The 142,374-nt window shown below is 40.7% G+C and overlaps 10 protein-coding genes across 13 annotated transcripts; 3 read left to right on the forward strand and 7 right to left on the reverse strand.

Annotated features, from left to right (window-relative positions):
• The first annotated feature begins 11,672 nt into the window (after positions 1-11,672).
• sox10 (SRY-box transcription factor 10) lies at positions 11,673-15,714 on the forward strand. Its single transcript, XM_073494260.1, has 4 exons — positions 11,673-12,103; positions 14,484-14,752; positions 14,906-15,004; positions 15,050-15,714. Exons 1-4 carry the CDS (start codon positions 11,718-11,720, stop codon positions 15,712-15,714), a joined length of 1,419 nt encoding a protein of 472 aa, XP_073350361.1. The 5' UTR covers positions 11,673-11,717.
• A 6,115-nt stretch (positions 15,715-21,829) lies between these two features.
• Positions 21,830-24,286, reverse strand: polr2f (RNA polymerase II, I and III subunit F). The gene is made up of 5 exons (XM_073494299.1): positions 24,146-24,286; positions 23,886-23,955; positions 23,584-23,714; positions 22,596-22,667; positions 21,830-22,427 (listed from the first exon to the last, which is right to left on the reverse strand). The coding sequence occupies exons 1-5, from the start codon at positions 24,163-24,165 to the stop codon at positions 22,337-22,339; spliced, it is 384 nt and encodes a 127-aa protein (XP_073350400.1). The 5' UTR covers positions 24,166-24,286; the 3' UTR covers positions 21,830-22,336.
• An 882-nt stretch (positions 24,287-25,168) lies between these two features.
• LOC141018900 (MICAL-like protein 1) lies at positions 25,169-32,656 on the reverse strand. Of its 3 annotated transcripts, none has more exons than XM_073493645.1 (15): positions 31,997-32,656; positions 31,453-31,501; positions 31,134-31,275; positions 30,725-30,777; positions 30,477-30,619; positions 29,616-30,214; positions 29,445-29,472; positions 27,615-28,161; positions 27,204-27,326; positions 26,783-26,909; positions 26,602-26,692; positions 26,400-26,473; positions 25,855-25,969; positions 25,717-25,763; positions 25,169-25,576 (listed from the first exon to the last, which is right to left on the reverse strand). In XM_073493645.1, the coding sequence occupies exons 1-15, from the start codon at positions 32,137-32,139 to the stop codon at positions 25,452-25,454; spliced, it is 2,406 nt and encodes an 801-aa protein (XP_073349746.1). In that variant the 5' UTR covers positions 32,140-32,656; the 3' UTR covers positions 25,169-25,451. The 3 variants fall into 3 exon arrangements, with proteins under 3 accessions (XP_073349746.1, XP_073349745.1, XP_073349747.1); XM_073493644.1 differs by having other exon boundaries at positions 30,725-30,780; XM_073493646.1 differs by lacking the exon at positions 31,453-31,501 and having other exon boundaries at positions 30,725-30,780; positions 31,997-32,054.
• A 990-nt stretch (positions 32,657-33,646) lies between these two features.
• Positions 33,647-42,276, forward strand: LOC141019712 (ADP-ribosylation factor-binding protein GGA1-like). The gene is made up of 17 exons (XM_073494701.1): positions 33,647-33,699; positions 34,800-34,884; positions 35,475-35,550; positions 35,827-35,925; positions 36,037-36,160; positions 36,323-36,423; positions 36,531-36,611; positions 37,097-37,234; positions 37,329-37,410; positions 37,565-37,678; positions 37,841-37,993; positions 38,181-38,254; positions 38,419-38,606; positions 39,142-39,368; positions 39,463-39,632; positions 39,783-39,893; positions 40,898-42,276. Exons 1-17 carry the CDS (start codon positions 33,657-33,659, stop codon positions 41,006-41,008), a joined length of 1,977 nt encoding a protein of 658 aa, XP_073350802.1. The 5' UTR covers positions 33,647-33,656; the 3' UTR covers positions 41,009-42,276.
• Positions 42,277-42,403: 127 nt separating this feature from the next.
• On the reverse strand, positions 42,404-50,799 carry LOC141019154 (probable ATP-dependent RNA helicase DDX17). The gene is made up of 13 exons (XM_073493988.1): positions 50,410-50,799; positions 50,052-50,211; positions 49,814-49,910; positions 49,593-49,726; positions 49,415-49,480; positions 49,127-49,268; positions 48,809-48,969; positions 48,444-48,616; positions 48,150-48,260; positions 47,888-47,949; positions 47,726-47,785; positions 44,041-44,277; positions 42,404-43,771 (listed from the first exon to the last, which is right to left on the reverse strand). The coding sequence occupies exons 1-13, from the start codon at positions 50,457-50,459 to the stop codon at positions 43,287-43,289; spliced, it is 1,938 nt and encodes a 645-aa protein (XP_073350089.1). The 5' UTR covers positions 50,460-50,799; the 3' UTR covers positions 42,404-43,286.
• Positions 50,800-52,836: 2,037 nt separating this feature from the next.
• LOC141019117 (transmembrane protein 184B-like) lies at positions 52,837-71,663 on the reverse strand. Its single transcript, XM_073493933.1, has 10 exons — positions 71,348-71,663; positions 71,168-71,248; positions 68,254-68,487; positions 64,807-64,972; positions 60,766-60,856; positions 60,515-60,590; positions 59,804-59,895; positions 59,001-59,170; positions 57,300-57,494; positions 52,837-55,470 (listed from the first exon to the last, which is right to left on the reverse strand). The coding sequence occupies exons 3-10, from the start codon at positions 68,485-68,487 to the stop codon at positions 55,241-55,243; spliced, it is 1,254 nt and encodes a 417-aa protein (XP_073350034.1). The 5' UTR covers positions 71,168-71,248; positions 71,348-71,663; the 3' UTR covers positions 52,837-55,240.
• Positions 71,664-71,847: 184 nt separating this feature from the next.
• On the reverse strand, positions 71,848-83,385 carry LOC141019443 (casein kinase I). The gene is made up of 11 exons (XM_073494361.1): positions 83,171-83,385; positions 80,307-80,397; positions 79,978-80,088; positions 79,459-79,607; positions 78,531-78,759; positions 76,211-76,381; positions 75,880-76,028; positions 75,591-75,786; positions 75,328-75,467; positions 73,846-73,913; positions 71,848-73,729 (listed from the first exon to the last, which is right to left on the reverse strand). The coding sequence occupies exons 2-10, from the start codon at positions 80,380-80,382 to the stop codon at positions 73,881-73,883; spliced, it is 1,254 nt and encodes a 417-aa protein (XP_073350462.1). The 5' UTR covers positions 80,383-80,397; positions 83,171-83,385; the 3' UTR covers positions 71,848-73,729; positions 73,846-73,880.
• Positions 83,386-84,916: 1,531 nt separating this feature from the next.
• On the reverse strand, positions 84,917-101,008 carry LOC141019166 (trinucleotide repeat-containing gene 6B protein-like). 2 transcript variants are annotated; one of them, XM_073494007.1, is made up of 21 exons: positions 100,804-101,008; positions 99,253-99,340; positions 98,792-98,813; positions 98,011-98,457; positions 94,836-97,649; positions 94,201-94,353; positions 93,828-94,018; positions 93,584-93,646; positions 93,215-93,373; positions 92,903-93,040; positions 91,884-92,102; positions 91,544-91,651; positions 91,050-91,257; positions 90,389-90,541; positions 90,011-90,178; positions 89,650-89,796; positions 88,858-88,950; positions 88,354-88,569; positions 88,016-88,086; positions 87,071-87,210; positions 84,917-86,978 (listed from the first exon to the last, which is right to left on the reverse strand). In XM_073494007.1, the coding sequence occupies exons 2-21, from the start codon at positions 99,307-99,309 to the stop codon at positions 86,405-86,407; spliced, it is 6,141 nt and encodes a 2,046-aa protein (XP_073350108.1). In that variant the 5' UTR covers positions 99,310-99,340; positions 100,804-101,008; the 3' UTR covers positions 84,917-86,404. The 2 variants fall into 2 exon arrangements, with proteins under 2 accessions (XP_073350108.1, XP_073350107.1); XM_073494006.1 differs by having other exon boundaries at positions 100,748-101,008.
• A 1,530-nt stretch (positions 101,009-102,538) lies between these two features.
• LOC141019168 (caspase recruitment domain-containing protein 10) lies at positions 102,539-116,869 on the reverse strand. Its single transcript, XM_073494010.1, has 24 exons — positions 116,735-116,869; positions 113,450-113,692; positions 112,249-112,386; positions 110,678-110,864; positions 110,243-110,381; positions 108,888-109,097; positions 108,597-108,716; positions 108,367-108,492; positions 107,891-108,070; positions 107,684-107,788; positions 107,218-107,254; positions 107,048-107,085; positions 106,865-106,947; positions 106,738-106,784; positions 106,367-106,487; positions 105,150-105,327; positions 104,725-104,848; positions 104,345-104,585; positions 104,071-104,137; positions 103,842-103,944; positions 103,550-103,708; positions 103,305-103,417; positions 102,953-103,068; positions 102,539-102,817 (listed from the first exon to the last, which is right to left on the reverse strand). Exons 1-24 carry the CDS (start codon positions 116,805-116,807, stop codon positions 102,610-102,612), a joined length of 3,156 nt encoding a protein of 1,051 aa, XP_073350111.1. The 5' UTR covers positions 116,808-116,869; the 3' UTR covers positions 102,539-102,609.
• Positions 116,870-133,133: 16,264 nt separating this feature from the next.
• Positions 133,134-138,980, forward strand: cdc42ep1b (CDC42 effector protein (Rho GTPase binding) 1b). The gene is made up of 2 exons (XM_073494011.1): positions 133,134-133,638; positions 137,478-138,980. The coding sequence occupies exons 1-2, from the start codon at positions 133,191-133,193 to the stop codon at positions 138,113-138,115; spliced, it is 1,086 nt and encodes a 361-aa protein (XP_073350112.1). The 5' UTR covers positions 133,134-133,190; the 3' UTR covers positions 138,116-138,980.
• Positions 138,981-142,374: the final 3,394 nt, after the last annotated feature.

The raw sequence follows: 142,374 nt of genomic DNA on the forward strand, positions 1-142,374 counted from the left end.
CTTCAAAACCATCTTTAAGTACTATAGCAAGACACAAGCACAAGAGGAGCCATTATCAAGCCTTTGGCTGACACTTAACGGCAAGACCAAAACAGGGAAATTACATTTTGGAGAAACTCAAAAGACCAGGTCATTTTAACTCATTTGCTCGATCTTAGGTACACCTAGCTAAAACTACTGCAGTCTAGTACAGTTGTGCAATGAACTTTGCTTTCTTGAAAGTTATAATGTCCAATTTACTTTCAATCTGTTTTAGAGAGATGCAACTTTATGGTCATTGTGTAGGTTGTTGTTTGAGGTGCTGTTGATCTGTATTGTGTAATACCAGATATGGTTATTTGTTGTACAACAATAAATCCTACATTTAAGATTTTAGTATTATCATCAAAGTGTAGATAAAGTATTCCCTTTCATAATGCTTAACTACTGTATAATGTTATATTATTGGTTTATCAATACTGATGCATGATAATTTGCTTGCTGCCTTTAATTTTGGTCAATGTTAAGCCAGTTCGAATTTCAATTTTCTATATTATAGAAATACCTCAAATTTTATGAGATGATTGTTTGTTTTGTATGTAAAATCTTTATCTGTACTGACTGGGTATCAGGTATGAGTGCCTTTATTGTAATGGATTACATCATATTTCACAAGCTGATTATATGTTTTGTATGAAAATTCTTTGTAAAAACAGATACAAATAGTGGAGGTAAAAGTAGAATGATTCACTCTTAAATACGGTAAATAGTAATAAAAAAAGCAGAAAATGGAAATTCTCAAATACAGTACAAATGTCAAAGCAGTAGGCTACAAGTACAGTACTTGAGTAAATATACGCGTTCCACCAGTGCACTGCAAATATCTGCTATTCATATTGTTGTGCTCAGCTATCAGTAAGTCAAGCTAAATTAAATATCTAATGAGAATTTTGTTTTGTGTCCAGGGGGAAAAACAGTCTGTGAGAGAAACATTAAAATCGAACATTTTTGTCAAGGCACATCATTGCTGTGTGATGATGTCCTGAACAGCAACCAGCCAGACATGCGGTAGAGACATCCTAACAAAGGACACCCTTGTTCTTAGCTGAATTCTTGAACATCATTTTCTGCATTTTCCTGCAAATGACTCAATCTCCACGTCCCTCGCCTCTCATTCCGCCCAATTATCATTTTTCAAGCATGTCCCCTTATGTCCTACAGAGATGGGTTGTTTGGGAGTTTCCAAATCTGACCATGAAATCTGTTTATATGTGTAGGGATGTGTGCCAAAAAACACACACATAGTATACACACACGCAAACTGCATAGTAGATGAAGAGAGGTGGACGTAAAAGAATAATGTGACTGATTTTGCTCCGAGAGGGAGATGGGAGACAGTTGCGAGGGACACAAGGCAGCATTGAGGATTCTCTTTTTCTTCCTAAATCGTCCCCTTTTTTTCTTTTGCCTTTGTTGCCGTCACAGCTGCAGCAGGGCCCGGCAACCCCACAGTTTTAAAGGCCAGTCTTGGTTGCAAAAGGGTGCAGTGCTTGTCAGTGTGTTATTGGCTGCTCAGTGCATCTGTGCGTATAAAAAAGGAATCAGTGTAGACCAGAATTGATCATAGGTCAAAGGTCATGTGAGGCTTAAGTATCACAACAGGGTATTCACGCTAAGCCACTACTGTCATTTTTTACTGCATGATAGATGATAGTAAAAAAAAATTTCATAAACTCATAATTATTAGTAGGATACAGAAATCGAATTTGTTCGTCATCATATTGTAATTAATAAAGCTAACCTCACCTAACATTTAGCAAGGTTTATATATTGTATTATAATCTGGATAAGATGGCACCTATTCAGTCCAAGAATTGCTCACAAGGCACATAGCCCCAGAAATTTCAGGCTTCCGTGTTTACTTTTTGGTTATATGACTCACTGAATGTACGTAAAAGAGCTTCTCCCTGCTCGCAAGTTCCCACTCTGCCAATAAACTTTACATTGTGATAGACAATGTTGTGATGTGACAGATTTAAAAATTACTTTTTAATGTACAAAAGTTGTATGAATATAAAACCTGAATGGTGGTCTATGGGGAAAATGCTTTTCAGGAATTTTTCACTGCAGCACAAGAGTGGCTACTGACTAAAACTGGAAGCAAAGCTGATCAGCAGCAAAATGTAGAGCTTATCATACAGCCATGTCACCAAATCACTGAGTAGTAGTGTCACATGTTTCTGGTAGTGCCCATCTGAAAATCATGTGACAATTTTTGTTCACTGAACTTCAACTTAATGCTATGAAAATGCATGCAACATTTCACTTGTGTGTAACACCATGCAAAATATATGAAAGTCAGTTACATTCAAGTTGCATCAAAGTGTTTTTTAAGACTAGAGCCATACAGCCCAGCGAGTGGCTTTGTGAGGCTGAACCCAGGCCCAGCAGAGCATTCAGTTAAATGCTAGTACAAAATTTAATGGCAACCAATGGCTTGTTATTGAGACATTTAGCTAAAAAAACAAGTTAACATCACAGTGGCACTATAGGAAAAGTCAGGGGATTACCAATGTATTTAGGATTCATCCTCAGCGAGCCATTTGTGCCAATCTGTTTGTAAACTAGAATAGCACTCAATGGAGCGTATACCTCCGTCTAGGCCCAACAGTCCCCTTTAATTCAATCAAGCCAAATCAAATATCGAACTCTGTAGCCCATGTATCACTCTGAATTTTAAACTAACTGCTTAGCCATACTTAAAGTTCACCAGATCTAGGATCCACATCAAATTGTACTCACTCATAGATACCAGACACCTAAATATGCCTGATTTTTTTCATCAAGACCCATGCATAATAACCAGGGAAATTAAAGGAAAATGTTAAAAAATGTAAAACAAAAGTTATTGGGATCTACACATATAGCTGCCTTCTGAGAGTGAAAACAGGAAATATGAGCCAAGCTCTCAAAAACATACCAGCAGAGATCAGCCACAGGAAACTCACCTCTCGCTCTCTCTGGCTCACCTGGGACCCTCACCCTAATACCCCCCACCCCCTCCAACACCACCACCCTTCCCCACACACCCCTCCTCAGCCGCCCCATATATCAATTTCCTTTAGATGTTCCCCCTCACACAATTGAAGTAACTAGATTCTTTCCTTTGGCTGGCCAGTGGAGATATGAAGCAGAACACACAATGGGCTATTCATTAAGGTAGCACACACACACACACACTCACTCACACACACACACACACACACACACACACAAACACACACACACACACACACACACACACACACACACACACACACACACACACACACACACACACACACACACAGGCAAGTCTCACTCCATTCATCCAAACCCAACCAGTAGCAGCACCGTCCATCTCCTAAAGCCCACACACATATGTTTACCAACCATATGCTTCTGTGGCATTAATGCATGCACATGTTGGCATGCAGACACACACGTATGCACACTATCTTACAAGGGCACACAGAAGCACTTGTAAATACATTAACATGCCCACATGTGGCACACTCATACACACACAACATCCCACCTCACTACCCAGCTGCAGAGAACCCCCGTCCAAGATCTGGCCAACCCCTCACACACACACACACACACACACACACACACTCACACGCACGCACATATTCACAAACGCACGCACGCACGCACGCACACAAACACACACACACGGTTTCTACCACACCCACCCCTCCTCCCTAGCCAGTAACTCAGAGAAAGACAAGATTAACACAAAAGAGTAGGAACTTTGGTGGTATGAGCACAAAGGCAGGATTCACAGACATTTAAGAGGGGGACCTATTTAAATGTAACACAGCTGCATGAATTTATTAAGAAAGATGGACGGGGAGAAAAGATCAGGAAGGTCTTGTGGGGGGTTGAATTATTTTTATTACCCTTTTGAAGATTTCGTGACATTTTAATTGAGGATGTAACTATTCGTATGAAATCTATAAGTTATAGATGTTCAGTACTCGCCTTTCATTTGGCTTACAGTAGGCTACTTTTAAAATGAAGGGGTGGTCTGATGCTAGAAAAGAACAAGGAACCTGCTTTCCTGAGCAAGACTGTGAATCCATACCAGCCCTAGTTGTGTTGGTCTCTGGCTCTGACCTCTGACCTCCCTATATGGTACGAAAATAATCAGTAATCTATCAATATCTCATTATTAGTGGCATTATTCCAGAGGAACTCAAGCCAGAGTGCCGCTTTTATTGCAAAATATAAGACAGAGTTGATTACATTTGTAATAACTTAATAACTGCAATAACAGTTGCCCACCGGATCCCCCTGCATGGCTGAGTGAGCCACTTCAACGGTGGAATACTGACACACCTGCTCTGTCCTGCACAGGTGCATGCAGGAAGAGAGAATGAGTGAAGGAGAGAGAATTAGACTAAGAATGCCGCAGAGAGGTAGAGGTAGAGTTTTTCTGTAAATAAGAGAGGGCTATAAACTGCTTTCAAATGATACAGTGACTCACGTTTTGTTATCATCCTACACACATACTGTATGTTGAGGTTTTAGTTTACATCTCTGCTCAGACTTTTCACATAACCACATTAACATCAGTGTCAGGTCAGTTGAACAGATTCCTCCACCGCGTGAGTAAGCAGGAATGTGTTTTGTCTGAAACAGAAAACAGGCAAAAAAAAGGCGACCCCTTTGCTTTAGGGTGCTGTCTGTTGCTCAAAAAACACACATTATATACACTTAGATTTGGAATTATTTGATTAGATTATTTATGTTTTTTTTTTTTTTTTTGCATTTAACTAAATGCGTAAAAGCCACATCACTAGATATGATAACATATATACACACATGACAATAAGGGCTGTAATAGTTTTGATTTGGTTATGATTACATTTTGATGTTAATAAATCACAGCAAATAAAGAATACAGCTATTTTATGTTCTTATTTGGCTGAGCCTCAGTAATTCCTCTGGAATTACTTCTTACTCCTACGTATCCAATTATTTTGTTAAATTATTTCAAATTTGTACACATATTGTATTTTAATGTATTGACAACTTGTTAATAGAGAGTGACATCACCTGGCACCGAAGATTAGACTGTCAGTTAAGTAACTGTCAGTTCTTTTGATTGGTTTACACATAAACAAATGATACAAATTAGTATACACATGAGCAACAAAAGATGTGATAGAGAGGTGCAAAAAACCCTCGGGAGACCTTGATCTGGGGAGCTGTCCAATGCAAAGACTACCTTAATCCATTAAAAAAAGAGAAAGAGACTCAGCACTGAGGTGATTCTGGCCTGGCCCCACACTGACAGGGGTGGACCCCCAGGCCTAATGGTCACAGGAGCGCGTGGCCTCTGTTAGGCTTGGGCTTTGCTTACGCTGTCGACCCAAACAACAAGGCCTGCTGACCTTTCACTGTCAACGTCCATGTGTGCTTCACAACAAGCTACATCCTCTTCCAATGTCTTCAGTGCAGTGAAGTATTTACTTTGAAACAACAGCTGTTTAATTTGCAGAGGGAGCCTCAACAGTTTCATGTGTACAGTGAAAATTGTTATGAAGTTTCCATATTTTTTGGTTCTTTTATGGCTTTTAAATATAAATGCAAGGTGTTTATTTAGCATCAATCACTCATAACATCACAAAGTTATTTATTATAACAATCACAGTTTATTCATGCCAACACTCTCAACGTTTTAACTATTATTATACTGGAGTGACCAACGCAGTGGCTGATTATTATTACTTAAAAATCTACTAAAAGTCTAGTATCATTTTACTTTGAATAATTTCTTTTACACTTTGTCGTGTTTAGTATTTTGAAAGTTGCTTCAATCTCGTTTTTCCTGAAAAAAAAAAAAGTGGAACAAGCCTACCGCAGTGTGATGAAATTAGAATCACACTTGTACATTTTATAATGGGTAGCGCACCTTTTACATGCTGCAAGACAAGGATCTCACGCTGAATACATATTTACCTTCAATATTACAATTAGGCCTAATAGAAAAATAGACTTAAGACTAAAAAACATAATTATCTTTAATCTTTTATAATATTTATTAGTTTTATATGGGAGACTTTTTTATATCAAACACTTTTAACAGCACTGAGGTATTATAGCATTATATTATACATATTACAACATTACACAACTAATGTTTTGTTTTCCGAAACGTTTCTTTTATTTCTCTTAAGCATAAATTCATGTTTAAAAGTTTGACTGTCAAGCATTAAGGCATCAGTTTTTCGGATATTTTAGGAAATTATGAAGCAAAAAGAAGATGTTTTCTCTTTTCTGAAGATAGATAAACGCTCGAAAGTTCATTCAGTGATGGTTCAATCAAAACTATTCTTTTAACCATAAAATAACATTTTCTCAGCGCGATATCTAAATTGTAACCGGATCATTAAGTTCGACCCGTTTATAACATCAGCCAGTATATTTGTCTCAAACATCTCGTGGTTACAGAGACGTGTGTTACATTAATTGACATTTTTGGTCTCACATAAATGTCCTCAGTGCAACTTTGTTGGGCCTGTTAATATCTCCTCATTATTTGCGTACAAACACACACACACGCCAAAACAAACACTCACGTCAAACCGAGGCCGGGCCGCAAATCCTCCGCTCCACAGCGGGACAGAAATCCGCGGAGTGGCTCTCTGAAGGTCCCCGGTTTAAAGCTCCAGGAGCCGGACTGTCCCGCCACAGCTCCCCGGGCTGAGCCGCCGCGCTCCTGGAGTATTTTTCTCTACTATATGTCAGAGTTTGTTGAGACGCTGACAAAGAGTGGCATGAAGAAGGGAAGACACAAGCTTTTTCCTTCTTTTCTTTTCTTTTTTCATATGCACAGAACTGCTTTTTGTTCCCCATTTTTTTTATTGAAGGGGGAAGGGGGTGCTCGTTTTGATCACATGATTACAATTCACCTGTGATAAAACAAAGGACGCAAAGAAACGAGGGGAGAGGAGGAATGAAAGGGGCAGAGAATCAGACAGAGAGATGCACTCATGGTTAGGATTCCCTTATCACAGTCAACATTAATGGATAGTGAAAAAAAGTGGTGATTTTTGGATTGGGTGCAGTGTGTCGCATGGCGTGGATACAAGGGGTCATTGTTGAGAAGAACAGCGCTTGTGTTTGTATCCGTGCGGCCCATAGTGTCCCCTCTCATCTCTCTGCTCGGCGATTTCTACCAATACTGTTTGGGTTGAAACGCGCGCTCTGTGCCTCTCACTTAGAGGCGTTGATGCAATTATAAAACTCACACATGGACATGAAGAGGCGCACTGTGCGCGACACGCCATCTTTTGAAGGGCCTTGAATGTTGTCCACCTGTGATGTGGTGGTGAAACAAAAGTGGATGAACATATAAATCCAAACCCCACCTTCAGCGATGTATAATTGTCCCACTGAATCTGAAAACGGCCTCGCAACACTCTTTATATTATGTGAAATCAATTCGAGTCTTTGGGTTTCCTGACCTTTATAAATTCTCGGTCCAGACAAACGATAATTTAGTATCTTTGTGTGAGGTACAGCTCTCTCGTTTCTCCTCTCAAGATGCGATCAGGCCACTGATAAAGCTTAATTTATGGATCTGTCGGCAACATACCTCCGAGCATGTTCTGAAATCTGAAATGAAACCGCGTCGGATTCATCAAATATCATACTCGTGATGAATTGTCCACGAAAATCCTACAGCGGCTCACTTGATTAGAATTCAGGAGTTCATTTCAGCAATTGGTAGGTTGGATTCGTGCACTGTTTGAATTTAAAGAGGCCCGCCATTTCGCAAAAGAAAGAAAGAGTTATTTTTGGTCTCTGGAAAATTGCGAATGTAATTTACTGGCCTACAGGTGTCACATTAACTATATACACTTCCCTGTACAATACAGAATGTGCGGATTTGATTGATAACACAATGCATAGGCATCTCCTCATCCAAGCGTAATGAAAGTCAGTTATATAATTCTTCATGTTCAAATCACTGTGCGTAAATTTCGTGCGCGCAATTACGCACAATGGTATCTGACTCACCCTTACCATTAGAGAGAAATCAAACGTATTGCTCTCCATCTTTTGAAACATAATGACTCTAGATAGATAGATAGATAGATAGATAGATAGATAGATAGATAGATAGATAGATTTTGGAGCGAGAGTGCGAGAGATGGCAAATTAATATTTCAACCAATCAGAAATCTCCGAGCCTGCATCTGTGCAGTATCGCTGCTCCTTTAAGACTTGTCCCCCCCAGTATCTTTTTATTTTTTTTCTCTCAGCCTCATACAAGGAGCTCTTTAAGCCCCGGTACCGACACACAGAGCAGGCATTCATACTCGGGCAGCGCGAGCGAGGGGGCTGGGGAGCGAGCGTCACTCTGGAAACTCGGGAACTCACGGATTCTCGTGCTAAACCGGCGACCTCCTTTTCTCATTACTGAAGTAAGGCGCTTAGCATTTCCAACTCTTTCCTCTCTGCTGCTGATGGCTGCTCTGACTCTGCGATTTGAGACAGAAGAACCTCGATTCACATTTAAAGATGTAATATTATCTCTGATAATCGTTAACGCGGCACGATAATTATTAACAAACTATGTCAGGATTCGTGAAATAGCACTTTGGTTCAATACTGGTCCAAAATGGCTGATTTGTTCGTTTTCTAACTTTAATAATGTTACATTTGGGACAGTTCACCCATTCTGGTCTTTGTGCAGAGCCATCTGAGAATAATTTTGTTACAAAATTTATTTTCAGCAAAAAACAAAATGTGATGTGGCATGAAGAACAATTTCTGACACTTATATATGTGCAACAAGTGCTTCTGTTTTAAATTGATTTCTAAGCCTGACTTGTTGATCGTCATTTATTTGGAAAGTCTTTCTGTCTGAGTTTAAAATTCAAGGTTTTCTGTTCGACAGAGGAGGCAGTAAGCCTTTTTATTTATTAAGAAAAGCAAATTGCTCAGTTTATTAAATAAATTAGTTGTAAGAGCCTAACTAAACAAAAATTATCGACAAAGTCGCTTATCCTCTACTTGTTTTTGGTGTAGATGGGAAAATAGTTTGTTTTTCAAAAAAATATATTTACATATATATTTTCCTTGTTAGATTAAAGTGCATTTGGATGAATTCCATCTTGTGCTGGTTAGTCCAATATTTAGGCTACTGTTGTTTTGAAGTTGTGTGGACGAGATGACACTGTAAATATGAGCTTTTGTAAAACTAATTGAAAAAAAAGTTTCTAAACAAGCAAATTAAGGCCAACTTACTGGTGGGTCAAGCGGCGATAATGAGTTCACATAGCCGAAATTCATGACGCACAGTAAATGTGCTCAACAATTGTATTTAATAATGAGGATTATTTAAAGGATGAGTCAAAAACAAGTTATATTCTATATAATGTCAGATAATACATCGAGTTACATTTGCTGTTGCAGCCTGATTCGTTTAGTCCTAATTTAAAACGCTATCTACTTAAGAAATAATATACTTTATGATTAATGTCGTCATTGACGAAAGGAATTCATCACCACTCAGTCAAAGGATTATTGATCATTGCACTTTCCTGTCTTTCATTAGAGTGACAGTACAAGCAAGAGCGTGCCGTGCGAACGCGAGCGACACGTGCGCATTGAGGCATTCGGTGCCTTTACGCACGATATTTACGTGTTGTGTCTGCTGCAGGGACACTTTCGTGACGTGACGAGACTGTGAGGTGACCAGGTGGCAGGCGAATGTAATTATTAATGCGCCTCAGACAGATGGTGAAGCTTTACATGCCCCTCCGCTGGAAATGGATGCGACTCCTGGCATCCATTCTGATGTTAATTACAAGCTGGTCAAACTTTTATTAAGAGCTACATAATCTGTAATTTAACTCTGCAATCAGCCAACAGAGCCAAATGCCATTTTTAAAATGATTTGTTAAAACATACTAGAGCTCACTTATGAATAGTAGATGATCAGCAAAAGTAGTACCCAGAAATGAGCAGCCTGAAATTAATAGCCTTCATCAGAAAGGCATAAATACATTCACCTATATTGTCCATGAGTTAAGTATCAGGCCAAACGCTAAAAAGGTGTATACCCTTCTCTCAAACATAAAGGTGAGGTAAACTGAGTGTTAACACAGTCTGTTAAATTGACAAGCCGTTTCATAATGTCACTGGAAGTGAGCGAGATCACTAATTGACCCGCAATTTGATCCCGAAGCAGAAAACAAACCAGCGGGCTGTGGGGCTGCTGGTTCACAGGAAGTTTGCTGATTTAGGACGTGAAGTTCGAGGCAGGGTGTTGATTTAATGGACAAAACAAGGACACATTTTGTTGCCGTCGATAGACCCGGTCCTGTTCAACAAACAGACTGTGTCCAATTCACACACGCGTATACTGACACACATGCACGCTGGGTTTATATTTCCAGCGCCAGGCCATGTTTATCCAAGAAGTGCACAGTATAAATCCGAGGTCTGTGCTGCTGCGGCCTCATATCATTCCAACACTTTCTCTCCGGGGAGCTTGGAATAACTGCAAAACCTTAAACAGTAGCTTGTTTTTGGGTGGGGGGGCGAGGTCCAGGTCTGCAGACTGCGCTGGACTCCATATCCGTATATATGTAGCCTATGCAAACAGTATATACTTGTTTTTATTTATCATACAGCTGAACTTTATGCAGACCCACAATAAGGATAGAATACTCTGAATTCCGCTTTGAATCTTGAGGAGATTCTGTGCTTTCTGATAATAACGTTTATTAAACATAAGGTTAATACATATTGAATAGACCCCCGGGTGCACCAGTCTATTGAGCTCATTGTAGCTCATCTTTGTTTCTTACAGATTTGAACGGATATGAAGTCCCCTTTGTCCTTCTTCCATGAAAATGTCTCATGATATTTAAAGGAACCACTTGAGGCACTTGTCATATCTTTATGAGTGCTGTGGAGACAATCTGAGGACATGGCTGGAGGACTATTTTATTAAGAAAAAAATGGGGTGGGGCAATTATTTCAGGATGAGTCTTTTTACGTTTCATTACTGTGATGGAGAGAATGAAATCATGCAAAATCAAACACAGATTTTCCCCCTTAGTGAGGGGTCATAAAAAACTGACCAGATAATAACGCCTCCTCCATATAAATATACAGTCAATGGGCATTAAGGTGTTGAAGCTTTTGTCGCCTATTAAAGCAGGGACTGCCACTCTTCCTTTCTTGAACTCACGCTCTTCATCACTCTGCTGTTTCAGGTCCTTGCCGTTGGATTTCAATCGTGGGACAAACGGAGGAGAGAGAGAAGGGGAAGTCAGGAGGGAAGTGAGACAGGGTGAGTTTGGTGCAGACAGGTGTGTATTAGCAGGTAAACTGGGGTCCAAGGTGCGCACTGAGCCGCCTATGATACCAACAACGCGGATGGAAAGAACTTTAATGTGGAACCCTCACAGAGTTTTGCAACGGAGGCTGAGAGTAGAGACAGACTGGCAGTTTATATTATAACTTAGAGGAGGCCAGAGGGACAGAACAGACAGCAGTCAGCCCACACTCCGTACGTCACTGTAGGGATAGACAGGAATAAGGACCCGGCAGGTAGAATTACGCATTTAGGAACAGGCCTTACATCATCTGCGCACCCGGAGGATTGTGTGTGTAGGAAGATGTCCAGAGAGGAGCAGAGCTTATCGGAGGTTGAGCTCAGTCCCGGGATGTCGGACGACAGTCGCTCCCTGTCCCCGGGCCATTCCTCCGGTGCGGCTGGCGGGGGGGACTCGCCTCTCCACGGGCAGCAGCTGCCGCAGCTGGCGGGTCTGGACGATTCGGCGGCGGGCTGCTCGTCCGTCAAATCCGACGATGAGGACGAGCGCTTCCCCGCAGGAATCCGTGAGGCGGTGAGCCAGGTGCTCAACTGCTACGACTGGACCCTCGTGCCAATGCCGGTGCGTGTAAACTCCGGAAGCAAGTCCAAGCCGCACGTGAAGAGGCCCATGAACGCATTCATGGTGTGGGCGCAAGCGGCACGGAGGAAACTGGCCGACCAACACCCACACCTGCACAACGCGGAGCTCAGCAAGACCCTGGGGAAGCTCTGGAGGTGAGGGGCACTGTCATGGTGTGAACAAGCTCACACTCACAGTACATCAGCTGTGAAATGTGTAGACAGCAGAGGTGTTTACTGATATCAAAGCAGGGGGCAGCAACATAATGTTTGTGTCTGGAGACACCAAACCAGCATAGGGAATACAAAATATTCAGGATTAAATTTAACATCTTTCAAAAACACATTTTCTGAAACATCACTGCTCTAGATGATGGCTAGAGTTTATTGTTAGGGTGGGGGTATAGGACAAGGGTCAGTGTCATGGTCAAGCCTGAGAGTTTCAAGAATAAATGCACCTGGTTAAAGCAATCTTGTTGTTGCTCTGAATAGACAAATAGTAATAAAACCAGCCTAGTTTTCTAAGGACCGGCTTACAAAGCATCCCCCCAACCAGCTGATCTTTTGCATCATGCACTGAAGTTCTCCATATTGTTTTTCTTCATTATACCTTGTTTTTTGTATCATCACTCTTCATAGTTTTTATTTCAGGTCAACTTGAAGTACACTCACATTGATGCTGATATTAAAAAAACAAGGGTGGTATAAGTTGTTGGCTACTTGCAGATAGATGTGGCAGACAAAAGCACACTATAGATTAGAGCAGCAACAATAAGGCCATCGACAGAAAAAATCATTTTGCCCGTCAACTGTTTTGAAAGTCGTTTTTTTTCATGGAAAAATGTCAAACATTTGCTAGTCCGTATTTTTGAATGTGAGGATTTGCTGCTTTTCTTTGTCACTTATTATCGTAAATGATGAGTCTTTAGGTTTTGGACTGGTGGTTGGACAAAAGAAGCAATTTCAAGACATCACTTTTGATGACATTTTTCACAATTTTCTGACATTTTATAGATTAAATGATTTAACGATTAGTCATGAAAATAACTGGCAAATCAATCATTAATTAAAATAATTGTTAGTTGCAGCCTCAAAGTAGATTAATGTATATATTATATTATTATGTTTTCACTATTAATGATAGTATTATATAATATAAACTCTCTATTAATATTATGATAACTGTGTAACAAGCTTTTGCCTTTTTTTGGACCAATTTTATTTTTTTGCGTTTTTTTTTAAAGGTTTTTTTGTGTTATGAATGATGATATAATTTTGACCTTGTCATGTGAAAATGTTGCAAGATAACATTCCTTCATGTGTCGTATGATGTTCTCTGCAAAATGTATGTGCTGTAAAAGAGTTGTACTGTGATGTGTTGCCCCAAAACAGACACAGCTCACCAGTTGAGAAGCATTTGAATGTCGCTACTGTGAGTGTCACATGTTCCTGAGTCTAATTTCATACACTGTTTAATTACTGGCCATGTAGCTGGAGTAAATGGCTCCTGAGGGAATAAGAGGGTGCTTTCACAACCTTTCAGCTCATATTTAAAGTACAGGTTTTCAACGTCCAAATTTGAAAGTATTGCAAGATTTTCCTTGTTATTTTATTCAGCATTTCATATTTTAAATTGCTTTTGCCCCTCTTACTTAATACATTTGCTTGTTTACATGTTTATGTAAATTCTGGTTTGAGATTGCTAATATTCCTAAGTTGAAGCCTCTCAATGTTTCTGATAGCTAGTTGTCTACATCCCTACGTCTTGATCACAGAACCCCTGCAGTTTTTTAAGTTTAAAGTTCTGTCAGACCATCCATCCAGTTTCTATTTTCTCACACAGGACACTCACTATTTGCTGACAAAAAGGTCAGAAAGGGTAAATTCATTAACCTCGTGGGGATTGAACATTAATTAGATGAAGACTTGACCTTGGGCTCAGGCATGATTGGTTAATTGGCCCAGAAGCACGATGAACAGCAAGCCTGAGGAAGGTCAGGGGTTTCTCATGCCATTCCTGCCAGCAGTGGAGCTCAGTTTCATGTTGCAGACAGGATGTATCTTTAGCCATTATTATTTCATTACTGTCCAGCAGTTAAAAGCCCCTCGCAGGCATGGCACTAGATACAGCTGCACAGCTGTAGTGAATGAAGCATAATATATTAATATGCAATCAATTGGATCAGACTGCTGAGCTTACTGTTATTTGTGAAAGATTATTTTGATATTCTATTCTATGTATTTATCTTCTTTAGTGGACATTAATTCTTGACTTCCTCCAGAATATTTCGTCTTGAAGAATTCATCTTAATGTGCATTTTCAGTATTCATGTTACCATTAACAGACCATGACTACTATTTCCATAGTATATGGAAAAAGAAATATACCAAAAGAAAAGCTCCCAAAAAAGAATTTTTGCATCATTGTGTACCACAGCAAAAAACAACAGTGTGGTCTAATTTTTTTTGACTGTTGAGGATTTTATTCTGTTCTTCATACCTAAAATATCAACTAACATCTTTTTTTTTATCGAAGGCTTCTTAATGAGAGTGACAAGCGACCTTTTATCGAGGAGGCAGAGAGGCTGAGGAAGCAGCACAAGAAGGACTATCCCGACTACAAATATCAGCCACGACGTCGCAAGAACGGAAAACCTGGTTCCGGGTCAGGAAGCGAGGCCGACGGCCATTCGGAGGGTGAGGTCAGCCACAGCCAGTCCCACTACAAGGGCCTCCACCTGGATGTGGTCCACAGTGGGGGGGCTCGGTCCCCTCTGGCAGAGGGGCACCACCCTAATGCTGCAGGTGGGCTGCCGGCTCCCTGCCACTACCCCACTGACACCAACCCTGTCACACTGTTAGATTAGTTTAGATACAACTGGACTGTGGCACACAGAGAGATAACTGTCTGAATCTGCAAAGACTACTGTAAATACATGTTTTCTTGTGTCTCCACAGGTCAGAGTCACAGTCCTCCCACACCTCCCACCACTCCCAAGAATGAGTCTCAGTCGGGTAAGGCAGGGGATGGTAAACGGGAGGGTGCTGGGAATGGGGGCTCCCGTGGCACAATGGGAGCAGAGGGAAGCTCAGGTCCTGCAGGTTCTGGGAAACCTCACATTGACTTTGGTAATGTGGACATTGGTGAGATGAGCCATGAGGTGATGGTCAACATGGAACCTTTTGATGTCAATGAGTTTGACCAGTACCTTCCCCCCAATGGGCACCCGGGGGTTGGCCAGAGTGCTGGGGCAGTAGCTGCAGCAACAGCTTCTCCAGCCTCTCCATACACTTACGGCATCTCCTCAGCTCTGGTAGCAGCCAGTGGACACTCAGCAGCCTGGCTCTCCAAGCAGCAGCAGCAGCAGCAGCAGCAGCAGCAGCAGCAACATCATGGCTCCCCTCTGGGCTCAGATCCCTCCAAGGCCCAGATCAAGAGCGAGGGGGGAGGTGCCGGGGGTCACTTTGCAGAGGCAGCCTCAGCTGGCTCCCATGTCACCTACACTTCCCTCAGCCTTCCCCACTACAGTTCCGCCTTCCCCTCTCTGGCATCCAGGGCTCAGTTTGCTGAATATGCTGAACACCAGGCCTCAGGGTCATACTACGCCCACTCCAGCCAGGCATCCGGGTTGTACTCTGCTTTCTCTTACATGGGGCCCTCCCAGAGGCCCCTGTACACTGCCATCACTGACCCAGCCAACGTCCCGCAATCACACAGCCCCACGCACTGGGAACAGCCTGTCTACACTACACTGTCGCGGCCATGACAGACAACGAGACCAGAGGGCACTGGTGCAGGTTCAGCCCCTATGTCAGACCCATGGAGCAGCAGCAGCAACAACAGTGTTGGTGGTAGCAATGGTGGAAGTGGTCTGGGCTGGGGGGATTGGGCAGGCACTGGGGGAGTCGGCTGGGGAGGCAGGAGGGGAGGAACCCCGTTCTGTTCTCAGCCAGAGGCAGAAATGCCATCACAGCTCAAGGATGAGCTTGGAGCGTGGTGCTTTTGAAGCGTGGCTCATTATTTGGGGCACACAGTATAGTAGCGAAAGAATGTATTACTTTGGTAGCACAGAGGAGAAACACCCAACCACCACCAGCGCAGAGTTCAGGTTAGATTTAAAGCAGCAGAACCTCCAGTGGTAGTGTTCAGTGTGGTAACACATCGTGTCCCTGTCAGTTTGGTGACTCCGTGTGCATCACAGTCTATGGCCTTCTCCCACAAGTCACATGGGGTAAGTAGCAACAGCGACCATGGTCCACATTCAGAATTAGAAAGACCTTGATCTGTATTCTGAAGGGTGTGACTGAGAGGGATCCAAATTCATTCTATATGCAATGGATGTTTTTTGTACCAGAAGAATGGAGTGCCAAAGTATTTAGCTGTGGCCCATTCACATCTCAGGCAGACTGACCTTTTTTTTGTTTTGTATTGCTTTTGGAAATCAATACAACAAACACATTGACAACATTCTGTCTGTTTCTGAGGCACATTTGTGCCTATTTACAGGTCCAGTGTGTAGGATTTAGGAGGATCTATTGGCAGAGATAGTTAATAGATAATTATATTTTCATTTGTCTATTATCACCTGAAACTAAGAATTGTTGTGTTTTTGTTGCCTTAGAATGAGCCTTTTATGTCTACAAAGGAAGGGGGTCTTGTTCCATGGAGTCTGACATATTGCATCACCATGTTTCTACTGTCTCCCAGAACGGACAAACCAAACACTGGCCCTAGAGAGGGTATTTCACTTTTTTTTCTCTTCGCAGGGGTATTCACTTGGTTTCAATCTGCAAACTCACCACTAGATGCCACTAAATCCTTCATACTGGACCTTTAATTACAATTATTATGCTGTGTTCACTTAAAATGCCTTTTTTTTACACACAATGAACGTGCACGGAAGACAAATGCCATAAAACATGTTGAGGTTTTGTTAAGTGAAATGTATATTTAGTCAAAAAAAAACATTTTCATGATGACTAACTATTATCAGGATAGTTTATACTATACTGTACTTGAAATTGCAAATGTATTGATGTGCACAGATTTGAAATATTTGTGAGACAACCAAAGTTTTGAGACCAAAACTTGTAAAGAAGAAACAGATCGTAAGGATGTTTCTCCCAACGCGACACTCAAAACTACCTACACTTCATTAGTTTTCTCTTAGCTTTCTCCAATGTGACTTATTGTAAATTACTTCAAAACGTGTCAAAGTAGTGTCAAAAGTTACTTTTGCCTTTTTCACAATGGCACTGATGATTTTTCATTAGTATTTGATGTATTCATGGACAACATTAATGATAAAAATATCTATCTATACTTAGATAATCGATGTATTGACCAAATGAGTCATGGAATACAAGATAAAAGCTGTTTTAACAATTTACTGTATTAATACTGTCAAATGCTTTTTGCCATTATTATCTCCACTGACAGTCTGCACCACTGCTTTGTCTTTTCCTTAATGCATGTTAAAGTGTGTATATAGAACAGTATTCAATATGAAATGTCAGATCTTTTGATTGTAGTTGTGCAACTTAAAAAACAAACAAACAAGAATTTCTGAGACAGATTCACTGTGGAAGATGCCAATACTGAGACATTTGCCAGAGATTGAGCGCGTAAAGCTTTGAGGAGATAATAGATTTTAACAATTTTTTTTCATAGCCTAATATGAAATATAAAATGTGCCTTGTCCTTCATAATAACTGCTACTCACGTATCAATAAGCAACAACCATATGTTAAATCATGTTTGTTTTCCACTTTTTTCATTAGTTCATGTTGTTTTCTCATTTCTCTTCTCTCTTTGGTCTTTTGTTTCGTTACTGTTTTCACATTTCATTTCTGTCCCTCATCTCCGCAACAGCACTGTATTTTAAGTGTGTTATTCTCCATCTTGGTAAGTGAAAAAAATAATAATGAATTTGCTTTGTTTTCATGTGTATCATTTAAAAATATTCTTTATCACTACTGGACACAGATCCAAACCATATGCATGCAGCACATTGAAGTTTAGAGCCCATTTTTATTTAACCATTTACCTCCAGCATAAGAGTTCCTTTTACATCCTTGTTGCTATGTGTGAAATATCTGTAATGTTGCTATGAATTTTACATTTCTTATTTATATTTGCTTTATGCTTGTGTGCGCTGTTATTGCTTTCTCACCTTAATGAAAAAAAAAATTGACTGCCATTTTAGTATTTCATGGTTTCCACTCTTGTATAGCTGTTGCCAACACAACACAGCAACACAACCTCTAAATAACAGCAAGAGCGAAAGTCTAAACATGTGATGATGACTAATGATCTTTTACTCTCACTTGAAATAAAGCACTATTATTTCTGATTTAATACATGTCTGCCTCTTGAGACATTTTTACAGTGGAACAAATCATCTTAAATAATCATCTATCAATTAAAATCTCTGTCTGAATAACATTATAGTAATAACTAACTAATAATTTTTCAAACAACAAATTGTCCTAAAGATTATTAAAAAAAATGTTCCTATTGTTATGAAGTTGACAGAAACAAAGCAACAAAAACGTGTCTTCATGGCATCTAGTGACTCAATCACTGCTGACATTCTTGGTAAAATCTGTTCAGCTGATGGATAATTCACTTTAGCTGGCTGCAGCAATCTACAACTGACCATTAGCAGAGCTAAACATGAGTAATGGGGATGCGCAGGCACTGTGTTACAACAGTAGCAGAAGTGTCATCAGATCCACATTCATGTACTGTAGTTTGCAGACGATGACTGCCATTGTAAGTTTCCTTGAACTTGAACTAATCCAGCCCTAGATGGGGGTACGATTGGTTATGCATGCCTATATGCATATTTCGAGCTTGTTATAGTGTGCATGTATATATGTGTATGTGTGTGTTTCCCTGTGTGTTGCAGGTTAAGCCTGACTCCTAATTCCCTCTTTTTAATCGGCTGTGTGATACTTTGGAAAGACAAAGAGGGCCATTGAAGGGGAGCTTGGGGAGGAGGGAAAAAGGGCAGTGAGGGAGCCTGCCTGGCCTGTAGCTTCAGCGGGATACAAAGGGACTCTCATACTCTCTCTGCACATAGACCCCCGCTACCCACCCTCCTCCTCTCATCCCCGACACTCACCCGCTCCACTAAAAACATCCCCCAAACTTTCTTTTTAGGTTGAAGCTGTAATGGGATTAAAACAATCGAAAGGTTAATAGAGTTAACCAGAAGGAAGACTTTGCTCAAGTTAATTGTCTATTTAAGTGAATAGTGATCACCAAACTATCAAAGCAGATGTCAGCCAGAAAAAGCAGACCCAGGAAGATGATATGTGGCCTACCCAGGCAGTCAATAAAGCCACCAGCTCATCCTGCCACCATACAGTGCAGAGCAAGAATGGATGAAAAGAAGGGCAATATTCGAATTGTAGAAGCTGACAAAGGTAAAATGTGACAACACAGCATTATAATGAAGTGCTGTGCTGCAGAGATGTTCTCCAGATGCAAGAACATTTTTATTTGGTACAGACCACAACAAGTGTCATAGTTTACCGTATTTTGCAGCCCTATTCAAAAGCATTGGATGTTATCTGGAAGGGTTTTGTTTGTTTCCTCCAGAGAGGCTGATGCATTGAAGGTCTGGTAAAATCAGGTGTTGCATCATGAAAAGACCATGGAGCTGGTATAAAAGTAAACACAAAACTGACCGTCTGTAAACATGAAGTCTCCATTTTGTTGAAGGAGATTGGGGTAGAAAAACATGAGAAAAGTTTTCAATTATTTAAAAAAAAAGAAGCCTGACCTATGCATTAAAATGCATAACAAAATGTGTTGTGTCTTATGTTGCCTGATTGCTTAAACTTATCAAAGATACAATTAAATTGTTCTGATCTCAAATTTAAGGCAGAATAGCCAAAAAGTTGGAATCATGTAGCAAGACTTGTTTGCAAGAGGATCTGTAAAATAATACACAATATCTGAACAATTAAAGTAAAACACTGTCTGAATTAACATAATCCATCATCCCTCGATCTAATAATCCAATCAACAAAGCCAGTCAACAAATGTTAGAGTTGATAATGCACTATGAAGTCCATGTGCCGTGTAAAACCAGGGGTTGATGGGGAATTGTCAGAGGACAACAGATAAAACATAATGAGTTCTAAAGTAATGAGAAAAGATGAAGTCAAAAGATATTTGTGGTAGCCTCAGCTGGTTTGAGGACGACCTTATGGTGTCCTCACTGCGGCTGGTGCTGCTGAGTGTCACATGGGCTGCCCCATCCACCCCATGAAAGGAGTGCAGCGTCACCCTGAGGCGCTGTCTCCTCTCGTCAAAAGGCTCACAGATGAAAGCAGTTTTACAGAAATTATTAACATGACTGTGGCAAAACATGATTATAGATACCAGTACAGACTGGCTTCTCCCTGGTGATGTTTAACTGCCTGAGATAGATGAGGATACAACAGTGCACATGTGGCTTTGTTTTTACCTCTGGAAAACACGCTGCCTCATTAGTTCATATCTTTATTCCCCAGGTGCATTTTTATCAAGTAGTATGTCCTCACCATTTACATGTCATGCATAGTGTACAATCCTTCCTTCCATCTACCAGAGGCTGAAGTATCATCATACTGCTTCTTCCAAAACAAAGCTGTTAATCCTCTCATTCTCACAAACTTTCAGTCCCCTCTATCTTCCAGCATGCTCTGACCCTCTTTCTGCCTGGGCAACAGCCCATTTTTACTAAACAATACAGTGACTGTTTGGCTGCTTTGAGCGTGTGTGTGTGTATGCGAAAGGCGGTGGGATACAGTGAGCATGATGACAGTGACAACATGGTTACACACTACTGAAGGAGAAAACCTGTTTCATCACTTTAAGAGAGCTCCTGAGGCCAGACCTGAGCATCTGTCATGCTTTCATACCAGTTATCAGACAGGGTAGTAAGATAACAGCTAGCTATTTTTGAAGCAGTGTGGTTTGTTTTTAGGACATTATCTACAGTGTTTGATGAAATGGACGTACCAGAAAACAGCCCTTTTTCTTTTTAAAAAAAAAGAAATCTCATCTATATAAATATTGAATTTCGAGCAAAACGTATACTGCTGACTGATAATAAACATGATAAAGAGTTACATGTGTACCTGCCTTTGTATCTGTGAGTTACAGCCGTCCATAGCTGAATTGCACATTCAGTTGTAAAGTTATTTCATGTGTCGTTCTAGCAGTCATAATAACTTTTGCTACACAAAATAAATCTACATGACACAAGTGGAAAAGTGAACATACTGTATATGTAGACTCTTAAGAGGATAATTAGTTAATAGAATTAAAAATAAAGCTGCATCAACACCCCTGACAGTTAATATGAATATTGAATGTCAAATTGGTACTGTGTTGTTGCACTGTGTTTAGGGCTGCCACTGAGATTATTTTCATCATTGATTATTCTTCCAATTATTTCCCTGATTTGTAATCTAGTCTAAAAAACATCCCAAAAAATTGTGAAATATGCTCACAACTTCCCAGAGCCCAAAGTGGCGTCTTCAAGTTGCTTCTTTTGTCTAACCAACAGTCCAGAACTGAAATACTCTTCATTTACATAAATGACAGAGCAAATTTTTGACATTTTTGCTTGAAAAATGACTGAAATGATTAATCGTTTATCAAATAAAGGGTGATTAATTTCCTTTCCATCCACTGATCGATCTATTGACTAATCGTTGCAGCTGTTATTGTAGAAAGTTTGTTCTTTTTCTTGATGGTAAATTGCTCTTTCACGTCACATACGCTCAGGTGTGTGTGGCTTATTGCATAGTTATACAGTTAAATCCCTGTACATTTTGAACAGTTCATAGTGTTATTATGAGCATTATGAATGAAACATCGTCCATTATACAAAAGGGTTTATTAATAACAATTAAACACTTTTTTCAAACTAATCACATCTCTCCTTCAAAACAACAGATGAAATAATTACAACACAGGATTATTTTGTAAAAAAAAAAAAGTTAATGTTTGACCAAGTTACATTTCCCCCTTGTGGCTCTAAGTTATAAAACAGCTGTTAAGAAAAGCAGTTTCTGTACATTTCAACTGTGAATTTAATTTGAGGTGCATGGCATATAACAACACAATGAGACTGAGAAAGTAACAATAAAACACACTGTTTTGATTTTGATGAGCTTCGGTTGTCTGTTCAGTATATTTTACGTGGTCATATTTCACCAACCCACAGAGTCAGCTGATGTGATGTGGATCAAATTAAGGTATGAACCGATGGGTGATAATTGCACCCATCTTGGGAACCTTCTGCATTTGTTTAGCTGACTGACCTGAGACGATGGTGGGTGTGAACCAGCATATATTGTTTAGTCAGTAAACACTGGAATAGCTGTTTAATCAGTTATGATGAGCTCGTCACAGCCCCAGTCCTCATAACTCCCATCAGGAAGGTACCTGCGAATGATGATTGGGATCTTTCTGCCCCTGTTGGAAAGAAAAAACAAATTGAATGCTAAGACACTGGGAAGTACAGTGAAGCTCAGTGAAGAATATTATCCTACTCTTTAAATCATGATTAAAGAAACTAAAGAGGCAGTCGTTCATTTAATAATTTTATAAAACATCACTGATCATTCAAATTGTATTACTTACTTAAGCTCTTTCATTGCGATTTGCAAAGGGTCTGTTTCTCCCTCCAGCTCCACCATGACTGGGGCACACATTCTGTTGGAGACAAGTCAGCAGATAGACAGGTGAAGTAGATGCTGCATTACAGGCAATACCTTAGTAGCGAACTAGATGTCGACTAATTAAGTTGCCTCCAAACAACCAAACCCTCCTACTAGGGCTGCAACTAATGATTATCTATATTGTTGATTAATGTCTGTTATTTTCTCGATTAATCGATTAGTTATTTGGTTTATAAAAGTATGTTCCCAAAAGCCCAAGATGACATCTTCAAATTTCTTGCTTTGTCCACAACTTGAAGACTGACTGTCACAGAGGAGTAAATAAACCAGAAAACATTCAGATTTAAGCAGCTGGAATTAGAGAATTTTGACGTTCTTTTACTAAAAAAAAAATAGTCAAACCAATTCATAAATTATCAAAACAGTTGGCAATTAATATAATAGTTGACAACAAATTGGCTTGGTTATGGTACTCATAACATTAAAGGTATTGACTAGTGTCACTCAGACAAATAATGTACTCAGTGTTATCAATATTCATCTATGTACTATGACAAAGCTAATTATGTGTGCTTTCAGAAAAAAAATTACAACACATTTTTGACCATTAGTAATAGTAAATGAATATAAGACCAAACAGGAGGGAGCAACAAGAAATACTTTAAATCATCCGTAAATCCATTATTGCAGTTATTAGTCAGACTAGTACCCACAATTATAGGTAAAACAGTAACATACACAAATAAAAGCAAAGAAATTAGTCTCTGTCCTCACACACAGCTCTTCCACCTCCATCACACATGACCGTAATACAATAAACACACCAGCAAAGAGTGTAAGCAAGTGTCCAGACAGGAGTCAAAGGTCAGAAGCCATATCTGAACCCAGGACATTGTGATCACACCACCAAGACACGGTGTGATGGTTCACACACACATGACAACACTCACGCTATCTGTAGAGCTCGTGTCCCAAGCACTCTGGCCCTCTCATATTTAGTCATATACGGTGTTGTGATCCTCTTCTGGTTGGCCTGCTGCCCCTCTCCTGCAGGCAGAATCTGCACGTTCTCCTGGTCCTCCTGATCACAAGAGCAGAGCAAAAAGGTTTGGACTCATCTAACGCGGACCAAATTGCTTAATCTCATAGCAGCGTTGTCCGAAGCCAAAAACAAATGCCTTGATAAGTTACACACAAGCTAAATGTAGGTCTTACAGCAGCCACTTATCTAATAAGGAATTGGTGAACTTACATCTTCTGCGTTTTCCAGGTCATCTAATCCCTCATCCTCTTCAGCATCATCAAAATCTCCGTCGTCGAAGCTACAAATTTGATATGAAAACAGTTAGCACAAAGAAAACACATCCAGGTTTATTGGACATTTCTTCTGGCTAACCGGCTAAATGTTCGTTAGCTATAACGTCAACGTTAGCCCACGTTGTGTTGTGTTAACGTTACAGTAAATAGGCCGCTTAATATGATATGTTACACAACATGTGTGTCGTTACTTACTTATCTTCGTTGTCGGACATGTTTTATTCCGAAGCTCGTAATGTGAATCCTTACTAGTACAATTTTTCAGAGATAGTTTTTGTTGTCAACATGAACCCACATGAACGGTGAGAACTTTCAGCTTCCGGTGGCTTCGTGCGTAGGGAAATATTCCGGCTGCTCAAGAGGAACGCTTGTTTTTCGTTCCGCTTGTACTGTACAAGATGTAGAAAAAAACAAACTAGTGGGGTATTCTCTGGTCTAACAAAGTCAAATATAAATAAGATAAAATACACTGGCAGGCCAAATGTGTCTGTTTCATTGTCGAGTCAATTGGTGGGTAGCGTCTTGATCCACCTTCCTACGCACTTTACTTAATGCGGCTTAAACCGAATAGTGACACACTTGCTTACAGTTGTTAAATGTGCTGAATGGTTGAAAGTTACACTGTTACTTCAACATCCAAAGGTTAGGCTACTCCATAACCTTTGAATGTGTTTTTACAATAACACAGCCATCCTTTTAAAAAAAAAAATTGCATGCATTTAATGCTTTTAATTTAAAAGCGATTAAATCTAGATTTTTAGACTTGTCATGGCAGAAACTAACCAGTAATCCCTGAAGTACAGACAATCCCACTTTTTACCCTAAATAAATTGTCTTTTAAAAAATGCTGCCATCTTTCTGAAAACAAGAGGACACTCGGGATGCACGAATCATGGATAACAATTGCACACAGTAGGATTATAGCCAGGATAAAGTACTCTGCTCTTCAAGGATCTCAAAGTTCTGCTTTCCAGTGTTTCTGTTAAAACCATAATATTAGAACAAAAACAATTAAACTTCTTTCATGTAAACTTCTTTTTCATCTTTTGTTCTTAAGAATTAAATCGCTCATGGCACTTTTGTTTTGCTTATTACTACAAATTTGTTTTGAGTGAATTTGCATGTACTTTTTTCAGCATAGCAGATAACTAGCATTTTCAAAACAGTTTGAAATAAGAGCTGCTTAATCATAAAGTATACAGTTCTAGACAAGACATAAAACTTGGCAAAATAAATATTTATTGCATACCTCAATTAATACAAGTATGTAATAGCATTTACAAAAAAACATAAACATAGATTGCATACCCTGTTTCCCAGGGCAAGTAATTAAACATGAAGAGAAAATGTATTGTAAGACTGAACTATTTGCACTTAAAAAAAAATTATTATTCATTTGGTTTATGCTACTGAGCAGCTCTTCAACAAAATGAAGACACTGACTGATATTATGATAAACGAGTTTGTTGTCCTTGACAGTTTCTGCAGCCATGACAGCATTTCAGCTCTTTTTGTCCATGGAGTCTTTGGTGCTCTCTGCTCTTTGGTTCAGCATCTTAAAAACTTTGGCGGGCTTGAACTTTCCTTTTGACTTCTTGAGCTCCTTTAGTCCTTCTTTCTGGAACTCTAAGGAGAGATGTCACAGTAAGATGTAGTAGGAAACTTCACAAGAGTTTTTATAAGCAGAGAGGAGCATAAAAATGGACAGCAGAAGACACAGCAGTATGAAAAAGGCAGTTGGAACTTTTAAAAAGTAATTTTCTCACCTTTGTTCTTCATCATGGCTTCCAAAAGCATATCTTCTTCTCTTTCCCTAATCAGAAAACCAAAATTTCATTTAAACCTTTAAACAATTAAAACCTATGAATGTGAAAGCAGCATGTATTTTTTTATTATCTGTGCACCTCTGCCTGTCCTGATCCAAGCTGCTGATGATCTGGTTCCTCTGTTCGATGACCGCGACCAGCTCATCCATCAGCTGCTGCTCCTGATCTCGATCCTTTTGACTCCAGTCACTCTCTTTAGATGATGGTGTGCAACATTTAACAAAACAAAGCACTGCAAGTCACTTCTTTGCACCGCGCCACACTGACCACATTCAGGAACAGCACCCAGTGAGGTTTCTGATTTATTTGTTAACCCCTTGTACACAAATTTGTTTCAGGTCAGAAGGCAAAACTCACAGAACCAATTTGTTGTTTTTGTCTTTTGTTGAGAGCCAAATTTCAGTGTTCCATGAGAGTGTAATATATAATGTGTAAGTGTTTTTAATTGTGATGCTCTTAATGCCTATTTATGCTCTTTATTAAGTTGTTTGGTTAGGGGTGAAACTAGAAATGTTAGGACTCCTGTTTATATTATTATAACCCCCGCAGGAATGGCCCCAATTTCAGATTAATAACTGTTACCATTTTCAGATATATCAGCTGGAAAGAAGTGACACACTGACCTGGTTTATTAAGGAGACATCTGAGCTCGTACTCCACATCTGCCTGTCTCTCCTCTAATTTCTGCTGCTTCATCCTGGGAAAAGGCATGACACAAAATGTCTGTAAAGCATTGCAACACTCAAGAAACCACTTGGGTGCAGAATAAACTGCAGTGGAAATGAAAATCAATGGCACATCATTGTCCTGGTCTTATCTACTTACAGATAAACCAGCTCCGTATCTCTGCGCACCAGAACCTGTCTCTCATGGATAAGAGAGAACCACTCCATTAGCATTTGTTCTTCTTCTTTATCTGAAACACAAAAGAGGTCGCCAGAGATATAAAAATCTGTATTGCAAGTTAATCATTTCATCTAGATAATCCAGGAACAATTTGGTGAACCATTCTTGCAGTCTCTCAGATTCCTCTCCAGTTCGACTCCTCGTTGCTCCATCGCCTCCAGATGTTTATCCAATTCTCTCATCTCCACCTGCAGGTTTTCTGTAGAAACATTCTGGTCCGTCTGCACCTGTCGAGCGACATCAAAAAACTAAAATTCTGATACATAATTTCTGCAAACCAAGTATGAATTTACACCACAGACATTTACATGACTGAACCTCATGATTAGGGCTAAAATCAACACTACCTTGCATATAATCTTTCTATTAAGGTTGATGTGTAGGCAGTTCTAAAAGTTGTTCAGATTGCTTTTTGGACAAAAATGTGCAATATGTATTTGGAACTATAAACAAATAAATTAATACAAAAATTAATTGAGTTATTTTTTGTTGCCTTTGATTCCTAAATTCAGCCATTGTACCTTCCTTTTGATGAGTGGGAAGCCATGTCCAGGAGCAGGGGCCCGTCTAGATGGGAGGGCCTGAAAAGTCTTTGATTTGGGTATTGCAGGCTTTCGATCAAAAGGGTTCTCTCTGCAGGCCAGCTAAACGTGGAAACAAAATGGAAAATTGTAGGGCAGTTCACACTATACACTAGTGTCTTGTTAAAGTTGAGACAAAATCATGACAGACAGACTGATGTGAAACCTGACTAACCTTGTGTGACATGTTTACAAAGCATTAGCACTCCATAAAAACATCCTTTGGTAGGAGCCAGTCTTTATTATTAATGAAATAATGAAAATAATGAAATCTAGTATGTTGTTTTCTGCTCCACTTAAAGATTAGTTTAGACTTCATTATCAATAGTTACTCATTATCTTTATCCATACCTTAGTTTGACATGGGGTCACCTGGTCACCTGCCTCTGTCATGTCAGCAGGCACAAAGGAGCCTTGACTGGGGGCGGATGTGATAGCTGGCACAGAGAGACTCCTGGGTAATATATGATTCGATGCTTCATCTGAAGTGGCATGCGACCCTGCTGCTGCTGCTTCAGTCACATCTGGGAGTGAACCTCCTGTGTTTCCAGTTACATCCAGATCTGATACACCAATTTTATTTGTATCTCCAGCTGGTTCACTTGAAGCTTCCACTGTGTTAGAAATTCCACTCAGATTGCTTTCATTCCCTGCCGGTGAGGGCATGGTTTGGTCTGCAGGCTCAGGTTTAGCGCTCTCATCCTGAGTGACCTCATCCACATCCTCTCCAAATGGATTGGGAGCAGCCACTTTGGGTCTGTACCATGACCTGTGCAGGTTAGAGACAGATTTGGATCGTGGAGTGGGTACTGGAGCTGGAGCGGGAGGCAGTTGAGTCCAGGGTCCAGGATGGATGATGGCCAGCCATGGATGGTTGGCTTTCACCTTCGGGCTGGTGCTAAGAGGGGAAAGATGGAGGTGTTTTAAGAGACTTCGGAGGAAATATGTCCTTATTTCCTATTAATAAATCATTACTAATCGTGAAACACCCTACCAGCTGGAATAAGAAACTGTACCTTCACACAAAATCTAAAGGCATTTCTTTTGAAAAGTCAGACATGTGAACATGTCCACAAAATACATGCCATTTTATTGTTGTATTTTCAGAAGCCTTTGCTGTATTTTAAGATGCCTTTTTATGACCTTGGCCAGGGGACTACAGATGAAAAATAGCCTTTTGGAAAATTCCGGCATTGTAATAGCATGTATTTAGTAATTTGCACTATCCCTTCTTAACCAAACTAAACTAAACTAAGCTAATTTCATTATCATTGTTGTTAATAATGGCTAACTTGCTGCTATCTTGTCCAATGTCTTTTGCTAGATTGCTACATAGTCAGCTTTGCATGACTTGGGAGTCTATGGCATATTTACTAGTGCTTTACTATCAATGTGGTATGAGCTTCAATGATAGAGTCGTATATGTTGTGTCTTACAGCATGGCTTACTGTATGTGTTGGATATACGATGTCACCCTTTTGCTAACTTGTAACTAAAATTTTAAACATTTTATTGTGATTGTCTTAATTTTTTTTGTCTTGTGTCTTATTGCTGCTCTGCACGTCTTCATATGTCTAGAAACATTTATAATCAGTATTTCCGGCTGTATTTTGTTGGCTTTGTGTTGCTTGTTTGGCTACATGTATTGAGTAATGGATATTGTTGTTGCATTACAGTACTAATATTTAGCTGTTTCCTGTTGCTCTGAATGGCTTGGCACAGTCTTGAGCACGCTTATTTTGTGCTGTTGATGTTTTCATTGCGTCTTGTTGTCTTCCGTCTGTGAGTTTCAACCATCATCTCATTGGTTTCAAAACATCTTGCCCAAGGGCCACAGATGAAAATTAGCCAGCTAGAAAATGTACAGAAATTATGATAAATGAAAGAAAATTAAATGATATTAAATCACATTCTATTTTATTAAGGTTATTTGACATTTAGATTTGATGTTATTGTTGTGTTTTCCCACCATGGAAATTCTGCATATAAATAGTATATGTCAAATAGTTTATAAAATTGTTTTGTTTATTGTCACTATGTAATACATTTGTAGCTGTAAGTTACAGAGGTGAAATGAGTAAAACAGAAGAGAAGTTTTAAAATACAATATATTCAAGAGAAAGGAGACAGCTTAAGTTTTGTGCCAATGGAAAGCAGAGAACAGACTTTCTGTGCACTTACATGTGAGGTGAGCTTTGTGGTGAAGTGCCTGCACATGGAAAGAGAAAAAACAAAAATGGCTTCACATTTTTTTCTCACTCAGTCATGAAAGAAAAGAAATGGACATGGACTTAATATCAACATACAAACAAAATAATGAAACAAGAATTAAATTACATGGTGTCCGTTTACCTGCAGCAGGGGAGCTGTTGGTTTCCTGGGAAGTTTTGGTCCTGGGAGCAGGAACAGGGACTACAGAAGAGCCCAACATTCGCCTGGGTGCTGGAACTGGCCGAGCACTTCCTTCTGTCACTTGTGCACAAGGTGAGGAGAGCTCAGAGGAGTCTTGAGTCTTTGCTGCTTCCTGCTCTGTCTTGCTGTCTGCCAGAATAGGTGCAGGTCCAGCTTTTCCAGCGCTTTCGATGGTCCTGTCTTTAACACTAGGTGGGGGTAGATGAGAACGTGCTGGCTTCCTTATCATGCTCTGCAGTCTGTCTTTCACCTCTCCGCTCCTCTCCTGACTGTCTTTCCCCTCTGTCTCTGCTGTTTTACCAACCAGTCCGTCTCGTGACTCTGTTTTCTTAGCGTAATGAGGGACGGTGGTGATAGCCAATCCACCCAGAGAAAAATAACCGGCCTGAGACACACATTTGGGCCGATTGTCAGTGGATCCAATTTGCTGATTGAAGACAGGATGAGAACTTTTACAATGGTGAGTGCAGATCAAGGTGCCAGCTTCACTCCCCTGTGTGTACGACCCTGGTAAAAGAGTGCTGCAGCACACTTTGCACCTGAAAACATGAAATTGTTGCAGCACTAAAAACAGATGACTAAAAAACAGTTCTCTTCTCAAGCTGTATGACTGAACACAGATATATATTCCTTTGGCTATAATCAAGTGGGAGTAGTCACTTGAAACACATTTGAAACGCATTCTTATGTGGAAACTGCAGTCCGTCTCAACCACATCCACACACAGCCTTGATAAATCTGGATCTAGACCTTGACGGAAGCAAACAAATGCTGCTGTTACCTTATGAGCAATGCTGTTACCTGAAACAGCTGCGATGGTAGACCTTTCCGTCGATCCAAAGTCTCTGTATGAGGTGGACAGGCTTGAAACACAAATGACACACTGTTTGTGGCCTTGTGTTGGTTAAACGATCCTCTCTACTTGTTTCGAGATCGGTCGAACTCTGAAAAGAGAAGAGAAACCAGCAACTGAGATGACAAACACCAAGAGAAAACAGGCGTGTTCACATCGGGAGTATATGTGCGTTAAAACGGCTGCCAGCTATTACCTTTGTGAGACTGTTTAAGATGGTGACATGTGATGACCTCAAACTGGCAAGACCTGCTTCAAAGTCAAGAGAAGACATGCAAATAGAGCACAGTTTGGCAAACAAGAACCTTGAAATGAAAATGTGCTGTCTTGCTTTGAATAGAGGAGGGCATTGGCTGTCTGTGAAGAGTATAAGGCAATGGTGCACCCAAAACACTGGTAATAAAGCATGTTCATGATTTGTTTATCTTGTCAGGAGCCCCTGAAAACCACAGATATAATCCTTTGAACCTGTAGTGTCCTTCACTAATCATGTACCTTGATAAAGTGCCCTTGAGTAAGACATTAAATATCTGCTTGCATATTTGTTGTAACTACGTCTAAAAAAAGAGCTGAAAAAGAGAACAGAGAGACTCTACTTAACACACCAAAAGACTTCCTGTTGAAGAAATAGTAGTACTGGGAAAGGTAGGTGATGACGCTCAAACAATCAGGCACCTTGGTTGAAACCATGTCTTTTGGGTCCAGCAATGCAGGGATGCCCAGCTTCGTCTCTGCAATCTCAAATGCCTACAGACCAGGGTGGACAAACAGAGGCTTAAGGTAGACAAATGTGAAGAGGGAGTTGCATGAATAATACTTACCCGGAAGTTTTTTGTAATAGTGTTTTGTGTTAGTTATGAGAAATAAACCTCAACCACAGAGTTATCATGGCTTGAGTGGAAAACATAGGAGGAAATGACTCACCAGTTTGTTATTTTGAAAAACATTGTCTTTGGAGAGGGAGCTGAAATCTCTGGAGCAAGGTGAGGAGGAAAATGGAGAGATTGATTAACTGATGGGGAAAAAATATCAAATCACAAAACAAACCTGAACAGTTGCCTGTCTGTGAACGGTGGTTAACAAGTGACTATGCAGCCATAAAGCGAGAGAGCACTGTATGTGCAAAATGCAGTTAAAGATCAGAGATCAGATGAGATGTTTCCAGTTCAATCACTGTATGTGAGAGGTAAAAACAAACAAACCAATCCCATTAAACTGGACAAGAGAAGGCTAAGCAAAGAGACAGAGAGAGATTAAGCAAAGGAGAGCAGATTAGTCCTTGAGACAGTGTGCAGGTCCTGCTCTGCTCCAGATTAGACAGCATGTTAGTCAATCAGGAGAAATCGCAGTAGAAGACAATTAAATCTCAGGGCTGCCAAAACAGACAAGGACAATGTGTTTGTAATGTTAGAAATGTCCTAGTCATGCACCTGCACATCAGTCCAGGGCTAACTAGTGGTATACTTACATTAAGTCAGGTCTGTGCCTGTGGATGATGGCACAAAAGGCAAGTCCATCTCTGAATGAGGTTGACATGTTTGTTATTTCCACATTGGGGTAATGGGCGCATGTGACACGGCACCACTCTCGTAAAGCCTTCGGAGAAGCCATTTCTTGTGTGAGAATTGACTTGTAGGGTGGGTGAACATGGCACTTTATAAGTTACAGGACAACAAAAAGCTGGCAAGTTTTTTTCTTTGAAGAGGAAACAGGAAGCGAGCATCTATTACCCCGGCAACTACCTTTTTTTTCTTGCAGAAAACCTGCGGCCAACCTGCGCTTTGAGTTGGTAAAGCAGCAGGAAGGAAGTTATTTTCCCCTGTTATGTTGCTTTGTCAAGTAAAAACAAAGGTGTCTGCGCATGTGAAGCGACTTTACTTTGCCTCAGTGTTCCCAGCCACAAGTTAGCCTCTCAGTCTCAAACGGTTTCTTTCACTCACGGCGACACACTGTCACTTTTCACCACAAACCACCATCGAGCTTCTGAAAGTGGTGAACTGTCGTCCCAACATCTTGCAGTGTTCATATAACTCCTGGTCGTTTTGATAGAAGAGGTGTAAATGTAAATAAAATCCCGTTACTTGCCGTAGTCCACCTTGTTGTGCTCCACGTTCACTGAAATACACAATATCTGCCGCCAGAGGGAGACGCAGAGCAGCTGCTTCTCTATAATTAGGAAAGTGAGGTCTCTGGTTACAAGATTATTTCAAGGATAAAGACTTGACAAATATAATATAATATATAATACAACCTATGGTTTTTGCTCCAAACGTGATAATGCATCACAGCTTCATTAAAACATACAATTAGCTAATCCAATCCCTCATTTCAGTTACTGCCATTGTTGATCAACGAACAGATCTCATGGTTTAAAAATATGATTTTATGTGAGCATATTTATTTCCAGGCTACAGTATTATTTTTGCAATGTTTGGACAACACTTGTTTCAATTAAGTTTTGTTATGTTAGTAAACCACAACAATTCCGGCCAAACAAGTTAAATCAAACTAGCAGCATTAGTAAAAAAGGAAAAAACAAAGAGAAGACATTTTGGTTATAACGCTGTGATAAAGTGATGACAAAAGTGTGCTTTATCACTTATTGTCTTATAGATATATGTTGGCGGCCACACTAACCAAACGTTCTGCTTTTATTGTGAAGGATTTTTACTTCCGGTATGCGTCTGTTTCCTGGTTTGTCGCAGCACACTGATAGAAATCGATGTGCTAGAAGGGTTATACCAGTTCAAATTCACACTATAAATTCTAATAATTAGCGATGTTTTCATTGACATTGGCACTGACTTGGCATACAAACACAAATAATTAGCACTAATTAGCAACTTTGGTAAAGACATTAGTTTAAAAGATAAAAATGTTTTATTACTATTTTCATTTTTTGTACACCAGTAAGTAACTTTCAACAAGGGTATGTATATTGAGAGGATCTGAGACGTAAGAATAAGGTGTTTTAATACTGAATGTAAGTATTATAAAAGTAGCTTTGAAATACATTAGGTTTTTACTTTGTCATTTCTACCCGTTCGAGTTCTTTGTCTCTTCTGCCGCTACGTGCCCGTGTTCGTCCCTCGCGAGACCCACCGACACATCACATAAATCTCGCAGTGATGGCTGCGCCGCCCGATGCGGAGAGTTTGGAGTCTCGTATCAGTGAGTATTTTAAACTTATTCTGCCGAGCAAGTGTTGCCTGAAGACCCGGACTCTCACAAATTATTATCCCCGAGTTGTCGTCGGTGAGATGACAGCTCACCACAGCAGCGCGTGTCCCGGCAGAGGGGACTGAGACCCTGCCGTCACATCCAGGATGCTAACGTTAACCTAGCTCTGGAGCTGCTGTGCTTGCCAGCTGTCAACACACAACACAGCCAGGCGTAGCATTAGCTTTACGGCACGGTAGCTCAACTAAGGAACGTTAGTGGGCGACAGGGGTACGGGCCCCCCCATTTTTAATCACAGAGGTTTTATTATGATAATGTCAAAGCTCTGGCCTCGTTAGAAAGTTCTAGACGAGACAGTGACACAGTGCGACTACCGACAGTAAGCTAGCTAACGTGACACTCGGTTAGCACCTGCCCTGTATATTTCTCTCTGCACGGTGGCATGTTGGCGTTATGTGGCAGAGACTTAATGAATTTTAATGAAGGAGTCACTTGGGAAGCCTTAAGGCCTCCTTGGACTCTCTTGGGTGTTTATTTTAAGTGTTATATGCCAAAATATTTAATATTTTTCACTCAACATCTCTATAATTTGAACATATTGGAGTGAGTGTTGATGCTCTCATTCAAATGTTAATATTAACGCGAGACTTAACACCAAACAGAGACAGATAAAAAAAAAAAACAATGCCAATGTTGTGCAATAAGATTATGTTTGTGTTAAAGCTGCTGTAGAAAGGGGTCAGTTAAACTCAGTGTTTTGGACATTTTGTTACCCTCAGTAATCCAAAAAGACTGTTAGTTTTGGATAGATGTACTTCATAAAGTGGCAGCTGGATGTAGAAACAACTGAACAGATAGAGATCTTCACTGTTGTATTCACACAGAAGAAAACATTACTCATTTCAGAAAGATAAATGATCTTTATAGTAATATTATCTTTAATGTCATTAATAATGCAACCTGTGTTATTTAACATCACAACTATTCTTTAACCAAAATATTAGACATATTGTATGTATTCTTAAACCAGATTAACAACATTGTGATATAACCACCTCTTTTGTCTGACATCCCCTTTGCTGACATTTCAGACAGAGCCACAAACCCACTCAACAGAGACACAGACTGGAGCAGCATCCATGCCTTTTGTGACCAGCTCAACAATGATTTGGAGGGGTAAGAGGACATTGTTTTGTGCTTCATACTTTAATAATTATGGTCTGGTTGACGCTGATTCAATTTGTGTTTATTTTTTTCTACCAAAGGAGGTCTTTTTGCTTGTTGAATTTAAAGTTAATGAAAACAACTTTGAGTTCAAATTAACACATGTATTCAACAACTGGAATTTTCTTGCTGAATATAAATCAAATCATCTTTCTCTTAGCACTAAGCCTGTAAAGATATAAAAAAGAAAACATGCAAAAGCCTCAATTTCTGTTTAGGTGTGGGAAATTGCATCTCAATAATGAGAAATTAGACGGACCTCATTTGTTATAATAACTTTCAGTTAGAAAACATTATGGGGTTAATATGACTTATTAATTGATATCGGTGTTAATTTCCTTAATACACTGAAAAACTTTTTAAAAACACCACAATATGAATACAGCACCAAAAGAAAATAACAAATAAATCTATGATATCTTGCTCAGCACTACATGCAGCACACTTGACCACTCTGACATTTGCTCATCTGCCCTCAACTGCTGCATGCAGTGTCTTGGAAATCTTTGGACATTCAGTATCGATTGTCACTTGTGTTCCAGACCTCAGCTGGCCACCAGGCTCCTTGCACACAAGATCCAGTCTCCACAGGAGTGGGAGGCCATGCAGGCCCTGCTGGTGAGTTCAGATCTGAACCAGGATCTGATGTTAGCTGCCTCAGTACTGATGACCCTGGTTTTTTCTACCACACTAATTGCACGGGATGCAAAAAATTGTTTACACTTTACTTAAATGTGTTTATACTTTACAACAAAACTTTTGGGAGATTTAATCGAAATTTAAGCATCTGAATCAGAAGTAAGTCAGTCGACTGTCTAAATATGTATGAAATACAGTATTTGTGTTGCCGTTTTCAGATTATGTTTCATCTTTGGCATTGTTTTTCTTCTCAAGGTTCTGGAGACATGTATGAAAAACTGTGGTAAAAGGTTTCACAGTGAAGTGGGCAAGTTCCGTTTTCTCAATGAACTCATCAAAGTAGTTTCACCAAAGGTAAGGCTTTCTGATTGTCTCTCTGAGTACATCTTATGTTTTTCAGCCAATTTTTTTTAGATGTCTGTTGTGTGTAAATAACCTGTTTTTTGTCCTCTATCCCCCATTCAGTACCTGGGCTCACGGTCACCAGAGCCAGTAAAAAAGAAAGTTTTGGAGTTGATCTATAGCTGGACTTTGGGGTTACCTGACGAGGCCAAGATCTCAGACGCCTATCAGATGCTGAAGAAACAAGGTATCTGCCAACAGATGAATGAAAATTATAAGTTCTTAATTCGTAAGAAGGCACTAATGTTTGCAGCCCTAGTTCATTTTTAAGATTAAAAGTAAAGTAAAGGCAAAAATAATGGATGCATTTAACTTCTTGTCTTGTTCATATTCTTTGTTTGTAAATCAGGTATTATTAAACAAGATCCAGAACTGCCACCTGACAAACTATTGAACCTTCCTCCACCCAGACCCAAGAATGCCATATTTGAGGATGAGGAGAAGTCAAAAGTAAGAACTTGTCTGTTAAAGATAAATTAATCAGTTGTTTGTAAACAAAATGTGACTTGAGTCTGTTTTTTTTGCCACATGTGAACTCTGACTGTCTCCTTTGTCAGATGTTGTCTCGCCTGTTGAATAGCTCGCACCCGGAGGACCTTAAAGCCGCCAATAAACTCATCAAGGAAATGGTCCAAGAGGTAAACCTATTTCCTTCTCCTTCCTCTTTATTATTATTTTTTTTTATATAAATTTCACTTTTCAGTTAGACATTATTTGTACTACCACTGTCTTCAGTGCTGCAGATATGCAGATATAGTTGTGGTGTGGCATTTTTAAGAAAAGGAGTAAAATACCAGAGGGCTGCATTCACAGCTGTAACGTTAAATGAATGAGGAAATGGGTTGGTTGCCCTGAGGGGTTTTGTGTGTCAGTGGCAGAGTGATTCAGCAGGAAATCAGAGTAACTCTGTCCTGAATTCAGGGGTTATCAGAGCTGCTCTTTGCTCTTACTCCCAGACTTTTTTAATGGCCTCTCCCTGACCTTGCTGTTCTGTTGCATTCTTGCCTTTGGCTGCGTTGTGTTTCTGTGGCATGTTTCTGCAGCCTGCTTCTTGTATGATGATTTCATACATGTGCTTGTGGTCACACCCTGTCATTTGTGAATTGTCTGTTCTATGTTCTAGGATCAGAAGCGAGCAGAGAAAGTGTCAAAGCGGGTGAATGCCATTCAGGAGGTGAAAGAGAGCGTCACTCTGCTGACTCAGCTTTTGCAGGACTACGACAGCACTGCCAGCAATCATAGCAACGATGAACTCATACAGGTGAACTGACAGACAAGTGTTTGGTATGTTCACAGCTATACCATTGTGAGTACTTGGTTTCAAGTATTTAATATGGTGTATTTTGTGCGGTCAGGACCTGTACCAGCGCTGTGAGAAAATGAGACCGACACTGTTCAGACTGGCAAGTGATACAGAGGACAATGACGAGGCTCTGGGTGAGCGTCAACTAAAGCCAGTGCTGGCTCTGACACTAAATTTCATATACTTTTTAGTTTTGTCCCTTCACTTTAGCTGGAAAGATGCTTGCTGATACATTTGCTGTCCAGCTGTCAGTTCCGATAAGGGACATTTTCTAATGTCTTTCCACAGCGGAGATCCTGCAAGCCAACGACAGCCTGACTCACGTCATCAACCTGTACAAACAGCAGGTGAAGGGGGAGATTGTAAATGGCAACAACACATTAAACACACAGAAACAAACAGGTGAGCACAGAAATACCTAAAGATTGTTTAATAGATTAGTTTCAGAATCGGAAGTCTACAGAAAGGTTTAATGTGGAGAAATTTTTATATTCAGAAGTCGTTAGTTTTTTTTTTTTTTTTGTCATTTTGAAATGAACTGGAATCGAATCCATTTTCTCACAGGTGGAGGGACGGCATTACTAGACCTGTCAGGATTGGACACATCACCACAGTCGCCTCCGTCCTTCCCAGAGTTTCCCACTCCAACAGACAGCCTCAATGCCCCCTCGCAAGAGATGGGGATCAGTCTCCTGGACGATGAGCTCATGTCACTCGGTAACAGCATGTCTGACACCACACACCAATGAGTTGCAGGTTATTAATTAGGCTTCTGTTAAGTTATCTTGAAGTTAAGGTGCAGTCCGTCTTTAAAATGTAGGAAAGAAAACTTTGTCAATACTCTCTACTAAAGTTGTGTAATTTTATATCTAAATAGTACTGCAACTATTTCTGCATCTTACAGGTTTAAGTGAAGGAACACACACCTCCAACCCTCCCTCACAGCCTGAGGACTCCACAGCCTGGGACTCCTTCCAGGTGAGCAGATCATTTACTAATATAACTGTGATGCTTCACTTACAGTTTGTATGATTTACAATGACGTCATATGTTTTGTTTGTCTTGTCTTTTTAAAATTCATGTTAAAGAAGGAGACCTCTGTACCATTAATTTTCTCACACATTCTGACTGTCTACTTCTAGTCCTCTGACAGCATAGACGCAGACATCCCAGCAGCACCCAGTCTCCTCCTGAGTCCAGACCCAGCCTCGCACTCTCAGCCCCTGTCCTCTGGCTCCACTCCCGGGAACTCGGCCCTGGACGAGCTGGACCTGCTGGGAAAGACACTGCTGCAGCAGTCCCTGCCTCCAGAGGGCCTGCAGGTCAAATGGTATTGACCTAACACTATTATAACACTGCCACATCATTTCTGAAACTATGGGGAAACAGCCTCAAGATAGTCCTTCATTTTTTGTAAGTTAGTTTGCTATGTTTGCCTGCTTGGTGTACTTTGATATACATGTGTCAAATGCATTAGATTTCTGTCTTTACTCTTTGTTGCCTGCATGATTCAACATATTTTTCTTCAGAAGTTTTGTTTCTTTATGCACTCCAAGCTGACAAAAAAGATCCCTGCAACAACCTTTAAAAAGTGCCTGATTGGTGCCATTTTCAATTGTGACTGAGGGAATTAATCATCAAAGTCTGGAGTAGGTAAATGGGGGATTTTTTAAAATGTGTCATTATCTTCAAATTTAACCACTCTAACTAAAATTGTGGTCACCTCTCCTTTCACTTTAGTTAACATGACGTACAGTAAACTTTTTCTCAAGCTCCTTTCAATTTGGACTCTAATGGCAGAATTGAGCATCCTGTCAAAAGTGCACAAGCACACAGAGGTGAATTGTTCATTTTTCTGCTTTTAGGGACAAGCAGCAGTCCAAACCAACTCTGAGAGACCTTCAGGTTAAGTCCGGATCTAATGTTGCCCCAAACCCCATCCCAGCCTTCTCCACTGAACCCCCTGCACCCCTCAACTCTCAGCCCAGCCTCGGAGCAACGTTGCTGGATATGTCCCCAACTCAGACTGAGAATCCTTCTGCAGAAGTCACCCTGACAGATGTTTTTGTACCGCTAGAATCTATAAAGCCCAGTAAGTGAACTTAATGTTTTTATGCCTCTGCCCACCTCTAAGTACAGGTTTACGATATGATGTCCTCCTGTCTCTTCATCTTCCTGTCCTCCAGGTAGTCTGTTACCTGTGACTGTGTTTGATGGACACAGTCTGCGGGTTCTCTTTCACTTTGCTCGCGACTCGCCTCCTTCTCGTCCTGACGTGCTGGTGGTGATCATCTCTATGCTGTCGTCTGCTCCTGTTCCCGTCACAAACATTAACTTCCAGACCACGGCTCCAAAGGTCAGCAGTAGGAGAGTTCAAGGCCTTTGTCTACAGTTAACAGAGATTACTATTGATAAGATCTGTACATACACGCAAGGTTCACTTTTTAAAGACATTGTTACTATGTGTTACTATTGTGACATGTTTGTTTTCGTTTATGAACTCTAGTCTATGGCAGTGAAGCTGCAGCCCCCATCAGGATCCGAGCTCCCAGCTTTCAACCCCATCCTTCCACCTGCTGCTGTCACACAGATCCTGCTGCTGGCAAACCCAAACAAGGTAAGCTGAGATGTTTAACTGCCTAGACATTGGAGGAGTACATTGAAATGCCTCATGTCTCAGCTTCCACTTGACTTGTAATTTTCAAGTATAAAAGAAAACAAAGTACGACTTTGTGGTAACTGTTCTAAGTGTCTGTTTAAATATTATTTAAACACTCCTACATAAGTGCTATAGCAGCAGTGCTACATGACACTCAGCTGACATCTTCAGCAAGAAATGGAAAGAAAAGAAAAACCTACTTTCCCTGCTAAGTTTGTCACTTTACTGTCTTCTTTGCAAACTGTGCCAGTATTTTAACTTTGATACTTTAGAAAAGTGACAAAAAACAAGAAGAAGTCCAGTGAAAGTCTGTAATAAATCTGTAGTAATTCTGGTTGTATCAAAGGGAGGGCATCTCTAGGCACCTTCGATTGTGATTCAGAGGGCTACGATTCAATCATAAAATGATTATAGATGTATCAAAATGTTTGTAGTAGCTCACGCTCCACCATCCTGACCAGAACTTAAAAAGTGGCCTAGCTTAGAATGCAAACAGGACGCGCATGTTTATATCCGTTACCTTTCACCATCGAATTCAGTGTCATCTCAGTAATTGTTTTGTAGCTGTGGTGTCAAGGGGGTAATTTCTGATATTTGTTCCACATGCATCCATGTTGGTCTTATTTGGGTTCTGGTGCTTAAGTATAAATGTACAAACCTAGAGCCCAGTTTAATTAAATTGATACAGGCGATAATAATGTAGAGAATTCGTTGTTTTTAAATGTTTTATTGATTATTCTACATTGAGACATAATCTTCAAGAGAAGAAGAGAATGGCGATATGTATAAGAATAGATCTCTTTTTCATCCTTCCCCTATTGATATCTAACTGAGTGGTACCTCTAACTAATGGCAATGAGATTAGCACAGAGGCTGTCCATCTAGCCATGGCTCTCTGGATGATTAACTATATATCAATCCACCTCTCCCATCCTGTGTGCGTGTGTGTTTGTGTACTTCAGGAGAAAGTTCAGATGCAGTACAGATTGACCTTCATCATGGGAGAGCAGGAGCACAGTGAAAGCGGCAGTCTAGAACAGTTTCCTCCACCGGAGACATGGGGGAACCTATAGCATTTAAACACCACCACAATATGACAGACTCTCTGCTTCTCTTCAGACTCAGCTTCCCTCCTGAACCGGTTCTCCAACTCGACACTCTACATAAACCTATTTTCCTTTTTGTAATCATGCAGTACTTTCTTTGATTGGTATTGATTGTTTTCCTTGGATTACGCTCATGCTCAGTCAGTGTAATGTGTGTATGCTTTGCTTTAAATGAGTTGTGTGTTTAGGTCTAGTCTGCTGTATGTGGCTGCTTTAAAACAACCTTGCAACTGCTTCCCTAAAGTGGTTGCAGTCTTGTGATTTTGTTTTTAACAGACAGTGCTACAAAGGAAGAAAACCACATCAAATGTGTGCATTTTTGCTCATTTGGTGTGCTCATCCCCCCCCCCACACTCTGTTAAAATCCATCATCAGTTACATTTACCTTCACCTCAGCATGCTCCACTAACTCGGGACTCCCATGTTTGCAAAATCCAGCACACCAATAGAAAAAGGACATAAGCATTACACAGATGCAGCTCATCTTATTTTGCAAAACAAAGCTACACTTAATCAACGTTTTGTGGTGTCTAGTTTGTGATGAGTGAGTATCACTTGTGATATATTTTGCAATGACTGAGTCCACTTTTTGATTTGCACAGAGAATGGTTTTTTGATAGTACTGTTTTCCTGTCTTTTCCCCATCTTGTGTAAAGAACTAAAATTCTACTGTAACATCAGAGTTGTGTATCTGCCATATGTGCCTATTTTGCAGTTCTAACATTTAAATTCTAGTGTGTTTGGATGGATTTGTTTTTCTTATCTGTTACATGTCAGTCATGTTAGGTCTGCAGTTTGTCTGAGATGCTGATCGGCTACATTATAACCTTAAATTCTTAAGATATTCAAAGCATTTTCAGTAGGGTATAAGTTAAATTAGAAATCTTTTCTTTAGCTTGTTTTAGGTTAATATTTCAGCATTTGAGTAAAACAGAATATCCAAAAACTTGAGCACATGTAAAGTGAGCTGCAACCAGGTGCTCTGAGCACTGGGTCTGTCTCAAACATGTTCAACTTGTTTCTACTGTCTGCAGTGCATGTCAACCATGCTGAACACTTCCTCCTCCCCACAGGCTCTCAATCACATTCCACTGCACTAATCTCTAATAAGACTGCTATGTAAATACCAATGATGGCAGTTCTGTTATGTACATTTGACTTGTGCAATGTGCAAGAGCATAACACTGGTTAAATATTCCTAATGGGTAATAAAGTTTTTTTCTTGGTGACCTGAAGGCACGTTCATTTTTGTCATAGATAACTGAGCTTCTACTCCTACTACATGCAAACTCCACAATACTGAATATAAACCTGAAGCTACTCCTGAAAGTTAGTGTCAATGATTGAAACAGTACACAGTAATACACTGACGAGCTTTATTAAATAAACTGTAAAAAGGGACATTCCACTTGCCAAGAAAATCTCAATCGTCACTGCTGCAGACTTGACCACACTGCTGATTAACTGAATACTGTGATCTACGGTCGGTCTGATTTGTCAGTAAACAAACTTGTGAAGGCAAAGTTCCTTTACATGCATGTGACATTAACTGCTGCCATGGCTACACAAAGCCCCTGCAGAGTTGCCTCTATATGGCCCAAAATAATATCAATGCTATGAAATCAAGATAAATTTCAAAGAAAATCTTGCAAAGTAGGAAATAATACCTGTATAGAAAAACATTTTTAAACCTAGTTTTGCTCAGATACACTAGGATCTCTAAGTTTCTTCTTTTATCATTTCAAATAGATTGAGCATATTAAGTTTCAGAAACAAAAATATAGATATTGAACCTAAAACAGAAACAAATGTTGTATACAAGAATTACCTTCAGCACCTACCTTTGATACAGCTAAAAGGAGAAGCAGATTCTCTATAAATCCTCTGAAGCAGCTCACAGAGGATCACAATACAAAAACAGCACCTTTGTACAAAAAAGATTTTTCAAGACAAACTTGGTCAAATGACACAGACAAGTTTCTGTCAAACAATAGAATTACCAGTGATTAATTTGACTTCAAGGGTTGACCACTTAAAAAAACTGGGAACCAGTTTAAATGTTGTCATGTCTTGATTTATAGAAATGATGAAGTCTAAAAACACAATGCACTGATGTGTTGCAACCTTAACAAGCTAACAAATGGCATGTTGATGTTAGAGTGGTCAACTACTGGGGACTAAACCCTCTAAAATCAAGATTTCTCATTAATTTTGAGACTGTGTTGTGCTGTATTTGTGACCGACATTACTTTCTGCCTGATGGAGAAACAAACTGAAATGGCGAGTGCCCCATCAGGCCCACCATGGGCTGTGGAGGGTTGAACTGCTGGGCCATTAGAGGCTGGGGGCCCGATGAAGGAGGCTGGGCCTGCCCCACTCCACCACCTCCCGACCCAGAGCTGGCCCTGGAGCTGCTGTACTGACTGCTGCTGCTGCTGCTGCTGTTGTTATTCTGGTACTGGTCGTATGAGTTGGAGCTTGAGCTGTAGCTTCGCCCTCCGTCCCTGCTGCTGCGATCTCTGTAAGAGGAGGAGGAGGAGGAAGAGGAGCGCTCCCCGTCCCGGCTGCTTCCTCCACGGTTATCTCGGCTGTCGCGGCCATAGCTGCTGCCACTACGGCTGTCCTTGGTGTTGCTGCTCCCACCCACAGAACGCATTCGTCTGTCACACTCGTCCTGGTACATCAGGTTGGGATTGTTAGAATTGCTGCCACGGAAACGGGGACGGCCACCTGGAAATACAGGATATGGGGGCAGTCAAATTGCCATCACACTGTTATGTTGGCCCTTCAGACTAGCAGCTACTTGTTTATGGGATAAAACACGAACACCTCACAAAAGAACGTTTGTGAAACAGTGCAAAATGTAATCAATGATATTCCTGTGCATGGACAGAATTTTCCATTCCACAGTCGTATCGTCACAAAAAAAAGGAAAATTCCTTTTGATAACATTTTGTGACTATTTCATGACCTGTTGTGATGCTGAGCTGGTCCCTTACCTCCTCCGCCTCCTCCACGTCCAGTATCGACCAGCTGCAGTAGCTTTGGATTGATGGCCTGTCGGGCCTCCTCCAGCACCCGGATCAGCTCGCGGGCCTGGCGGATGTTCCCTGGAGTGAAGAAGGTGTAGGCAGTGCCTTTGTTGGTGCTGCGGGCCGTACGACCTATGCGATGGATGTAGTCCTCCGAAGAGTTTGGATAGTCATAATTGATGACAAACTTGACATCCTCCACATCTTGACATTTGAGGCAGTGGTAGGGTTGAGGGGGGTGGTGTGATGGGACCAGTAACAGGGACGGAAAAGACAGAAACAGAAGTGAGAACAAAACTAACAATGGCTGAGAAATGAATCAATCAATCTACTCCATTCATCATTTTTAAGTTTTGTACTTCTGCAACTGAAGAAGAATTTTTAGACAGACAATACCTCCAAGACACCAATCATCTTCTGAAAGCATCACTTACCTGTTTAAGTATCAGCTATTTGTACACAATTAGAAAATTGATTTACTTACCATGCTAATTACAAAACAGGGCTCAATAATCTCATAAAATAATAAAGTACTTGCACACATGCAAATAAGTTTGGGTACAGCCAAAGTTACAGAACTGAACTAAGTAAAGAAAAAAGTTAGTGGTTGCTGAATAATTTGGAAAATATTAAGTAAAATTTAAAAAGGGAAAAACAAAATTTAAGAGGCAAATGGTCCCAAAATTAAACCTAGCATGTGATCTTTGTGCACAAGGCAGATTCAGCAGAATGAAAGGTCTTGCTGATTAATGGTTAAGGTATAAGAATCAAATAGATTCTTTTGCAAAAAACTAGAATTTTCGCCTCGCAATTGTATGCCTCCGCCAACTAGTCCAAATTGAACTTTATCCACGTCTGTCCCGACTCATATACTATATGTAGTGTCCATCTATAAACTCTCTCAAGTTTCTTGTAAAGGCATAGACATGTCTGACAATAAACAAGTTTATTATACCATTAGTTCCTTATCAGTACTTATAAGGGTCTTTTTGCCTATTACCTAATACTTTTTACAAGCACCTAAAGTGTTTATCAAGCATTACCTAATTCAGTCCTAAGTAGCATATGAATTCTTGAGTAATGGTGAGGTCACAGTGATCACCAAATTCTAACCAGTTCTACTTTGAGTCTTAGTGGACATTTGTGCTAAATTTGAAGAAACTCCCTCAAGATGTCCCTGAGTCATCTCGTTCACTAGAATGGTACGGATGGACAGACAACCCGAAAACATAGCAGCAGCTGTCGCTGGCAGGGAGGCTAAAATACAAACTCTGCAGTCTAACAAACTAATTAATGATTTAAATTTAAGAATCAAATGAGATCAAGTTATTGTCTTTGAGGAGAACAATTCTGTTCAAAACAAATCAAAAGTCTGTTTCTCATTACAGTTGACAAAGGGCTCAGAAAACACTGCTGATTAGAGGAAAAACAAGTCTTGTATTGGAAGCACAGTGATGGAAGGCTGGTAGAGGAGAAAATGGGGAGGGTTGAGGTACAGTACTTACCCTGTATCAGAGATTTAGTGATGGCTTACAATGTTACCCCTACCCATCACCCAATCCTGGGAGGTCTGCAGGGGTAGGAGGAGAGCACACAGGACAAAAGTAGTCCCTTCTCCCGCCTCGCCACTCCTCCACAACACTCCCAAAGCTGGAAACTGTCTGAGCTAGAGCTGCAGCTGGACTACGCTGGGGTGTGGTCCTACACTAGTCTTATCTCTGTCCTTCATGTCATGTATAGGGGGCCTACTGGATTCTTTTATATAAACACTTACGTCCTTCTAAGAACAACTAACTGCCATCTCCTACATTAGTGGGTAGCAGCCTCAGCTACTTAAGGGCTTTGATGGTATATGATTGGTGTAGCTTGTTCCAAATGCCTCCCTGGTCACTTCCAATGGCAGTGATATCAACAAGCCCAGCTTTTCAAGTTCAGTAACAAGAAACAGACACTAAGTCGAGGACATGTAGATGTTTTGACTAAGGGATCTGAGATTGGGCTCTGTCAGGGAATTTAAGTCCTGACATTTTTTTTGGTCCATATGAAGAGATTTAGCAAGTCATCAAGAGCCAGTGACTGGACTGGTGAGTCAGGTATAATGTAAACAAAGAAAAAATGGCAAAAGTGTTAAAAACAAAGGGGGTTGAAAGCAAGACACAGTAGGATTTGGGGGAAAGGGGGGAAAGGGACAAAAAGGACAGGTCAGAAATGGTTTAAAGAAAACAAGAAGATAAGAGGAAACCTAGATAGGAGATTGAAGAGAGAAAAAAGGAAGAATGAGAAAAAGAATAAAACATTTAGGAAATTAGCAAAAGGGGGAGAAGAAGTGAGAGCCGGATAAAAATAGAGATGATGTGTGAGAAAGGCAGAGATATAGAGTGAGAGAAAGGACAGAAAGTGAGGGAAATCGATTATAGAGAGGTGGCTCCTCCAGGCCAGGATTCCTGCCAGCCAGGACCAGACATGACGTCCGCAGAGGGAGAGGCCGGCCGGCACAGCCAGTGGTGGGGGGTGGTCAGGGGCTGGCATCAGGGGGCAGTTCAGAGGGGAGCCTCCAGCATCGCCGTCCATACCCGGCTTTGGCTGCTCACTTCCTGGCCGTTGTCTTTCTCTGTCTCCTTGTAACGCACCACTGTATCTTAAGTATCATCTATCAAAGTGAGTTATCTGCAGGACCAATTTAGGCAAAAAAAAAATTTGCAGTCCAAAGTTTGTTATTGGGAATGGAAATGCATCTCCTCAGGGACTGTACAGGAAGGTTTTCTTAATCCATATCCTATCAGAATAATTGGACAGATATTGAAAACTTTTATACAAAGTCTCTTAGTGAATTTAGTCAGCAACAAATGCTGTGGTGCATCACTGTGATGATGGCATGGCTGAGGGGAGCCCACCCTCCTCCATACCCCCCTCTTCGCCCTCTTGCCTGACGGCCGCCCCCGACCCTACGATCAAATTTGGAAGCCCAGCAGCACCCCGCGCTTGCCTCCACCCCTCGTCACCCAGGCAGCCAGTGTCCTGGAAGGGGGGAGAGTTTTGTTTGTGGGCTCTGTTCTAGGTTTTCAGTGGAGTTGGCTGTGTGGGACTGATTAATCAGGCCGTCACTCTCCCCAAGTCAGCTTTCGATTTGTCATGCCTAGGTCCGGCTGCAGGCTCCCGAGGGCCTGTGTGCTTCTAGTTGCCGGAGGAGAGACTTGGAAACAACAAACAAAAACAAAATGAAAAGAAAAACAAATGAAACATAGAATTAGGTTAAAGGTTGATTGCCATCCTGTAAGGGGCTGCTATACTAGCCTCACCCCTTACATCTTCACACTTTATTCAACATCATTCCTATGCGTCAATAGAGCAAAGTGGCTTCAATCTTTACAGGAAACCCACTTTAAACATGATATACTTCTTAGATATATCTTTATCTGAGAAGCATATATGCTTTGAAAGAAAAGCAAATCTGTATGTATTTGTGTTTGACTTTTGATCATAAATCTACCAATAATAAACATACAGTGAAGAGTCTGATCATTATATTTCGACCATTGTTGTCCTTATTACATTCCCATTATCCTGTATATTAAGTGGTCAAATAGCTTGTGTGTATGTGTAGTTATACAGAGGAATATTTTTGCTATGCACTTGAGCACACAGGACATACCCAAACCACGCGAGGCCACGTCAGTAGCGATGAGGATGGGAGCTTTGCCGCTACGAAACTCTGCAACACCAGACAAAGAATACATCATTAGGAGCTGAACATCATCTTCAAAAAGCAAAAGGGAACAATACTGCTGTTCAAATGTCATTGTGTTTGTTGTACCTGTTAACACCCAGTCCCTCTCTGGCTGGCTCTTGTCGCCATGAATGCACATCGCTGGCCACCTAAAAAAGAAACAAGCAATCTTTCATATAAATGACCATGTATATTTAACCAGTTAGTATCACTATGACTGAGTAAAATGATGCATTCTTAATCCCCAAAAGGAAGTGCACTCCTTCCTGTTCCCAAAAACCTCTTGGTCAACCACAGAATGAACAACTCCTTTTGCAGGAGTGTATTCACACCACATTCATGTACTCACCCATCACGTCTCATCCTGCGTGTGAGATCGTCACATCGTTTCTTGGTCTCCACAAAGATGATGGTTTTGTTCTCTTTCTCAGCCATGATCTCTTCCATCAGCTGGATTAACCTTCAGAAAGAAAACAAACACATAATATTTAGAGGCCATAATCATTAAATTAAGGATTTAAAGGGGACAGGAATGGCATACAGTATACAGAAACAATTACAATGGAGGAGGGGCCCTTAACAGTACAAACCAAACAATCTGCGATAAACTGAAAACAAAAGATCTATGTGACAAGCCTCTTACTTGTGGTCCTTCTCACTCTCCATACAGACATCAACAATCTGAAGGATGTTGTGGTTGGCGCTGAGTTCTAGCGCTCCAACATTAATTTGGACATAGTCTTTCAGAAAGTCCTCTGCCAGCTGGCGAACCTCTTTAGGCCAAGTAGCGCTCCACATCAGGGTCTGTCTGTCAGGCTGGGCAGAGAACACAGAAAATAAAATGATCAAAGAAAAGTAAGGACCAATACTAAAATAACTGCTTCATTTCACAATAACACAGAGCATAAGCTATCAGATCAGAGTTTTCTTTGATGCTAAAAGACAAGCACTCACATACATTAAAAATACATTTTCTACAAAAAACAAATACCAGTGTATTAGCTTTACCCTGATCTGGTCCACAATCTTGCGAATCTGTGGTTCAAAGCCCATGTCCAGCATGCGGTCTGCTTCATCAAGAACTAAGTATGTGCAGCGTCGCAGGTTGGTCTTTCCAGCCTCAAGGAAGTCAATCAGACGACCCGGAGTGGCAATGCAGATCTCAACACCTATGTTTCAGTGTGTTGCATAATTGTTAAACTCACACAACATTAATGACAGACAAATCCAATGTCGATTTCAGTTAGAAAACAATTTCTTAAGCTGACTTGGACAATAAAAAAACGAAACAAAACAACATTAATCCAAACATAAAATTACCCTCACCTCTCTCTAGGTCTCGGATTTGAGGTCCTTTGGGGGCACCCCCATACACACAAGTGCTTTTGATGCGGGATGACTTTCCATAATCATACGCCACCTGCTGGACCTGCTGCGCCAGTTCTCTTGTGGGGGCCAGAACCAAGCACTGCAGAGCACACATGCAATACCATAACAATCCACTGTTAGCTTACTAGACATTCAATGTTGCATTAAGACAGCTTTAATATCTTTCTTGTACACTCTGATAGCCCAAAGCAGACTACTCAGTGATTAGTGTATTCCTTCACGTACAATGGGTCCATCTCCGCGCTCCAAGTAGGGCTGATGATTGATGTGCACAATGGCAGGCAGGAGATACTGTTGAAAGAAAAAAGGGGAGAGGTCAGTGGATTCTGCTGCGGTGCATTTCACCAGTAAGTTATGTATTCAATTTTGCAAGTGCAGGGGTAGAAGAAGATATGTGTCTCACCGATAAGGTCTTCCCAGAGCCAGTCTGAGCAATGCCCACCATGTCTCTACCGCTGAGAGCCAGAGGGAAACCTTGAGCCTGAATGGCTGTGGGCTCCTTGAAATTCTGCTGCATCAGGACATCCATTACATATTCTAGAAGGAGAGGCAGAACAAATATCCTAGTTTATTCTGTAACAACAGATTTAGTTTAGTAGTTGTTAGCTACCCAGTTTTGCTTACGGGGATACTGTGCCTGATGAAAATTGGTGAGGGGCTTTGGGCAGCCAGAGCCTCGAACTGTGATTTCTTTCTTCCTGCGATACTCTTCAACATCATACTGAAAACAAAAGACAAGAACTGAGTTTCTCAAACCAACACAGACTAAACATAAGAGTACAGTATTTTATTACACTGGAGTCTCTCTTTCCATACCCAAAATAAATGTTTACATGCATCAGATAATCAGACTCAGGACTACCTGGCTCATTCGCTGCACTTCTGGATGTTCACTGTAAAAGTTCTTCTCAAATTTGGGAAGCTCATCCAGGTCCCATCTCTTCTTTCGTAAACGGTCCCCGGGGTTCCCGAATTTTCTCCCCGGTGGTGGGCCGCTTCTGCTGGACCCAAAACGAGGGCTGCTACAACATATCAAGACACGCATTGTTTAGCTAGGTGTAAGAGTTTTCTGACCTGGTATATGATTATTATTGCATTATATCTGCTATGACTGTTAATTGCAATAATCTCATCAAAGCCTTTTACAATGACAACTACACTAAAGGTTCGGGCTAACCTTAGCTTGCATGCAAATGGACTGTTTTGACTTGGCTGCTTACCTTCTGTCACGGCCACGGTCTCGATCTCTGTCTCCGTACGAACCTCTCATTTTGAGGACACACGCTCTTCTCTGAAGGATGGAGTGGTTATTTTATGTTGTCTTAACTCAGTGGACCGGTCTCTCGGAGAGGTGACCTGGCTTTCGCTTATCTTTGCCGTCTCTGGCCTTGCTTGAAAACCACCGCAGCGTTACTTATTTCAGCCAAATGCTAACGTCAACGTTAACTTAGAAGCCTGGCTGAATAAAGAAACCGTTGCTTACTTGTAGGCTTGTTGAAAAGTCAAACATTAAGCCACGCTGTGTTTTTGGTGGGACGTAGTTAAACCTAAATTCTGCCACAATAACAAGACGCTGCAAGCTGTACTGTTGTTGTTGTTGTTGTTAGCATAGCGCACAGCCGGCGAGCGGAAGTCACTGCTGCCTGAGAAGCCCCGCCCCCAAGTATGATTGACATCTCACGTGCATCTCGAAAACAAACCTGCTTTTTTTTGTCTCTTACAACATAGCGTATGGCCAGCTAATCTCTTCTCTTGTGTCCTCCTTTGAGAAGTATTAGGAACCAAAAAGGAGAAATTCATATTCTATGTTTTTGGTTTCATGCTGGCGCCTCCCATTTGTGTAGTATGTAAATGGCTGTCTTGTTGTGATATAGCCAATTAAATCCTGCGTTACGCCAGCATCCGGTCACACTGACAGCAACCTGTTACACAACAGCCTCAGACGTTCAACAACAATGCACAATAGCTTTCGTGTTACAGTCTCCTTTTTATCCATGTGACAACCACGAACACGCGTCTTGGCCTGTACTTGTTGAACTAGCGTACAAACAGATGACTCGAGAGCTTATTAGCTGGCAGCTGCGGCATATCAAGCAGTATTTAAACATACATGCAAATGTTGCTTTGGTCTGTAAAGTAGTCTTTACTCTTCTGTTAGCGGAACTGACAGTGTTGTTAGCCCATACAGCACATGTAGGCAACAGCACAAGTTTGTTTACTTTCTCTCGCCACAGTTTGGCAGCCTGCCAGCTGCTGATAATCAATCACAGATAGGGACAAGCCCTCCAGGACGTTAAGACAAAAAGGAGCATTGCATATATTTCCACAAATACCTTTTCACTTCCTTTTATTAATAATAATAATAATAATAATAATAATAATAATAATAATAATAATAATAATAATACATTATTAAAGGTGCACTATGTTGTTGTTGGGAGGAAATTTATTCAGAAGACTTCACTAACTGATTTTATTTTTTTCATAAACAAACTTAATAAACAAACTGTCTTTTAAGTAGAACACAATTTCATAGGGTTTTCCTTTGTTTATATTTGGCGGACCCGCCACCTTTCTAGCTTCAAACAGACCTTATTTTCCTCTGAGAAAAGCTTGTTTGTTCAGTTATGGATAAAATAAATATTTCTGAGTTTGTATTATTACTTCATCATTATTGTAAGTATTAAAATTCATTATTGTGAAATTAAAGTTTTTGAATTTCTTCTCCAAAACTTCATAGTGCCCCTGAAACAACACATTTAAAATACACTTACTTTACATACTTGAGTATGAAAAGGCATGACTAAATGGCATTTGCGGCAGGACCACTTTTTAAAATAAATAAATAATGAAGCTTTATAAACAACTGTCTAGAACACATTTTAAATTGTATTCAGTACTTGTATTCACTTCTGCTACTTTCACAGGATGGAAAACTATTAATAACTTAAAAGTTAATTAATTCTTTATCATTTACCATGAGGGGAGCTCCTAATATTCAGTCAACACCAAATGTAAAGTTATTTTGACAAAGATAATACTGCAGGATTCAATTGGACTGTATTACTCTAGTAGTGTAACAAGTATTTTCTTGTTATCCTTTGTGACGGTGTAAAAAAAATTAATTACAAGCAACAGTCTGGTTTCCAAATTGTTATTTTTGTTTTGTTATAATTAATAGTACATCAGAATTTGGAGCAAAATGTACCTTTAACATAAAAAGTACACAGCAGGGAAATGGTCCTTGTTATTTATGGGTCTATTAACATATATGCAGCATTTTAATGTTGTATCCAGTGGAGTTGGAGCTAAACTTTAGTATTTTATATTCTATTGGCTCATTTAACCGACACATTCTTGTGCATCATATCTTACATGTGAATTATACATTTGAGATTATTTAGCCAGCAAAGTAGTAGCTAGCTAGTAGTAGCTATAACTGTAAATTTAAGAGCAGCACTTCAGTGAATACAGTTAGCTACCGTCTACCACAGCTGACTACAGGGGTTTCTATTTCTCTGGATGCCCCTAGGTATTTCTACAGTGTTATCTATCAAAATAGAATTGTACAATGTCACAAAAAATGACATATTGTTGTGATAATGGTGTCCACAAGCTGACTTGAACAAAAACCTGGCAGAGATGTGTTGCCTGCATTTGTCTTTTATTTCCTTTTCAACACCAATAGACCCCAATACAGCATAAAACATGAGATCAAATCACCAATATACAAATTAAGAAGTAAACAACAGAAAAAAAATCAGAGAATATATGAAAATTAAAATATTAAACTACAGCACTATACCAAGCAATGCCATTTCAGCCATCATCGTGAATGTTTCACAGTGCCTGGTTTAACTCTATTTACAACATTCGTTCCTTTCTGGTATAATATTTCCTCGTTAATATACTCAGCTTTGTGATTAACACCCAGCTTTAAAAATCACATGGTAACAGAACAAATTATATGATAGTGTTTTGAATCAAGATGCTTGGATCTGATATTCTGTTAGACAGGGGCAGAAAATAAGGCAGCAAATTTCACTTTTCAATACCACTAAGTCAATGTTAGATCAATACGACAATGCCTTTAACTGAAGCACAAAAGGTTCAGTGGAAGGAGATACAAAACTGAAACGTGTGTTAAAGTTGTTTGGTAGGAATATGGGTTAGCAGTCACAGCTGAAAGCCATTTTTTAAACATTTTGACAGACACCGATTATTCTGCTAACTCATTAAGATTTTCCCATAAGGAAGTTGATTGTGCTGTTTTGAGGTTGCGCATCAGTTTGGCTGGTTTCTCCATCCTGACTACATTCATTACCCATGAGGACTGTACCATTTTTAACCTGCAGTTAATAGGCTTGAGTCAGTGTGTAAAATCAGTTTTGACTCTACACACAACATAGCAAGAGGAAAATGATGAACGCAAATTCAGAGGCAGCACTCGACGTAATGTCCCCTTTGAGAAGGATCTATTCAGCTTTGATACTGCTGTGCTCTGCCATCAAACATTTACGATCACAACAACAAGCATCTTCTATACTGGCCTCTGCTAAAACGCATATTAAATATTGGTTTATGTTCGTATGAACAATTAACTCAAACACAGCTCATGCTATCTTTTGGAGAAAAAGATAAAAGGAACTAACAGATGGCAGACAGGCCTGAACAATTTTATTCACTCGAAGTTGTTTTCTACCATGCATCAGTCTTCTGGCACAACATGTACCTGAATGCTCTCTCATCTTGTGTATTAACTTCTAATGCCCATGTATTTCTTTTCCAAATTTGAATCCAGTCAGATTTAAAGGCTCATGTGTCCTATCTGTCTGTAATGACCAACATCCTCCCTATTGCTGTACCAGTGAGGCCATTATAAACAAAACCAGCAGAGGCAGGCCTGTTCTATGCTACGTGTAATGCCCTTAATTATGGGATTACAATCCACAGCACATCACAGCTGGGCTGCCTCTGCGGGGAAGTGTTGCTTCTTCAGTAATCTGTAATCTGTGTGGGTGTTGTCCTTCCATCAGTCTCTGCCCACACTAAAATCTCTCCCACAGCTGTTCCCTGAGCACTCCACAGACAACAACGTTGTCCGAGGAGCCCAAGTCAGGCCAACAGCTGGAGTTACACAGTTAATCTTTTGAGTCACTTTTTCATATGAACCCACAACAAAATGAAAACAAACACATAATATTAAGAACATTTCTGGAATAACAATTTTCCAACAAACTAGTCTTTAAACAAGTTATACCTCCAAGGTCATACAACATTTAAATAAAAAAATTATTTGTGATTAAAATCTTATATATTAAAATGAAGCCTGGTAATTCAAAGGCTCCTTAGTTTTGCGTGACTATAAATCAATTCTAAATCTTAAGACAGCATGTCTCAATAAGTGGAGCAATGGGCACTGCTCCCTCTATTTGGCAATGTTTCGGTACGAGGCAGAGTTGGCAGAGGAGTGAGGAGGAGGATGGACTGAAAATCAGTATAAAAACTCAAAGATGAAGATGGCACTTATTTGCTCTAGCATACACCTTATATCTGTCATACCTTTTTTTTGCTGTGGTGTTTAAAGTGCAGCATAAGGTTGCTATATGCAGGCATGATCATTTATACCAATCCATAATCACTGGATGAATATAGTTATGGTATTTCTGTCAGAAATGGCCTCAATGACAGCAACATTATGACAACTTGACCAGTTAATAAACCTAATTTCTAAACATCTCGATTTTGCCCCTTCACAACTATATTTGTTACAACTTCTCCATCCTCTTCATGCTCCCTCTTTTCCCTCTGTACCAATTATTTCCTCTTTGTCCCTGTAAAATAACTCACTTTCCTCCCACAGTCTGTTAACTATAGTTTTGTATGTCTGACATGAATCAGGCTTTATCATTGTTGTCTAAATATGAAAGACAAGAAAACAGAAATCTGATCTTTCATGTTAAGGTAGCAACAAAAGATCAGATTTGTCTTACATAAAAATTCAATATGGGATACAGGAGTAAAGTGAGCCTCTGAGTGCACGTGTTATTCTCAGAACTCATCGTCAGAGCTGAGCAGCAGGGTCTTTTCATTGTCCCCACGAGTGCTGAGGTTACTGTGGCTGCGGGAGAGCGGTGGCCCCCCACTTCGCTCCAGTGTGGACTGCTGGGTGTACTGCTGATAAGCTGGGGAGAAATTGTGGATGGCGTCCTGGACCATGTCCCCCGGATTCATGGTCTCCTTCAGGCTGCTGGAGATGCTCTTCATCGGGGCACAGCGACCTGGAGGTGAGGTAGGAAGGTTGGAAAGTTAATTAAGCCACGCAGAGCAGGATAGACAGGGAGGGGCATATGAAAGTGACAGATGAGTGAGAATAGTACAGAAACTATGTTTCCATCCATGTGATCCTTGTTTCCATGTCATCTGAATTTTCCAAATAATTCTGGAACTGTAGCCAGAAAATAAACATTTACAAAATTCAGTCTTTTCAGTAAATCTGTTCCCTGAATGCCGTTGACATGCGGATTATATAATCAGCAACAGTGAGTATTATGATGATACTGGAGGCCAAGATGAATACATATTTTAATGACATATCAAAAGACACTTGTCAGACAGTAGATGGAATCACTGTGACGTCATGCTAACAACAGTCACTTCCGGTTAGTCTGCTGGCGGTTGATTTACTTTGCAGAGATATGGGAAGCCAGGTCGCTGGTTGGGCTAATTATTAGCTTTGGGTAAACTCAAGCTGTCACTTTGTAAATTAGGTCTCCAACCTAACGTCAGTGAAAATACTGTTAAGATGTGAGATATGATAGCATAAAACATGCATTTAAGATAAGTTAGATGCTTTGAAATAACATCATGAAAAAAAATAATGAAAGTGTAAGTAAGCTAATTGATGCAGGGGTTTTCTACCTGAACGTGACTGTGTCACACATTGACATTAGTTTTATAAAATTATAACACCGGGCAGGTGATGATTTAACATTGGTTTACATCAACAATTTTTTCCCCTTCAGGTCTTATCGCCTACATTGTTCTAAACACAATTCTTCTGTGAGAGTGAGAGTCACAGGGCATCACGAGGGCACCAGGGTAGAAACAAAGACTAAACAAAATTGTAGAGCCCGACTGATATATCTGCATGTATTGTGTATGCAGAAAAAGATGCTTTGGATAACTTATAATTCTTAAATTTCCATTAAGTTTACTGTTTCAGTGCACTGATGTCATTTTAGACGATAAAGTTTATTGTGAAACTGTATGTTTCATATCTTTGTCACATGTGTTTGATAACCACATTTGAGGTATCATTCGAAAAAATTTGAGTGTATTGGCCAATATATCAATATCGAAATTTTTTACTTCCTAATATCGGTATCGGCATCAGCCCTGAAAATCAAGTATGCTCTGCAAAATTACAGCATGTGAAATGAAAAGGCAAAATATTCAAAGCCAATACACTGACAGCAAAATGAACACAATGCGACAAAACAAGACAGCCATTGACCCATAATTTTAAATGTATAAACTAAATTCATGTTTGACTGAAAATTACTGTAAAATAATGGACAATAAATCACAATCAAACACAAAAAAGACATAGAGAACTGTTGTAGATACGGATGAGACACAGCTAACATCAGACCTACCGTACTGTCCATAGATAGGAAATGAGCCTTTCAGTGCAGCACAGTGAAGAAGAGAAAAACAGGAGAGAGGGGAGACAAAGAGAGACAAGGAACACAAGAAAGTCAAGATGAAAATGAAGGAGCAGAAAAACAAAGTTGAAGAAAAGAGATAGACTCAAAATAGTTAGAGAGTGTCATAGAAAGGAATCAGTAAAGGGGCTGGGACACAAAGAGTGAGGTCAGATCAGATCAGCAAGACGGCAGAAACCATTCTGTATTGAGACGCATTTTAAAACTTTCAGAACAGACACTTTATAATGCACACTATAATATGTGTATTTTGCTTTACTTTTCCAATATCAAACCCATCAGAATTAGACCAGCCTCTTAATACCAGCAAACACACACACACACACACACACACACACACACACACACGCACGCACGCATGCACGCACACACACTTCTCTTACCATATGAGTCCAGTCTTTTATCCATGTAGACCTTGTAAGTAAAGGCATGGCGCAAAGCAACAGCAGCAAAGAACATCTCAATGCAGATGATGAAGTTTTGGTAACCAGCGGCAACTGTTCCCTCGCCCACAGAAAAGTCAGCTGAGCTGATCTGAGGAATGGCTCCGCACTTCTCCAGAATGGCCAGCAGCATCCCTATATTGTACAAAGAGACCCATGGTAAGAAAACAAGAGAACAGGCACAAACTGAGCTTTCATCGGTATACTTTGTGTGCATTTTGAAAACCTGTTGCAAAAGGTGAAATCGTTTAAATATTAACAAGCACAAATGGATGATAAGGTCATAGACCTGTTTCCAACTCTTTTTATGATTATATTTCTGGAAGTTTGATGCAGCATCATAGAATTCAGATCACTTCACTGCAAAATCCCCAAATAAAATAAATTTTAAAAAGCCCCTTTAACAAAGCCTGTTCAGCCTGTTGCCTTGTTCTTCTGCATCACCATTTTGTACAAAAGGTACAAAAACGGAAACGGGCGTCGGCAGTGGAGGTAGTAAAAGAGCCTTTGCACTGCCAAGAGGAACCAGGAAATTAAGTAAGCAGTCTAGCTTTTTATTCATGAGCTGTTGTTTGTTTTTTGTGTTGTCTGTTGTTTACACAGCTGAGCAGCTGAATTCAAAATGGTGGTTGCCGGCACTGTCCCCTGAGATCGACCAATCAACGTACACTTACGTCCCTCAAAGTTCCTCTGGTGCTGGGAGAGTATCTACTCTGAAGTTGGAGCTACAAAAGTCCCTCAAAACTGAGTTCTGAAAACTATGATCGTTCACAGTTCTTGCGTTCTTAGAAAGCGCTGCCCGATGTGTATGTAAGACACCAACTCTGTTATGTAATACGAGATGCCTCTTTTATTTCTAGAATTCTGGCATGCTATCTAAAATCACACATTAGGGCAGCGTAATGCTGCTGTTTGATTCAATGTTAAAAAAAACAAAGGCAGTGGCAGTATTGCGCAATCTCTGCGTAAAAAAGGGCAAGAGCTGTCATGTAATCACACTATGAAATCTTGTTGCATTAGAATATTTGCATGAGGTTTCCATTCTGTTGCCAACCTATTACAAATTCACTTAAAATATTGACGCTGGCTGTGTCTCAATTCAGGGGCTGCATCCTTCGAAGGGCACATTTGAAGGCCAATTACGTCACAACGCTGCACGAAGGCTGTCCCAATTCGAAGGCTCCTTCAGATGCACCCCACAAATGCGGCCTTCTTTTCCCTTTTTTTGGAGGACGCATCGCTACTATCCTTCGTGGCCTCCCATATCCCAAGATCCTTTGCGCGCCCAAAACAGAAGAAAGAAAGAAGGAAAATGGCAACATCAAGTGGTGTAGATCGTCACTTTCGCGGGCCTGGGCGGCAGAAATCGTGACGTAAGGGTAAGGGGCGGGAACATCTGGTGACGCAACCAGGAAATGCTCCGAAGGCTAGACCGTCCCATTTAACAACGGTGGACGCGGCTTTCGAAGGTACCTCCGAAGGACTCGCCTTCGGAGGCCGCAAAGGCCGCGTCCTTCGAAGGATGCAGCCCCTGAATTGAGACACAGCCAATGTTGAGATAAAGAACCCCTTCAGACTGCTGAACAAAATATGTCCGAATATATGTTGTGTATGTCTGTGTGTTGTCTGTGTGTACCTTACCTTGCCAGAAGGAGAGAAAGATGACTGACTTGACCATGAAGAACTTGAGCACGGGGTTGTATGGGACAAGCAGTTCACGTGTGGCAAAGTAGAAGAGGAAGAGGGCGTAGAGTGACAAACTGACGGATATGTTGTAGATAATGGTCACATACAGGTAGCCACTAGCCACACTAGAGGTGAGAGAGAGACAGAGGAAAAGAATGTGCTTTAGCTGTGACACACAAGGCAAATGTTTGATTGAACAAACAAAGAAACAGGAATCATTTAAACCTCAAGGAGGTGAAAGTCATTTATAATCAATTTGAAGCTTCGCAAAGACGGTTTGCAATTTTTATTTTGGCAAATAGTGAAAACCATTCAATATCTTAGTTCTGAGGAAGCTGCAGCTCTTCCTTGTGAAGGATAATTAGTAGATTTTTATATAAATATGCACCTTTAGGTGATTACATTTTTAAGTTAATCAAAAGATGGAGATTTGGACTGTAGAGCAACACTCTGATGTTTTTTTTTATACAGGCCCTCATTAGGGATTTTATAGTAATGAACTAAGAACTGCAAAGTAGAGATATCTTGAGATTTAAATTAATATTGTTTTAAAATCATAACTTATTACAGATATGAATTCAGAGGGTATGTTCAACCAACACTGCTCAAACATTATGGAATGAAAAGACTTTTGGTTGAGCAGTCTGTGTCTACAAGAGAGTGATGACATAACACAGCAAGTCAGAGGATAAGAAATCAGTGCTCTGGGAGATGTCCGTGCTGTGAATGACAGTGGGTAGGTTGTTGTGGCAACATACTTAAAGTCTCCATCTCTGTATTTCCCAAAGGCCTGAAGAATGACAGTGATCACTGCCATCAGGGGTTTCACCACACAGAATTGGAGAGTTGCCTGAGGAAGCAAGAGAGAGCAAGCAAGAGAGTGAGAGGAGGGGGAAAAAAAGAGTTAGTAGTAGAGAATTAGGGGAAATACCGGGTCAATAAAACAGCAATGCTCCAGCAATGTTTGTTTCCCTCAGTCCCATATATCAGAATTTCTGACTGAGCCAAGGCTTCTAACAACAAGTAATTTCCAGTGACAAGCACATTAAAAAGACAAAATTTTTAAACCATATGGGAATAAATATGTACTGCAAAAACTCAAAACCCAACCTAGTATATTCATCTATTTTATAGTCAAAAATATCTCATTACACTTAATATAAGACACAATAAGTCACCCAAAGTGTGGCAAATCAGTGTGATTATAATGACACTTGTTTCTCAACAATTTTCACTTGTTCCATTGTCAAATATTTTACTTATTACAAATAAAAAAACACCTTGTAGTCACTGTTTTTTTATAAACTTATCTTTGGAGTGCTATATTTTTTCCAGTGTGGAAATGAGCATCGTATTGAATTTGTAGGGAACTTGATAAAACATGCACTGTTGTGATTATCACAGTGGACAGCATTGGTTCACCTATCCATAAACAATAAAACATAATTATAACACCCTTTGATTTGTACCTGTTTGCAAAACCTGAGGAAACCAATGGAGTACGTCTTCCCCCACAGACAGCAGGTCCCATACATACAGCTTGACCTGAAGTAAAGTGCATGTTCATACAGGTCAGACTTTTTGTAAATGTATGCAAGCTACTGTATAATAATTTAAGAATTATTAATTAAAATAATATATTTTTTTAAGTACTTCTTTATACCAGAAAGAAAGAGAATGGGATAAAAAAAAGGCTAAGATGAGAGCGAACAAGACTTACTCAATGGGTTTCCCTCTGATCTCGGCCATGATGGCGCTCTCTCCTCCCAGATACTCATAACACAGACTCAGGAAGTTGTAGATGACGAAGGCTGCAGAGTGTGACACATAAGAAACTACTTACTGGGTTTTCAGAGTGACCATTGACAAAATTACTCCCAGATTTACATTTTGTATTTGAGTAAGTGTATTTGATTAGATAAAAAACTGGCCCATTTTTTTTAGGGAAATTTGCAAATGGCACCAAACTATCCAGAAATAACGGACAAACCCATCTTCAACAGCAACTTTGTCTTGGGGATAAAAATCTGAAGCTAATATGACTTCAGAATGGGTCAGATGTGAATGTATTTACAGCATTTATACTTAAGTTCTAAAACATTGTGTTAATGTTGCTGATGTGGGTTTGGGTTATTTCTGACAGCCTCCATGAACACACTGATACATGATAGCTAGAGTGGCAGTCCATTACTTACACAGTGTTTTTATGTATATGTCATAATTACAGTTATGTTGTGCTGACTTTGTTTTAGAACTGCTGAGCTTGCCATTTCAAGGCAGAAAGGTGAGTCTTTCCTGTCGTCAGCATGCTCAGAAATGATTGGGTAATGTTGTGAGTGAGGTACAAGCCTAAGCATAATTGTAAGGTATAGGGCTCTACTGCCTGCAACAGAAGTGGATCAGTCTGAGAATGGACGTCTAGGAAAATATAGTTGAACACTGAAGACAGCTCACGGTCATATCACACTGCCACACAACAGTGTCACACATAAGAAAACTACACACAATTAAAGGTATACTATGCAGGAACTGTTGGTTACTGTTTGTAACACAACATTCAAATTCGGCCACTCTTCCCCAAGTCAATGCCACCAGAAGTGCACTGCTGGTACGTACATAGCAAGCTGCTTTTGCAGAAACGTTACATTTGTTGTAATGGAAAAAGCAGATACTTCAGCAAGCTAACTAAGCTAACTGCACCTACCAACTCCATGTTGCTCTTCATCCTCATCCACTCTTTTAATGCTTGCCAGCAGGGGAAAGTCACCCCAGATTCACTCTTGTTTAGGAGCTTGCTTTGTCGCCTTGCAATGTTAGTGCGTTTTGGTGCTTTGCCCACCATTTTTGTAGCTTCCTCTTGGAAGCATACTGCTTACCGTCAAATGGTCACTACCTTTTTATAAAGACCCCACCTCACCTGTTTGCTGTTATTGGTTGGAGGCTACACACCCACTGACCACAGGTTGTAGCCTAGAAATGTCCCGAATGCAACAAAATTCGAAGAAAATAAATAAAATACAGGCAGAGGGCAGGATCACTGCAGATACAGACACTGTCACATTTGTAGCCAGTCACAAATGACGAATGAGATGGATTATTTTTCTATTAACCTATACATTTGTTTTTAGGAAAATTCTGCATAGTGTACCTTTAAGGCTATAATAGTCAGTCATGTAATGTGTTACACAACTAACACAAAACATCACATGTTATAATGTGATTTTGATCTTTATTAGGAGTATTCTTCCACAGCATTGAGGGCAGAAATGTGAAGCTACACCAGGTGTGTCTCTAATCCCTTTCTATTCACCGGTCAGATCTGATATGTAATCGACCTAATCAATGCACTGAACAAGTCGATTACATATCAGACACTGGTTGCTTTTACAGGTTTTGGGGTGAGTTTATTTATGCATGGTTTCAGATGAACAACTGTCCCAGGTATCGTTATACAGTTAGCAACAGTAAACAAGCTTTCACGTGGCTAATCAGTCAACTGCTGAGGTTTTTGACTGGAATGAAAACGTGCAGATTTCTGTCTCGAGACAACTGCTGTGGTGTAATTCACTGACACATCTGTCATTTGACACTTAAATACCTGCTCTTACATTTTAAAATCTATTCTTCTAATACATTTACACAGGTACTTCCAAAAAAGCATGGAGTCCAGTTACATCATATCCTGTGTACTGTAGCCTTTTTTCATACACATGTGCTGGCTCGGCCTGACTTGGTTTGACTCGGCGTGTTAGTCCAACACAGCAGGGATCTGCATCTCCATTACAGCAGGGCTACTCGCTTGAAGGTGTGTCTTTAACTAATGACACATTTGTCTTGAGTCAATGATGAGCAGCACACTCTTTAGCACAGTTTACCATTGCACTGTATAACAGATGTTAGTAGCCAGCTATTTATCATCATGGACTTTAAGGCTGTTGTCATGGTTTTGCTTGGCATCTACTGCTTATTGCTTAAAAAATCTAAAGAAACAGGGCTCTACCATTTGTCCCTGAATGATAAAAGAAACCAATATGACATAACTGCAACCTGTTCAGAAGTGTTCGGGCAAATCAATGCAGCATGGTTTGATTCATGGAAAAGCCCTCCTGGTCAATAACATATTAGTTATTCTGAAAACACTGATTTACTTAGCATTTTGCTGAGAAGTAACATATAATTGAAATAAACCAGACTGTACTGCTGGACAGAATGTTTTTCATCCACTGCCCCAGGTGTTCTCAGGCTAATTTAAGGGTAACCCACAGTTACCAGCTCCCTACTGTCTCAGCTCTCTTTACTGTATAAAGTGGCTGAGCACAATGACAATCCCTGCCAGAGCACAGTCAGCACAGTGCTGGCTTTGTTGCATAACTACATCATTAGGTATTTTTTCACTCTCAAATGTACTTCTACACATGAATGTCTTAAATGTTCATTTATCTAGATCCTAATGGAGACAAATCTTGCCATGTCAGTACTGCATCTTATTAAAGCTAAGTGTCACTTCTGTCATACTGAATAGCATATTCAATATCTAATTTCATAAACTCTTCTACCATTTATTCATTCTTTAACACATACTGAATTGTGATTAATGTGTACACAGGTGCAACTAACCATTGTTTTGAGGATCACTTCATCTGTCACTTCTGTTCTGGGTGAATCAATTAATTGTTTAGTCTAAAGGTGTAAGAAGAAATCAGTGTAGTATAATAGTACTGAATCCAATGGGATGACTTCAAACTGGCAAAAGAAATGTTTGTAATAGCTATAGAATAATGATACCATTAGGCTTTATATTGGTTACCTATAAACCTTGCTTTCACTTTGCTATTTTGTCTGCTATTGGGCACAGATTCTACTGGGAAAGTGAAAGGTGACTGGTTGATCCAGTCCGGCTGGCAGCCTGGCAACATTTCTATCTGCTTTCATGTCTCCATTATAGACTATATATGAATGAATTTGAAATGATTTAGTCCTGTGCTGTTGGTAGTTGCTACTCTATAGAAAACGGAAACAACCTGGTTGTCTTTGTGACAGCGCTGCCAATAATATTACCATTTGGAAACTGTTGGTTGGGTAAATTGATTACCCAACCCAAACCCAAAGGTATTCAATTTGTAATGACATAAACAGAGAAAAGAAACAAATATTTATGACTGAGGAGCTTGAACCAGCTGACATTTGGCATCTTTGCCTTCATGTAGATCAATTAATCAGCACTATAAAAATATTCAGGCAATTACCCTAATAAAGCACATTTGATGATGAAATAATTGGCATTAAGAAAATTGTCAGTCATAACTATACCACGCTAACTGCTAGTTATATTCTCAAATTCAGCATGAATAAAATGCAACAGATACATTAAAGACTAGAAAGATGAAGAAAAAGCGTACGATTTATCTGCTCACAAATGAGATGGCTTTTAAAAGTCTTCACGAGGATTTGCTCGTTTTCATACAGTTGCTAGGTAACAGGTTTCCCCTCCCCTGAAATCCTAGGAGGCCATGGAGCCATGAGAACAAAGATGGCAACCTTTGTAAATGAAGACACTGCAAAGGCCATCTGCCACAGAGGTATCACAACACATAAATTCTCCCACTCTTGTTTCTACTGGGAGTAAAAAGAGACACTGGAACACAAAACACTCACTCCCACCACTGTGGTGAATACTGGCTGGCTGTTTGCACGCCACATACGGCAGCATATAATCTAGCCTGCAGCAGAAAATGCTGGTGAACCAGTAATCTGCACTCACCTTCATAGCAGTCTCGAACTGTGTCAAAGTACACGTAATACTCCTCGTTGGTGAAGAAAAGAAGGCTGAGCCAGGAGTCGAAGGCATAGATGGGGACTATGAAAAGGATCCTTACTATGTGCCTCTGTTCATTTGGAGAGCTGTAGTAACGCAGGTGCATGTAGATCTAGAAATAAGAGAGACGGAAAAGTTGTGGGAAAGGTTTTCACCAAAAAAAAAGTGCAAACATACATTCTAAAGCAGAATTTGTTTTACTCCTATTATCTTTCTATGATTCTGCCACATTTGGTGCACAATTGCTTCACTCCCAGAGGCTTTGGATCAGCACTAAAAAACAACAACACATTTTACTTTTAACTCGTCTACAATATCAGCTTCCAGAAGTTGCTAAGGGAGTGGTTGGAACATTTTTTCCTGATGGTATCATATTAAACCAATTGGACTTTGGGCTTTGCAAAAGAGCTGCTCATGCTAGGAATACTGAATGAGCTTAAATAATCAATAAATAATCAAAGGAGGGAGAGAAAGATGAGAAAATACACTGAAAACACTGCAAGGGAGCATGTACAGTACACATACACATGAAAAATGGTTGCGTCAGTTGATGAACAGCAGATTGGCAGGATGCAGACCATATATATTTACATTGTGTGAAATATGGAAAATGTCCCAAGAATTACGTCTTACAAAACTGTTATATATCATAGAATTAAATGTTTGAGCCTGTTCACACCTGGCATTAACATGTATCCCCACATACGTCTCGAGTGACCACTTGTAATTGGATCTCATGTTCCTGCTCTATAAGCAAATAACCAGGTACATCACTGGGACAAATGGACACTTTGTTTACATAAAGAAAGAAGTAACTTAATGTATACCATTTACCGTATTTACAAGAAGGTCCAAATAATTAAGAATTTGTCATAGACACTGTTTAGCGAAGTTTATAACATTTCTCGTAACTCAACAACTCACAAAATTGAGCAATTTTTTTAAGGGAGTCCGGGGACTTTCTCCAGTGGCAACAAAGAAGTAGCCAATATTGATTACTGTCCATTATATTTGTTAAATTTCACGTTTACTATCAATAAAATGTTGTCTTCTTTCACAAATTTAGTGTTAAGTGTGTTCAAACAGCTGTTAATGCTGGCAGATAAGACTCACTTTTGACACTGAGTAACAGACACTGTGGACCAGTACACATTCAAATACACACTGCTAAAAGAAGGTGGTCACACGCCGCATGCGTCCCAGACCATCTCTGAATGAGGTCTGATTGATCGGATCTCAGATGCCTCAATGCATCTTGGGTGCATTAACACCTGTACTGTGCACTTGTGATTGGATCATTCAGGATGGATGTTAATATCATGTCCACAGGGCCTTTGAAATAGCAACACATCTTTGTCACAGCCCAGAACTGTGGTGGATAAATGACTTAGCTGCCTAATTGCTGCCTCATGAAACCTGCATGTATGTTCTCATCAGGCTCTAGTCTGTCTGTAAAGGTCAGAATACAGCCAGTATACATTTGCCTAAGATGTTAAGTATATTGGAGTATTGTATGCCTGAAAGGTGTGTGTTGCGTGCGGGCACTGACACGTGGGGTTGTTTTGGGTAACTGATATAGGGCTTTTATCACTCCTATTGAGAGCAGCAGACAGCAGGAAGAACAGGGTGGGCGTTTGTCACCAGCACGTATGTCTGCTCTATCCGGCTCCTTTCCACTTACACAATGTCCCACCTATCACCTTTCCTGGCCTGTAAACAGACACACACCAAGCTAAAATAACAAACAGAGGGTGACAACACACCAAGCCAGACAGTGCACTCCACTCACAGGGCTTGTTGCTAGGTGACCCTCCTCTCACACACATGCACACACACACACACACACACACACACACACACACACACACACACACACACACACACACACACACACACACACACGCCCTGTTCTTTGATGTCGTAGTCAAGGCAAGAGCACCTGTTGCCAGAGTGACAGAGGGCTCTTCTTTAACCCTGTATTTGAAGAGCAGCCACAAACAATAGAGGACAAATCATTAACCTAAGCCTCGGGGCACAATAGATCTCACTTACATATAAGGGACGCTTCACTGTAACTTGAGGGCTGATGAACTGACAAACAAAGAGCACTTATGCACTGTGCAGCTCTTATCGGCACCGCTAACAATAAACACCTCCAATCTCCAGAGATTGTAAACATTATTCTCACCTGTCAAAACACAGGAAACAAAAAGATGTCCCTTTTATAACTTTGGGCGCACAAACATTATGTATATTCTTATACAGGCTACAGACAAGCAGCAGTTAAGGCAGTACACACTCATATCTGGCCATACTTCCCCTATGGCAGGGCTACCGGAGATATTTGTCAAATGTAGGGTGTGTTTCAGGGGTAAAATCAACCTAAAACATTTTGACAAAACAGCATTATAATCCAGCACTGCAGGGCTGCAGAAGTGTCCTGGCCTACAGATTCCGTTCTCCTGATGCTTTACCATATTATTTAGCCCTAATCACAAATAAGAGGTCCTATAGACTCTGGTGGTAAACATCCGTAAAACAGTACAGTCAGTCCAGCCTTTGTTATTCATAAGAAATGGGTTAATAAAAAAACTGCTTTTTTTGTCTCATTACATTCACACAACCCTAAATGTGTATGTTACATAAATATCCTAGGTCGAAAATCGGTCAGTATTTGGAAGAAGCCTTCCCCTCACAGGATGTAAAACTTTCTGGATTAATGCATGTGTTTGGTGGGTGAATGTGTACATATAGAGCCTTAGTAATCTAGGGAGGCTCATGGAAACAGACCCCGGGGTGTGAATGTGTCTACTGTTTTTTTTGTTTTTTTCTGCTTCTGCTGAAAATGAGAGCTATTTGTACGTAACAACCCTGCATACAATACATGAAGGCTAAAGAAAAAGAGATTCGGTAGACATTCGTTAGACTTGAAGATCATGAGTGAGATTTAGGTTTTATCCTCCTACTCCAGCTGAACCCTTTGCCCAAAGGCTGTGGGCAAAGACAAGAGAGATGCAACCACTTCTTTGCACTTTTTATTGGGCTGCTGCACTTCTCCCGAGCAACATGCTGACCTCCAAGATCATATCGTTTACTAGAGCTGCAAAAAACAAATAGCCCACTATTGTGATAACATATTTAACTGAAAATTTTTGGACTGACTAAACAAGAATTTTAATCGAGAAATATATAAAATAATTGGCAGATTAATCCAATAAGAAAATAATTGTTAGTTGCAGCCCTATATTTTTCCCTCTCACTGGTACACATAGCTCAAGTTGGATAAAATAACTAGTTGTGGAGACAGTAACTGAAATCTTAAAGTTATGTGTTAAGCTTGAGCCCCCTGACCACTAGATCATCTGCAAACTCAAATTGTTACTCTTTCCTTACCTGGTGACATGTGATCAGAAGAGCTGTCCAAACAAAAAATCCTGATATAGTCTGGGCAGTGGAGGTCATGAGGAAAATTGGCTCTTCTGGTGTGACCAATGGGGTTTCTGGTATCCATGTGGAGTTGGATCCTTGTGGGGTCACAGTGGCTGGGGCTCTTGGGGGAAAGCCGACAGGAGAATCATTACCCAACCTCTCTGACAGGGTTATGTCTCGCCGCCAAAGTTGACTCATCTGTATAAAGAAAGGGTGTAGATGAGACTTCATTAACAAAGCTGCTCTTTAGGTAATACAAACTAATTTAGCCTTTTGGATTGGTCAACAACAATCAGCTACACATTCAAGGTTATAATGCCTGAATGAAACACAGTAATGTGTAAATTCATCGCAATAGGCCTGCCGGTGTAAGACCTAAATCTCAAGTCAACATCTGCTGATGTTAGAATAAGAAAAAATACGGAGCAGTGCAAAGTAGGACACAGCACACATCTAGATTGGCAAAGAGACTATTTGGATAGACAGATGAAGCGAGATCAAAACAGAGAGAGTGAAAAGGGGAGGCACAAGGTACCAGGTGGGAAAGGAGAGGCTGATAAAGAGTGTAAAAACACCAACACATTGGGGGTTGGGGGGCTGAATCATTCAAACACAGCGAATCAGTGTGACAGCAACAAGCTGAGGGCTGCTGACCCAATTTCTCCCCTTCTTTTTCTCTGTGCTTTGCTGAGAAAACGAAATGGCGTTAAACACAGACATATTTCTTCAGATAAATTGAGCACTTCCACAAATCAGCACTTAAGGGCCTGATTTTAGACATAAAGCTGAAATAAAGTAAAACCATGATGTAATCTCATTCAAAACCATACTCTCTAAAATGGATAAAGACCTTCTGAACAGATTCCGTTACTCCTCCAATCTTTGTTTAATAAAAAAAAGGTAGATATTGAGTTGGATGTACTATTTTCCATTGGTGAGTGGCTTTAAGTGTCATGTGTGCATAAATAATAATCGCAATATTGTATACTGTTCAGACCTATTATGAACCCTTACACTTATACTGCATTTATGCCACATCAGCAGAGTGGGAATATATCACATCCACTGGAAAATCCTCATAACTCAAAATTTCAATAGTGAGTTATAGGAAGTAAAAAAAAATAACACAAGTGGTGTCTGTCACATAATTACGCAGTACAGATTTAGGCAGATGAAAACAAAACGGACAAAACAAGGGCTCGCAACATCAAAAGCATCCAGAAAGATGCTCCATGTGCCACCAACCTACTGATCAAATCACTGCAGATCTGTCATCTGTCATCTCTTCTCAGCTACATCAGTGTCTTGGTGTGGATTCCAGGAAGGCGATAATCTAATCATTCCCAGTGAAAACTAATTTCACAATGACTTTCAAAGCCCCCCTGTGCGCCAGCTAAATATAGGTTGGTGCTCAAAGTGGTCATGGATGACTCATGCTGCTTGCCAGCCAAAGCCTCAATCAGCTTGTGGCAATGCAGTAACTAGGAAGACAACATGTCACACATACGGGAATATATTGAAGTATTTAGGCAAAGAAACTGTGAGGAAATCAATAAAGGACAGCACAGAAAATACCTTCTGCATACCTGGGCTTTTTAGAAAAATGTACTGGACAGTCAAAGCCAGAATATGAATTTACTGTGTTAACTATAGGGCTGCACAATTAATCAAAATATAATCGAAATTCAATACGGCTAAGTGCAAAATACAAATCACAAGAAGATGTGATTTTTCTGATAAAGGTCAAATGTGTGACAAAACAGCAGTAAAATTAGGTACTGTAGTCCTGCAGAGATGCCCTGGCCTACAAATCTTGTTCTACAGATGTAAGAAAACATGTTTGTTTGTTTGATATAGACCCTAACCAATGTCACGTCATGATTTTAATAGTTTAATAGTAATAGCAATATGATTATTTCCAGTCCTTTCATTCAGCCCTAATTTACTATAAAGCATTTACTTAGTCATACTTCTCAACTGCTCAATGATTTGTGAAACTGCAGGAAGCTCCAGTTTGATTTTCCAAATATTCATTTCAATGTGATCAACATCAAGACTATTAAACAGTGTAATTTCAGTGTCCAAACAGATGTGAAGTGCTATGAACTGAGATTGGGGGATGGTCTTAAAATGTATAATGGTATCTGCTTGCCATATTGCCTAGCAGGTAGACTAGTAGTCTGAAAATTGAAACAACTCATTTATTTAACCATGATTGGGTGCATGCAAATCAGTCGACCATTGGTTGACATATTAAAAAAAACAAACCTACATATCATCTGAGAAAATGAATGTAGAGGAATAAAGGGTGAGGTCTGTGTTCAGTAGGCTATATTCAAGCAGTGGTGACGTTCACAAGCACCAGCTTGCACCTATAACAACAAAGCTCGATGCTTCCCAGTGGGCCACAGACAAGAGAGAGAGAGGCAACTCATCAATCCTGCTGACTGCACCCATGTGTAGGTTTCAAAACATGCATTGTACTTTGACCTCAATCGAATCAGCGGTCTTTGTGACAGGCCATCATAAGTCCTAAGGCTAGGAGGAGACCTGCCTGAAACATATTGTAAAGCATCCGGCCACTGAGGCTGTGTTCAATCAGAGGCACTGAAGACCACTGGGCCACTTAGCAGTGACCACAACTATAACAAACCCCACAAAGAAACAGGGCGCAGGTTTCAACCTTCAGTATGCACATAGCCGTGCTGCAATTTAGAGTGACATCATATGTACTGGAAATCTAGCGAAAATGATATTTGCCTCAGTACTGCTGGTTGTGATCATTTAGAAAACGTCTACGAGTTAAGAAAAACACACCAAACTGAAAAAGGGTAGCTGTTGTTCAGGGATCATGACTCCATCCTGATGCTTTACTTACCTCCTCTGCAGTTGTTTGATCTGCGCTGGGTTGAATCAAAGCATCAATTTAGCTCATCGTCTCAAGTCGATTGCAAACCTTCTGGAGTACAAAAAGTTAATTGGCCGAGCGCTAACATTCAGACGACAGCCAGCTAGGTTATCTTATCACTGCATCATTGTTTGAAAGCCGGAAACTTGCCTTTTTTTTTATACAGGCAAGTGTCGGCAGCTGAGCGTTAACTACGCCGAGCGCTGTTAGCTTTCGTTAGCCAGCCTTCCTAGCCTGGCGTTAGCTTGCTGTTGCTTCTCTCCGTAAAGTCAAAACAAAGCAAATAAATATATATAACGCTTTTAAAATGTGACACAATTACAATTTAACAATGTCTACGAAAAACAAGTGTTTTTATCTTGCCATTTCCTATCCAAAGCTAATGAGCTGGACACCGTTATTTCATCCACATCACCATCGGCAGTTCACTATACCAACAGCAGCAGCTGCCAGCAGAAACTCCGCTCTCGGCGCATGCGTAGTCCCGCTGTTCACTTCTCCGGGTCTTAGCCATTGAACATGATGTAACTTTGTATACGCTAGACTGCACTGCATTGGCTGTTGTTGTGTCCAAAAATCTCAATTAAAAACTAGCACATCACCTTAAAAACATCTACACGCAGCAGTATGGGAAAGATGCGCAAGAAAGGTTGTGTGCAACGTTATTCATTTTTATTACTTCATAAAATATACACAAATACTGTTGTAAATAAAGTGTGTTAAAGAACTGTACAAGATATCAGTACACAATACATAAAGTGAAATCCCCATCACCTCACACTCTTCTATACCATTCCCAACCCAACAGTTACAATACCACTGGGTCATGGTGGCCTGTACAAAAGGTAATTACACACACAGTACACTGTTATTTACACATCCCTGCAATTGCATCAGTTGTTTTCTTTTTAATGACATCATCAAGGTTGCTGGAGGTTAAAATCCAAAGGTGACATCAAAACTATTAGCATATAATCTTTGCAGAAGGAATATTGAAAGCCCTATGTATGACATGAGGTGGATAACCTTTGAGGCCTAAGAACAAAAAGGGACAAGCAAAAACAAAAACAAACAAGCTACCTCTAATGAGTTACAGGAGGATGAAATTAAACAGAAATAAGAATAAGGGAGAAAGTTATTTCAGACAAATAAAAAATAGTTTAACATAAATAGCTGAGAATAGAGATAAAAACAATCAGCATACAAACAAAGACAAAGTTAATCTTGTATTCTTAGCAGGGAGTCATCTCACTCTCACATGCAAAGCGTGCACACACGTGCACACCACACACACACACACACAATGTTGGATGACCCAGATGGCAGAGTAACAGTAGCCAATCCCACAATTTAGTATTTTAAATACCTAAAATTCTGAACCCAGCCCCAATTTATGTCATTAGTATGCATTTTTCTACTTTACACCTTAAAACAAATAACCACATTTTGGCTTTACATCGAAATAAAAAATATTTACAGTGAAGTAAACATAAAAAAAAAAAAAAGAAAAAAATCATTGGATGTCCCATCCCCCTACAAGTTCCCTAACAGAGCCTGCCCACTCCCCTATGACCTCCAATAACAAAAGAATAAAAAAGGTAACATTAAGAACTATCATAAAAATTGCAGCCGCTATTTGTTAGCCAAAATGGGCAGCTATGGTCTCTGGTCAAATACACTGAGAAATTCCTGAGGAGATTTCCCTCAAGACTTGGGAGTGTGTCTTTGCAATATCTATGGTCATTCTTCACCTTACCCACTCACATTAAAACCAAAGAAAACATGTAAGTCAAAACAGGCAAAAACAAGGGTTGTTGGTGGTTTTTGTGGCCGAGTTTTGAGGGAGAGTAAAATATTCATGACATGGATGAAGGCCAAGCAAATTGCTACTTCACCAGAAAATGACTCTACAACAGCTAAAACATCACTTACTTATCCTTTTCTAAGTTACCTTTCTTTTTTCCTACTACCCTTTCACCTACCTCTCCCCATTTCTGTATCTTTCAGCTGTTATTTCTCTCAAAAAAGCAAAAAAAGGGAAACTCATAACAAGCTCCAATTGAAAGATAAAAGGGGTGACATTCACTGAAAAGTTGTTTTTGCAGGGTTAAAACTGAAAAGAGAAATCTTTACAAAGCCAATCAGCATATCAGAAGCCAAGCTGACCTTTGACAAGAAACACACGCACGTGTCAGATACCTTTCTGCTTCATTGATGCCAACAGTTCTTCACATTTGTCAGACAGAAGGTACTGAGGGAACATTTTGAGGAGTGGAGCAGGTATGAGCAACCATGGAGTAACAAAGATGTAGAACTGTTATTTATTTGCTTTTTGTCTTGTGGTGGTCCACGGTTCAGCAAGAAGAGTTCATGAAAGAGTGCATGTTGGATACTGTCATGTACTTCCGTGGATCCTTTAAAGATTTACTGTCCTTTTCCAAAGATCCATGTGTCCATTGGCAATCATCTTTTCATAAGACAAGGTAAAAATAAAAGGAAAACAATCTGGAGCAATGAATATACTTTGCAGCCCTGCAACAACAACAAAAAAAATAAAAATGGAGAGATGGTCATTGGAGCACGATGTCTTGGCGAGTGGTGTATTTCTGCAGTCAGCATGTGAATAAATGAGTGAAATTAGACCTCACCTGTCAGTTTCATGTGCATGCAGAGCCAACCACTTCTACTTCCCCATGTGCTCAAATGGCACGCTGACCTGCAAAAGAAACACAATCAAGACTCAGAAGAGGAATTAGCGGTCTGGTGCTCTCTCTCTCACACACATACATTCACAACTGTTATAGCATGATTAACCAGAACCATCTCCTATATAAAGGCAACATCACACAGATCCAAACATTCAAATGGCCAGTTGCCAGGGGACACATTTTGTCATGATATAGACTGTGATCCAATAACAACCTTGTTCTGACGAAATTGTTTTCATAATACAGCTACTATGAGTACTATTTAGCCTGTTTTAAAGTGTAATCCAATTGTCGTCCGTTAAAATTGTGATGTTGATTCTAGTTTCCCAAAAGCCATAAAAGAAAAACAACACTTGCATACTGCAATGCATGATACTTAAGTATAATAGCCATGTGACAAATACTATTTTAAAACTTGTCTTTTGTAACCATCGCAAAGAAGTGCTGAATTAATTCTATGGACATTTTTGAGCCCTTAGGTTTTGGTGCTGCTGTATTAGTTTGGATTCTAGTGCAACAGAGCTCCTGTTATTTTATTACCTTCCAATTTAACATACATAAAATGTGGGTGGAAGAAGGGCTCAGTGATAGTTTACCGTTATCCCTTCAATATATTAGTAACACATTTTCACATTGAACTATGATTGTTCACAATTCAAATGTTTATCTGAACATTGAAATTGAATACTTTGGTCATTGCTGCAAGAAATTGACAAAAAGACAATGCTGTGATAAGTTTCGCAATGTTAATGAAGCACCCTAGATGAATTCAGTCTATGCCAGATTCTGCAGGTGCAGTTTGTACACACTTAAACTATAACCCTAGTCCTTAACTATAAGGACTAAGGAGCTGCGATTTTGGATGTCAAGCTGTATGTAAAATGCTAAACAAGTGGACCATTCCTGGCATTGTCTACTTCAACACACAGCATTCTCATAAATTAATGATTTTTTCCATTAATGCAGTGTGTGTCACATGGCCAACCATGCGTTATATTATTATATCTGTTATTATATTATATATAGATATAGATATATTATATCTATATCATTATATCTGTAAATACTTGGAGTGGTCATTGAACACTTGAGATTGTCTACTTTATTATTTAATTTTATTGTCTACTTTATTATTTTATTTTATTGTCTACTTTACTATTTTATTTATATCTTTATCTTTTGTTTCCATTCATGCTATATTTCTATTTCTACTTTGCACGGAGCATCTGGAACAAAAACAATTTCCCCCCGGGGATTAATCAAGTATTCTGATTCTGATTCTGAAAGGAGCTGTGATAATAATATTAATCATAACAATAATAATACATTTTACTTATATAGCACTTTTCATGATGCATCATCGGAGATTAAAACCAACACATTAATAATGTAGAAAAACAACATCTGTGAGTGTTTATTCACCTGTGATGTGGAAATCCTGGATTGGTCATGACGGGCTGTGAGGTCAGAGGATGATACGTTGGCAGGAGCCCCACGGTGAAGCCGCATGCTCACCTTCCTCTCCCTCTCTGCACGAGAAATTGCACGAGGCGATGTGTTCCCTGAAATTATGGACAAAATTGAGAACCACGTTAAGTGCCGATATTGCAGTGTCAGCATAGTATTACTCCATTATTAGCAGATGGATAGCAGGAATTTGAGACTTTTTATTTAGCAGTACTCACCAGACTGCTGGACCCTTGAGGCAGGGTTAGAGATGGCCTGCTCTGGCCCATTCCTGACTCTGTTGGCAGCTCCAGGGTTGGGACCTGGAGGGAGGCCCCGTGATGCAGACCCCCTGGGGGCTCCTCCAATCCTCTCATCCCTCTCATCTCCGGTCCTCCTCTCTCGATCCCCATCCTCGGCTGTCCGACTGGCACCCTGATAGATAAGATCAGCCACATTAAAGCTTTTCCATTAACAAAAAATAGCTTTTCTAGGCAACAAAACAAACAAACTCGTTTGTAACCTTACAAATTTGAGCATGTTCCAGTCAAAGACGTAATCGTAGGAGAAACCCTGACGATGGAAAAGATTCCTGAAGAGCTGTCGCAGGTAAGAGTAGTCTGGCTTGTCATCAAAACGGAGTGAACGGCAAAAATTCAGGTATGTGGAGAACTCGGCTATAGGAAAATAAACAAAACAGTCATTAGGAGAAACTCGACTTCAAAAGATTAGACAACATTTGCATTGTTAGTGTTCAATTCCATATTAAGAAAACCCAATAGTGCAGCTGCAGATCATTTCAGAACTGCAGGTACATTACTAACCAAATACACAGAGGCACCAGAGACACATCACTTACAAGGGTATCCTTTGCAAAGAACCTCGATGGGTGTGGACATTTTCTTCTCACTGATTCGTTCATACTTCTGTCTCTTGGTAGCGGCCTTGAGGCCCTGCCAGGGGAGGGAGCCCAGGTTGAAGTACATGAGGACATAGCCAAGAGACTCCAGGTCGTCACGTCTGGACTGCTCTGTAGACAGAAAATGCGAGAGTGTGTACAGAATGGTCATTTACACAGGTCTTGTTTACAGGTTTGAAATAATAAATCGCCAGTGATCAGTAACAGCTCATTGTGTGTAAAAACAACAGTCACTAGTAAGTCAGCTCTTGCCGTCAAAAACGAACAAGGGGGCCCATTGGCACAATTCTGCCGATTATTTTGTTACCGCACCTTCAAGAGATGTTAGGTCACAGTGATCCTCAAGTTGGCAATGTGTCACAACTCAGCCAAACAAACATTTATTTTACTTCACCTGACTACAGTAGAAAATGCTAAGATGGAGTTTAACAGGCTCTGAAATATGGGTGGCTCATCTGTTTAATTCAGTATCGGTATTCCTGCTACTTATCATTTTCTTTCCATCACACAAAATAAGGTGCTCATGCAGCACTTACTGACAAACGTGTGTAGTCTGTTAATCAGACAACACTTGTGTGCGTGATTCTTTTGTTGATTCAAAGTGAACAAAATCCCTTCCTGAACACTGTGTTTACATCTTCTTTAAAAGTGGAAGCAAGGTGTGGGCATCAAAATACTTACCACCATTATTGGTTGCTTAAATTTCACATTTAATGGATTCTCCAAAATAACTACTTGATGTAATGATTAAGTAAGGCAAAATTTTCTAACTGAAATAGCATATCCTATGACTCTCACCAAAATAATTGTCCATTCAGTAAATACTGAAACGGTCACTTGTATTAGGGTCAGGCGATGTCTGCCGAATTGGCATATGACGACGTCTACAGGGAAAACATCGTGACAGACGCTGACATCGTTGTTTACGAATTTGAGGCAGCGTGTCCCCTCAGTGCAGTCGTAAGGCAGCAGTTGTGTATTAGCTCACCACTGTAGGTGCCGCAGTTACCCACAGTTGCTCTGACATGAATCTCCAACGGTCTCACCCTGCAGAGGAAACCATCTCCCGTAACCACTGACATACAACACTGTGCCGGGTTTAAAAGCATCCTTGTCTCCGCACCACATGTCTATAACTTAGCTTTGTTCAGCCTCATATGCATAAAACAACGGTGGCCGACTAGCCAAGGAACCTAAGCTAAGAAAACTGTGTGTAAAAACGGCATGACAGAGAAACAGTGGCCCGCGGGAAAAGAAATTCTGCTGCCACAAATTTAACCGAGTGTCTTGGGTTCTCCTAACTGAGCTGGTTTAATAAGAAAATAATAAACAGGACATGGAGACGTAATTTTAGTGCACTGAGCAGCAACACACTTCTTTTCATTTCCTCTTCCCACATGTCACAAACAACAACTCTTGCCCTATGGCAACTCTGAGGGGACATGCCACTTAATTGGTGGGGAGCCTTTTATATCACGATGTTACAATGGTCAGGGATTGACGATGGACAACCCTAAATGGTATCTATCCAAAATACAGACGTAAATAATTATATATAAAAGGTGCTGAAGCAGTTCAGCTAGAACACTGCAATGCGATGGGATACTGTGTTTAAATGGTTATATAAAAGAACTCAGTAGAATGTATATGTAGAAGGAATGAGAGAGCATTGCACTGAAATGACAACACCGCATCAGGGCTATTTTTCTTCCCCGATGGTATTTCCTTCTTCTACACTCTCATGAGCCCTCTGCCTTCACATCATCCGTCTGATCAGATAGGGTGTGTATAAACAAAAAGACTATACAAAGAGAAGGCATGTCCGAAATCAGACAGCAGGAGGACAGAGAAGAGGGAACAGCAGTGACAATCAGGGACAAACTGTTTATGGAATGTAGAGCCAAAAGATGGCTGCTTCCTGGCTGAAAAAAGTTAAGCACCAATAAAAACTTCAGGAAAACTAAAATTCTGAGGCCATTATTATATTCTGACACAGATGAACTTCAGTCTGCTTATGTCAGGATCACCCACACATTTAGATACTTTAACCCCTCCGCCATGGCAGTAGGACATAGAATGTAAATGAACATGAATAACAACAAGTCTAACAGGGACTTTGTTCAAAGTGTCATCTGTGTCACAACTTGTGTGTGAATAACAGGGTGAAGAACCAACAGCAGTGATGTTTTATGAGGATCTAATCCAATGTGCAAAACAAGTGACTTATCAGGGTTGTGCATTTGCTCCACGTGTGCCTTACCGATTCCAAGATGTGTGTTGATGGAGGCATAACGTGCTGTGCCAGTCAGGTTCTTGTTCTCCCTGTAAGGGATGTGCTGGTGTGTGCGGGCATCACGGTACTTTTTGGCCAGGCCAAAGTCAATGATGTACACCAGGTTACCCTTCTTGCCAAGCCCCATCAGGAAGTTGTCAGGCTTGACGTCCCGATGGATGAAATTCTTTGAGTGGATGTACTCAATGCGACTTATCTAAAGAAGATATAGGTGACAGAGAGTGGTGTCAGGTTCTGTAGTACAGAATATAAAAAACATGGATACACAGGATACATTGGAAAGAGTCATAGCAACAGGGTCACAATATCACATTCTACATGCTGTCAAGCCAGCACTCCCCTTTTGTTGTTTCACTGAGCAGTAGTAGGTGCACCCAATACATCAATAACTTGAGCAAACTAAAGCAGAAGGACAAGGGAGGACAACTGGATATATGAAGACAGGACATGGAAAGGTGATGACCCCAGGCTATAATGGGAAAGTCAAGCATCCATATAGAGCTCTGACACAGCAACTTGGCGGCAGCTAGAACAAAAGGTGAGGTGAGTTGTGCTTGAGAGAGCTATGTGTGAAATGAAATATCTAGGCCAGGGCAGTCTAAGACGAGGCCAAAATTACAGAGTACACTGGATGCACTAGAGTAGTGGAGACCAAAATGTCTACAATCTTTAAAGCAGCCTTAGGGGAATCATGTGCAAGGGATATATATAGGGCGTGCACCAACAAATAAAAGTCAAGTAGGTCATGCACATGACCTAGTAGGATCATAAATATGTTTTCTCTGTATTCCACTTGTAATCAGAAGTGTTTCACAAAGTGGGATCTTAACTAAAGCAACAGTGAAACTGTCCTAATTCTAATGCCCCTGGCTTAACATGAGGGTTTGTGTCATACCATCTGGTCTGCCAAAAGCAGGACAGTCTTTAGGCTGAACTTCCGCGAGCAAAAGTTGAAAAGGTCCTCCAGACTGGGACCAAGCAGCTCCATTACCATCACGTTGTAATCTCCCTCTGCACCACACCACTTTATCGATGGGATGCCCACTAGAATAAACACATACGCATACAGAGTGAGTATAAGGTTTGTTCAACCTGTTATAACGGACATACCTGCAGTTTTTTTGTTGCTAATTTTGCATCAAGTACATTTTCTTTGTTTAAACTTGGTAAATCTAATACAAGATAATCAATTTTTTGAAAAATGCCTTTACTCATCTAGGTTTACTTAAGTTGGATTTAAATATAATAAGATAATAATTCAGTCAAATTCTTATTGTTAAAAAGAATGTATTGTACATCTTTCCAGCAGGCTGAGGAGAGTATTGCATCTATAACATTGACTGGGACAAAAAAAATAGATAAGCACCACTTGAAATATCTTGTGGAGCGTGTCACAGCTAAATTCACTCCTTACCTCCTCCTTGCATCATCTTGTAGAACTTGCTTTCAATGTGCAACTGTGGGTGTTTGGTCTTCACACATTCCAGCTTGATGGCTACCTCCTCACCGGTGGCAATGTTGGCACCTGAGGACACACACAAAAATACAACCACAGCTGTAAGAGCTATGGCTATTGTAACAGTAACATGCCAATGATGGAAAATAGGGGTTGGTGCCCAGGTAAGGGGGGAAGTATGGTATAGTATGAAAAGTGAGACTGTCCAGAATCTAATGTGCAAAGAACCATAACAGAGGAGACGCATGGAAAGGTGGGGGGGAAAAAAGGTGTGCCTTTTCACTTACCAAGGTAAATATCGCCAAAGGAACCACTCCCTATCTTTCGCCCGAGCCGGTACTTGTTCCCCACTCTCAGCTCCATGGTTGCGTGTTGTCACTGTCACCAACAGAGAAATAGAGATGATTATTGGAAAGCAAAGGACACATGACACCATGCTAGCTCATCTGTGCACCTCTTTTCACTCAGTACTAACTCTGAAACATTATAGAGTTAGTGCTAGCACTATAATACTAACTCTATCTCAACTGAATAGAACATAGGTCCTCTTCCTGACTTTCCCAAGTGGCAGAATGAGGGATGATATTCTTAAGAGTCAGTCAGCTGCTCACATGATGATCCGTCAGTCCCAGACACACAGAACTGACCACGTGTTTGTGTGAGAATGTTGCCTGAGCTGGGCTAGTTGATCAGCAAACAGCTGTCTGGCCTCCAGAGATACACGATTAGGATTGGGAGGGGGAGGTGGTTGAAGTGAGATCAGCAAAAGCAAGGAAGGGAGGAGAAAGAAATACAGCAAAGTGAGGGCTACACAGAACTGTAAGTTGCCACACTTGAAAACCAGAATCAACTGCTGCATGAGAACTTTAAACACATGAAGTGAAATGAAGTGCATCTTCTGAGCTGAACTGCACGTGATGCTGGAGCAGGATCATCATTTATTTAGTACTCGGTCTACCACGCCACAATGTGCAGCCACTGCAAAAGCAAGACTAAGCTCTCTCCACTGTTCTGTACTAGCACTGCCAAGGGAGGGAAGGCATGAGCAGCCGCGGAGCACTGGCTGGCTTTATCTGTGTCAAGGCCCTCAGACGATTCTGTGCAATGAACTTCAGAAAGAAAAGTGCTGCAGAGAATGCATCAGCGTAGAGCATCATTAATCAAGGAGATTTGCTTCCTTTCTAACAATTTCAGAACACTATGTAAACAAAAACTGTGCCCTTTATAGCAACAATGGGCCCCTGTTCCAAATGTAGCACTGCTGCATCTTCAAATAACACTTCCAGTCATGTGCCCTACTGACAGTTCAACAATATATGAAAAAGAACATATCATCTATATGGATTCCTGCCTCAATCCACATCCCCTATAGAAAACATGAAACAGTCTCATGACAACTCAGATAAATTACAAAACAAAACATTCTCAGACAACCTCAGTTTTGCGGACATGCCAACTCAAGCAAGCAGAAGAGTCATCAATTCTGCAAGGACTTGTCCATCTGCATTCAGTCTCCTTTCTCACAACATAAATTATCCCAGAAGTTACTTTGCTTGATTGTAAGCAGAGGGATTGGAAAAAAGAGAGCTGCTGACACCAGCTCTAAAAACTATTTTAACAGTTATGATGGCTTACATACCATCACCTCGGACCAGCTGAGCCTTGTTCAAGGATGTAAAATCAAAATAACTTGCATTTCACTGTCCTCATTTCAAGTGAAAAAACATTAATTGCACCAACATATTGTAAGACAGGTAGGCCCCTAGACCTCCTTGTCAACTCAAGCTGATGAGAGGACAGTCTGCCATGTGGATGTGATGGAGGCAGATGGATATGGGTTAATAAAGGGTTAGGTTTCATTACACCAAGAGGGTGTCTCATATGCTGCAGCCAGGGACCCTGTTTAGGGAGCAACATTAATCACGAGGCTACACAGTAAGTGCCATTGATTAATTACTTGGTACAGGAACAGTGTCACACAATTTTAAATCGCAGTTTCCATATGGTTCTCATTTGCATATACCCTCATTTTAAAAAGCTTAGCTAGGGAGAACTTGGTATTGCAAAGACATGCATAGTGAAAATTTAGCAGCAATGTAAAGAATGCATGGTTTGACGTTTTAAAGATGGCCTGTGCAATGGGATGTGTAACAAGCTTAACACACTGCACATGAAAAAGCAGTTTGTGCTGTTATTGTTGTGGTAATGGTCTTTAGGACAGTGGATTGGTTAAGATAACACAGTACATAACCACCGGTTAAGGGGAGTCTCTGGTGGCAGGATGTCCTGAGGAGGTGGTACATTGAAATAAGCCATACATCACTCATACATCGATCCCCTGAATCCCAAGTGTGAAGTAATGTTGCGTTTCTTATTCAGTGAGTAAGATTCTCTTGTGTAGAAAGTGGCCATGAAAGTTCAAAATAAGTTCTCTTTATAAGGAGAAAACAAGTGTCAGGGACCCAAAGCTAGAGCTTCCAGTCACATGAACAACAGCACTGTTACGCCTCTCACTCCGACAGCTGTCACTCCACAATCAGCTCCTGCGTTCCAGACTCGACACCAAATGCAACCACCAATATAACCCGAACTTAAAAACATAAAATAAATACAGTCTAATAATTCAATTTTTACGGTGCTGGAATATGTCAGGCTACGGTGCTCTTTCCTGGTTAGAGGAGCAGCAAGTCAGTTGTATTTTTCGCTACGAGGGCAAACATATTTGCTCTAACAAACATATTTCATGAAATCCACTCACAGCTATGATGTTTTAAAAGACCCGTTTGTATAATTTACAGCCGCCTGCAGTACAAATATAAGGCGAAGACATTCACGTTAGTTAACTGTGAGCGTTAGCTGCTGCGAGTAAGCTAGCGTTAGTGGAAATACGTTAACGGAACCGTGTTACGTACTGCACCAGGATTATTTCGAAACTAAAAAGGCTAAAAAATACGTATATATCGCATTTCGCCACATTTTGTATCATACTTATAACCGCACCCATTTATGTACTAGGTTAGCCTGTATAGATAGCCATCCTTACTACTCGCCCCCTCCCCCTCTCCTCTAAGCCGTGAATACTATACTCTGATTCGGCCGAATCAGGCCCTTTTCCCCCTTGGTTTCTGTGGTTCCCCGACCCACCACTTACCCGATATTGGGTTCGTCCGAGAGCTAATTCAGTGGAGGTTCTGATCCGATGGTTGTCAGTCGGTCAAGAGCCTGGGCAGAGGAGGATGGGAGCGGATTCTGGCGGCTCTCATTCCCCCAGCTCTTAGATCTGTCGTCGGTTGCACTCCCTGTTGATAGTCCCAAGAAGCTCCAGCAGCACGAGCGGCCGTTCTCCACTCGAGTCTGTCTCCCCCTCTCGTTACTTAACAACGCGCCCGTTCACAACGTCGATGATGTCATTCTCTGGATGTCAGGGCACAGTCATTAAAGGAAAAACGTCACACTTAACTGCTCCTTCCTCCATAAATTTGACCATTCATAAATTATCCCGTTTCTTTCTTTTACTCCATTTGGGTCATAATGCTGTTTGCCAAGTGAATCCAGTCGTTTGGTTGTGTTTATCAACACACACATCACTTTTTAATGTCAGTAAATTACGATAATGATAATTGTATTTTTCCTGTGATCAATAAAGTTTATCTATTAGTTAGTACATATCAAGCATCTTCCAGATAATGTCCTGATAAGCATCACATCTCAGCAGAGTTGGGTCAGATTCCTTGTAAATGTAAAATGTAGTCAATTACTGAATACAAAATACATTGCATTTTTTGTAATACTAATGTAATACATTGGATTGGAAAATATAATCTAATCTCAATACTTTTGCATTAACTCATAATCAAACATTTAAAATATGGCACCTTATATAAAGAAAATGGCAACATTTACAAAAAGTGTAGTTTGTTTATTAGTTGGTGTAGTTTTCTCTTTAAACATTTCAAAACTTTTTTAATGCAAATAAAATGCATGTTTCTATATTCAGTTTCTATGGTCATCACCCTTACAAAAAATGTACTTTCACAAATCACAGGTGTACTGTGTGTATTCTACAACACGAGGCGCTGTTTCAAAAGAAACGCCATATTTCAAGGACAATATCAAACATGTTATTAAGTAATCCTTAACAAAGTAACAATAATTCAGTTTTTTTCAGATGTAATCCAGGCTGATTGTAATCATCGTACCTTTTCTTAAAAAAAGAAATCTGTAATCTGATTATGCAATCCCAATTACATGTATTTGGTCACTACCCAACCCTGCTCACTGGATGTACACACCTATACACGTGTCAACATTTCAAGCCAGTCACATCTGGTAGTTTCTGGTGTCCTACAAATTGCAGATATGTACAGTGGCCTCAGCCTGGTTATAAGCACTCATTTGAAAATGGTCCTGTCGCAAAAATTTAGGAAATCTGGGTTTAAATCTATAGGAAAAAATGTGATCTATAATACATTTTTTGTTGACAGTATGTCCAATTAGCAAAACAAAAAGCCATAACTGTACCAGAGAAGGTATATCATTTCATACAGTAAGCGGTGGCTTACTGTACGATGACGTGGGTGTTAAATAGGATTGGTTTGTGGACAGTAATAAGAGGGTGACAGATGGACATGCTGGCTTGTTTTTCTGTGGTCGTGTCTGTATGTATGAACAGCTCATGGGCCTTTCCCTTGATGTAATTTCTTCGTCATACTCATCACTGTAACATGTACAAGGCATTCTTTTTCTAATATGCATTATAGCATCAGGGGGTGTTTCAAACTAGAGTTGGTTCAGCATAGAAGGTACCCAACACAAGAAACCCACAAGTACTTTTCACCATCCAGAAACCTAAAGTTACACATAAAGAAAATACATTACAAATGACCAGAAGGACACATTTAGAAGCCAATACTTTCATCTTTATTAATCTTGTTCTCATTTGTTTAAATAAATTTTTCCTTTGTAAAATCTCATAACGAAAACACTGAACAGGAGTGTTAAAGCCTGTCTTAATTTAAAACGAATACACAACAACAGAACATTAAAAACGTACGGTAACTCTTTACTCTGCATCTGTAAACAACCCGTCCCACCCCTCCCTCCCACTCCACACAGTTTGATAAGATTTGGCATGTCCATTTTCTCAACGCATATGCCTTCAGCTCTTTGTGTCATTAAAATGTTCTTTTTTATTATTGCAGGTCGGACAATAAAAAAAGACAAGTCTGCTAAAAAAAAAAAAAAACCCAAACAACTTCAAATGAGAGAAAAAAAGCATTAGTGCCAATATTTCTTAACACACAGTCAGCAGTATACCGAATGCACTCAAAACATTTTTGTATAGACCTTCTGTATAGTAAGCAGCCTTGCCCAAATTATGACAGGCAGTAACATGCACACGCACACGCACACACACACACACACATTATCCTATCATTCATACTCACACACACGCGCGCAAAACAACTGTGGTGGTTTAATCCACTTACTTGGTCTCAGTCTCACTCATACTCATGTCCATATAGTGTGTATGATACTGCGCACAGTACTGACACATGGAGAAATGCAACATAGCCTCAAACTGCCAGCAATTTAACATTTATCACTGCAACAGTAACAAACATGTTCAAGAGAGAATAACAGAGAAAGAGTGCGTGAGATACAACAGTAGGAGGTCAGCATTTTGAAAACAGAACAATGACATTTTTCAATATTTTCACTGTTCAAAAATTAAAACCATACATACAAACAAACAGAAAAAACTAACTTAACATACACAGTAAGATACAGTTCTGTTTTCAATCAGAGCTGTTTGCATGTGTTTGGATTCGGTCTCCGTTTTCAATGGGGACGTGAATACAAACTGCACTTTAACCTCACATCATGTAGTAGTTTTAAGTTCTCTTATACGATGAAGGTAATGCTGTTTACAGTGCCCATCTGTCTGAAGGCTTGTCTGTATTTGGTGTGTGCATGTGTATGTAAATCTGTCGAAAAGTCCCCTATTTACTAAGCACATTGCAATCCAGTCAAGTCTTTCAGACCAACTGACTTTTCATTCTGTTTCAGGTTTCAGGTTTCAAGTCTAAGCAGTTGAAATCTTCATCTGTGGAAAAAGGCTGTATACACATCTAACAGTCCCTGCATTTGTTTATATAATAGCTTAAGTCTGGCCACGAGAATGTGTGTAAGCATGTCTCACATTTCTGCTTTGTGTGTGCACGTTAATATGCATACCATGTATATGTGTGTATATGTGTATTACATTAATATGCATACCATGTAAATGTGTTTGTGTCTGTGTGTGCTATAGTAAATACATATGTATCCCAGTGTATGATGTATCAGTGTGTCCAAACCTACACATACTAATGGAGGGGGCTCCTCAGATAGAATCAGCCCCTCCCCCCAGCAGGTCGCCAGGCAACAATGCGGCAGGGCTGTCCATTTGGTGCCTTTCCTCCATTTGCGGTGCCCCCCACAAGCTGCTGCTGGGGTATCCCGCACTCATGCCACCCCAGAGCCCAGACCTCCCAGAATCCACTCCGCTGACGCCTCCTCCCTCCCCTGCCCCATTGGTGCTCCATTGGGAAAATATCCCCAGCCCAGGTCCTTGGGCTGAGGAAGTTTCTGAAGAACTTCCTGTACCATCGAGACTCTGCCAGGCAGAGCCAGAGGACCTTACACTACCTAGAACTGCTGCTCCACTTTCCCCACCTCCACCACCATTTCCATTTCCACCTGAAGTTGTGCCTGCTGGTGCCCGCTCATTCCCAGGGGAGCTACCTCCACTGCTGACCACAGCTGTGCCTGTTCCAGATGAACCCTGCGTCCCGCTGGCTGCGGCCCCTCCTGAGCTGGCCCCCTCTGCCCCTCCAGCCTGGGAATGTGCAAAATAACGGGCGACTTCTTCCTCACTCACAAACTCTGCCAGGATTGTGGTGTTGCCCAGAACACACCTGAGAGAGAGTAACAAGAGAAGGGATCATCAGGAACATGCTGTATGTGAAATATACTGTATGTCCATTAGTGAGTTTACTGGTTAACCTACATGTGCAGTGCACCCTGAGCCTTGGCTGCTTCCTGCCGGCTGCTGTAGCGAATCAGAGCGCTGCCCTGGGTCAGGCCGAGGTGGAAGGTCAGCAGGGGGCCATGCTGCATGCAGATAGTCCTCAGCGTGGAGCCATCAATCTACAGGGTTAAGAAATAAGTATGAGTGGAAAAGATTGTGTGTGTGTGTGTTTTGACGATGCTACAGTAATTGTCCGCAATCTTAAGTCATCAATTAAAAGGCCAGAGAAAGGTCAGGAAATCTAATCGAGGTTATATAATGGTTATGTGTATGAACCCTGTATCAATAAGTAATGAAGTGAGACTGCAGACAGTGACTTTATCGTTCTGTAATTCTTTCACACTTAGTTGTGTAAATTGTGTAAGCCTGTTTAAACGTATTATTGTAAAAAATGATACCACAAAAACAAAAAACTTTGTCTAGACTTACAATTAAACATGTTAGAATCTATGCCATTCCTAGAGCAGTGTCATGTGAGTGTCATTTGTGCAATCCCTAATTGATTAAATGGCTCATCCAACTTCACAATCCAATTACAGCTGGGTCATGCATCATTCCATCTAATTTGCATAAGACAGACTGAAGGGGAATACAGATGAATGAGCACAGCGATTTAATGCTTTTGAATTTAAACCCAGACCAGTCTGTCTCAGAACTGTTTTACTGTATAGCCAGGATAATTTCTACTTTGATGAGGGGTTGTAAAAAAATTTAATTCCATAGAGCTTGCACAGCATACTAACGTTACATCTTTTCCTCACCCTTCTGCACTAGTTTATAGACAGTAGGATTACCAGTGGTGACACTGTTCATATTTAAAACTTTTGGAACAAAATCCCTGAAAATTGTTCATTAAGTTTATAATTTACGTATCAGTTTCCATCTCTCTCAGCCTGTCCCACCCTTCTTTTTCTCACGCTTTACCTGAGGGGTCAGGTTACTCAGCAGCAACCAACAGCTGCCTCTGGAGGCAACACCATCGCTCCAAGCTGAGCCTATAAAGAAAAAAGAAAAGGAGAGAAGAGACAAACAGAAAAAAAGACCAGGAGGAAACAATTAGCGGGGAGGTCATAGTTGATGACAAATTATGTTGAAGATTACCTTATTTGCATAAAGACTTTTATGCTACGTTTCATGATATTGTACTAGGACCTGAGTCGTCATACCACTGTCAAAAAGGTTTTCCTCTACATGGTATTCAGTTATGAAATCTGACATGGTTATGAAATAATTCAAACCTTTCCTTGTAAAAAGTACAGTACCTGGCCCAAATCTAGATTCTTGATTTATCCCGCCCCCTCCCCAGCTCCGGGCCAACCGGGGGCCTCCACTACCCCATGGGGAGGGCGAGGCCTGCTTCTGATTGGTCAAGCCAGGAGGGGGGCGTGGCAGCTGTGAGCTGTTGCGATTGGTCTTCCACAACTTGTTTTGTCCGATGGGCTCTGGGGGCCAGCTGGGCTTGTACTCCGAGTACTTTCCTGAAGAGGAAATGGGGAGGTGGGGGAAAGAGGGGGAAAATTAGTTTTTGACAAACAGACCACAGAAATAGGAGTGGAGAGGACACAGTATAGCTAGCTCCTTTGGCATCTTTGTAGAAAAAGCATAACTTGTACACCAGTAAAATACCGCGCAAACACAATATAGTAAGAGAAACAAAACAACTGAAAAGCAAATGACAACTGAACTAGTAGGGAGAACTAGTAAATGAGATTCAAAAGTCAAAATGCAGAATGAAATAAGTAATACTTGAAAATCAAAGCATATACCTGTGCTGTGTGCATTGCTGAGGGGACTGTCTGAGGCACTGTAGGGCCAGGCACCAGGTGAAGGCAGCGAGGTGTTGAGGGTGGGGTTTGGCCCTACAAAACACTAAAAGGTTATCTGAAAGCAACACATCGAGTCCCAAACAAGACAAGGCAACTATAGTACAGCTCGACAGCTGATGAGGAATACTGTTTGTCAAACCTTTGCCCCTAGAACTTTGTGCATGTACATTTCACAATGGGGTGTCAGTGAGTGAATGAAAGACATTCAAGGCAACAACATGCTTTAAGTTCAGCCTTATGTCTGGTTGTGGAAGGTTAATTGAGTTAGATCAGTTGATGCTCATCACACCGGAGAAGCCAAACAGGAAATGTCATTTTCAGTTGGCACTCCAAGTTGAACTCCAACAACAGAATTGTGTATCTTTATTCACCATATACCACAATTCTACAGTGGTAAATTTATAGCTCAGCCCTAATTCTCATGCGAAAAAGCTGTGGCCTCAAAAGGAAAATTCAAGTAACACACTTTATTAATAACCCTAAGCTTGACTTTACTTTAGATAGTTCTATCTAATCTATAAAAGTTAATATTCCAATTAAAAAATATTCTTTTCTTGCTGGGTGAAAGTAACTAATGCGATTACAAGTAAGCCCCTGTAATCTATTCATTGCTCTTATTTGGGACCAAATAGGCACTTGTCTTACCACATTAATTTTTTTAGATTTGTCATTTTAGGCGCCAATGCAAAATTAACAGCTACGTTCATCAAAATATTTGGCACATTCAAATACCTATGTTGTCTCGCAGTAACTGGTGGTCAGAGTCGTTGAGGCTCGGGGGTCCCGGGGAACCAAGAACACTACCAGGGGTTATGTAGGGGTCAGATTCTGGGTCGCCACTACTCTGGATTCCTTTCCAGGGCACGCCAGGCTGGAACTCTGTCATCAGAGAACAGAAAACCGAAATGATCTTCATATTGGATGGCTATACAAAAAAGTTGCAAATGCTATTTTGCTTCAGGTTAGGCAATTTTTTAAAAACAGCACAATAGCTTCTGAGATATATACAGTGAGTATTGAGTCAGTTGACATATGTAAGTATTCATAATTACAGACAGCCCTTTGGGAGCATGTAGCAGATATAGACACTCACCTGGAGGCCAGCTGGATGTGGCAGGTTTGTTTCCCATTTTACTCCCAGGGGTCCGGTGCCAGCTGTCTGCAGAGACTTGAGGGGGAATCCCTAAACCATCACTGCCCAGTATTTCATACTGGGCGTAAGGGGATCCCCCTCTCACCTTTATAGCACTGGGTAAAGGGCCTTGGGAACAGCACAGAAAGGAAATAAGGTCAAACCGATTGACATGAAAATATCTCACGTAACCTTAATTTGCAGTGGTTCATTCAGATGCATTGTGAAAGAAGGTGATCAAGAATGCAGTTATAACCAGATTGACAACAGCCTGGGAGGTGTGCTTTCCCAAAGTGTGAATTTTGCCTTCATCATATTATAAACCATCTGTTAACCTACCATTCTTGTGAAGGGTTGAGTCAGGGGGAGATGGAGCTGGGGAGTGTCCCTCCATCATCCATTTGAAGCGAGATTGCTGTCCCCCTGTGTCCTTCATCCCTCCCATCATGGGACCGAGTTCCAGTCCTGACAGGTTACCACCTGGGGCAAGCCCTGACAAGTAAAAAAACACAAACACTCATGGATACATTACATTTTTACTAATGTTCTGTTCAGGTCAGGGCTGAGATTGCTCTAAGGTAAGGGGCAATTTAAAATGGAGGACCATTGTTTTATCAACAATGATTACAAAGGATAAGGTGTCTGTGTCACAATACACTAGTTTAATAGATAGAACTGGATGGTTCTTACTGGCCCACCTAAACAAACAGACAAATTAGTGACATGATACTGAGACTCTATTAGTGCAGGTGGGCAGGGCTGCACAACATTACCCTGAGGCACACTTGAACCTTAATGTCAGTCTCTGCTGATTTGCTGACTACATGTAGCCTAAGATGGCACTCTATCGTGCTATTTTAGCAACCTAACAAACACAGCTAAAAGTAAACATCAAACTTCAAACCGTACACCAGTTGTATTTATAGTTACATATTTAGCTGACTGCATCACATCTAACCAATGGAGTCTAACCCACAAACATGTTGCCTGTTGAACTCACCAGAGTACATCCCTTGCGTTTTGGCATGAAGGTCTGATAAGGGGGCCCCCATTCCAGGATGTGGAAGGGGGTCTACCATGGGCTGTTTGGACAGGCCTCCTCCCAGGTGAGAGGGGGAAAGTTTGGAGCTCCCTCCTCCTGCTGCTGCTCCAACTCCACCCTGCTGATGCTGTCTCTGCTGCTGCAGAATAGCCATTATCCTTGCCAGCTGAAAGGGACAAGATTCGAGAAAATAAATTACTATAAGTACAGATGCTCAGTACAGTAAATGGTCTTTAATTGTCTTGATGAATTGCCATCTTATCTACCACATTTAGAGCTTTACAGAAAGCTCAACTCATTACCTCCAGTTTAAAAAAAACAACATTTAACCAGCATAGACCACACATCTTTAGTTTGATCAAGGTAACGGTTTTGCAGCAGAGAAAAGAAATGGTAATGGTTTAAGTCTTGATGACAATGCATTGTGTGGTATAGAACTTGACTATGCTCACCTGTTGTGGGTCTGGCTGTTGCCTGAGAGGCTGAGGCTGAGGGAACTTCCTCTGGTTTTGCAGAAGCTGCTGCTGCTGTTGCTGCTGTTGTAGCAAGAGCTGACAAGCCTAAGGGTAGGTGGGCAGAAATGGTCAGAGATGGAGATGAATGCATAGGCTAGGTTCACACATAGACACTGCAAGTACATTATTAAGGGTGGATTTATTATGATTGATCACATATTTTAAGACCTTTCAATACATGGTTACACAAAGACAGATAAAACGGACAACTATGCATTATTTTTCTAAATGTGATGAATAAATCCGTCAATCAACATTCTAACATTTAGTCACGTACCAGATGGAACTGCTGCATGTGGGGGTAAATGTTGCTGAGCATTGCTAGCTGCTGTGGGGAAATTTGAGGAGGGAACACTCCTCCACCAACACCACCAACACCACCAACCCCTCCGACACTTCCAACACCACCAACACCTCCCACTCCTCCCACTCCTCCAACCACTCCACCCACACTGCCACCAGGAGAGGGCATCTGCTTCAGCATAGGACCCGGCACCTGCATGGCACATAAATATCTTTATACATGGCTGTTGATCAACACTTGCATATAAGAAATATGAGAAACGGCACTGCATTCATTCAGCTCAATTCATTTCAAATTTATGAATGATTAAAAAATGTAAATTCACAAGTTTGAAGAAAGTCCTTGCACAACATCATCTCTTAATGACAGACGCACAGGATCAAAAACTATTGACCTGGAAGAATAAAATTTCTATTAGCCAGCATCTCATGAAATCGAGAAGCTTCAAGATGTATTACTGTCTAAGGTGGTGAATTAGAACCACTAACAACTGAACAATGTTACAAATTGCCTGATAAACAGAGAACTGAGGAATACTGGGAAAATAAAACCATTTAATAAACAGTTAATATACAATACACAGGAAACAAATAAAACAAAATTGATGATTTCTTATTGTCTAAATGTTAATGGCCTCTTAAAAGCTACCCTCTAGCCTAAAAGCCTTAGCCACTGCTATTATTTATTGCCAGTCCACAAGGTAATCAGGCAATCAATAATCCTGCTCAAGACCTAACCCACAAACAATTTGTGAGCGTTTACTAACAGGAATTATATACTGATATGGGTTTACTGCATATGAATTTCCCCTTAATTATTTCCAATGTGCAGCAACAGCATTATGGGAAATATTTACTTAGTAGAGAAAAACAGACAATGAACAAAAACCTGTGTTTGTGTGAAGTTAACATTGGCAGAACTCAGGAGATTACATCACTCCCAAATACAACATTCATCATGACTATTTACATCAGTGACAGTAGACAACAAACCTGAGCAGACAGGAACTGATGAGGCACTTGAGCACGTAACCCCTGGGAGGGGTTCATCGGATGCATGCCAGGCTGGTGCATCCCTCGAGGCGCAGGCATACCTCCGCCACTGCCGACAAACACTCCATGGCCACCCATCTGTAGTACAATGGAAAGCATATGACAATAGCAATGTATTTGTGGTGAAGTTTTCTTATTTCATAGTACTTTTTTAACATCATCAAGTTAGCGCAACTAACATACATAATTTAACACCCATGTAGCAGATATTGACAATATAAAAGTTGAAAAAAAAAAAAAACAGCTTCATACCTTTTCACCATAAGGCCCCATGTCAACAGGGCCCATGTCTTTGGAACTAGGTATGCGGTAACCTCCTGCACCTCTTCCTCCTCTCCGCATCTCTCCATTATAGTCAGTTATTCCTCTCTTGTCTCCTTCCATCTTCTTGTCAAGACTTGGGTCATCACCCTAAGAAACAGCGAAGTACATTGATAATCCATTTATCAAAATAACATTATCAATTTGGGTACAGCAAGTTTTGTAAGAGAGTTTTCATTGAGTATCTTCCAAAAAACAGCAATATGACAGGTAAGACATTTAAGTAAAGCATTTAACAACATATAACAACTGCTGTTTTCAATAGCTTGAAATTTTCAACATTTTTTTTGTAAATCTTACCAGAAGGCCCATGTTTGAAAACTGCCGTGAGACTGGGTTCATCCAGCTGTCCCCTCCTCCACTCTTTAGGAAAGAAATAATAACATTACTCTCAGCCAAAAAAAAAATGGGAATAAGAAAGAGTAAATGATTGTCAGCATTGAGGAATGTTACTAAACAAAGTAAGAACTGCATTGTCTTAATACAGTGAACTAAGAGAGGACACATAAACTTGTTTGTGTGTCCTAAAACTCCTTTTGTCTACCTTGATGTTCCCTCTCTTTCCACCATGTGTCTGACCCCAGCCTCCAGAGTTAAAGGAGGAGCTGCTTCCCTGGGAGCCAGTGCTGTTCCAGACCCCTCCACCACCATCATCTTCCTCATCCCAGCTGGGATGACGGGAGGCTGCAACAGAGCCCTCTCCCTTCCCACCCCAGCTTTCCATTGACTTGGTGCCTGTAGCAACATCAAAGCAAATGGTTACGATAATGTTGGCAGTATTTCCTCCATTTGACAAATGGTGAACCCAATTCAAATTGAAAAAAGTCTCTGTGTCATGTCTCAGATTGATAGAGAGCATTTACACAGAACTCCAATATTTTAAAATTTTGAATTATACACATTGTTACTTCTCTTACCAGGTTTAACAGGGTTGGGTGAAGGGGTCCCCCAGCCAGAGGCTTTGCCGGGTTCATCTGGATCACCCCAACCCGTTGCTGCATCTGACGTCTGACCCCAAGCAGCCGTACCATTATCCACAGATTGTACACCACCTCCCCACATACCTGGACCTGGAGATTGATGAAAAGGAACACTTTTAACACGCAGTTAAATGTGTAATTTTGATGGCAAGAGTCAATGAGGTGTCAATTAGGCTGACATGAGCAAATATTGTAGTCCTCTGCTGTAGTTGTTCCTGATATTGGAAGATTATATATATATATATATATATATATATATATATATATATATATATGTGTATATGTGTATATATATATATATATATATGTATATATATATATATATATATATATATATATATATATATATATATATATATATATATATATATATATATACACACACACACACACACACACACACATATATAAATAATATTATTATATATATATATAGATATTAAAAATAACTTCATTGCTACTATGACAGAGTAATGAAAACCTGCATTAAACTTGCATTAATTGATGTTCAGTCTAGTTTGGTTGTGGCCTGCTGAATGCAAACTTATCTTATTCGTTCACCTTCTACTTACCAACTGCAGTACTGCCAGGGTTTGTATCCCTGCTGTGCTGAATCCCCTGCTGCCTTCTAGGTGGTTGTTGCTGTGTGGGTGGTGGGACCTGGCTTTGGTCGGCTGTAGCACTTTTTTTGTCCCACAAATTCACATTCTTGCTGTTGTAGCGGGTTGGGTCTCCCCAGGCTGAAGTGCCATCATCGATTTCCATTTTGCGACTGATGGACTGAGGGGAGGGCTCTTCCCAGCCACTGGGCTCCAGGGAGTCACTCCCACCTCCGGAGAGCTGGGGGATCGGGCCGGAAGTCCAGCCCGAACTTTGGTTCTGATTCTTGGAAGGTGGACCACCACCTCCAACGTTGGACCGGCTGTTCCACCCTCCCTGCATGGGACCTCCTTGTGGCTGCTGGCCCTGTGATTGGTGCTGCTGTTGATTTGGGGCTTTCATTGGTGCCACTTGGCTGTTTGGTATCTGTGCTGCTGCGTGGGGCTTGGTACCCCCCCAGTCCTGGTGGGATTTGCCTCCACCCACATCTCCTCCTCCCCATCCTCCTCGCTGAGATCCACCTTCTTCCAAATTACCCCAGGAAGATCCCTCATCAGTGTTGTTTCCACCTCTGCTTCGCCCATCGCCACTCCCACCTCCAGGCATAGAGTCTCTCTGTCCCCAGTCTCCTCCCCAACCACCCGCTTCTCCTCTTCCAGCCCCCTTCCAACCTCCTGTCCTGCCCTGTTTATCCTCTGGACCATCTCCCCAACCACTACCCTGTTCTCCAAAGTCTCTCCAGTTCCCTCCTCTACCTCTGCGATCCCCCCATTGTTGTTCTTCAGTCCCCCATCCTTTGCCCTGCTTTTCAGGTGGGAGATCACCCCAGCCTCCAGCTGCCTTGCCCTGGTTGCCCTCCATATCTTCTTCGGGTGTTCCTGGCTTTCTTATAGTGTTACCAGGCATGTGAGAACCGCAGGTGGACTGTGTAGCACCACCATCCCAGCCATCCCTCACTGTAGCAGGGCCAGAGTTGTGGCTAGTCGTGTGACTGCCAGCAGATAGATCATTAGTTATTGAACTGGTGTTTGACGGGTACCCAGGACCGCGACTAGTGGTAGTGTTCATGGTTGCTGATGAGAATGCTGTGGAAGATGAAGCGCTTCTTTCATTTCTATTTCCTCCTCCTCTTGCGTTGTCCAGATCCCAGGCCACATTCTGTCGAATCTGGGTCTGCCCCCAGCCTGTGTTAGACAGGACCCTGGGGTCCAGGTCAGATCGATTGAGCATGCCAAGTAAGGCCACTTCAGCATTGGAGGTCTTCTGGCATGCAGACGAGGATCCCTCCTGCTTTTGCCCACTATCACTGCCTCCTCCAACACTTCCAGCTATAGACCCTCCTCCACTAGAGGATGAGGGTCCTCCACCTCCAGTGCCTCCACCCTGCCCACCCCACTCCCCAACTGCACTGTCCCCACTTTCAGTCCCTTTCTGATTGTCCCAAGCTTTTGTCATAGTTGCAAACTTTGGTGAGGCGGAGTCCTGCAAAACACTGCCACCAAGACCTACACTGCCTCCACTACTGCTGCTGTTGCTGCTCCCATCTCCTCCTCTTCCACCTCCTATTGCTAAGTTACTCGAACCTGCACCTCCCACTGTGCCACCCCACTCCGCTTCTAAACTGCCTCCTTCCCACGCTCCCTGAGATACCACTGGGGTATTTGAGCCACCATCATTTCCCCTGCCCCACCCTGCCTTGTCACCCTGGCCACCAAAGCCCCACACATTCCCTTCCTGCCCCTGAGCTACAGTCCCTCCTCCACCCCATCCATCTGCCTGTGCGGCACCTGCACTGTGGTCAGAGGACACTGGAGGCATGGACCTCCAAGAAGAAGACGCAGTAGAGGAGGAAGTGGAAGAACCAGAAAGGTTACCATTCCCCTCGCCTTCAACAGTAGTAACCCCACAATCCCTCTCATCGCCACCTTCTTGATTTGGTCCTGCTCCTCGTGCTCCCCCGCCTGAACCCGATTCCGGCCCCAGGTTTCCTAAGTGCTGCTGCTGTTCTCCCACAGCTGTCTCATTGTGCTGCTGATGGAGACCAGGTTGATTCACAGATGAAAGAGAGTGAGTGGTGATGAGGGTGGTGCTGGCCGAGAACGAGGAAGCTGAAGTAATGGATGAATGTAGTGGAAGGCTGTCGCTAGCCGAAGTCGAGGTCCCGCCCTGAACCAGGGCAGGCCAGGCAGAGGGGTTCACATTGGGGTTGAAATTGGCACCAGGGACATTACTGCTGCCACCCACAGGGCTCTCCTCAGGCCCAGGAAGAAGATGGGAGACTTTGGAATTGTAAAATGCTGCTGATCCTGGCCCTGCCTCCACCTGAGAGGAGGTGGAAGAGCCCCACACACCACCACTTGACTGAACACATTCATTAAGCGAGGAAGAGGACGAAAGAGGAGAAGAACGAGGTGAGGAAGGATTGTCCATGTTCCCTGCTCCTCCTCCTACAGCTCCTCCCTTCTGCTGGATGCTTCTCTCACTCCATGAGGCACTACTGTTGTTGTTGTTACCAGGGCAGTCTTGCTCCTGCACCCCTCCTCCAGCCCCTTCAGAACTCAATTTGGCCCCGCCTAGGATGCTAGGCCAGTCCCCCAGGTCAGTCCCATCCACAATCACCTTCCCGCAGCCCTGAGAAGAGGACGGGCTGCCAGAGCCTGCCCCCCATGTGGAATTTGCATAAGTTGAAGTAGTAGTAGTAGAAGAAGACGACGACAAAGCAGCGACACATAATGAAGATGAGGAGGAGTTGGGGGGTGATGCAGAGGATGAACCCAGGTTGGAATCTATAAAGACAAAATTGAGACCATTTATTTAGCTGACAAATTGATCATTAACAATCCTCAACTTCCAGAACATACCAACTGATGGTCCAATTACTAAAGATTTCAAGTATTCACTACAGTGAATGGAGATCACTGCAGTCATGTACAACTCTAAAACTACAATTATAGTCATTTTATATTATGTCAACTGCTGGACTGTATGCTTTTGTAAAATCCTTGCCGTGGCTATTTGATAAACCTTAAAATACATTTTGGTGTTGCAAAACAAAAGCAATTTCCTGGACTACTTTAAAATATAAGATCACTACTTTTTATGGCACTCAGTGGACACCATTTCAAACTTGATAAGGCATCAACCCACCTGTGCCTCCAGCTGTGTTTGCATTGGGGTTATCTGCTCCCTGTGAGGAAAGCGGTGCGGTGGCTGCCCAGCCACTGCCTCCTCCAACCCCTCCTGCACCCCCCTCGCCTCCTCCTCCCCCCAGCAGCATGGAGGACAGCGGTGGCTGGCCCCTCTTCAGTAGCACTTTATGGTCCTGCTGGCAGCGAAATCTTGGTGGAACCTCTCTGGACATGTATCGCTGCTGCTGGGAGGTCTGGCTTCCAGAGGGGGAGGAGGAGGAGGAGGGCTGTCCGTTGGCCACAGCAGTCCGCTGCTTTGCATTGTTCCCGCCACCAGGAGGAACTTGTGCAGAAACCCCGGCTGCACCAGGACTGGGGGATGAGGGGGCAACAGGGCCAGGGCTGGGGGACACTGAGCCTGGGGTGGCGAGAGGCTGGGAACAGGAGGGCTTGGCTGATTCTGGCACTGAAATGCACATATAACCAAGTGTTTGACTCACTAATTAGCGTATGATAAAAAGAGAAGAGGGTGTATGTTACTCAGATGCAGGTAGGTTAAGCTACTCTATTGGTCATAGTTTAAGAAAAGTTTAAGAAAATGTGCAAAGTGCATAAACCTATGCTTAACTCCCTAGGTCATCACTATACATTAAAGCTATTATAAGAGCAGGGTACTGCTGATTAAAGCATATTTAACAATATGACGTAAACACCATACCACTGACATTATCTTATGGAACAGAAAGTGAAAAAGGAAGAGTGTGATGATGAGATAAACAAAAGGAAAACACAAAACATACCTTTGATTTTCTGTTCTGGCACCTAAAATAGAAAGATAAAGGGAGTCAGATACAAAGCAGAAGAGAATTTGCTGCTGGCAAACTGATGAAAAATAAAAGGCAACAAGAAAATGTTACGTTGTTTTGTTTTGAGATCACTACCTACCATCCATGTACACCTAAAAGTGTAATATTACTAATTTAGCCTCGCAACTGAAACTGAAAAATATACCTGCAGCGTACTGTTTAAAGTGAAGATAAAGATATGGCATTGAATATTTCACATTACAAATTCACTCTCTAACCTCAATTACCTAATACAATCATAAAGATGGCAAATTAATTTTGAAATGTATCCACTCCAACCAACAAAACAATACTGGCAGAGTCAGTGTTAATGATATGGAAGAAGGAATATCACATTAATTCTCTGCAAAACAGAAAGTTCAAATCAGCTGTCAATTTTTGGTGACACTATTTACCTTCTGAGAGGCTTCCCTTTTCTTTTTATCTTCTTTCTTCTTTTTCTTGTCTTCCATGAACTACTGTTCCCTTTCCTGATTCTCCTGTCTGTGAAGAGATATGTACACATTCAATTATTTATGTTACACCTCAGCCACACTTAATAGTAATTTAACACTCCCAAACATATACCCATATATACATTAAGACATTTACTCCGAATGGATAATATGCATGTCATCAGATCAAGGCTAAATATTCTCCTACATAGTCAATGTTGTAAGGATTGTAACGTTAACCAAGAGCAGACAGCTTGACAACAGCCCTTGGTAGCCTAGCATCTCACTGCATAATTCATTAACCAGCAAACGATTGCAATTCCAACCAACAGACAACCCAGGCAGCAGCCAAACAAACAAGGGACTTCAAACTCCAAGAGATATAAGGAATATTAAGTATAATATATAAGGAATTATTCTGCATTGCAATAGAGACAGTAAGAGCAGCATGATCCACAGAGCACTAGCTTGAATGTGACGAGTACTGTCTAGTGCCATGAAAGCTCTCGCTGACCTCTTACCTGCCAAAAGTAATCCTATACGATATGAAAATATAAGTCATAACTAAGTCACGTGAGTCTGTTTTCGTGTGAGACAAAACATACTACAGCAGGCCGAGAAAAAACGGTTATATGTGGAAATGTGAAGGGATCTCAAATACCAGAGAGCTGTAAATACGACTGGGCCCAGTGTTCCTGTTAGCTAAGCTGCACATAATTAGCACCATGTCACATAGCACTGCTGTAAAGCTAACTGGACAAACCTTCACTGTACCCTCCATTTACGTAGCTTTATGTATACCTTTGTGTAGCGTATGAGAACCCCTACGACGCAGATGTTTGCAGTTGCATTGGGAGCAAGCAAAGTGGATTTTTAAGTGAATAACAGGCCAGTCAGGAATAGGTGTGTGGCTACTGGGGACCACAAGAAGAGCTTCATTCGGGCGAGAAACTACCTAATGCTAGTCGACTTTAAAGCAGCTGGTGAGCACTGTGCCGTGACCTCAAGAGTCGGGGGCTCGCGACGGTAGACTGTCCCAGAGCAAGGTGCCTCTGTCGCTCCGCGCGACGAATCTAACCTCTACGCAGTTGACTGCAGACAACAGGCACGAAATGTTAGCTAACAACATCCCCATTATTTTCAAACACGGTGCATTTCATGAACACATTTGACTGTTATAAGTCGTAACTTAACAGCGGGTACAAAAACACAAATAGAAAGTCAGTAAACAGATGCTAGCAAGCTGGATCATCAGTACGAGCGGTCGACAGGGCCAAATAAAACGACGAACTTCAGTGACGTTTCTTCAGCATTGCAACGCGTAACAAGCGAAGCTACTCTAAAACTGAAACCCAATTGTTGTTGGCTGTGTAAAGGTGGAAATAACCGACTTCTTTACTCGGTACATACACAATGAAAGCTACCAAAACGCAGAACGTTAATACTGAATACTCACTTCGGGAATCACATAGGACATAAAGTGCTTCTGTGCAAAAATTCTTGCAGACCTACCGCTAGCAGGCTAGCAAGGTAGCTAGCCTAGCGAGCTAGTTCTTCGAGGCTTCCAAGGCTAAATTGAATAAGAAATGACATCACCGAAAGGCGAAATGTTAATCGTAGAAAAATTGAAGAAAGGCGAGTATCCTTTTTGAGCGACTGTAGTTCTCAAGCTGTAAACAAAACATGCATAACCCCTTGATGACTGTCAGACGCTGTATGATCGGTTAGTTTACTATCGGCCATTTTGCTTCTGTGTGGAGGTTTAGCCAGCATATGATATCACCAAGCTGGTTGTTGATCAGAGAGGGGAGGAAGAGCGGGGCACCTACCGACACTGTCCACCAGAGGGCGGCCTATCACTGGAAACATGACGTCATGCACGCGGAGGGATAAATAAGTAAACAAATGGCTTAAACGCAAAGTCTGTGAATACATTTACTGCGTGAGACTGTGAAGGACCTTATGGGAAACTGGTTGCCTTTCTGAGCAACACACTGAGCTTTTTTATCTATTTATTTTTTACATGTTTTAGCTTTTTATTTCATGAATGAAAAAGTATAATTTTGCTGAATAATTGTGGGCACTGTTATTTATTTTGATCTGTCAGGAATACTGTGATGTTTTTGTAACTTAGTTACAGTTAAAAGTTTCCTGATTGTCCAAAAGACCTTCTGAAGAGTTTTTGTTATTGCTTTATTACACAATTTGATTTATCAGGATGGTATATCTTATTCTTCTTGTCGTGGTTGTTCCAGGTAGTTCTAAAATTTGCCCTTTAATGAAATATGCAGTATGTCTTATAGTGGGAATTAATAAAAACATTGTCTCTACTAGTTGAGCGGTTCTACAGTTTGGTTTGGTTTTCCATTATCGTGTCATATTATATTTGTGTTTCAGGTTATAAGTGTAGTTTCATTTAATGTAGCTACTGCACTGATGTCTGGATGTACATTGTTGTTATTTTTCAGTTAAAATAAAACTAAAAATAGAACAAGTCTGTTGTGTATTTGAGCACACAAGTGAAGTAAAAACAATTATTTTGCATTAGTTTATTTTTTTTAAACCAGTTACAAAACAAAATAAAAATGTGACAGCAAAAAAAAGATCATGGTTAACTACAGCTTCTGTTGTACAATGCAGTGTAAATAAAAATGCAGCACTTGACAACTTTCAGTCGTGTATGGCCCAAAATATCCTCAGTTTAAAATGTTTAGTAATGTCAGCCAGTCTTCATTGCAAACACAAAATGTGGATAAGCAGATTTGTGCCCTCCATTACATCCCTGCTAACAACATACAACAACCATCTACACGTCAACCTTTCTTCCCTCCTTGTGTCCTCACAGCTTAACCTTCCACTTACAACATTGGTAAATGACAAATGACCCAAATTCCTTAAAAATGGATGTCCTCGTGTTATCCCTTGACCATAAGTTTGAAAGTAGAGTTATATAATAAAAGTGCATTGAGGTCTCTGAATGGTAAAAAGTAACATGACACAATTCCTTTTGATAAAAACAGCTAAGTATTGGTAGGTATTTTCATATATACCTTTCCTTGTGTGGTTCAAATCTGTTTTAGTTAAAATTTTTCTGCCAGTCCAGCTTGGCTTTATAGATATGAATTATAAAGTACCCGTTTGCATGCTTGTACAATGGGCCAAATCTGGCCTTCTTTGAAAATCCAAGAAGGTCCAAAGTTGATCTTGGTCCACTATATTAGAATAAAATGATGATCAAATGTGGCTGTGTGTGGTGCCTGTGGGCAGATTCTTTATTCACAGACAGAGAATATCCACATTCTGCTGAACATCTCTCCTCTACTGAAGCCTGTCCAGTTCGACCCATGCAACTGCCCTCTGCTGGCTGTGGATGGCATTGCGTATGCCTGCCAACAGGTCCTCAGTGCAGCTCCAGGCGCTGGGCTCCAGGGTGTAGTAGAGGAGGGGAAGTGTCTCCAGCTGCAGCTCCTCGGCCTGGCACACCTCCTCCATTATGCTGTCTTCTCCACACCGTGGAAAAAACTTCCTATTATAAGTGTTAGAGGTTCATATGCACAAGTTAGAGGAAGAAAATTTAGACAAGACTTTTTGCATTTATGTAATATGACATTTTCTACACATGAAGTAAAATGCTCATTTATGAAAACGGATGTGCACATACCTGAGCGTCTTGTGCTTTTTGTTCTTAGGGCGGATATAGATGACGATAGGGTAAATCCCCTGTCTTAATAAGCCCTCAACACTGGGCAGGCCTAGCTCCAGCAGACAGTGCTTGTCCTGAGATAGAGACAAAGGGAAATTTATGTAATTTGTGCCAATGTACATTCATCATTATTACCATTAGTGTGCTTTATTTCCAAAAAACAGGTAATAGCGGTGGATGGTCACTGATTTCACGCCCCACCTTGAGATAATTACAATCACTGAGCAGAATGCCTTGCAGTTGGACAAACAATAAGATTATCTTTTTTGGGGAAAAAAACAACAAAAAAAATGCTTTTTTTTTTCATTACCTGGCTGATGACATCCTGTATTGATTGCAGCCGTATGCCCAGAGCCTGCTCTGGACTGCAGGAATCCAACAAAAACACTCTCTTGTCACGTCTCTCTGATGCCTGGATAGGCTCTGCAAACCACAGGAAACAGAAGAAGAAGGAGACTGTAGTGTATCATATGAGGACCGAATGAAGAAGCACATTTGTTTACTGGTGTTTTGGGGCATCATGTGTGTAATTAAGTGTGTTTGCTGTGCAAATACCTGGTGGGCAGGTGTTGAATTTCAGACCGGACTCTGCAGGTTGTAGCAGCCTCTCTATGAGTCCACGGGAGAGAAGAGAGGGAGAGAAGATGACCGGCCGCTTAGTCTTAACCTGCACTGGCTGCACCACACTGTATGGGATCAAGTGCTCCTCATGACCTGAGGGGACAGGCACACATGAAGGTATACAGTCTTTGTGTAAATGTGCACATACACTTTAAAAAAAAAAAAAGAACAGCTTTATCACTCAGATTTAATGTTGCATTCTGGGAACACCATTCCTGGATCTTACGTTTGCTGAGTGTGTAAAGGACTTGCTGTGTGGAACCGATGCCGCGGCAACCGGGGTCCACTGCCTTGACCAATCGTACACGTCCAGATGGTTTCTTCAAGAACTTCAGGAAGGTGGAGAAAAATAGGTTGTGTTAATCTTGGTTACCAGTTGTGGAATAGTTTGGTTTTGCACAGTGACTGAAATTGAGCCTGCTGTTCATTCCATTTCAACATGAGCAGTCAATCACCTTCTTCTTGAAGTCTTTTTGCTGCAGGGCCATTTTCCGTAACCTTACAAGTAACAACTGTTGAGCCCTGAGATGGAAAATGGTACAATTCAGTTTTATATGCACTCCTCATTGTGAAAAATTAAATGCTAAGGGCTTGATTTAACATACTACATACTATGATCAAAACCAGGCTGACATTGGTCTTTCAGAGCTACTGTAAGAAAATCCTCATTGGCCTGAATTAGAATATGGTCCAAAATAATATGGCAGTAAAATGTTCTAATTGTCTTACCTGTTGTAGTTGGGCATGGTTCCTGCCTGCAGGGACTTGGCTGTGTGTGGGTCCACCAGAGAACAGTGCCAGTCGTATTTGCCATTGTACCTTGTGTCTGTGACATGAATAATGTCGTCACAGGACACACCCAGAGACGGAGGGTCACCGTGAGGCTCCATGTTGAGATTGACACGCACATAGAAGGAGTCAGCACCCATAAAAGTAGGTGCTGAGAGCTGGGAGCACAGCTTGGAGTATGCTGAGGACAGGAAACAGAAGAGGGGACGGCTTAGTCTCTCAGTCCTTCTGAGGCATGAATGAACATATCTTTATGTGCGTCAAGGGAAGAGGTTTCAATAATACAGTATTTCTGTTTTGTATATATTTCTTTTCCTCACCCTCTGGGTTGCTCTGGTGTTTGAGTGTTGAGGGCTCAGTCCACCACTGCAGAGAAAAGTGGGCTACCTCAGCGGTGCACTGGCTCAGCAGCACACTGCCCCCACCAAACAAAACTCGCTCCAGCTGGAACACATGAAGAAAAAAACAACGTGTTATGTTCCAACCTTTTGTTCTTATGTTCATCTTTGTTTCCCTTTCTTACATTTTATTTCATTTATGCTTTTTGCAATCAATGATCTTGCTAAATTTCAAGGTACAAATTTAAAAAAGTTACACAATTCACACATTTGCAGGCAGAACTGCAATGCGCATTTGTCCAAAAGTCCATATATAAGCATTAGCTGAAGCACACATTCTCTTTATGAAGCATGTATTCACACATCACAAGCCTCACACATGATCTTTTCACCATACTGACACACACCTCCAGCAGCTGACTGCCCTCCTTCAGTCCACATTGTTCAGCTGGGGAATCAGCTCTCACATGGCTGACGAAGATCCCTGTTGCGTTTCCTCCGACTACCGTGATATCGTCAGCTAGACTGGCTTTTCGGTGCTTTGGTGAGGTGGGGGGGCTTGAAGAAGGGGAGCGGGGGGGTATCCTAAGAGATGGCAAGAATGGGCAGCAACAGATAAGGATGATGTGACATGGACATCAGGGAAAGATCTGGCAAAGAGTAGTACAACTCCAAGAGTCTGTTCACTTTCTATAACCAAAACTTGTTCTGTGCTCAATGAATTTCTTTTACCATACAGTCGCATCATGTATGTCATGTAAATATTTGCAATTGTAGTATTAAATCTATTAAAAAACTGTTGGACCCTATCATTAACATTTAATGAGATGTTATTATAAGACTACATCAGCTTGAAATAAATTTTTGGTTGGGTTTAAAGGCTTCCACAACATCTTAAGATCATACATTTTTGTCATATAAGGTCCATGGGCCAATGTTCACACCATAGCCTTGTCAAATTTGCATCATCATCATCATTATCATCCATGAAGGTGTGTAAGTGGCATTATTGGTTATTAAAGGTGACATATTATGCTTTATTTTAGGTTCAGAATTTTATTTTGGGTTATTACAAGAATAGGTTTACATGCTTTAGTGCTCAAAACACATTAGTTTTCACACACTGTCCATTGCTGCAGCATTGTATTCCCCCTCTGTCTGAAACCCTCTGCTTTAGCTGCTGTCTCTTTAAGTCCCCCCTCCTGAATCCCCTCTCTCCTCTGATTGATCAGCTCACACATATCTGACCCTGCACCGCTAAAAACAACAGAGCAGCCGTGTTAAATCAATTCTTATGTGCCAAACTAGCCTCTAAATTACTCAAATTGTGACCCTGTGACATAGTGAGACGTCATTAAGTCATGGAATTAAAAGTGAGACTATTGACGAGGCGTTTCAGGAGCAGTGTTTCTGTGGGAAAGAGGAACTTCTGCTGGTGCGGACTTTGACCTTTTTAGCTTTCAAGATCTTTTACATGCTCAAGAACCTGTTTATAACACTGAAGGAAAGGAACAAGATGACAAAGAATAATAGGTCACCTTAAACAAAAAGCCTTCACATATGTGAATGCTTACAATATTTTTAGTGGCTTTCATTGATAAGCCTCAAAACAGTGAGTTTGTACCTGGGAACATTGGGATTGGGTTGATTTGAAGAGACTGCAGGCAGATTGACCAGGTCAGGGGGGAAGAGATGAGAGTGTAGGGAGTTACAGGAATCCCACGAAGAAGGTTCACTCTGCTCACCTAAAAACACCAGAGAGCCTTAGAAAGAAAGCAAAACCTGAATGGGACTAAATGCCTTTTGTAGTTTGTTTTATTGTTCTTTAATGCCACATGAAATAATTAGAGAATCACAGATAACCATTTAGAAGTTAATTTACTTTATTTGCCCTGCATCATTGATAACTGGTCAAAGTCAATGAGGACTCAAAGGCCTCATTTTGTCGAGAAAGAAGACAGTTGTTCATGCAAAACACGACAAAATCAAATATACCTGTAATGTTATCATTCTCATCACTGCCCCAGGACTCCAAATCAAACCTTTTCAGAGCAGAAAAAAGGGATGTTAATCGAATTAAATAAAGGTGAGATAATTAGTTATGTGGGGCTGATAAACTCACTCTGTGTTGAATCTTCGGTTGATGGAGTTCATGCATGGAGGAAAGGGGAATGTGGAGAGCCGATTTATTTCCTTTTCATTGTCCTAGAACAGAGGTAAATAAAAACACACTCATTCTTTCACGCATTCTCTATTTTTCCTTCTGTTCCTATGCTTTGTTAATGAGCAGAGCTGTGATACTCACTGATGAAAGGAGATTCTCCTCTGAGTTACAATACAAATCTGTGAAGGAGCAGAAAGATTATTTGAATAAAAAAAGTATATCTATATTAAATAAATAAAGTACTTAAGTGCAAGTATTTTCTTGTTCAAAACTTGAGAATCATCTTCCAGGTGTCAGTGCATACAACATACTCTCAGAGTTTTCATTGGCTTGGCCTCTAGAGGACGCCTGTGGCACAGATAAGACGAGAAATGATTAGTATGACCTAACAGTTAGTGAGAGGTATTGTGCAGGTACAAACACGCTTAGAGTTGCATCAGAATCTACTACAATTTCTCATACTTCTAGACAATAATGGGATCAGATCTGGTCTTGTGACTAAAGATATTGACTGCAGTCCAAAAGTTGCATTCTTTGCATAGTGTTATTATAACAATAGAAGTAAACATGCTGTTGCAGCCTCCAGAACAGTTGTGTCCCGTGGAAATGATCCCTTACAGTAGATAAAGAAGAGGTTACACTACATAAACAGCAGCTACAAATCCTAAGATTGTAGCACCACAATCCTACAAATGAGGACCACTGATTATGATTCAAATCATGGATATGGCTATGGTGATTCCACTGTTACTGTGAATTGTAAATTCCAGCCCTGACCTTTCGCAGCAGCAGACGAGAGCTATTGGCTTGGGGTCTCAGGTCCAGCCCGAGGGAACAGCAGGGGTCGTAGCACTGGTCCTCGCTGCACAGGGACAGGTGGGACTGGGCAGACACAGGGAATAATACGTGTATAAAACTTTCTGTGGTTGCATTGAAAAGACAGTCCTGCACTCCAAACTCACTGTACTGTCCGTGCTAACTCACACAGTGCAGACAGGGGCTGCTCTGCTCCATCTGCTCCCGGCTCCTCTCCCTCTCTCTCTCCAGCTCCCTCTGCTGCTGCTCCAGGTTGGCCTGAAGCTCCGCAATGCGTTTACGCAGACGGTTCTTATCTAGCAGACAGTCAGTGTACTCCAACTGCAGGCTGTCTCGACTATGCAGAGCCTGGTAAAAAGATGAAAAGAAGAGAAAACAAGTTTGCATGATGTAGAAAGTGTTATAGGTCCCATATCATGCTCGTTTTCAGGTACTTATCTTTTGGGTCTCTACTATGAAATGTTTGCATGTTTTAATGTTCCAAAAACACTTTTTTTATTTTATTTTTCTCGTATTGTCCTTTGCTGCAGCACCTCTATTCGCCCTCTGTTCGAACATATAAGCTCCTGTCTCTTTAAGGTGGGCAGGGTAACAAATGTAAGCCATAATTCCAGGCTCGATCCAGACCCTCCACTCACACTGACCTGGTCTCTCTCCTTTTCCAGTTCCATGATCTGGTTGAAATAGGACACACTCCTCTTCTGCTCAGTCTCCCAGTCCAGCTGGAGAGTTCTCACCTTCAGCTGTAGCTGCTCGCACTGCGACTCCAACTACAAACATAGTTTACCATTACAACCTCTATTCAAAGGCAGAACAGAAATAAAACACTGTATATGACATCTAATCTTAAAAATCATTTTTGATAACTGTTCACCTTGTCCCTGTGCTCCTCAGTGCTCTGCAGCTCCCCCTGTAGTCTAGTAATGATGTCGCAGAGCTCCTGCCTCTGCTCTGCAGACTCCCTGCGGTCCTGCTGCAGGATGTCCATCAGAGCCTCGGGTAAACAACAGAGAGAACATTTTAAGGACATAAAAGACTGCACCTTTAGTGAGACATCACTAGAAAAAGGCCAACAAATCTTTGGCTTGAGGGTCAAACTATGACGAAAAAGCGCAAGTGATAAAGGTGCTTTCAGAGGATAAACATTGTAGATTTATAAACATACTATGATTCCAGTGGCAGGAACTGAGTCCCTCATCTGAGTTTCTTTCTTCTCAGCTTTCTCAACATCAGTACGATGCAGCGGCTTTTCTGGTAAAGCAGGTGGAGAACCATTCACTCCATTGGAAAGCAAACTGTTTCTTTTCACCGGCGTAATATTCCCTGGAGTATCAAGTTTCTCTGCCTCTGTTAGCCTGGACCTTAGCTCCTCTACCTGCATGGAGAACAAGCAAAGCAGCTATAAAGACATGGAAGGTGGGCTTTTACACTTTCCCACCAGGCATTGCTTATGCTGCTGAAAACATGTTTAAAATGCAATGACATGGCTAATGGGTCATTCATCTACTCATTAATGATAAAAATGTAATTTTGTAGAATAAAAGATATACATGCTTTTTGTACTGTATCTTACAGATAATGTGTCAGTGGAGGACTATAATGTAAGATATGAGGTACAAACACATATCTTCTTTCTAAACTTTTGTTCCAGGAAATAAGGAGTTGGGGGTAATTAAAGGATAAATGTTCATTATAAACAATTACAAGACCTACTACATTAGAATTAGAAGGCACATTGCACATAAGGTTACATGACCATAGTAGAAATAATGTATCTTGTTATTACCATTTTTAAGGAAAAAAAATCACCACAAATACCTCAAGGTATCTGCAGCCAAGTTGTTTGCACCTCAGCGGTATGGTTGACATGTTGTGACAGCACACAAACTAAATACAAGTGTGCTGATAACATCCACACAGTTGTTTGAACAGCTCACTTTAGCTCTTGTGTTGCATCTGCATGCCAGCTGAAGCTGTCTCACCTGCCATGAGCAGTTATGTTTACTTCTTTATCATTCTGTCAAACAAAACATTTTTTTTTTACCCTCAACCTTCCAAAATGTATGAAGATAGTTCTCCCTATCTCTACATGCGACATGACAAACAAACCCTTCCTCTGTGAGATAGAAATTTCATGGAGAACCTAAAACAACACCTTTAAGAGAGCATCAGGGGACAGGGGGATAAAGCTGGGGGAAATCCACTATTTCCAAAGCAAGTATACAGCTACTTTTAGAGTCAGGATCAGCTGAGGAATGTGGTGGTTGAAGGGACATGACTCATCCTCTCACTTCATTTTTAACATTGAGAGGCTCCCGATTGCTTCAGTTCCTCAGTAAAGACTGTTGTGTTACACATCAATATCTGCAAGTTTAATGAGTTTATAATGCTGGTTGTGGTACAAGATACATACATTCTCATTACACTTTCAAGGTTAATCATGTTTAAAATTAATATAAAATCATTATGGAATTTTCAGTGTACACTTTCTGGTTTTACTTATGTTACCAACCGACCTACCTGCGTCAGTAGCTCTCTCTCACGGTTGGAGGTCTTGCCTTGTTCCTCCAGGGCCCTGGAGTACTTCACAGCCTGCTCCAGGTGCCTGTCCTTTAGTTTGCCCAGCTCTCGACTGGCCGACTCCCAGTCCTGACGCAGCCTTAAGATCATAATCATAAATGTTCTCAATGAATAAGTTTTGTAAAAATATAAGATTGTAAAACAGACTAGAAGACTTGTTAATACTTTGTTAGAAGATTTTACAACTGGATGTTGAAGATCAACTTTCCCCCTAATGAAGCTGATGACAAAAGAAAAAGTTTCTTCCATAACTCCATTGCTTACCCATAAGTTTAGTGAATATCATTCTCTGAGACATTCTTTCTTTTCACAGCTCAACAACAGAAAAGAAAACTTAGAGGAACAATCCAAGCTCACTGCAATAGGTAGACAAACCTCTCCAGCTGCAGCCTGTCATGACGTAACTCCTGAGCTTTACGTTCAGCGCGGCTGCGTTCCTCCTCCGCCATCCGGCAGCGCTGAGACATACGTCGTTCACACATACGGCTGTTTCGAAGCTGCTCCCTCAGTTTACGCACCTCCAGAAGCAGAAACTGGGTCAAACCTTCCGGACCCTCTTCATCTGGGGAGTAAAGACAGGTCATAGCGACTAGTGGTTAATGTAAGGAGGGGGTAAATTCAAAGAGTCAGAGAGGCTTGTTTTAATGTTCAAGGTTCAAGTTTCAGTTATTTGTCATTCTGCACCAAATTTGCACAAGGAAATACAAGTTGTAGTCCCTTTATGTGACACAGAAAAAATGTTTTTAATGGTCGAGTGCTGATGATGAATTGAGGAGTCTCACAGCTTGAAGAAAGAAGCTGCTCTGTAGTCTGGTGGTACGGCAGCAGATACTTGTGTATCGCTTGTCAGACAGCCGTGCACAAACCATGCCAACTTGTAATGTTTCCAGTCAGGATGCTTTCTAGCACTTCTTTGTAAAAGTTGGCAAGAACTTTGTGCAAGTGGCAAGCATGCACTTAAATATCTGGGTACCCTGGAACATTGTGTGTCTACTTTGTCAAAGCAGAGGTGCTGTAAGGGTTAAAATTACTAGAAAAATAATAGTTTTTTCTCGAGTTCCAACACTGACTCTACATCTCTTGATCTTCTTTTTAGAGACCATTAGCGCCAAATGTTCAAAAGCCTTCCATTTTAATATAATAAAAGGCTGTAGATACTCTTGAGCATCATAATAACAAAGAATTGTGTGCTCAGCTCTGCAGAGAGTACTTAACTACTAGATTACATTGCACACTTGACGTTCTGGCTCTAAAAGTCAGTTGTTAACAGCTTTTTAAGTGCCTTTATCTCAGGTCTGCTTGCGGGCCATGAAACATTCAAATACAAACCACAGTGAGTTCTTTTCACAGATTGAATGTCTTAGCTCTTAGTGTGTTTGCAGTGTGTCAGTAAAGAAGCCTTTACACAGCCTCCTATGTAGATGTCCAGTGAACACAAGCGGTGCAAAGTAATTTTTTTTAAAAGTCAGATTTAGGTCTCAAGACTACAATCTGCAGTACTAAACTTTGCATCTTAGTGATCCACTTCAATGTAGTGTCTAAAAAATGAAACCACTAACACAGTAAGACACACTCAACAGTCTTGACAGAGACCGTTTGCAAACATGTCAGATACAGATGTCTTTTTATTCAAGGGGTATGCATGAAAATATTCATACCACAGACAGATGTTTCTCTTTTCTCTCAATCCTCCTCTCTTCACTTACAGTATTTGATTACAAAAAGAAATAATTCGAAAGAGGAAAAAGGTTATTTCTTCAAAAGTACAACTTCCTTGAAGTGGGCCAACAGTTTGAACAAGGGCTATTAGTAGGCCTTATTCACAACAGAAATATAAGTACGAGCCTAAAGTCAATCGTAGGATCTTAAAGGTCTAACTCAACTCTGTGACATGTGGTGAGTCCACACCTCTGCTATCCTTAGCATGCAGAGAAATCCTTGATTACCTAGTATGAGGGAGCATCGCTGTGTGGGCTGTTTTCCAGTCAGCTGTGTGTACTGCTCTGGGTGGTAAAACTCCAGTGATTCCATGAAAGCCTGAAGACCTCGCTGGCCCTGACCATGCAGAATGTCCAGCAAACGTCCTGGTCAACAAAAGGGAACAAAAACAAAGTCTACAAAACTGTAACAATGCCAAATGAATCATTATCGCAGTAGCACTGTCTTCAACAGTGGCAATAGCTATAGCCACACTAGAAATGCAGCCAGTGTTGGGAAAAAAAGCAATAAACTGACGCAAGCTCATGTCAGCATTTTGGAACTGCAAACTATCACAGCTGAAACAGTCTAACCATAAAAATGCTACCTCTTTGTTGTCAGTGTCATTTACCCCTGTAGTTACATAGGTATTTCAAACATGACTATGATGAATGGCTGGCTCTAGGATGAGCTTACTCACTGGCAAAGAAACAACAGTGATATCAGGTGCTTGTCTTCATCCCGTCTTTACTTGCGACATCTCCCCTTCATCTTTATCTTCTTTCACTCCTCATTCCCGTCTGTCTGCCTAACACTCCCCTTTACTTGGCGTTGTCTTTCATCTTACTCTCTCCTTAGTTCCTGCCTGTTTCTCACACTGCAACATTTATCTTCACCCACCTGTTCCTCTTTGACCTGCTGCACAGTCATTCACACATAATGTTTCCTTTTAGGAGGATTTTATAAAAGAATGCACAGCATGTACTGGACTTTCCATATGTCATCCAGGTCATCCGTACATTACTGCAACCCAATTTCAAAACAACTTGTACAATTGTAGATTGGTTTCTTATATTCCAAGCAGCCATCTGTAGCAGTTTACCTTAGAAAAGAGTAAAGACCATATTGCATCTTGTCGCCCTGTTCTTTTCCCCACGATATTTGGCACCGTTAAAAGTATGCAGAATTTGCTATTAGCAGTTCCTCAAGACAGCCGTCACTGGATTACGTTGATACTTAGGACACTTAAAAACATGATAATTTTCAGTCAAGTTCTGAAGTTCATAGAAATGTCATTTTTAAAAGTAATTTCTAAGCAGATTTATGGACGTTTTTTCACAATCGACCTTGAAGATAATGCTAACATCAACTGTGATGGGATGTAGTTTGATGGCTGGTGTTACTATTTTGATCTGCTGAAGTTTGCAAATGAAATGTTCTGCCTCTCACCGGCCTTGCTGATGCGCAGTGGGTACTGTGTGGAGTTGAGCACCTCGTCTTCATCCTGTTCATCGATGACCTTGCACTGGCGCAGATACGGGGTGAGTTTGGCCGGGTTAAGGATGCGTGTGAGCTTGTGCCGTACCCCCTCCACGCGATCCCAAAGCTCCTCATAGCGCTCCTCTGACCACGGGGGAGAAGATCGCACCTCCTCCTGAGCTTGGTCCCCCTCCTCTGCCCAATCTGTGACACCTGCAAGAGGTCAAAAGTTTACACACAAACTCAAGTTTGAGTATTGTATAAAAGAATTGTGCATTGACAGAGACAAGAAGACAGACTTTTTTAAAATCTTACAATATTGATTCCATGAATGTTTTGATATTTTGCTAGTTTCTCGTTCACCATCACACTTCAAGCCTGAAGGCCAGATTACAGACATACCTTATGTCCAGTCCTAGACAAAATAGTTTTTCCCATGGAGAATTCCATTGGAGTTTGTTATTGTCTGACAACGCTTATCTGTGTCTCTGCAACTCCTAAGCATCTAAAATGGGTCATTACATTATGTCACCAGTATGGTTTCTAAACAATCACAGTCTGATAAGGAGAAGATGAGACATCTGAAGCAAACAGACAGTATGAAGCACCTCAATATAATATTTTAAAATTACTCTTCATGACACTTCAGCCTTGAATGAAACATATAATGCTCATTTTTCAGGTTCATAAACTTTATTTCAGGTTACTACTAGTTAACCCTAGGTTTGCATGCTTTAGTGCTCAAATACACATCGGTTTTCTCATACTGTCCAGTGTGGCAGCACTGTATTCCCCCTCTGTCTGAAACACTCTGTCTCTTTAAGTCCCCCCATCCCCCCTCCCAAATACACAGTCTCCTCTGATTGGTGAGCTCACCCATGCCTGACCCAGCACCACTAACAGAGCAGCTGTGCCAAATCAATTCTCCCATGCCAAAGTAGCCGCTAGGCATAATTTATGCATATGTGTGACGTACTGTGATGTCATAAAGTCACAGAATTAAAGGACTACCGAAGAGGTGTTTCAGCACCACTGTATTCTGTGGGAGAGAGGAGCTTCTGTTGGTGAGAACTTTGACCTTTTTAACTTTCAAGATCTTTTACATGCAGAACATACATAAAATACTGAAGAAAAGGAAAACACAATAGGTCTCCTTTAATTAAAATCCTCTCTGTCCAGCACTGAAAGGCTATATAATTGAAGTCATTCTTAAAGATTCATAAAGGATTGCTGGGTTATCTGCCACTCAGATAAGGAACGAGAGATGAGGGGACTGGAAATCATCCAATGATAAGTCTGATGGATGAACATATAGCTTGAAGTCATTTGTCTCATAGACAGCAGATATGGTGATAAATCTCACGTAAGAGGACACCTTGATTAGGTGAAAGCCAATAAATGTTTGCATGAATGAACAAGAACTTATATTTCATACACTGTGTTAATTTAACAGCAGCAGCGGTTTTATACACTGTTTAATTCCTGTAGAGCAATGGGTCTGCTGTTATGAGGGTCATAAACTATGGTGGGGAGGACACTTTGTGGGTCGGTGTCTCAGAGTGAAGGAATGAAAATACTGGCGTGACTCATATTGCACACCTAAAAACACACCAGGGGACTGCAGACAAAAGCTTTCTCAGTCCCATTCACTTCACACTGTGGAGGAGACAATGAGAGAAAGTGAGTAAAGCTGCAAGAATTTGTTAAAAACCCAACTACTTGCATAATTTAACCGTAATTTATTTGAATTATCTACATTTGATAGAAATACTAACAAAATGGATGATTGTAAAGCTTTAACCAGTTGTCCAAATCCAGTGAGAAATTGCTTAAACAAGGTGCACTATAAAAACACAAGCCCCCTAAAGCTGTGTTGGTCTACAGGCAAAATCCCATGTCTCATCTCTGTTGGTTCAACCAATGTAGTGAGTCCGTAAGAATCACAGAGAGGTCCAGACCGCCAGTTTCAGTCTCATCTTTCATTTGTCATCTTTGATATACAATGCAATATGCGCTGCTGATCAAATGAACAAATGTAATTACTCTCATTCTAAGCTAACTTGTGTTAAACTTTACACACTTTTAATCCTTTAAAATGAACCTCCTAGAAACAACCTACATATTAAGCAATCACGAAAATTAAGTTATCAACATAAACCCTTGATGTCTCACTCATTCCATCCAAGTTATTTACTCATAATGAGAGTGAAGTGTCTGCTGCTCTGTGCAGCTGATCTGACCTATTTTAGCTAACGGGCAGGTTGAGGCAGGTCTGCATGCTCTGGAATCTCTGTCATTACCCATAAACAGTCTATTGAGACACAGTTCTCGTGTGATTACCACTTGACTCCTCCTCCTTACACTCAAGTTAGTGGAAAACACTCACGCCAAATTGGAATACTACCCTGTATCTACTGTCACCTTTTCTTAGAAAGTGATCAATAGCACCCAGTTAAAACTAAGGTTCGGTGAAGACTGTGAAAAATAGTTGCAAAAGGAAGATCTGCTTTCCACTCAGGGAAAACCATTAAAAACAAACACTAATGAAACAAAACTATATGTGTTATCTATTGATAAGATAATATATTCCAACAAGAAGATTGTTTTAGGAGATACAGGTATACAACCATTTCTTTCTTTCTTTCTTTCTTTAAATATATATATAAAAGGCAATGTTTACATTTTATGTGAAAGTCTGAAAGGTTTCTGTCAAGTTATAATAAATATGAGATGTAAATTTGTATTTGACTGAACTGAAAATATACTGTAAGTTGTTGCCAGGAATACAGATTCTTGTGTTGACTGTTTTGAAAAAAGCTTGTTGTCAAAGTTGTCAAACCAACTCAGAACTGATGAAAAAAAAATCTGAAGGCAACTTGAATCATTAGTTCAGGTCCAACGAAACTTAATTCAGCCACACATAATATCATAATTTAAAGACTGTCACTACATAGAAAAAATATATAAATCCAGTGGACACATGCTCCACAGTGGACATAGCATTACAGATCTACGTACACATGTCTGAGAATTAGATATAATGTGGTAGATTATTGTTTTAAATTAATTAAAAGCGAAGTTTTACACTTTTCCTCAGACAAAGCAGTCTATTTCATGTATTCCACACAAACCGGATCTGAGAACCTTATCACTGATTTAAAAAAAAAAAAAAAAAAGCGCACAGCCATATGTTGACTGACTGTGATAAGTCTGTTAATCATTTCATTTCTGTTGAAATCTTAAATGCTGGCTTACCGCTCATGTCTTGAATCTGTTTTGAAGATGAGCCCAAGTAAAGCGTAGGGTAATCAAGTCCTCTACATCCCATTGAGCTCCACAGTCAGGAGTGAAACTGAGTGAGCAGTGAGTGTGTGGGCGCCACCTGACTGGAGAGCCTCGGAGCGCACAGGTCCTCCCTGGCGCACTCACAGATCCTCCACCCTCGGTCAACCACAACTAGCCAATCGGGACCCGGGGAGAAAAGAAAAAGTCCCACTTATCAACAATCACAGCGGATTTCCTCGAACAGCACTATCAACTGGGCAGGAACATTTTTACAGAAAGAGACCCAGTGATAGTATCTGTATGGTTCAGCCTTTAAGCACTAGATGGCGCTTTCAACCAATGATTGTCCACACATAAATATAAAGCCTGTACGCACAACATTATGGCAAAATACTGTTGCAAAATATTCTCAGAGGTAAAAAATAAAAAAATAAAAAAATAAACAAATTATCCTCGTTCAGCTCTCACAGGACTGCTTCCTTAAATTAGGTGTTTGGTCATGAGGGCTTGTCACAGATATATGACAAAGACAATGTGAGTCATCAACACTGAGTCACTTTCCAGGTGCTTCACTGCAATAAAGGGCAAACTATAACTTACTACCTTTACTATGCTGTAGGACTTTGTGCCCTGGAGGAGAGCAGGTTAGTCACCAGCATTGTCAAGGGAAACCTGACAGCAGGATGACACACAGTTTCATCCTCAGTTAATTTTCTTTTAATCTGTTTATAGCGTTTGGTTGAACGGACCAACGGAATGACTGTAATTAACTGACTGCTGAATAAATGGGACAGGTGACTCATATTATTTGATCAAGAGTGCCACCAGTTCCTTGTCAGTACTAACAATGGATTTGGCTTGGAAAAAAGGGCCAGGAAGTGATGTAAAGTTCAAAACAAGTAGAGGCAAGTGCATCTTTCCATTAAAAGAATTATACGAATTAGTGGGACGACTATGGGCACAGTCAGAATCATTTAACATAATGTGAAAGTGGCGCATTAAATGAGAAGAAAGGTGACTTTGTGTTTACATTCAAACTACATTGTAGAGGTATATAAGGTAACCAAAGTCCTTGGTTTAAAGAAATATATTTATACATGAATACCACTTCCCAGGCAGCTGGCTAACTCATGAGTGTGGGGGACACGACTGGGTCGAACGTGTCCTTCAGATACAGTATGAAGGCAGAAAGGATACATGGGGTGCCTGGCAGAGGAATGTGTCTTTTTCTTGGCATGTGGACAGGAAATGTCAGGCTGCCCTCAGTCTCTGGGCCTCCCCTGAATAAACAGGCCTCCTGTTTGGGGTCTCAGTACTGTTGCTTGGAGATAGTGCCAGTTAATGTAGACAGAGGATGAAAAGGAGATATTATATAATGGACTCATATCTACCCATACAATACAGGAAGTGTAGTTAGGCAGTGATGGAATGTAATTAATTATCTACTCAAGTGCAAATTTGAGGTACTTGTACCTGAGTATTCCCATTTTCTGCTACTTTATAGTGCCATAGAGCCAAAGTAGCACTTTTTTAAAAATGAATTTATTTTTTATCTGAAATTAAAATAAAAAAGAACTGATTTCAATAATCAGAAGAATGATGTATATCATATGTTTAGCACAATATCTTTACTTTCACTCAAGTTTTCATTTGGGGTTCTTTTTTAAAACACTGTAATAAGTTAAAGTTATGTAACTTTTTTACCTTATAATAACAGCTTCAAAATCATGTTGATGGTTCAGTGTCTTGTACTAAGTTGAATGGTGTCTCTGTCTCAGCCACTCCGCCCCCCCATCACTTGTTTCTGCAATATGTAACTTCAGTGAGAGGGTAGGATCACAGTGTTACATACATGTTTACTTCAAAATATAAGTTTTCAACCTGGGACTGGTAATACTGATAGTGATGTTGCACTTAAAAACTGTGGGGGTAGCCAAATCGCGCAAAATGCCAATTTCTACATAGTGTTGCTTTAAGGATGAATGACTCGGTAGGTGCTTGTCCATCATTACATACAGATTTTGTATCAGGTTTTCTTTTTATAGACTCACAAGAGATCTGTAGTTATACACACCACGCCAAAAAAAATAGTTGAGCTGTGTTGATTGTTATATTTTTTCTATTACAGTTCTGTTTATCTGGTTATTCATGTAAATGTGAGAATTTACAAGAATTGACAGGAAATAGAGTAGGTCATATATTTTTGGCACCATCTTTGGGTATGACTCATGCTCATACCTCCTCTTTCTACAGTATATCTGCATTTCTTCCCTTTGTTCATCTTCTTTTCCTCTTTGCCTGCCTTGCTGTTTGTCATTTACTCTGCCTCCTTTCTCCGACAGACCAATCCATCCTCTAAAAGTCCATCTAGGCTGTGGTCAGGAAGGGAGGGAGGGAGGGCTTCAGTGGATGAGCATTCCTGTTGTCTCTGAGGTGACAGCAGGACAGAGGAGCCATTGACAGCAGCACTGGACCCCACAGTTTGCTCATGCTGGAATGTGTGATATCGTGACAGTTCAGTCACACAGAAATAGACCGTGCAGAATTCCTTTAGTGCACCGTACACTTTAGGTTTTAAGCTCTAAGGGTGATTAACTTTTACCCAGACCACAAGTGATGAGCAGGTGTTGCTTTCTTTTTGAAGAGACAAGAAAAGGAAGTTGTCTGAGACAGAAACCAGTTGACCACCAAACCATTTGCTATTTTGTTTGACCTACAGCATCAAGACAACAGGAACTAAAAAGGCGTATTTTTTGGGAGGGATGAAGGCAACAGGTCCCCCGCAATATTTAGACCACACTCAAACATGAAACTAGGGTTAGGGTTAGGGACTGTGTTATGAGCCGCTTGCCTGAGAGCCTCACTGCATTATATGCTGTGAAGTTATTTTGAATTGTCACCTGGTGCCTGTATTTTGTGATTTCCTTTACATAAATTAAGACATTTTCATGATGTAGAAATTGGTGCATAAAAATGAACAAAATGCATGAAATGAAGTATTTGATGCTCAAAATTTCCCATGGGAGGACCCTGCTTCATATGTGCCCCCATCCCAAAAATCAGAAAAATTTATCAAAATACATCTTAATTTATAACTATCTATTAACAATGCTTAAACAGCGCCAGTGTCTGTGGGTTTCATTTCTATATTTGTTCCACTCTGATCCTGCCCGGCACACAACAGGCCCAGCTCTTCACCCAGCAGCTGACCCCCCATGGCTCCATCTATGACTCAAGCCTGGCGGCTGCACAGAATCGCCCCTTTGTGTCCGTGAAGAATGTGTCTTTTCTGACTTTTTTTTGGAAAACAGAGGCAGGAGAGGGATGGGGGCATGAGTAATTGAGACAGATTTAAATCTTGACATGTGATTTATGATTCCTTTGTAGGCAGGATACTGTGACAGTAGCTTTCACTATTGATCAGACTGGTGGTACTCAAGATTCTTTGATGTCTTGTGACAAAATCAAGATTATAAGTGAGAGATAAAACATATGTGTTTCCACTCTGAACTTGTAAAGATGAAGATATATCTAAAGGTGCTGTGCTGATAAATTTGCCTTGACCAAGAAAGCCATTTGTGGTATACGCAGTTAATATGCCCTCTAATTCTCAGCTCTGCAACTATATGGCAGCACCAGTGTGGCTTAATGAGATCTTGTAAACATCCCAGAGTAATACCATGCAATTTCCTGTTTAACATGGAATCAACATCAATAACACCAGAGGGTCGGAGTGAAGGAAGGAATTCTTATTGAAGCAAACAAAAAGCTTGGACAAACAATGAGTGGGACATAAAATATTAGAAAATTTAAACCAGAAGGCACTTTTAGGGAGTATTTGTTTATCACTGAATAATCTTGAACGACTTGTTGATTTAATTTCCATGACCTGCTGTATGAATGAAGAGGTTTTTTTTGTTTTTCTTTGGTGACAAAGAAAGCTCATATGGAGACAGTGTGGCTGATCCCTCTTGATACAAATCAGACCTCACAGAACCTCATCTGTACAAACTTGGAGTGGCTGGAAAAAGTCATAATTCAAGCAGGACACAATCAAGGAGTAACTGAACATGAGTTTACATGCTTAAGTTTTTTAATCATTATAATGTATATTATGTCTTGATCCAGGTTTCTCTCCCTCTTAAATTGAAAGAAGAGGTGAAATGTCCAAAGTCTACTGCACTGAATACACTGCAAAAGTTAGATCTTACCAAGTACGTTTGTCACATTCCTTGTCAAAATATATCGTCACACTTAAAATAAAACACAACATTCACACATTTGAGAAGCACTTCAATGTATTCATGTGTTTTAACCTATTTTTGAAGTGACATTTAATGAAAAGTAATACATTTTTTTTTCCAGTTTCAACCAGATAAAGCAAAGAGAAAAGTTAAAATATGAACTACAAATGCATACTGTAGGACTACAAAAAGCCATTTTAATCCAGGTGCAACAGCTTCTCTCTCAGCTCCTGTACCCCTGTTTCCTATACTGTGACGAAAAACTATGATGTACAAACGGTCTGTTCATTGACTCACCTTACTGCTTAGAGCATCTTTTTCAACACGCTTACAGACAAATGTGCACACACACACACACATACACACGCACGACTCCGTGGTGCCAGTTGAAACTGACGCCCTGGCCTGCTCCCCTTCCTGTCACTCTCCTTCCAGAGCGAGTGAGGTTTGAGTTGACATTTGAATTACAGGGTGTTACATAGCTGTCTAAATCTGAGCTGCACCACACATTTGAACTACAGACATAGACAGCTTTACCAACCACTGCACATCAATTTACAGATACACAAACAGTTTTAAAAATGCAACCATCGCTAACCACATGCTAAAAGTTGCCTTGGAACAGGAACTATATAGTAATGGAGCAGTCACGATAAGCACAACACTTTAGCATCAACAGTCCACGTGTTTGTCTGAGAATTCATGTGTGTATACTTAAGCGTACATGGACTGTATTGTGAGTGGATGTGATGTTCCTGTTTTCTTTTTTTTGTTTGCTCTGTCGTATGAGGTCTAAACATCTGTTTCTATTTGTTGCGTGCTTCACCTTCTGCTGAATCACATTTCTCTGGCTTTAGGGATTCCCTTTTTAACTGACACCAACAAAACAAACATCAGGGAAAAAAACATTCCTCCTGGGAATGATAAAGTAAGAGGGTGGCAGTGTGGTTAGACGCTTAAACTCTATTTCAAGCTTAACACAACAATGTTTGTCTGTAATCTTACAAACAGAATATTTTCGGGATCATCCAACAGACAATGATGAGAACAAAAGCATGCCATGTTACAGGAATTTGGAGATTATTATTCATTAAGATTACAGGAAGTGCAATAAACCCCTGACAATATTTGGTCTCTTCCATGTCCAGCTCTATCAGCATATGTGTGTACGCTCTAACCCTAAATGCAGTATGTCTGGAAATACAATGGCTGGTTTCAATGCTCAGCAGCTTTCCCAGACATCATCATCTGTCTCCCCACCAGGCAGACATACAGGGACAAGGGCTGAGTCCCAGTGACTCAGTCAAAACTACAGAATTGTCCTAGCTGTTCACTGTAGTCTGCTTCTGAGGAAGTAAAATCTACTTTTTCAGATTGTGAGCGAAATGTATCAGTTATTATATTTCTAAAGGCAGACGCTATCACCACTACTATGAGATTCAGAAATCCTTTCTTGTGAGTCGTCTTATGACCCCTGAACTCTGACATGCAATCTTTTCGGGCTGTTGGCACAAGGATGAAAAGCCTCTGCTCGAGGATGAGTATTGAGAGTAACGCAATAAAATTGAAAAAAGCCTGTATATACATCATCAGAAAAAGTAAAAAGTTAGACTGTGGACTCAAAGGTTTCCAGATTAGCTCCCATGTGATCTAAGCTTTCTGGATAACTCTGGAACTGCATCTAAAATCCTCACCTGTACAACAGACAATCAGTAGTTGAATATAAAGTAAGGGTAAAATTACATTTTGTACACTTATGAATCATCATCACTTAGTGTCATCACTGGAAGGTATACTGTCTACCAACTATAACTTTTGCTTCTACGTAATGTTATGCTCTACAATGTGAGATTGTTACCAACACAGGACTTTCACCCTGGAGCCCAGGTTTGTGTCCTGTTTAAAACCACAAGTCAAAAGTAACATCTTAAAGTAAGTAACATCAGAAAAATGTCCATATAAGTTGACTGTGCAAATGACCCATATTTGTGTTTCTTGTTAGGTGGCAACCTGTATTGAACATAATATATATTACCACAGTAAAAGAGGAATTCAGGAGAAGTAGTATCAAGAGTGAAAAAGTCTACATAGGAGGGAGGATGAGGTGGATGGACAATTAAAACATTCAAGCCAACACTTTCAACCAGGAGAGTGCTGTTCATGTCCTGTATGAAAACAAAAATCAATGGTGGATGATTTTAACTTACTAACGTAAAACACCAAAACCAAGTAGTTTTAGTGCCCACACCAAACTGAGTAGTTTTCTTGCTCAAAACCAACCAAACTGTGAGCATATGATGAAGGTCCGGTAGACCTGTAGCAGTAAAGTGCAACCGTCATGTTGTTTTAGGAGTCCGTGGCGATCAACCTATTCAGTCGTTAAGGTATGAGGATGTGTTGAATGGTGGATATTCAGACTCTTGGTGATTTTTCCATATCAAGTTTAATAAAAATGACATGATTTTCAATTCACAGTTAGCTTTATGTTCTATAACAAGTATGTCGAACCTGTCCACATGTGAAACCACCCAATAAATCCATTATCATGCACGTGTATATTTAGTTTAGTAATTAGAACATACCCAACATCAACAGCTGCTGAGTGGATTATGCTGCAGGGATGTTTTTAGGTGTTTCTGTGGAGGTTTTGTTCCTTTAAGACTGAATAACTACTGTGCAGGGCTGTTGCGATCCCATGGTCTCTTCCGGACCTTTTTTAAAAAACATCTGACTCCTAAAATTAGACCATGTTTCTAAAAACAAAGGTGAGCAGACACTGTTCAGTGACTGTCAGCACTAAGTGTTTCAGTATGTGTCTGTGTGTTCATGTCTGTTTTTTATTGTAGCCTCGAAAGCACAGAGGACTGACATTACAATGCTGTATTGTCTGTGGGCCAACACTCAGCTTCCTGGAGGGTCAGAATCCAAGGAAACAGGAGCGCAATCCAAACAAAGACACAGGGGTCCACTTCTTTCATATATTCCTTAACTGAACCCTCCCTATATCAACCTCGTCACACCACTGGACCCCAAACCCCCTTCAACTGAGTCCAGTTCAACAGTCCCACTTCCTGAACAATGTTCTTTCTCCAAATGCACATCTGGGTTTTATGAGAACAGGAGTCGAGGCTGGATCTGTCCTCTGGAGCAGGAACCAGATTCACAAAACCCAAAAAAGTACACCCAGACTGATGGACACCCACCATGAAGAGCGATGCTCTGGGTGAATTGGAATCTCCTTTGCACTAATTCACACATGACCTGTTTGAATGTGTTTTTACTGGATGAACCTATTTGGTCTGAGCGACAGCAGTGAGCTAAATGGCTTCCAGCGTCTGAAAAAACTTCTTGGCTGCCTCCCTGATTTGTGAGAAAGCCATTTCCTGTGAAGAAAAACTTTTTCTGTGTCAGAGACTTCCCATCCTGTTTGACTAGCACTCCTTCCTCTCTGTACCTCCTTCTCTTTCTTCCTTTCATGCCCAGGAACTTCATGTTTTAGACTGTTTGTCCTCTATGTTGGACCATCTGTAACCTAAATGTAGAATAGTAATTAAAAACCAGTCCCACACAAATCTTGACATTTTCAGTATCAACATAATTTTAAATCACTCCCCCTGTCTGCTGGTTTTTCTTTCCCTCTCCCTCACATTCACTGCTCATCAGAGAGCGTCTGACATGTTACAGCTGTTGTCAGCAGGAGCTGCTCGCCCTCCACGGCGAAGATGATCCCCCTGTTTCTCTATGTCTGTTCTCAAGGCCAACCCCACCTCGCTTCTCATCTCCCTCTCTTCACTCACCTCCCCTTTTCCATTGCTCACAGTTTTCTCCTCAGCCTCCTCTCCTGTGTTCACCCTGCTTCTTTCTCTTTCATCTCATCCCTCAGTCGATTCTGCCTCTCTCGTGTGTCCACATTTTCCCACGCATCATGGGATATCCATTTCTAGGTAGTAAATTGATTAATGTTTGTCGAAACAAGTAATCCGTTTACTTAGACATTTGAGCCTCAGTCCATCCAGAAGAAATCTCTTGACTATTTTTAAAAAAATTCTCATGACACATTGATTTTTGTTTTTTTCAGTGAGGAAATTGTATTATATATTATTTTATATTATATCGAGTGTGTGTTTCTTCAGTATCTTGGTCTGATGTCTGATAAATGTGCTATATACTGTTTGTGTGGTGACGCACACACCACACACACTCACCATCCTTTGCATCTGAGCTTGTGTTTTAGATCAGGAAACACCAACCACACACACTGATGCAGAACGAGACAATGGCACCATGATGCCATACTGCTTCAGCATTCAAATATCTGTTCAGTTAACCAGACAATCCTGATCATTTGTAAATCTGTGAAAGGCAGAAGATGGACTTATTGATGGCCTGCTGTGAGCTTTCTGCAAAAAGTGCAGAGTCAGTTTTATTACTCTGAAACTGCCTCTGAAAATCAGATCAAATGATTAAAAGTGCCATTTGAAAAATTGTAAATGTGCACATATGCATGCACACTCTCACTGACTGAAAGTTGGTGATGAGTGTATTTTTGTCAAGAGTGAGGTGAAGAGGGGTCACAGAGAGAAGAAAGGTTGATGACACCCCTGGGAACACTTAAGAGCTCGTGTTTACAGAGATGAGTAAAGGTCAAGGATGATATCCGTATGTGTGTGTGTGCGCGTGGGTGCTTCATTGTGTTTGCTGCATATTTCAGCTCAATATTTTCTTTTAATATCCAAGTCATTGCAGCCTACGCTCAAATTAAAGTTGGTTCACATGTAGAACATTTGTCTAAGGCGATGGGACAGAGAGGATCCGAGGTTAAGACCTGATGAGTTCAGGCATTATGAGGCTCACACACACACACAACACACACACACACACACACACACACACACACACACACACACACACACACACACACACACACACACACACACACACACACACACACAGTGTGGGAAGAGTCACAGTGGTTTACTTTTGCAGCCTTTGGTCGTGTCTGTCTTTATCACACCGGCTCCTTTGAGGACCTCAAACTAACATGTTATTGTTGTTCTATTCTTTCCATTTTTTGTGTTTTCATCTTGCTCAAATTGAAAGTTTAACATGACAGGACATATGCTTGTTGTAAGTCATGCCCTCGTATGTTCTACAAACCTTTAAGGAACCTCTTAAATGGTACTTCAAGACCTTTTAAAGAGTCATTTCTGACTAGTACAGAGATGCCCCGAGTCCACCCACCACCTCTTCGCCTCCTCCTCCTCCTCCTGTTCCTCCTCGTCTCCATCTCTTTCCAGTCCACTTGTCGTCAGCAGCAGCAGCAGCAGCAGCACAGAGCCGCTGCCCCGCCGCGACCCACACACTACAAAGTTCATGTCCAGGCGGAAACATACGGTACAGACCGCAGACCGAGCAGGCTGACAGAGAGAAGAGGTGGGGAAGCTGTCTATTTGCGAAAGGACTGCTCTGACTCTGACTTTAATTTAAGGTAAGTCGACTTTTAAAAGTTTGTAGACTGAATCACTTTGATGTAGTGTTGATTTCTGGACACCAATGGTAACGTGAACTCAAAAGTAAGTTATACACGGTCTAAATTTATTCCAGTCATTTTGGCTTTCTATAAAATGACATCTGAGTGCGTGAAAGAAGAGAGCAGTGAGAGCAGCTACAGGCGCTAGGTGTCTAACAAAGTCACTATATCATCTATTGCACCCATGTGCGTCTGACAACGTACTTGTCACGTACTGTACGTCTTTATGGCATATACTGTTTATGCATCTCCAAATATATAGTCTGCACTTTTTGATAAAAACAGCATGCTACCTCTCAGTCAGCTGTTTACATGATTTTTTCATGTTTCTCTTTGTCATTTTAGTCATTCAGACAAAATAATGCAATTAAATGCAAGTTATAATCACTTATATGTGATAAACTTGCCTCAATGCCAATAAGCAGCATTTGTTAACTTAAATAGGCCTAACTTCCAACTTCCAGTCCAAATTGCAGGTGCATCAGCCAAAAGACTAGACAATACTAAGTAAAACTATGTCAAGAGGAAGGGTCTCGAAAAAATCCTGACTACAGAGAGGCTATCAAACTAGTTACATCTTTATGATTGGACAACTTCTGCAAATGCTTCAGTTGGGCATTCAATCTGAGGTAGAGCCGCCCTTGTATAAGAGTTTGCAATGGTGAGACAGTTAAAGGATCAATTCAACCTAAAGTAAAAATTCAATCATTCTTTACTCACCCCATGGCAGTGAAGTTTCATAGTCCACAAAACAAGACAGTGTTGTTGCATTCTCCTAAACAGCTGAAGTAGATTGGGACTTGTTTAAAAATGTGAAATCACATATAAAAAAACGTGAAATGGCTCCATACAACTCGTCTGGCACAATCAAAGTCTCTGGAAGAGTGACTTTAGACATTTTTTAGTGAACTTATCCTTTAAAGTCTTATTTCACTAGTGCTTACATTATGCTACCCTCTACTCACTGTGCATCCTCCTCTATGCATCACCTTCCTTGAGTCATATATATATATTGGCAGAACTTGGTATTGAATATGAAGGCCTACATTCAACTCCACACAGCTGAGTACCAAGAACCACAGCTTGGTTCTAACTGAGGTGGTGAAACTATGATGGGTGAAAACTGCCAAAATCAATTGGTCACTCTGCCTCTCCTGTGGAACCATCGAACAACTGTGCTAGAGTTGTGCCAGATCTCAGGTCAGTGGGTTGGTAGCCTGCCAGGGAGGTGGCGTCACGGTTAGAGAGACTGTCTGTTAACCAATCCGAACATCTGGCCCGCCTTTAGCAAGACACTCTGCAGCAGTGTAGTGGACACTGACACTTTCTTGCTTGGAGAACAATGATTAAGAGCTGAAACACTAAACGAATGTGCGTAATAATGGGTTTACTGGCTGATTTCAAGTGTTTTATATTATTGTGACAGTGCAACATGAAGGCAGCTTAAAAAAATAGGATTTCAAGAGGTGAAGATCATGACATTATGACACAAAAAGAAAAGAGTGGTAGAGTAAGTGCTCAAGATGGAAATGGCAGCCATGGTCATTCAGTTTACCCTGCCGCATACTTTAAACAAGAGTTTGGATTGAGAGACTGCCACTTCAACTGTGCCTCTCGGTTTGTGTTTGCTGTGTGGATGTTTGGAGAGGCAACATTTCCTTATGCTCTTTGTTCTGCGTGGCTATTGAAATGGAATGAGATTTGTTTGCACTTCTCTGTTGCTTGGCCTCATTTCCCCTGTGCTCTGTTGTCCCATACATTAAATAAAGAATTCATGAAAGTAGTGGCAGGGGTTCAACCTGACCATAAAGGTTGATTTGGCTGCTTAGCCTCCTGTTGTTTTGTCATGTTTTATTTGAAGTCTTTGTGCGTTGTAAAGGAAGTCTTGATAAAGCTGAAGAGGTCTAATGTGCAAAGAATTCTTATCTCAAATGTCTCTTCTTGTGAGTTATTTTGTTGACTCTGCAGTGCATGGAGGAAAATGTGAGGAGAACTGAGCAGGAAGTTCATTTAGAAGTCACAGTACTCAGATATGACACATACGTCACATCACACATATCTGTGTTCACAGTCTGATACGTCTGGCAACTTCATGAACCACAGTCATCAAGCTCATCAATCACAGATCATCATGGTCAGCTATCACTGTAGTCAGATAACATGCAAGACACTTAAGTCTCAACATTGTCAAGAAAGCCTCTGGGGTTGCAAGGGGACGAACAAGATGTTAAGATATTATTGATTCCTTACAAAGCCCTGAGAGGCCGTACCAGATTTTTTATCATTCAAATTCTTTATTTATTAGATCTCTTAATGCCCTATGTCCCTTCAGTTGATTTAATTTAAATTTTACGGATACGTAGCCTCTGGGAGGGCACATCAGAATCATTTAATACGGGCTCACTGTAAATATAATCCAAACAAATTTACTCAATGTCCAACCTATGCTTTTGCTTGAGTGTATGCAGTGCAGAGAGACATACAGACACCCTCACCATAAGGATCCTGCAGGCCTTCGAGTGTATTGCCACGTTGCAGCGGTAGGTCCTTGTAAACTGAGCGCATGTTGTATTTTGGAGCCATGTGTAATGGTCAGAGTGTTCTGACCTCAACCACAGTTTGCTGGTGCTGTGCTGTAAATGGGCCATGGCCCTCCGGTCCAGTGGAAGAAGCAACCTCAGAGTTGACCCACTGCGACACAGCCCTGTGTGTGTGTAAGTACAAGCGCACATACGAATCTCTCACTGAGCCACTGTGACCGAATGGCCCATCAAACGTCATCAGGGCCCTTTTTCTGCAGTTTGTGGCTCTGTGGTTCCAGATGTCTGAATAACACAGTAAATCTGCTTGCAGCGACAGGGTGACCGAGAAGGGAAACATGTTTGGTAGTGTATGTGTGTTTGTGACAGGGAAAAACAGAGAGATAAAAGACAGCAAGATTTATTGGAAAAAGGTTTCTAGAATAGAAGTTTGGGGGGAAAAACATGTAAAGACAGAAGGTAAAAATGTGTTTCTCATCAGCATCCTCAGACCCTTTATTTGATGGCCATAATAGATGGCGTCCGGTCTGCTCTCCCCGTTGCACGCTGTTCCCATTAAACCCCCCCATCTGTCTCTGCCTCTGCAATCAGTCAGGCAGCTAACGCAAAACAGGCTTGTTTATGGACATCTGCAGGTACAATTTACAGATAATTAACACGTTTGGCCGATCTAAATGTCTCAGTGTGTGTTTCTAATGAGGTCAATTTTCTGAATATAGTTCCCAAAGTGAATTTCTGTGCTGGTATAACACTTTATTGGACATGAAATGATCTGAGTTGAGCTGAGTTTTCTGCTAACAAAGTCACAAAGGAAGAAGAAAACTGTATAAAAGGTTGATATTTGGGTAAGAGAAATTGGAAGCTATTTAAAGCAGGAAAAACATGTTAAATTAGGCATCAGATGACTGACATGCCACACCAAAATAACAGGCAGAAGAAAGACAACAAAACAACTTGTTGGGGATTACAGGTATTTTGTCAATCTGCGAAAAAATGTTCAACTCAAGGTCTGATTTGATTTGATTTTATCCACATCATCAGTGGATGTCTGTCTCCCTTGCTAATGTTTATCTGCCTCTCACCTTCTCGTGCCCCACAGTCCTTAATCGCTGCCTTAAGCTAAATGTTACTGAGCTGTGGGATCAGGGGTGGTCAGGCACCAGCTAAAATCTATCCTCCCCGCCTCCTCTTCATGAATGGTCAAAGTTGATTACTCCTTCTGCCACACCCATGCTTCCATCATATCTCCCCTCGTTCCCTTTTTCTAGGTTTAAGACGGTGAGTGCTGCCTGTGATGGCCACCCTTGAATATTTGCCCTGTTGGAAACTGGGATTAGTTAAAGATTTAGGGAAGGTAATCAGTGCCCAGCAAGAGCGGCACCACACCTTGCTAAAGTCGTTATGTCACAGGTCCAGATTGGCCTGGCAGCAGCATCGGCTGGTAACTCCTGTGACATTAATCCAAAACTGGCTGAGGTCACGTGTTTGGAGCTTATCGGTGCTTCCTTTTCACCCTGGAGTCATTTTGTTCAGCAGACAAGAGGAAGGTTCTCAGTGTCCCCAGGAAAAATATAAAAGCAGACACACAATAGAGGTTGGAGGTTGTAGGAGAAAATGTAAATCTCTGAAGGGGCGGACTTATGGTATTAATGCTGTGTATAAATCTGTTAGACAGACCTGGCATTTTTTCCACCTTGATGTGCTTGGACATTTGTGGACAAGAGCTCTTATTTTTATGTCATGTCACATTGAAATTATTTTTCATTGAGTTAAATGGATTCCCTCTAGCATAAATACCACATTAGAAACATCACTTACCGTCCATTAAACAACTTTAACATAAACTGCCACTCAAGGTGATTTTAATATAAACTAGTCAGTCAATAATTTTACTGATGAAATGATGAATTGTTTAAATGTCAAGAAAAGTCCCAGGCATTCCAGTTCAGGGTCTTCAAATGTCATCTTCCTTCAAAACCAGATGATGACAAAAACTGGAGAAAAGCAGCAAATCCTTGAATATGGGAGACAGCAAATGTTTGGCATTTGTGCTTCATAAAAAACTTAGATAGTCAATCGATTATTAAATTAGATGATGATTTAGTATAGATTATAACTGTAATAAAATACTGCTGACTCTGGAGAGTATAACAAAAGTGCTCTTACAGAAATAATAATTAGTCATATGAGTCAGAAAGTACACAAAAGACTTTCAACGTTCCCACTGCACTCAGGTTTTATTTGTTTAGTTCTGTCCCTGAACAAATTCTTGAGAACCTGCTCACTTCTCAGGCAACAGAGGGAGAGAAAAAAACATCCCCAGAATCAGCCCAACCAAAGTTTTAGCTGCCTGACACATTTATGTGAGCCTCAGTGCTCCTGCTTTAGTCTTTGGTCCAGTGTGTAACTCACACCTCTCTCCTTGTCTCCCTGTCTGTTCTCTTAGCCGGCCTCAAGTGAACTGAATGAAAACACAGAAGCCCCCCTGCCATCGGAAACCATCAAAGGACTAAGTGGATTGAAGAAGGCAGAGAGCAAGTGAGGGAGTAAGAGAGGGAGGGAAGACAGGAGGGATTAGCAGCTAATCCAGTGCATGGACAATCCCGGAGGAGCCTTATCTTTCTTTCACGATGATGCAGACAAAACAGTTGCTGGATTACTCCACCTTACTTTATTGCCCTTTTCAAGAAAGCATCACCCTCCTTCTTCCATTGCACTGATGAACTAAAAGTCTGGCTTCTTGCATGCGGAAGGACCAGGGAACAGAGGACAAAGAAGTGGGGCAACAGGCCTGTTGACAGGATGTCTCATGGACAGTGTGGTGCCACACATGGATAAACCTCTTTAGTGGGAGACGGTGCGTGGCAGTGGACCCCCCTCGCTCTCTGTGCTTGGAGTTTGAAGACACACAAGATCCTCTCAGAGGTTGGGATCTGTTGAACACACAAGCAAGAAGGATTCACTGCCAGTAAGAAAAGAGTGGAGACACTTCTGTTTTGACACTCAGCTGGGTGTTTCATGAATTACTTTTTTTTTTAAAAGAGCAGGACTACAGAAATGTATTGAAGGCTTCTGAAGCTAAAAGGAGAAGGCAAGAGAAATGTAGATCGTCATTACTATTAGGTAAATGAAGGGACGATCATCACTGCTTTGGGACTGTGCATGCAACGTGGGTAGGATGCTAAAGTAAGGTTAAGGTCAGGTACTAATCCTCGTAGGCTAACCTGCAACCTTAATAATAATGAGAAGGGGCGCCACAGTCTGGTGGAGATCAGCCTATGAAGTGACTCAATCCAGTTACATTTCCTAAAAAGAGTTATTGATAAATTCATCAAGTATCAGGTGTGCTTGCCTAGTCTCAATTTGTCTTTTAAAATTCTGCTACTTAAAAACTTCTTTTTTCTTTTGGATAAAAGGAAAATTAAGAACACACAAGGTGATAAGACCCTTAGTGTTATGAACACAATGTAAACATCAGTCTGTTTCTTTACTTTTCTCACACAAACCAGCTGAGTTGTTTGGCTGGAATCACATCTCGATGTATTTGCAGTTGTGGCTGGCCTTTGTATTTCTAAACTGTCATTGACTGAACCAAATCTGAATAAGGATCCAGCCAGGCCCAAACTCTCCAACCACATGAGCTGTGGTAACCAGAGGAAACAAAATATGACCTTGCAATTCATCTTCTCTGTTATTTTGTCATGACTGAAAGTGACTGTTGTGCAGGGGAAGTGAGCCGAGTGTTTAGGTCATTTTGGACAGACGTGCAGCAATAGCTGTGCATGAGAGAGGGAGAGTGAAAGAGGAGATGTAAACAGGGACTTGACTGGCTCCATATCCATACTGGCATCTTTCAGCGTAGACCCAAAAGGAAAACGTGGGCAGACAGTGGATGAATAGTTGGCTCTGGCCGCGTGGAGAATGGATTATACACACATTCTCTGCCGACTGAACAACCACATATTTGTGATTTCTGTTCTCACTGTCCTGGAATTTTAATTTTCTTTTTCTCTCTGGTTTTACAGTGGACCCTAACTGGAATTTAAACTTGACTGACATGTAATAAGACACTCATTCATATAAAAGAGAAATTGCACAACTTTTCTGCCACCATGAGTCTGGGAAAAATGCCAGGAATTAAGGGCCTTGTGTCTGGCTCTCAGGGGAAACGTCGTTTCAAAAGTGAGCTCTCCGTGGACATGATCAGCCCGCCGATGGGTGACTTCCGTCATACTATGCATGTTGGCCGTGGCGGGGAAGTGTTTGGTGACACCTCCTTTCTAAGCAACTACGGGGGCACCAGGGAGCCAGGAAGTCCAGACTCAACGAACAGCTCCAAGACAACAGGGTTCTTCACACGCACCTTTCGGCACGTGCGAAAGAACTCTGTGCCGCGAAGGGGCTCCCGAGACTTGTCATCCCCGCCACCAGACATCTCACCCATCATCAAGAACGCCATCTCCCTGCCCCAGCTGAACATGGACTCACCCAATGGGTGCCTAGAGAGGGTGCTGTTCCCCAGCTCTGTCAGCTCGACAGACGACTCACTCTGCACATATGGTGAGATAATAAAGATAATCACTTCCAGCATGGAGCAGGGTTTTATGTAAAGCAACTTAGCAGCAAGATAAGCTACAGTAAAAGTGAGTGGAGAAAATTAGTGGTCTTAGAAAAGTGAAGCAAAGAGGGGTCATACTCAAAAATAATGGGATATGATACAACAGCTGCATTGGTGCAGATTTATTCACAGCAAATCGACTCAAATGTGTGTGTGTTTGTGTCAACTTTCAAGTTGGCAGACTTCCATGACATGCTGGGCTAAATCAATGGAAGGAGTTTTGCCAAAGAAAGCATAGTGTGACATGTTAACTCAGTGAGCACAGCTGGAAGATTTTCTACAGATACCCAGGATTGATTTCCTTTAGTTTTAAGTTTCTTGTGATTCTAAAAGATTTTAGGGTTGTTTCATTTTTTTCAAAGTATGTACACAAACTTTTATTTGATAGTATATGAGTGGACAAGTGGTCCTTTTGCACCAAAGCTCAGATTTGACTTCAAACTAATGTGTTCAACTGCATAATATATGTATATGTATATGAGTTTTTTATTTTTATTTTGGATAACAAAGACTCCAACTGGGTGAACATGTAAGCTTCAGCAAAACAATTTAAACACTTGGTTTCTGGGTGTGAAAGGAACAAAATGTCATTTCAGTTCATGGGAGTTACTGTCTTCGGTGTTAAGCAGCTGCCATTGCCAAAGAAAATCTGTCTACGTGATTCAGGCTGAAATGTTCACAGATGAGGAAACGTTTTAAAGTTTTATTTAGGTTATGTTTAGTCGCATTCATCAACTTCCTTCCTCACTCACTGACTCTCCCAGATGTAATGGCGACAGGTGACCAAATGAAACGCATGGTCAATAAAATGACAGATTTCTCTGGGTTTGAACAAAACAAAATAGTCGTTTTAGACATTTTAATGCAGACATGTTGCATATTATATCTGTAATATAAAGTAATTTAGTACAAAAAAGAGACCTACTTGGTATTTTCATATTCATTGGTTAGAGGCTGAGAGCATCACTCTAATTTTTGTGTCTGATATGAAATGTCAACATCCTGGAAGACGTATACAGTAAGAATGTTGTCTTTTTGCTGTTGTCGTCTTCAGGTTACAGTTAACTCAGAAACAATAGATAAAACAACAGGCAGAAAGCTCCTAAAAGGTCCTGAAACCCAGACAGAAGGATCAATGGGCTGAAGTTGAGTGCTGGATCAGTACTGCATTAGTCACCATGAATTAGGAAGAAAAGCACAAACCGGTCGTGTGCTATATAATTACAGTTGCAGTTCTCACTATTTACTCTCCGGCAGACCAAACAACATACAGAGCTGCTGAACTGACTTGGACTATACAGGACTATAAATGTCAGTGAACACACAATCAGAGATGGTGAGGTTGCCCTCTCCCTTTCAACATCGTACCCACATTCCTCCAAGACAACCAGCAAACAAGCAGGCTTCTCCTGAGTCATCTGGAATCACCTTGGCAACACCTGTACACAATTAGGCCTACAAACACAAACACACACAGCTGGTGTGAGAGAAAGAAATATACTTTGAGGGCATTTCCTCTGTGTGCATGTGTCACTGCCTGAATGCACAGCATAAACACAGCATTCATTATATCTGCTAACCAATCAGAGCTTATCAGGCAGCAGCGTGCAAAGGCAGGACTGGAAAGCCCCTCTCCGTCTCCAGATTCCTTACACAATTCCTAAGGAATTTGCTCAAACGTAGTGATGTGGAGCTGGCATACAGAGTCAGTGAACTGAAAGATGATGGGAGCCTTTTGTCATGAATGGGTTTCTCAGTTTGTCTTCCATGTTATTATTTCCATATAGTTCTTCTTTACATTAATTTATTATTAAAGACAAGCCCACCAGTCGTGAAAAATCGATGTCAGTGTTCCAAAACTAGGTATGCTGTAGGTACAAAGTGGGTATTGAAAGAGAAAAAAACTCTTCTGCAAAAGCTTAAAATTAAATTTAGTTCAGTTTAACTTTTTTTGGTCATTTTCCAACTCATAAAATGCAGATACACTGGTAGATAGACAATAAATAAACATTAACTTAATGCTTTTCTAGCTTCAAAAACAAATCAAACAAATAAACAAATACAAAATTAAAACAAATTAACAAAACAGGACCAAAAAGGTGTAGGCTGAAGCCTTAGCTTATTACACCGACACTTTTAACATTAATTATATTTTGTCAGCTGCCTTTAAATTATACACAGCAATTCAAACATTTATCTACTGAGCATCACCCACTCTTTACTGGACTGTGGAGGCAGAATATGGGTTTCTGGAAGAGCTTTAGCAACTTCTGTGGTACATGGAGAAGGAAAAGAAGTCTGAAGAGGAAATAAACTTCACTGGTGGTACTAAGAACAATTTAATAATGTTTCAGCTTGTGGCCTTTATCAGGGTCTTTACTGGACTCATAAAACACCTTGACAATTCCTGGTTTCAATTCATTTCATGTTAACATCTATCTCTTTTCTTCTTCTTCCTTTCTGCCCCCACTCAGTGGCATCACACTGCTTTTTCTATCTCCTCCTGTTTTGTACTGTCTGTCAGTTTGTAATGTTAAGTCTATCTAGGAGACAGAAACCTGTCTGTCCCTGCAGTCAAGTTTCAGCAGTGTGTTGTTGGGTTGTTACGTACTGCCACCCTGTGATGAAAGAACTGAATTGCTGGACATACAGTAACTCTATAGCTCATACTTTTTAAACTTCCTTTTCAAATACAAACTATGAACTCTATGGTTTCCAGCCAGGTAAAATTTGTTTCTGCTTATATAATAGGATTTTAAAGGCAACACTTTTTAATAAGCATCATTAATAAATGATACATTTAATAAACTTAAGTAAATAGTTATTCACCGATAAACAAAATACTTTGTAAATAGTTTATAAATTCTGTGTTGTTCTTCTACAAACATGATCTGGATGGCCATTTTAAAGTTGCAACTGATTATAAACCTTTGTAACTGCTAAATAAAAAGTTTACAACGCATTTCATTGTTTGTAAACAGTGAAATAATTTTTAACTAAAGTTTTATTATCTTTAAATTTACAATTTGTTAATGAGGGTTATTACAAAGTGTTATCAATTATACTGTTAAAATCACTAAAATAGGATAATTTCGGTCTATATTCCTTGTAACATCCTAAATTGATGTAATCTGTTTACTTTTTATTTTTTAATCTGTAAAAAAAGTTAAAATGACGTTCTAGCAAGTAAAAAAGTTTCACTAGGATGAGTTCTCCCTTATTTGTTTTTGAAATGTATCTGTATTTCTTTTGGTCAGGATCATTTGTTTAAAAAGTTATTGTTGTAATACTATTTTTGACCACAAGAGGGTGAAGTGCACCACTACCCCATGTTCTAAACAGGTCAATTTCTCCAAGCCTTTTAAACTCAAGTTACAGTTATTGTGTGTTAGTAGTATGTCACATAACTTATATGATGTGTTTAGTGGTGCATGTAGAAATCGAAACTCCCCTGGGAGAAAACATGAATGCTTTAAGCCCCATTCAGAACAGGGGGTAGCTGAAATGAGTATAGCATAGACAAAAACTGGTCGCCTGAGATTTTAACCTACCAAAACGTTCACAGATGAAACCAACACATAAAAAATACTGGCAAAAAAAATTCACAGGCCAAAAACAAACAAAAAACAAACAAATATTAAAAATGGATCACCAGAATGTTTTTTCTCAATTGCCTTTTAGGGCTTCCATACAACTGTAAGAGTGTGTCTGAGATGTTTTATGTATGTCATGTCATCATTTCAGTGACTTCAGTGTGTTTTCTTCTTGCGTCTGTCTGCAGGTCTGCAGTCTGGTTTTGTCACTCTGCCCCGCCTCTCTCGTCTTGATAGACAGTTTCAAGATGGAGACATCTGGAAGGGGTCTCTACCAGACAGCAGTGATGTCACACTGACACGCTCTGACTCCCTCACCTCGTTCACTGTAGACCTTGGCCCTTCTCTCATGACTGAGGTACTGAGCTTGATTGACAACTCCAGCTGCCTTCACATGTCCAATCACAGCCAGGTAGCAGGTGAGAGAGAGATAGGAGAGGAAGAGGAAGAAGATGACGACGGCTCTCTAACAGAGACACCTGTTCAGAGCCCTGTGGTGACTTCACCCAACTCTTCCATGGGTAGCGGGTCATGTAGCAGGAACATGAACAACAGGGGCCGCTCATGTAGCTCTGACAGGACAGAGCAAGATGAGGAGAGGTCACTGAGTACACCTGATGTAAGCAGTGGATCTCCTCAGAGAGCAGAGCCTGCAATGGAGGCAGAGAGGTTTCAGAGAGCAGCTGACGTTCTGTGTCGTCATTATGGTGGAGGGTCCTTCACAAAGAGAACGAGGAACGACAACAACACCACCTCTCCTGCTCTTTCCCACAGCTGCAAAACACCATATGCCTTTTCTGAAGAGGAAGAAGAGATCAAAGTCTAAATATTGAAACTCCATCTGACAGAGGGCAGAAACTTCATTGATCCAATTAAACTATAAAACATTTTCACTGACCTTAGATCTGGGCTGCTTCTGGTCAAAAGGCCTGAAGATTGTGTGATATTCTGTTGTTCCTCCATAAAGCATTCCTTCTCCTCTCACATGCACCTACGTGGAGGCATTACAGATCAGCCACCAGATCCTTGTCTTTATTCAGTTTCTACAGTATGAATGTTTGATGCTAATCTTGACCCAGGCCTTCTGTTTCTTAGATTTTTGTTGCTGCCGTGATTTTATACAGATTATTTAAACTACTCGAAAGACACAAGTTATGGAATAAGTCTGACACCACAAAATGGATTCTTGTCAAGATAAGATATTAATAATGAAGTTTTAGTTTTATCAGTAACACAGATTTAAATGTGCTATTTGTTAGAAAAGCTGATTTTTGAGTCTTATTTCCCACTCGTCAAAAACCACGAGTTGAAAAACAAGACCATCATTATTTGACGAGTGGGGAATGAGTCTCAAAAATCAACTTCTCTTACAAAAAGCACCTTTAAAAGTAAATCCGACCTGTATTAATAATACTCATAACAGTTGGCTGAATATACTGGGAAATAATGGAATTTTGAATAGACTTTGATTTTTCTATTTTTCCTCTCTGTGTATAATAACTCACTACATCATCACAATGTTTAACAGCTAAATGTATTTTACATTACAGATGTTCAAGTTAAGAGGTCTGAGGGTCAATGTAAAACTCAAATTTGAGCATTACTGTTATTCTGTTGTAAAGGTTGTGATAAAACTTCTGTATATTGTAAATAAATTAACAGTAATCAGGAATAATTGTTAAAAACTAAGATAGTTGTACAATTCCAGTTGATAGTACTCTGAAGTCTGACTGTTTATGAGATTGTTTATCAAGCTTTTATCAGTAGGACTATAAGTTTTTTTTCTAAAATGATATGGCTGATGTAATAAAGGCCACATTTACAATAGACGTGTCATTTCATGAAATTTCTGGTTTTATTTAATTTGCTTACAAATATTGCAAACTCACATCAAATTGAGTTTTGTGAATAAACAGTCAACATTGTTGTGGTGCAAAACAACATTTCAAAGACATTTCAAGCTATTCTCAAACTCTGAATCCAAATGATAATTTATGACAGTTGGATTTAAGAAATGTATTTTCAGAATATGCCCAATATAAGCTCTGACCAGCTGCTATCTGTATATTGTAATGTTGACTGTTATTTACTGGAGCTGAGGGAGAAATGTACTTCAGAGTTATTGGAGCAGCAGAGTTTCTGGTGAGTGCTGAGTTTATTGAGAGGTTGATCTGGATTAAAATACACACACACTTGGTGCGAGCCTTTACTCAGTAGTTTATGGCAAATGTACAATAAAGTAACCTGGCTGTTTGGAGCAAATAAACACTGGCTGGTGGTCATCACCCCATTAAACAACCACCACTGCTGATGAAAATCTATCAGACCTGACTGAGGCACAGGTAATGGTAATGTTAAACTTTTATTCATGTTACATTTCGTCTCAGTTGCTGACATCGTTCCTCACTCCGCAAGGGCATAGAGGTCACACCACTTCGAAGCATTGGACACATGACCAACACAGAGAACATCCTCCTACAACGACGCAAACACTTTCTAGCTGCACCTGATTGGGTAATCGCCACACGTGGGCTGTCTGCTCCTGGAACTCAAACCAGACCAACACTTTTTTGGAAACTTTCTCTTGTTTTACGAAACTTGTTCACCTGAGTCTGTTGCTGAAAACATTTTAGGTGAGAAATAAGCCATGCTGTTGCTGTTTCTGCCTTAATTTTAACTCAAACAAGACGCACTGGACGCAGCAGATTTGCATTAAGTAGCCTAGACCGCAACTTTATGCAAATGAGGAGCAGCCAACGTGATGCCCCATCTCTCAAAACACAAGGTGACACTACCTGAATGCATTGCACAGCTTCTTACATGAATGGGAAGTGTAGAAATGACAGATCCTACAGACATGTACCTTGAGACTCTCTCGATTCCCGGAAGTTATAGCAACAGGCAACTGTCACCTTAAGTAAGCTCTGGGTTTGAATCTTGTTGATTACATTTGAGATAATGTAAGCACACGACTCAACAGAATATAAAACAAAGGCCTAGTCATTTTTAGAAATATTACATATTACATCTTTAAGTTGATGAGAAATGTCTGTGCTTTTTTTCCCATCCCAGTACTGAAAGAAAGAATCATATGATTCAATAATTGAACAGACTTTGATTTCCAGATTTCAATTTGACTGAAACTCCTCATAAAATAAGATAAACCTTATTGATCTCCAGTGGGGAAATGTGGTTGTGGCAGCACATACAGTAAATTAGAGATATGTATAGAAATTACAAGTAAATCTACAATAAGAAAAGAATACAAAATGGAAATTATATGAGAATATTTGGAGACAAAATTACAAGGTAGACTGACATACCAACTCTGTTTGCAAGCTAGAGAATACAGATGTAATTGTACTGTAAATGTATTACTTTTACCAGAACATTAAAACTCTGCAGCAGATATGTATGTTGTCTCCACTCACATGACTGACAAAGTCATAAACACCTTAAACTTCAGCTGGGTCTTTATTTCCTTCACAGAACCCTTGGTGTTTGGCCAGTGAAATATTATTTTTAAAAAGTATTGTAACAATTATGTTGGCAGTTCATAGAATAAAGAATTCACACATGAAAGAATGTCATTCTGGTGATTATTCAAGCAGCTGCTCTGAATATTTGTGATGTTTCAGGATGTGGTTCACCGTGGGCATGTTCCTCTTTTTACCATTAAACACACTTCCTGATAGTAGTGTTCATTGCACTGCTTTGCAACAAGCCATACTATGTACTGTGTATGTGTGATATATTTATATGGTACAAACGAGCAAACAGTTTCATGACATAATAATAATAATAATTGTATCAGACAAATATGGTGCAGTAAAATATATTTGCTAATATGAAGACTCATCAGGTAAAGGTTCCTAGGGTTAGGGGTTAGGGTTATTATTAAAATATTTATAACTGCTTTCATCGATTTCAATACAGGTAAAATCACAACAGTCACCTATTCATTTATTTTTGACTATTGTTATTTGCTGTTTTGTATTTATAGTGATATTCCATATTCATCTATTGTTGCTGTTTTCACTTTTCTTGTTTTAAATTGCAGTTTAATCTTTAGGGACCTACAGCATCCACTCTAAATATAAATTATGAATTTATGTGTACAATCTGACGTATTGTTTTGCTTGTTACAATGTACAATGGTGTCTTGTCTAAAACCCTGGTCTCGAACACAGGTTCTCCACAAGGGTGTGTTCTTTCTCCATTGCTTTTTATTTTATACACCGACAGCTGTAGGTCTCTTAAAGAGGACAGTTACTTTGTTAAATTTTCAGACGACACAGCTTTGCTCTCACTCCTTCAGGGCACAGAGTCAGACCACGGACGGGCACTCCCTGACTTTGTCAAGTGGTGTGACGATAGCTTCCTGGACCTAAACGTCTCTAAAACGAAGGAACTCGTCATAGATTTTAGGAAAAACAAGGCAAACACCACAGTCAGTAGGATTCATGATGAGGATGTTGAGATTGTGAACTCTTATAAATACCTGGGCACCGTGTTTGACTCCCAGCTTAAGTTTGACTACAATACTGAGTCAGTAGTCAGACGGTCCCAACAGAGAATCCACTTGTTGCGGAGGATCAGCTCCTTTGGCGTCTCAAAACACATTCTGTGTTCTGTGTATCTGTCCTACATTGAGAGCCTCCTTACTTTTTCCTTCATCTGCTGGTTTAACAGCCTGGCAGTGAAGGACAGGAACTGTCTAAATAAAATTGTAAATGTCTGCTCTAAAATTATCGGTACACACATTACAGATCTAAACTCTCTCTGGGAGAGATGTGTCCGTAAAAAGGCAAAAGGCATTATTAATCAGGAACACGCTCTTCATAAGAATTTGCGCCGATGCCATCAGGACGGCGATATAAGCAGCCTCTTGGGAAGACCTGTTGGTATTCCAAGTCATTTGTTCCTTCATCTATTCGGCTGCTAAATGCAGAGAACTGAGCCGGGAATTTGGGCAATGAAATAGTGTTCTGTTTTATTTATTATAATATGTCTATGTATGTATGATTTATGTCGTATGAATGTTTTTTATGACGGTGTCAACCACTGTAGAAACTGAATTGCCCT

Source organism: Pagrus major, chromosome 23 (genome assembly GCF_040436345.1).
Source record: "Pagrus major chromosome 23, Pma_NU_1.0".
In the NCBI taxonomy this organism is placed as follows: Eukaryota; Metazoa; Chordata; class Actinopteri; order Spariformes; family Sparidae; genus Pagrus; species Pagrus major.

Coding starts and splice junctions, on each gene's coding strand:
- polr2f (XM_073494299.1), bottom strand. CDS start 24,165: ATGTCCGACAACGAAGATAA. Junction 23,956..24,145: donor ATGTCCGACAACGAAGATAA/GTAAGTAACGAC, acceptor TCAAATTTGTAG/CTTCGACGACGGAGATTTTG. Junction 22,668..23,583: donor ACACGAGCTCTACAGATAGC/GTGAGTGTTGTC, acceptor TGTCTCCAACAG/AATGTGTGCCCCAGTCATGG.
- LOC141019166 (XM_073494007.1), bottom strand. CDS start 99,309: ATGGAAGACAAGAAAAAGAAGAAAGAAGATAAAAAGAAAAGGGAAGCC. Junction 93,647..93,827: donor GAAAGAGAGGGAACATCAAG/GTAGACAAAAGG, acceptor TCTTTCCTAAAG/AGTGGAGGAGGGGACAGCTG. Junction 92,103..92,902: donor ATCAGTTCCTGTCTGCTCAG/GTTTGTTGTCTA, acceptor TGTGCCATGCAG/GTGCCGGGTCCTATGCTGAA.
- LOC141019443 (XM_073494361.1), bottom strand. CDS start 80,382: ATGGAGCTGAGAGTGGGGAACAAGTACCGGCTCGGGCGAAAGATAGGG. Junction 80,089..80,306: donor CTTTGGCGATATTTACCTTG/GTAAGTGAAAAG, acceptor GTGTGTCCTCAG/GTGCCAACATTGCCACCGGT. Junction 79,608..79,977: donor CAAGATGATGCAAGGAGGAG/GTAAGGAGTGAA, acceptor TGTTTATTCTAG/TGGGCATCCCATCGATAAAG.
- cdc42ep1b (XM_073494011.1), top strand. CDS start 133,191: ATGAGTCTGGGAAAAATGCCAGGAATTAAGGGCCTTGTGTCTGGCTCT. Junction 133,639..137,477: donor CGACTCACTCTGCACATATG/GTGAGATAATAA, acceptor GTCTGTCTGCAG/GTCTGCAGTCTGGTTTTGTC.
- LOC141019117 (XM_073493933.1), bottom strand. CDS start 68,487: ATGAGTCAACTTTGGCGGCGAGACATAACCCTGTCAGAGAGGTTGGGT. Junction 64,973..68,253: donor TTCTGATCACATGTCACCAG/GTAAGGAAAGAG, acceptor TCTTATTTCTAG/ATCTACATGCACCTGCGTTA. Junction 59,896..60,514: donor TCCTCAGGTTTTGCAAACAG/GTACAAATCAAA, acceptor TTGCTTCCTCAG/GCAACTCTCCAATTCTGTGT.
- LOC141019712 (XM_073494701.1), top strand. CDS start 33,657: ATGGCTGCGCCGCCCGATGCGGAGAGTTTGGAGTCTCGTATCA. Junction 37,411..37,564: donor GGACAATGACGAGGCTCTGG/GTGAGCGTCAAC, acceptor GTCTTTCCACAG/CGGAGATCCTGCAAGCCAAC. Junction 38,607..39,141: donor GAGGGCCTGCAGGTCAAATG/GTATTGACCTAA, acceptor TTCTGCTTTTAG/GGACAAGCAGCAGTCCAAAC.
- LOC141019154 (XM_073493988.1), bottom strand. CDS start 50,459: ATGAGAGGTTCGTACGGAGACAGAGATCGAGACCGTGGCCGTGACAGA. Junction 49,727..49,813: donor TCATCAGGCACAGTATCCCC/GTAAGCAAAACT, acceptor CTCTCCTTCTAG/AATATGTAATGGATGTCCTG. Junction 47,950..48,149: donor CGCAGGATGAGACGTGATGG/GTGAGTACATGA, acceptor TTTCTTTTTTAG/GTGGCCAGCGATGTGCATTC.
- LOC141019168 (XM_073494010.1), bottom strand. CDS start 116,807: ATGGGATGTAGAGGACTTGATTACCCTACGCTTTACTTGGGCTCATCT. Junction 112,387..113,449: donor ACTGCGCATCAGCAAGGCCG/GTGAGAGGCAGA, acceptor TTTGTTGACCAG/GACGTTTGCTGGACATTCTG. Junction 108,071..108,366: donor TGGAAAAGGAGAGAGACCAG/GTCAGTGTGAGT, acceptor TCTTTTTACCAG/GCTCTGCATAGTCGAGACAG.
- sox10 (XM_073494260.1), top strand. CDS start 11,718: ATGTCGGACGACAGTCGCTCCCTGTCCCCGGGCCATTCCTCCGGTGCG. Junction 12,104..14,483: donor ACCCTGGGGAAGCTCTGGAG/GTGAGGGGCACT, acceptor TTTTTATCGAAG/GCTTCTTAATGAGAGTGACA. Junction 15,005..15,049: donor GGAGGGTGCTGGGAATGGGG/GCTCCCGTGGCA, acceptor CAGGTCCTGCAG/GTTCTGGGAAACCTCACATT.
- LOC141018900 (XM_073493644.1), bottom strand. CDS start 32,139: ATGGCTTCTCCGAAGGCTTTACGAGAGTGGTGCCGTGTCACATGCGCC. Junction 26,910..27,203: donor TCCCACTCATCAAAAGGAAG/GTACAATGGCTG, acceptor GTCGCTCGACAG/GTGCAGACGGACCAGAATGT. Junction 26,693..26,782: donor TCTGAGAGACTGCAAGAATG/GTTCACCAAATT, acceptor TTTGTGTTTCAG/ATAAAGAAGAAGAACAAATG.